This window comes from Ochotona princeps, chromosome 13 (assembly GCF_030435755.1).
Source record: "Ochotona princeps isolate mOchPri1 chromosome 13, mOchPri1.hap1, whole genome shotgun sequence".
Classification (NCBI taxonomy): domain Eukaryota; kingdom Metazoa; phylum Chordata; class Mammalia; order Lagomorpha; family Ochotonidae; genus Ochotona; species Ochotona princeps.
This window is the reverse complement of record NC_080844.1, coordinates 15,814,144-15,936,945: the sequence shown is the minus strand read 5'-3', so window position 1 is coordinate 15,936,945 and position 122,802 is coordinate 15,814,144. Positions and strand designations below refer to the sequence as shown.

At 41.8% G+C, this 122,802-nt stretch overlaps 1 protein-coding gene across 4 annotated transcripts; it reads left to right on the top strand.

Moving 5' to 3' along the window:
- The first annotated feature begins 53,043 nt into the window (after positions 1-53,043).
- Positions 53,044-121,430, top strand: KIF20B (kinesin family member 20B). Of its 4 annotated transcripts, none has more exons than XM_058671156.1 (31): positions 53,071-53,151; positions 57,945-58,072; positions 59,552-59,699; positions 62,309-62,395; positions 65,283-65,399; positions 67,131-67,269; positions 67,948-68,132; positions 72,872-72,908; positions 74,438-74,662; positions 75,999-76,110; positions 77,235-77,306; positions 77,396-77,542; positions 78,949-79,111; positions 80,025-80,309; positions 85,480-85,588; positions 86,758-86,798; positions 88,626-88,773; positions 93,411-94,644; positions 94,943-95,081; positions 98,967-99,086; positions 100,445-100,505; positions 103,473-103,598; positions 104,887-105,008; positions 106,607-106,762; positions 109,484-109,663; positions 111,324-111,431; positions 114,842-115,039; positions 116,614-116,715; positions 117,066-117,216; positions 119,555-119,697; positions 121,267-121,427. In XM_058671156.1, exons 3-31 carry the CDS (start codon positions 59,553-59,555, stop codon positions 121,342-121,344), a joined length of 4,932 nt encoding a protein of 1,643 aa, XP_058527139.1. In that variant the 5' UTR covers positions 53,071-53,151; positions 57,945-58,072; position 59,552; the 3' UTR covers positions 121,345-121,427. The 4 variants fall into 4 exon arrangements, with proteins under 4 accessions (XP_058527140.1, XP_058527139.1, XP_058527141.1 ...); XM_058671159.1 differs by lacking the exons at positions 53,071-53,151; positions 57,945-58,072 and adding exons at positions 81,224-81,363; positions 83,958-84,096 and having other exon boundaries at positions 59,394-59,699; positions 85,360-85,588; positions 121,267-121,426; XM_058671157.1 differs by lacking the exon at positions 57,945-58,072 and having other exon boundaries at positions 53,044-53,151.
- Positions 121,431-122,802: the final 1,372 nt, after the last annotated feature.

Here is a 122,802-nt window from a genome sequence, read left to right as displayed (position 1 = left end):
ACTTTTGAAACAATCATAAATAGAAATTAGGTGACACTGATTCTGCTGCGAATGCTGGTACTGACTGTTTCCGCTTGAAACTATACCTGCAAATCATCTGTTCAGTATTGTGTTTGAAATCCATCCATGTAAGGACAGGATGACCCTAAGGCCTCTGCACTGCCTGCCAAATAAAACAGCACAAAGGCAACCTCCTCTCCAATCAGATCTTCCAGGTGCTTCCTAAGTGCAGCTGCTTGGCAGAGCTAGCCCATGTACAGGAACCAAGCTATAAAGAAGTCTGGAAACCAAGTATTTTTCTCCCTTCTAGCATTCAAGCATGGCATATTTAGAGTGGCTGAAATGGAGTTTAGTAAACTCATCTATAGAACTGTCTCAAACCTCAACGGAGAATTTTAACAAGCAGGTGGCATGGCTTAATTTGTTCATTTGAAAGGAAGAGGGACTGGTGTGGTAGCCTAGTGGTAGCCTAAAGTCCTCACCTTGCATGCTTTTCAGCAAAAAATAAATTTAAATACTTAAAAATAAAGTAAAAATATTTTAATTCTCAGTAAAAATAGATAAATCTTAAAAAGAAAAAGAAAGGAAGATAAAAGTGATAGACAGAGGAGGAAGGGATGATGGGGGAAAAGGGAAAAAGAAGAGATGGCAGATAGAGAAAGTGCGCTTCTATGTGAGGAGTCAGATGGGACAGGAGGCAGTTAGGGTTTCTGGCCCCTGCTGAAATTACTTTTTAAAAATACAAAATCATATTTCTTCCCCATTTCTTAACTTTTCAAGAGCATGTTTCTTTTTTATTATTATTCATTTTTATTGGAAGTTCAGCTATACAGAAAGAAGAGACAGAGAGGAAGGTCCTCCACCCATTGATTCAGTCTCCAAGGAGTAACAATAGCTGGAGCTGCATCCATCTGAAGCCAGGAGCCAAGAGCCTCTTCTGGGTCTCCCACGTGGGTGCAGGGTCCCAAGGCTTTGGGCCATCCTCAACTGCTTTCCCAGGCCACAAGCTGAATGGGAAGTGGGGCTTCCAGGCTTAGAACTGGTGCCCATATGGGATCCTGGTGCATGCCAAGGTAAGGACTATTGCTACCATGCCAGGTCTTCTAGAGCATGTTTCTTTCAAGGGGAACTTCCTCCCTTGAGGGAGAACAGAGGGGCAGAATTAATATATCAATTCACCATCTCAGAATTATTACAAAAGTGACCCACCTAATCTCGTCACTGGGTCACTGTCAACGAGGTGGTGCCTGGATGATCAGCTTATCATTAGACTGGGAAGAGGAAGTTAACCAGTCCCACCCTTCTGAAGTTCTTTTCAGAGGCAAGTGCTATTATGAACAAGCCTTACTTTTGTTCTTTGGGAAACTCCCTTGAGATGGAGTATAAAAGATATAAATATAAATATATATATATTTAAAGATTTATTTGTTTTTATTGGAAAGGCAGATACACAAAGAGGAGGAGAGAGGGGAAGTTCTTCTGTCTGACGAGATGATTCACTGCCCAAGTGACCGCAACAGCCAGTGCTGTGCCAATCTGAAGCCAGCAGCCAGGAGCTCTTCCGGGTCTCCGCCATGGGTGCAAGGTCCCAAAGCATCGGTGACTGCCTTCCTGCGCCACAAGCAGGGGGCTGGTTGGGAAGCGGGGCTGCTGGGATTAGAACTGGTGCCCATATGGGATCCCGGCGCGTTCAAGGCAAGTACTTTAGCTGCTAGGCTACCATGCTGGGTCCAGGGTATAAAAGGTAGTAATTCCTCTTGGTCCTTTCCTCCCTTGGAGCCTCCTCCTGCCGCTAGGGGCTTTCTCTCTTTTTGTTAAATAAACCTTGTTTGTTAACTAGAAAAGATTGTATGAAAATTATTTTGTGAGAGACAAGAAACAAGGTTTCTGCCATGTTTTACATCGAATTCCCTACAACACTTCCACTGGTTTGTTTCACAAATGCCGATAGTGGTAGGGACCAAGCCAGATCAAGGGAGAGAACTGGGAGCCCAATCCAGGACTCCCCTATGCAGGGCAGGGATCCAAGTGCTTGAGTTGTCTGCTGCTGCCTACCAGGACATGCATTAACAGCAAGCTTAAATTAGGAACACAGCTGGGACTCAAACTCAGACACTCCAATTTTGGATATAGGCATGTTAATCACTATGCCCAATACCCCGGGAAGCACGGTTTGCTGGAACTTTCTGCATTCTGGGAACTTCCTCAGTCCCAAGTAAAATGCAATAATTGATTAACCCTTAAGGGATCTTGGCTTACAGTCCCCTATAAATATCTGCAGAAGAATTGAAACTGAAGTTAGAAATAAGTAATTTATTTCTTTCTTTTTTAAATAGTAAAGGCCTTCCCTCTTTTTTTTTTTAGATTTTTTTTTTTTTTTTTTTTTTTTTTGGAAAGACGGATATAGAGACAGGAGGAGAGACAGAGAGGAAGATCTTCCATCCAAAGGTTCACTCCCCAAGCGGCTGCAACGGCCAGAGCTGAACCAATCCAAAGCCAGGAGCCAGGAGCTCTTCCAGGTCTCCCATGTGGGTCTCCCGCGCGGGTCCAGGGTCCCAAGGCTCTGTGCCATCCTCGACTGCATTCCCAGGCCGCAGGCAGGGAGCCGGATGGGAAATGGGGCCGCCAGGTTTAGAACCATCGCCCATATGGGATCCCAGCACGTGCAAGGCGAGGACTTTAACCACTATGCTATCGCGCTAGGCCCAGTAATTTCAATAATCACTAAGTTATGGTATTAAGACTTCAATCTGTGAAGTTGTTCCGACATAGGTTTGAATGCAAGTTATGTTACCTTGATTAAGTTGCTTCTTTTTTTTTCCTTTCCAATACTACATAATTAAATTCCACGATGAGAGAAATGCACTATATCTACACCAGATGTAGGTTGTTCTACTCAAACCTGGCTTTTGAGAAAATGACATATGGCTAATTAACTACATGTTCATTTTAGTTAGTTTTCTGTTCTATGGGTATTTTTTAATGATTTATTTATATTCACTTGAAAGGCAGATTTTTACAGAGAGAGAAGGGAGAGAGAGAAAAAGCATTCCATCTGCTAGTTCATTCCCCAAGTGGCTACAACGGCTGGAGCTGAGCCAATCTGAAGCCAGCAATTTCTTCCAGGTCTCCCACATGGGTGCAGGGTCCCAAGGCTTTGGGCCATCCTCCCCTGTTTTCCCAGGCCACAAGCAGGGAGCTGGATGGGAAGTGGAGCAGCTCGGGCACGAACAGGCATTTGTATGGCATTCCAGTGCGTACAAGGCAAAGGATTAGCCAGTTGAGCTATCTTGCCAGCCCCTTTAATTAATGTTCATTTAAATTTCACTATCAGCACGTGGTTAGTGACTACCATACTGCACAGTCAACAATGTTGTTTAAAGTAGCATTAAAAATAATGTCTACCTCATTTGATTTATTATTCAATATATTGTGGGGTGCGAGCAAGATCATGCCAGATAAGTCTAGGGTTTATTAAGAAGTCTTGATTAACCAAGGTTGGTGATAACAGGGTCCACTAGAAATAGCAAATGACAAGTCCATACGGCAATCCAGTGAATTGAAACCCCAAGAGGAACAAATGGTCATCACCCTAAAGTCCATCCATTAAGCTGAAGACCTATGTCCCAACTTCCCCAGCAATATAAGCTACCCTGAGACATACAACGAATAACCTGGACACACTTACAAAGCTGCAGACATTCACCTTTCCCTGGCTTCTCCGTCCACATTCCATTACTTCTAGGTCTCACCTCTCCTGGAACTCTTGAAAGTACACAAATTAGAAATACAAACCATCTTAGCATTGCTATCATTACTATTCCGCCCAAGCAGTGAACAGAGGGTGAGGAATACAGACATATAGGGGCCATGCCAGGTACTGTCCGGTCCCAGAGTCTGTCCGCAGGAAGCCAGAGAGCAAGCAGGTACTGTGGAGGCCAAGAGCCAGAACGCGAGAGCAATGGAAGCATATGACCAAGAGAGCGAGCCTCTCCCTATCATTGGCCTCTATGGGGCTTGGGAGGGGAGTGGTTACACAACAACTGCCCCTTCTCAGGTTTCAGGTGATGATGGGTGGGCAGAACACCTACATGGTGATAGAGAGTGGCTTCCAAGCTCTTGACCCTGAACTAGCCACCTACCTCACAACAATATTTGCTAATTGTCTCTTACCCACACTTTGCAGGTGTTATGAAAAACACCGTGAAATTTATAGGTTAGTGAAGCACTTGACAAAGTTAACAAATATAATACTATTTGAGATTAGTAGTACAAAGGAAGTAAACAGTGAACTTAGGGACGAAATTACAGGGAAAACCTCTTCGAAGAGATGGTGAATGACCTAGACTCCATTCACTACCATTGTCTAGTGTTTGGTGGCCATCCAATTCAACTTGGACCAGTGAGATAAAAGTGGAATCTGATCAAGTGGTGTTTTAGGAAAGCTTTTCAGGAATTGGTGAATCAATTTGAGGACAACCCTGCTGCCTGAACACATGGCAATATAAGCACCAGTTAGATTAACTGCATTGTATTGAAACACATCAAAATGCTTATATAACGTCAATTTTTTTAAAAAAGGCTTGATTGATTACTACTAAAGGATGCTAAGGAACAGAACATATATTTTAAAAACTGGTAAGCTTAGTGAAAGTACCAAGCACTTATCTTTCCTTAAATGGCTACAGTTATTGGGTAACTCAGTAATACATGCTTTTGTTTTGTTTTCTATTTTTATTTACTGCTGCATTTATCTTTTTTTTTTTTCTTTTTAGCATAGTTGAGAAAGTTGCACAAGTAAGGTGGAGAGGGTCGAGGTATAGAGGAAGGTAGGTGAGACAAATGTTTCGGTTTTTTCTTTTTTCTCTGTGTCCACAGGCAGGGAGAGAAGGAGGCCACTCCTTGGCTGTCAAACATCTGCACTTGGGGATGGCGGATGGTCATTTGGTGGTCCGCTGGGGACCCTGATTGGTGTGTGTGTTGGGGGGGAGTGTTCTGAGGGTGTTATTTGAATGTTTTTTAGAGTTCTGAAACGTTGTTGGTCCAGGACTGAGAAAATCTTTCCAGGGTCTGTTGGCTGACCAAGTCCATCTCAGTGCATCCACAGACCCAGGAACATGCTGCCGGTGGTACAAGAGAGTTATCCAACCTATTCTGCTTTCTGTCCTCTAATGAATTACTCAGTGTTCCCTGCTGGCCAAGATAAGATGGCTGTCATGATCTCTGTGTGCATCTGGGCACACTATCTACTTGCACAGGCATCAGCAACTGAGAAGACCCAGTCCTGACACAAGCACACCAACATTGGACCACACATTTGGTGATTTTACACTGTGGCTAGGGTTTGAGTCCAGTGATCTAGTTGTGAAATCCTCCAAGAAGTCTCACCTGGGGTGACCTCAGACTTAACTCTTGTGTGCCCCAGCTAGTGTAGTGTCAGGTTTAGTCTGCCACCTGCACCAGCCAGCACACATACTGGTGGATGCAGCTGCCTGGTCAGTTCCATCCCAGCTCCATCAGACATGTGAACATGTGGCTGCTGTGGTTCAACTTAGGCAGCCCATAACAGGCTTGGTTCCCACACATATCAGTAGGTGTCATGGCCTACTTAGAGTAAACCCCAGTAACCTCTACCAGACACCTTCCTCCCCAGTGTTTGTGTATGCCAGTTGAGGGGTGCCACAGTCTTGTCCAGCCTGACCCACCTCCAGCCTTATTCTCATGTTCACGTAGCTAGAAAGTGCTCAAGTTCCCCTATCAGGCCTGCTCCTAGTTCTGGATCTTGTGCCTGCCAGGGAATACTGCCATCCAGCCTGACATGACTCATACCCAGTCACAGTATTTGCCAGATGATGCTGTGACCTAGCCCAGCCAGCCCATACCCATTCTGGCTCTTGGTGCATGCCAGTGGGTATAGCAGCCTAGCCCAGCCTGACCCATCCCTATACCCAGCGCAGATGTTTGTTGATGGATGGTGCATTCCTGCTCCAACAGGTTTGCTTGCAGTCCCAGCTCCCATGCTCAGCAGTGGAAGCAACAGCTGAGCCAGAACTCCCTGAGGTTTCCCTACCAGGCCTGCTTCCAGGGCTGGGTCTTGCGTGAGTCAGTGAGTATTGTAGCCCAGACTAAGATGGTCCACCCCAGTATAGGCTTTTGTTAGCAGGTACTACAGGCTTGGGTCAGTTTGGCCCACCCCCAGTCCCAGATATCTTGCATGTGCCAGCAGGTACTGCAACTCAGCCTGACATGACAGCTTCTAAGTCCAGGCACTACTTGCAGGTACTGTGGCTTAGCCTGACAGGCCCACACCCATTCCAGCTTTTACTGGTGGGTGTAACAGCCTTGCCCAACCTGGCACACCCCCAGAACTGGCTCTCATATGACCCAGCAGATACTGCAGGCTAGCCTGATCTGTCTCACATCTATTCTGGCTCTTTGCAAGTGCCAGTGAGTGGTGGAGCCTAGCCCAGTCTGGCCTGACCCCAGCCCTACCCCACACACATGCCTACAGATGCTACAGCCTTGCCCACCCAAGTCATCTTACAACCTCGGTTCTTGCATGCACCAGTGGGAGCTACAGCCCAACAGGGGGGTGCCCCAGAGTTCCCTTACCATGCCTGTTTCAAGGCTCGGATCTTTTTTTTTTTAAGATTTATTTATTTTTATCCCAAAGTCAGATATACAGAGAAGAAGAGAGACAGAGAGGATGATTCACTTCCCAAGGGACTGCAATGGCCAGTGCTGCGCCAATCCGAAGCCAGGAGCCAGGAACTTCTTTCAGGTCTCCCACGCGGGTGCAGGGTCCCAAGGCTTTGGGCTGTCCCTGACTGCTTTCCCAGGCCACAAGCAGAGAGCTGGTTGGGAAGCAGGGGTGCAAGGATCAGAACTGGTGCCCATATGGGATCCCGGTGCTTTCAAGGTGAGGACTTTAGCTGCTAGGCCACCGAGTTGGGACCCAGCTTCAGATCTTGATGTGCTAGTGAGCGCTTGAACCAAGCCTGGTGTAGCCCACCTGCAGTCTCAGCTCTTGCTGGCAGGTGTTGCAGACTACACAGTCAGGCATGGCCCACACGCTATCTTGGCTCTCATGCATGCCAGCAGGTGCTGTGGCATGTCTTAGCCCAGACTGTCCCCAGAACCCGCTCGCAGTCATCATGCTAAATGCTGCAGCTTTGTCTGGCCCGGCCTACCCTCCAACCCCAGCTCTTAGGCTCTCCAGTGGGTAAGGCAATCCCCCAAGTTTCCCTACCAGTACTGCTCCCAGCTCCAGATTTCATGTGCACCAGTGGGTGCCATGGCCCTGCTTAATATGGTCAGTCTGTCCTCCATCCTGGCCTTTATATATACCAGCAGGTGCTTCAGCCTAGCCTATCCTGGCCTCCTCCTAGCCACAACTCATGTGAATGTTAGATGAGCTCTTGTCAGAAGAGTTCCGTGGTCCAACCTGACTTGGCCCATCATTACCTCCAGTTCTTGTGTAAACTGATGGTTGCTGCAGTCCCAAAGAGGCAAGCTAATAAGTCCCCAACAGAATCTGCCCCCAGATCTGGTTCTCTTGCATTCCAGTGTGTGCTGTGGCCCAGCCTGACATGGCTCACTCCATATTCTGATCCTTGTGAGTTGGTACTGCAGCCTAGTCCAACCAGGCATGTCCCCTGGTTCCAACTTTCATGTGTGCAGGTGGGAGGTGGATGATGTTACTTAGCACAAACTATGTCTTCCACATAGGTGACTCAGACATGCCCTCTAGTTTCCCTCTAAACCACCACATCTCACCTCCCTTGCTTACCTGCAAGTACAGTGGCCTGATCTGTGGAAGCCCCCAAAAGTCATTCCTTCCCTGGCAAACATGTTCTCAGCTGCTCCAAATCCAACATATTGCCAGACCCACTTCCTGGGACAATCTGCAGGCTCCCCACAGTCTGGCCTGGGAGACAATGTGGCAAGTCCCAGCCCCAGGTTCCCCATCTTCCCAAGACATTAAAAAAAAGAATAGGCAACTAGGGAGCTCTGCTGGCACACTGGTAAAGTTAACAAGAATTTGGCCTTAGCCAGGTCCAGAATGCCCACCAACTACTGGCTGTTTTTCTCCCAACACTGTAATACTTGCCTATGTACAAGGCTACCTAGGCAGTTGTTTATAGCTGGGGATACAAGTTTATTTTCATTAAATTATTTCAGCTTACAAATGGAGGAATGATGGAATTAATATGTCACTATTTTATAATATGGTGAATTAATAGATTTGTATATCAATCACTAAAAATTGGCAATGTCACAAAAGGGGAGACAACCAATCACCAGTTACTCTAGAAAGGAAACATAATACCTCCTATAAAGTAGCCTAAACAAGAAAACAAAAATCTGGATCTTATCAAGCTTAAAAATACAACAATTAACTTAGTAAGATGTATTGAAGATTCCACAGGGACCCAATCAGGAAAACCCAGGTTCTTGGAAACTCACTGGAAAGATGCGCAGTTTGTCCAACAGGTTTTTCAATAGTAAGTTCAAAGAGAAAATCACATGAAGGGAGATCCCATAGATTAAAAGGAATTTCGAGGACATATCAATTACACCTATTTTATCTTGATATTTTAAACCATAAAAATTGATTTCTATGGGGCAATCGGAGATTTGGATACTGGGTATTCGGTAATATTAAGAAGCTGTTATTTTTTTGTGTGTGATAATGTTATTTTTTAAAAGGAGGTCTTATCTTAGAATTTCACACTAAAACATTGAGAAAATGTCAGAAATTCTGATCTTATTCAAAATAATGACTAAAGAAGAGTTGCATGATAGGTTACAGAACAACTGTAACTTGACAGCTCTTTTCAGTTTTATAATAGATTTATGCAAAGCCCCTTATGTACTAGTTTAACTTCTGGAAAAGTACAGTAAAGAGTGGGCTTTATCTTTTAACCTCCTGCTCTGTTTTTAAGGTGTAGCAGCCCTCTTCTGACCAAGAAAATGAGCACTTCCATGTGGGCATACAAATGGGTCAGTTTAATACATGAAACGTGGTGGGGGCCCAGCACGATAGCCTACTAGCTAAAGTCCTCACCTTGAACGTGTTGAAATCTCATATGGCACCAGTTTGTGTTCTGGTGGCCCCCCCTTCCCATCCAGCTCCCTGCGTGTGGCCTGAGAAAGCAGTCTTGGGCCCAAAGCTTTGGGACCTTGCACCCGCGTGGAAGACAGGGAAGAAGTTCCTGGCTCCTGGCTTTGGATCGGCACAGTACCAGCTGCTGTGGCCATTTGGGGAGTGAACCATTGGACAGAAGATCTTCCTCTCTGTCTCTCTTCTTCTCTGTATATCTGACTTTGGGATAAAAATAAATAAATCTTTTTTTTTAAATATACATGAAGCCTGGTCGAGGTGAGAGGTATGAGGGGGCTGAGTCTCTATGGTCTCATGGAGCTGGGTGACGATTTCTGGAAATTCTGTTATTATATTCAAACAAGCCTTCAGGTATTGATGCTATTCTTAATTTTTTTCCTTAAATTTACATTCAAGGCTCTATTTATAACTAATTTGGCTCCAAAGTATGAGGAGCAATCTAGGTGAAGGGTAAGGCAGAGGGCACTAGAGTCGAAGATGGTAACCAGTTTGGATTTTACTCAAGGTAGAATGAGAAGCTGGTCACAGGTGTGAAGCAGGTAGGTGTCTGAATGAATTGTGTGTGTGTGTGTGTGTGTGTGTGTGTGTGTGTGTGTGTGTGTGTGTTGAGAATGGACACTGTATTGTACAGAACTTGGACTGGAACGGGGACAAGAAGAGGAACATGCAGGGATCAGACAAAGGCAGCTATTCAGATGACATCCACCAGTAGATGGGCTCAAGTGAGCAGTTTTGAGGCATATTTTAGCAGCAAAAGCAGCATGCAGTATTATTATACCAATGTTAAAAACTGAGAAAAGGGAAAAAAGCAGTTGGTATTATTCTCCTGTGGGACCAGTGCAATGCACTAAGCTCAGCAAGCTCTCGCTGGCTGCTCCATTTCTGATTCATCTGCCTGCTGCTGCGCGTAGGAAAGCAGCAGAAGATGGCCCAAATACTTAGACTCCTGGCACCCACATGGGAGATGCAATGGGAGTTCTAGGTTCCTGGCTACAGCCTGGACCAGTCCCTGCTGCTGCTGCTTTTGGGGAGTGAACCAGCAGATGGAAGCTCTCTCCTACTCTCCTTCTACTTGTCTCTTCAGACAAACAAAATAAATCTTTTTTTAACAAAATAAATCTTTAAAACAAAAACAAAACTAGAACTAATCGCTCAACTTATTTTAAAAATATTTTCTAAAAGACTTACTCATTTTTATTGGAAAGGCAGATTTATATATAGAGAAAGAGAGACAGAGATAAACTTCTGGTTCACTTCCCAAGTAGCCACAACAACTACAGCTAGAACCAATCCAAAGCCAGGAGCCAGGAGCTTCTCCCAGGTCTCCCACATGGGCTCAGGGTCCCAAAGCTTTGGAACCTCCTCTATTGCTTTCCCAGGGCACAAGCATGGAACTTGATGGGAAGTGGAGCAGCTAGGACACGAATTGGCACTCACATGGGATCCTGATGCTTGCAAGGTGAGGATTTAGCAACTGAGTCATCATGCCGGCCCTGTTAAATTTATTTTAAAGATGAGAAAGTCCAATATCCTCCAAATTCATTACCCAGAACCATATGAGTTTAGGTGGTGGAGCTGGGACTAGAACCCAGGTTGTGGCACTCTTAACACTGACCTTTCCCCATCATCCCAAGCAGGCTGCAGTATTAGGTGTCAGGCAGCAAAGCAGTTGGGGTGCCCTCTGAGTTGGAGGAGCAGCAGCACGCATGGATCACTCCTGGGAAACTCCTCCAAACTGGCCAAGTCGGCTCTGCTCTACAGAGGTCCCATGTCGATTCCTGGTCAAAGTCAATGCAGTGGTGGGCATCTGATTTTCAAAAGATTCACGAATGTTATTTATCTGAAAGGCATGGAAGGCAAGGGATACACATACAGAGAGAGAGAGAGAGAGAGAGAGAGAGAGAGAGAGAGAGAGAGAGATCTCCTAGATGCCAAAGCCAGGCTAAAGTCAGGAGTTCAGAGCTCAACCATGGTCTCCAAACAGGACTTAACTCTTTCAACTACATCTGCCACTTCCCAAGCTGGAATCAGAAGCAGAGCCAGGACTTAAACCCAGGCACTCCGATATAGTTTATGGGCCTGTCAAACGACAGCTTAACTGCTGTGCCAAATGCATGTCCCAAGAACTGCTTTAAAAAAAAAAAAAAAAAAAAAAAAAAAAAAGATTTATTTATTTATTTAAAGATTTATTTATTTTTATTGCAAAGTCAGATATACAGAAAGGAGAAGAGATGGAGAGAATCAACAGATGGAAGCTCTTTCTCTCTGTCTCTCTTCCCCTCTCTATGTCTACTTTCTGGTGGAAATAAAATAAATCTTTTTTAAAAAATAGTGGAAAAGAACTCTGATTTCTAGTAAGGTCTGACAAGCAGCTTCAACTTTTTTTTTTTTTAAGATTTATTTACTTTATTACAAAGTCAGATATACAGAGAGAGAAGGAGAGACAGAGAGGAAGATCTTCTGTCCAATGATTCACTCCCCAAGTAAGCGCAACAGCTGGTGCTGTGACAATCCGGAGCCACGAGCCAGGAACTTCTTCCAGGTCTCCCATGTAGGTACAGGATCCCAAAATATTGGGCCGTCCTTGACTGCTCTCCCAGTCTACAAGCAGGGAGCTGGATGGGAAGTGAGGCTCCTGGGATTAGAACCAGAGCCCATATGGGATCCCGGTGCTTTCAAGGCGAGGACTTTAGCTGCTAGGCCACGCCGCTGGGCCCTCTGACTTTGATTTTTAAGCACATCTGTTAGTGCCTAGTGTAGGAGCTGAGTTCAGAAGGATGGCCTTCTGCAAACTCTAAGAGTAGGAATAGAATTTATTTTCAGCCAGTGTTTCTCATTTAAGTATCTTTTCAGAATTCTATGGTAGAAGAAATAGTTTTATTTTTAACTTTCATCGTTATTTTTAGTAACATTAAAGAACAATTGCTATTTTTGTGGGTTTGGAATTTGAGAAGCTTGCAGGAATAGCTAATGTTTGCTTCCTTTGGGGATGGCTGGCATGATTGTCATGGCTATAAATGGCTGGCGTGATTCAACTAGGAACATGTATCTGCTATGAGTGTTGTGTTTATGTCCTTCCTCTCCCTCCCAAATCCCATGTAGGAACATGTACCTAACATGGTAGGGACTTGGGCTGATGGTGAGATTAAGAAGGCAGGGCCCCCACAAATGATATCAGTGTCTTTACAAAAGAAGCCCTGGAGAGACCCTGTGGTTTGAAGACACAGTGAGTTGCTCGCTTCAGCAACACATATACTGAAGACACAGTGTGAAGTTTGCAGACTGCAGCTCTAAAGATAATCTGAAAATGAACCTGATAATGCTGGTACCTTATTCTTTCCAGAATTGCAAAAAGTAATTGCTATAGAGCCTGATGTGATGGCTCAATGGCAAAGTCCTCACTTTGCAAGTCTAGAGTCCGCTATGGGTGATGGAACCAAAACAAATTTATTTTTAAATTCTATTTTTCCACAAATGTTTGAAGTCCCTCATATTCATACTGTAAAGACTGACCAACTTTATGCCATAAAAGAATGACAAGGAAATCAGTGGTGCGGGTTAGCCACGAAATCATTAATATTTGCTCATTTTCAAGAAGCCACAAAGAAATTCCTTCCATTCTTTCATCCTCAAATCACACTGAATTCTGTATAGTAAAACTAGGCCTGCTGCTTGTTGAGGCTGTACCTTGTACAAGAAGTTTGTATCTTCTTGCATTTGTTCTGCCTCTATCTTCTAAGAACTTGACCCAACCCAGCTGATCAGCCAGCATCAAGCTGGGAAGGCTGATGGCTCAACATGTTCATGTTCAGGGCTGGTACTCTGGAGTAGTTGCTAAGCTTAGACCTACAGCTCTGGTATCCCATGTAGGTGCCAGATCAAGTCCCAGCTGCTCCAATCCCAATCCAATTCCCTGCTTATGGCCTGAGAAAGCAGTGGACGATTTCCTGAGGTCTTGGACCCCTGATCTCACATGGGAGATCCAGAAGCAGTACCAGGCTCCCCGCTTCTGAACAGCTCAGCTATGGCCACTCTGGTCACTGGGGGAGTGAATCAGCAGATAGAAAAAATCTCTCTCTCTCTTTCCTTCCTTTTCTGTCTTTAACTCTGCTTTCAAATAAAAATAAGATAAATTAAAAAGAAAACTTCAGGGCCCGGCACCGTGGCCTGGTAGCTAAGGTCCTCACCTTGAATGCCCCGGGATCCCATATGGGCGCTGGTTCTAATCCCGGCAGCCCCACTTCCCATCCAGCTCCCTGCTTGTGGCCTGGGAAAGCAGTCGAGGACGGCCCAATGCATTGGGACCCTGCACCCGCGTGGGAGACCCGGAAAAGGTTCCTGGTTCCCAGCTTCGGATTGGCGCGCACTGGCCATTGCGGCTCACTTGGGGAGTGAATCATCGGACGGAAGATCTTCCTCTCTGTCTCTCCTCTCTGTATATCTGACTTTGTAATAAAATAAATAACTCTTTAAAAAAAAAAGAAAAGAAAACTTCATCTGTTTGGCATGAACATCATGTTAAATAAAGTCATTGTTCAACAAGTGAAGATTCAGAAATATGTTTTAATTTGTAATGTGCCTTTAAATTCTTATCTTATACCAGATTTTACAAAGGGAATGGAGGCTAAGAAGTTGGGAAGAGATTGTAAGTAGCTGTGTATGAGGTTATGAAGAAATGAATTGATTTATTTTAGACAAGAGAAGGAAAGAAGAAGTTATTCTGTATTTAGTGAAACCCATACACTCTACTGTGTACTTTTAGGGTACACAGAACTCTGGAGCAGGGCGGAAGTCGGGAGGACAGTGAGGGCAAGAGCCCACCTTTGATGGGGTGTGAGCTTATGGAAGTGATTAATCCTGTAACGGACAGCCGGTTGGGCTTCACTGAAGAAAACTGTATTAGGCCTGCCTGCTGTGTGTTGAGTGAGGGATCAGTGCAAGAACGCTCGAAAGCATGGTGTCAGTTAGGAAGCATGTGCAGGAATCCAGGTGGGAAAGGATGCTGTTCTGAAGCAGAGCTGTGGGGGGATAACCCTGGGTGTTACTCAGGCTTCCGACACGGGTGCCTGAGAAGTTGGAGGAATGTGGTCAATTAGGGCAATGTCATGCACTCTCTAGAATGATCACTACGAATGATCATTACGACTGAGCAATGCAGAAATGTTCCTGATTACATATTTTTAAAATCTTTAAAAAGATTTATTTTATTTTTTATCACAAAGTCAGACACACAGAGAGGGAGAGACAGATAGGAAGATCCTCTGTCCGATGATTCACTTCCCAAGTGACCACAATGGCCACAGCTGCACCAATCAGAAGCCGGAGCCAGGAACTTTCTCCAGGTCTCCCACATGGTGCAGGGTCCCAAGGCCTTGGGCCATCCACGACTGCTTTCCCAGGCCACAAGCAGGGATCTGGATGGGAAGTGGGACTGTTGGGATCAGAACTGGTGCCCATATGGGATCCTGGTGTGTTCAAGGCGAGGACTTTAGCCACTAGGCTACTGCATTGGGCCCTAATGATTTTTCATCCACTTCTATTTCATCACACTGTCTACAACACTCCAGGCTGAAGCCAGGAGCCAAACTTCATGTAGATTTCCTATATGGATGGCAAGGGCCCAAGGCCTTAAGACTTAATCTGCTACCCTTCAGGGTATGTATTAGCAGGAAGTTGGATGGGAAGCAAGTAGCCAGGGCTGGAACTTAGCACTCAGATTGGGAGGACGTGTAAACTTCCCAAGCAATGTATTAACTGCAGTGTTCTTCCGCATGGGTATGGACTGGGTCTCAGGAGAGTCGGACTGGGCTAGACTCTAGCACCCACTTGTGCTCGTGGGAGCCAGGATGGGTGTAAGGCGGGCTGGGCTAGGTGGCGGCACCTGCTGAACCACAAGAAAGCTGTGTCTGGATGTGGACCACATGTGGCTGGGCTGAAACAGCCAACAATAAGAATAAAAATGGGTTTGGGCTGATTGAGCAAGGTCACTCTTCCTGCCAGGACAGGAGAGGGACTAAGTCAGTTTGGACCAAGCACCCACCAGTGTGCACGAGATCTGCCACTGGGAGGAGACCTGCAGGGGAGCTTGGGGAACTTCTCTGTCAGGATGCAGCAGGTTAGCTCAAGAACCAAGGATATGAGCAGCCATGACCAGGTCAGGTTATAGTACCTGCTGTCACACGTGTGGTCAGGTCTGGTGGCAGGTCAGGCTGGGTCAGTTCATAACACCCACGGCCAGATCTAAGCAGCAAGATGGGGTGCAGAGCAGGCCGGGTCAGGCTGCAATACCAGCCAGTTCACACTAGGGCTGGGACTGGAGGCTGACTGGGCTGGGCTAGGCTGCAGCACCCACCAGCATGAATTGGAACTGAGAGCAGACTGGGCCGGGCCAGATGTAGCACCTGCCAGCAAATGCCGAGCACATGGGCCACAGCACCCACCAATACATGTGACACCCAGGGTAAGGGGACTGTGGGGGGCTCTCCTGCTGGACTACCAACTCCCACTGGTGAACATGAGAACTGGGACCAGGGGCTGATCAGGCCAGGCAAGGCTATAAAACCTGTTGGCCTGTATATGAACTGAGTTAGGGGAGAATCAGTCTGGGCTAACTGACTGTATCTACTGGTACATGCATGAGTCAAATATGTGTAGCTGGTTGGGCTTTACTGCAGCATTATCTGGCAAGTGCTGGGATTGGGAGTAAATCCTGTCAAGCTAGACTGCAGAACTTAGAAAGTGCAAGATCTGGGAAACAGTAGGGAAACAGTGGGCACCTCCCTGATGGGCTGCAACTCCCACTGGTGAGCATGAGAACCAGGGCTGGGGGTGGGCCTGGATAGATAGACAGTAGTACTAAGCAGCATGAGTGTGGGCTAGATAATGGGGTTGCGTTGAACTAGGCTTCAATGTCCAGTGTAGTGTACAAGAGTTGGACATTGTAGTGTACAAGGGATGTGGGACAGACTGGACCAGTCTGCTGCACATACTGGCAAGCACAGGAGCCAGGGTTGGTGACAGGCCTGGTGGTGGTTATTAGGGATAGTCCTGACTAGGCTGCAACTCCCACTGGTGAACATAAGAGTCAAGTGTGTGGTAGGTAGGATTGAGCTAGACTTCCGGTTCGAGTCCCAGCTGCTCCACTTCCCATCCAACTCCCTATCTGTGGCCTGGGAAAGAAATGGAGAATGCCCCAAAGCCTTGGGACTCCATCCCCACCCTGAAGAAGTTCTTGGCTGCTGGCTTCAGATTGGCTCAGCTCCGGCAATTGAGGCCACTTAACGAGTGAACCAGTGTACCAAAGGTCTTTCTCTATGTCTCTCCTTCTCTCTGCAAAGCTGCCTTTCCAGTAAAACTAAATAAATCTTTAAAAAGTAAAATAAAATAAAGTGATCTTTGACATTGGTGGTGACCTAACAAGTCCTTGTTGTCCAGTTTTCCTAGTGTACTGAGTAAAAATTATTTTGGATCTAGAAACAGTCTTAAACAACAAATTTCAGCAGCTTCCATATTTTCTTTCATTTACTTTTGTAAACTGTCAATACTTGCCAGTGTGTAGTAGCTAACATGTCCAAATATTTCTCTGGGAGGTGGCAGATCTGTAAGCCCATGGCCTATAGATACCATAAGAAACATTTTGGCACTGTAGGTATGAATTGCCACCTTTCCTGCCTCTGACATCAGTCTCCTTTGGTTCCACACCTGGCATGTGAAGTCAGTGCCACTTATTTTAAAAGTACTCTACCTCAAAAGTACACCACTTTAATCCTGACATTAGCGACAACTGTCTAAGAACAACTCTCAAGTCCCAGTGACTTAACATAATAGACACTCTAAGGTTTAGTTTTCAGTGTACAGTGCAGTGCAGGAATGGGGATGGAGAAAGAGGGTCCTGTTTCCTTAGTTAAGCAGAGACTAAGCTGACAAAGGAGCCACTGTTTTCAACACATAGGCTGCCTTGAGCATCAATATCCAGCCAATAGCTAGGAGAGGACAGCACGTGGATGATCTCCTGGACATTTTAGGAGCCAGAGCTGTGAGGAACATTTCACTTCTGCACACATTTTATTTGCTGGACATTAATCACAGAGTGACACTGACCTCAAGGGAGAATGGAACATGCAATTATATGCCTATGAAGAAAATGAAATGGGGTTGGTAAAAATATAACATTGTTTCTGCCAAGATACTATTAATTGGCTCATTCAACTTCCATTTCCATTGTAAAGTTCTGTGCTTTTAAGGTTAAAAAATGAAAACATACTTCTTAGGTTGCCTTGCAGCTAGAGTTCTGGGTGCTAATTTGATTCTGCCTATTGAATAGGCCCACATGAGATAGAGAGGCGGAAATGAGGCAAATGCCATCTTCCAACTCTGGCAGCTTTCAATGGTAAACACATTATGAAGGGCAGAGAGACTTTCTGCAACAGCATCTTTCCATTTCACTCTTTTGTCTTCTGAATATCACATTGTAGTGCAATTGCAGTGGCCTTGGGATTTTTCACTACCTAGCTCACAAATAAAATAGCTTTCTTGGATTTAGTTGTTCCAATCTTTCGTAGAAAGGTAATTTCTAGAGCCATAATTCTTTTTTTTTAAAGATGTGTTTGTTTATTTGAAAGGGAGGGAGGAAGAGAATCTTCCATTTGTTGCTTTACTCCCCATGTGACCATCATGGCTTGGACTGGGCCAGGCACCAAGTCGACCGGGTCTCCCACATGCTTGTAGCGGTTCCTAAGCTCTTGGACCCTCTTCTGCTGCCATCCCAGGAACACTAAGAGAGAGCTAGATCAGAAGGGGAACAGCTGAACACCTGGGACTCAGATCATATGGGACTATGCCTATGTGGGATGTAGGCACTGTAGGCAGCAGCTTAATCTACTTTACCACAGTGCCAGCTCTGAAACATGACTCTTATAATGAAATATGTTTTGAGGGGCTTGGCACCATGGGCTAGCAGTGAAAGTCCTCACCTTGAATGTGCCAGGATCCCATATGGGCGCTGATCCACTTCCCATCCAGCTCCTTGTGGCCTGGGAAAGCAGCCAAGGACAGCCCAAAGCCTTGGGACCCTGCACCCACATGGGACACCCAGAAGAGCTCCCGGATCCTGGGTTCGGTTTGGCTCAGCACCAGCTGTTGTGGTCACTTGGGGAGTGAATCATCGGATGGAGGATCTTCCTCTCTGTCTCTCCTCCTCTCTATATATCTGACTTTGCAATAAAAATACATAAATCTTAAAAAGAAAGAAAGACTTTTTTCATTTTTATTCATTTCTTTGTTTATAATAATAAATTGACATCTATGAACCCACTTTGAATCTGTTAACTAAAATATGGTTAACTTAAGATGTCACATTTGGGCCTGGCGCCATGGCCTAGCAGCTAAAGTCCTCGCCTTGAACGCACCAGGATCCCATATGGGCGCCAGTTCTAATCCCGGCAGCTCTACTTCCCATCCAGCTCCCTGCTTGTGACCTGGGAAAGCAGTCGAGGATGGCCCAAAGCCTTGGGACCCTGCACCCGTGTGGGAGACCCGGAAGAGGTTCCTGGTTCCTGGCTTCGGATTAGCGCAGCACTGGCCATTGTGGTCACTTGGGGAGTGAATCATCGGACAAAAGATCTTCCTCTCTGTCTCTCCTTTCTGTATATCTGACTTTGTAATAAAAACATAAATAAATCTTTTAAAAAAAAAAGATGTCACATTTGTCAATGAGCTTTTTCTTGTGCCCATCCCCCACCGCACACCAAAAGTAACCACTATTTTTGTTCTACAGTTTTATCTCATGTATATTTATTCAAAACAATATATTTGCGAAGTTTTGTTTGTTTTTCTACTTTACAAATTTGGCATCATATTGTGTAATTTTCTGGGATCTGTCTTTTTTACTCACCATTATGTTAAGATTCATTCTTGTGTCCATGTTGTTCATTCACTTGAAGTTCATTAATTTTCACCAATGCGTATTTCAGTCTATGAACAAATCAAAATGCTGGTCTCAATATCCAGTTACTGAGCTTTCTCCCCTCTGTTATACTATTGTGCTTCTGTGAACATCATTATAAAAAGTTTATACTCTGTACATGTAAAAGCAACTTCCGTGGGGAGAACCCAAGTACCTATGAAACGGTGTCACATAATACAATGTAATTAATGAATTAAAAATAATAAATAATTTTAAAAAAGCAGCTTCCACATACAAGAATGCAGCTATTTTATTCTAAGGTATGTAACAATTCAGTATCATAACACTGTGTCGCCACTTTTGTTGTTTTAAACTACCAGATTTAAAATTATGTGTTCCACAGCACTCAGTAACTAATCCAGTTCATAATTATTTTTTTGAAGAAATAATATATTGTACAAATAGACAAAAAAATTCTAAATTTAGACTATCAATTTACAATAGCTATAGTGAGAAAAACATGAAACAGCAAGCTCTTCTTTTCTGACTTTTGTTTGTAAGGTATTCAGAATATGCCTCTAACATAAGCCACTTGGGTGTAAGGAATATTTTACAGCTGAAAGCAACTGAGGAAATAGTAGATGGACATAACCCTGCTTTCCTCTTCTTTACCAAGAAGAGCAGAACCACAGAAGATGACTCTAGACTCACGTCAACCCAGAGATGGCACCAAGCGATTCTGCAGAACAAACTTTCATAAAACCACCCTTATTTTCCCTCTCTATCTTCCCTCAATTTCCTTTCCCTATTAACCCGAAGTCCTTTTCTTCTGTCTCTTCACTTCTCTACAAATTTATTCTTCTTTTGTTAAGATGCCCGGTAAGCACAATTTTCTACCATCCCTTGGGAGTTCCTTCGTACTGAGTTTTTTTCCACGTATATACAGGATGCATGTGTTAATAAAAATGTTTGGTTTTCTCTTTTTAATCTGTGGGTTTTTTTTTTTTTTGGTCAGTTTAGTTTGCAAGACTCCTGCTAATGGCTCTTAGATGGTAGAGAAGAAACTTTCTCTCTTCCCCTATACTTGCTTTGAATAAAATTCTTCAAACACAATCAGTCTGAGAAGAAAGCTGGTTCAATAACCACAATTACTTTTCCCAGATTCAGTTAGAATTATATTCAAATATGATTTCATCAATTACTGATAATGAGACTTTGGAAAATTTACCTGGCATCTTTTGGTTACAATTCCTTCATTTGTAAAAGGGAAATGATACTAGAAGTACTTCTCAAAAAAAAAAAAAAACTTTAAAATGAGAGCAATAGTAACTAGTGAAGGCACTATATAGTTTATCTATTATAATTGTTCTTGTCTTTGAGCATTATCTTGCATCTCACTGCCTTCATGATTCTGAAAATTGTAAAAAACAGAGAAATGCAAATTATTCTTGTCATAGAAATGCAAACCATACCTAGTAGAATGCAATGGATTACTATACTGAGGCTATCCCTGAGTTTTGCACATATAAATACAGTTTAGCATTTCTGATGGGCTGCCGTTCTTTTCTTTCTTTTTTTTTCTTTTCTTTTCTTTTCTTTTTTTGTCAAGCAAGAATGTCTTTATACTTAATTTGGCACTTTTAGATTTATTTATCTACTTATTTGAAAGGTAGAGCTATCAACAGACAGAGCCTCCACTTGCTGCTTCACTCCTCAAATGACCTATGATAGCTAGGCTGGACAAGCACAAAATGAAGAAACCAAGAACTCCATCTTGATCTCTGACACGAATGGCAGGGGCCCAAGGACTTGGCCCAGGACTTGGCCTGAATGGGCTGGCCTTCACAGCACGTTAGCAGGGAGCTGGATCAGAAACACAGAAGCCAGCACTTGAACTGGCACTCCAATAAGCCTAGTGTTGTCATCGTCTTCTTTTATGTTTTTGCATTTGTCTCAGGCTTAACTTTGCAGGTTTTTTAAAAATTCAATCTAACTTTTGATGTTGTTTACATAGTTGGCAAGGATGTAGACCCTCGAGGACTACTAATTAACGTGTGGAGGGTTAGGGTATGGGGGAAAGTGGGTGGGACTTCGGCTTCCAATTTCCCTTCTCCCTTTTCTTTTGTATCTGATGGAGGAGGTCAGTAAGGGTGAGGGATGGGGCTCCTCTCACCCATCAAACCACATCAGTACCCAGAGATGGTAGATGTCTACTTGATGTCATCTCAGAAACTTCAGCATGGAGAAGAATGTTTTGGGAGTATTGCTTGAGTGGTTTTGATAGTTCTGAGATACTATTGGTTTAATTACTCCAAGGTGGGGGAAAATCCTTTCCAAGTCCATTGACTGACAATCCACCCTAGTGCATCCACTCACCTACATATTTGTTGCCAAAGCTTGGCCAGGAGAGTTGTCCAACCTGTAGTGCTTTCCATCTTCTTACTTGGCACTCAAGGTCCTCTGCAGGCCTGAATGGGCTGGCATCTTGTCCCATTTATGTACCGAGGCATGCTGTCCACTGCACAGGCATCTGCAATCAAAGAGGCCCAGTCCCAATACATGCATTCCAAGGTCTGATACAATCCTATGATTCTCCCTATGGCCAGAGTTTTGATTCCAGTGGAATAGCTGATCCCAGATCTGACTCTTGCATGTGCCATCTAGTATGGGATCCAGTTCAGTCTGTCACCTGCATCAGCCTATGCATACACTGGTGATTATAGTTGCCTGCTCAGTTCCATCCTCAGCCTATGTCCTATACAAACTCACAGGTGCTAAAGCTCAGCCCTCCCCAGCACACCACAGTGTGCACACTGGTGGGATCTGACCCTTGTGCTCACCACTGGGATCTGCAACCTAGTTGGGATGCTTCAATAACCCCCAGCAGGCCCGCCCATAGCCCCAGTTCCTGTGTTTGCCAATACATGCAGCAGACTAGTCCAGTCCATGCTGCATCCCAGTCGGGCTCTTGTATACATCCATGGGTATTTGCAACTTAGCTCAGCCCACCCCATCCTATGACACACTCAACAATATGCCAACAGGTGCTGCTGCCTTGTCCGGCCTGGCCCGCCTTCAGCCCTGGCTCTCATGCACACCAGTGGGAGTTGCAGCCCAGCAGAGGAGTGCTCACAGTTTCTTCACTAGGCCCAGTCTCAATTCCAGACCATGCACTTTCCAGGAGCTATTGCAGCCTAGTCTGACACAACTTGCACCCTGTCCTGACACTTGGTAGTAGATGCTGAGACAAAGTTCAGCCAGTCAGCACTTATACTAGCTTTGGCATGTGCCAGCAGATGCAATGGCCTGACCCTCCCCCAAACCCAGGGCACATGCAGGCCAATGGCTGACAGTTGCTGCAGCACTATCCAGCCAGGCAGTCCCCAGTTCCAGCGCTCATGCTCACTAGTGGGAGCAGTGGCCCAGTATGCTCTCCAGCTGGGGCTGCATCTTAACAGGGAAGTTTCCCAAGCTTCCCTATCAGATCAGTTCCCAGCTATGGATCTCACATATACCAGTGGGTGTTTAGCTCAGCCTGATTTGGCCCACATCCAGTCTCAGTATATTCACTGATGGGTACTGCAGTCTTTCCACACCAGCCCACACCTGTTCTGGTTCACTGGTGGGTGCTACATGCCAGTCCTGCCTGACCCAGCTCCAGACCTGGCTATCATGTAGATCAATGAATGCTGTGACCCAGGCCAGCCCACCCCACACCCAATCTGGCTCTTGAGAGTACCAGCAGGTGCTGGGACTTAGCCCAGTCTGACATACCTCCAGACCCAGCTAAGCTCCAGAAGTCTGTTCTGGCTCTCACTGGTGGGTGCTACACTGTAGGTACTCCCTCAGGGGTACCCCTCCTATGTACCCCATCCCCCTTCCCTGAGCAATTCACAGCCCGCATGCCCATGAGTGCGCAAGTCTCCAGATCTGATCTGCCGGTGTGCCAGCATCCACTACTGTGTTCTTCAGATTCTGATTTTAACTGGTTGTACCATTCTTACTGATTCCATCATTCACTGATACCCTAATTAAAATAATCAGCATATGCTCATTTTTTATTTGTGTGTGAACCATCACTCCATTTCAAAAACACCATTCTTCCAACATACTTCAGAGTGCAACTGATAAGGGAGAACTAGGTAGGAATATTGAGTAGTAATACTGCTGGAATGTTTTTCTCACCATTTCTGTCAGCCCTGTATTGTTACTCTATTCCATATACCCAATTTCCAATGATGCAACTGTGTTTACTCCAGAAAAAGGAGATGCCATTATGGTCTTGTGGAATTTAAGCTTCATGTGGGGGTATCATGAAACTTACAGAAAGCCTCCTGCATACCACATTTAATCCGCCTGTATATTCAGCTAGGGCACAATCCTCTACTTCATAGCAGTTGACTATGACACATTGGAATGGCCTTTTGCTTTTTAGCTTCTGTACCTTGCTTTTGAATCTTTTTTGACTTTCTCCCAAGCTCTCCCCTCCTAAGCAACACACTAGCCTACTTATGGTAGGAATCTTTCCATGAGGGGTTACCCACACTTGTATGTGAATGTACTTTCACTCTCTTACTTTAAATATACCCTGTTCTCATGTGTGCACTGTGTTCATATCTCTCTTGGAATTCTTTTTTCCTAAGATTAATTTCATGTATTTGAAAGGCAGAGTTACAGAGAGAGGGAGGGCAAGATAGAGATTTCTTCCATCTGCTGGCTCACTCCCCACATGGCTGCAATACTAGAGCTGAACCAGGTTGAAGCCAGCAGCCGGGAGCCAGGAGTCAAGAGCTTCATCCAGGTTTTCTACTGGGTAACAGAGGATCAAGTACTTGGACTGAGCTCCATGGCTTTTTCTTTTTAACATTTCTTTTATTTTTTTGGAAAGGCAGACTTATAGGAAGAAGGATAGACATAGAGAGAGATCTTCTGTTCATTGGTTTACTCCCCAAGTGGCCATAACAGCTGGAACTGAGCTGATCTGAAACCAGGAACCAGGAGCTTCTTCTAGGTCTCCCATGAGAGTGCAGGGTCCCAAGGCTTTGGGCCGTCATCTATTCCTTTCCCAGGTCACAAGTAGGGAGCTGGATGGGAAGTGGAGTGGCTGGGGGCATAAACTGGTGCCCCTATGGAATCCTGACACATGTAAGGCAAGGATTTAACCACTAAGCCATCACACTGGGCCCATCCACTGCTTTTCTTTTCTTTTTTTTATTTTTAAAGATTTATTTATTTTATTACAGTGAGATATACAGAGAGGAGGAGAGACAGAGAGGAAGATCTTCCATCTGATGATTCACTCCCCAAGTGACCACAACGGCCGGTGCGCGCTGATCCGAAGCCGGGAACCTGGAACCTCTTCCGGGTCTCCCACACGGGTGCAGGGTCCCAGTGCATTGGGCCATCCTCAACTGCTTTCCCAGGCCACAAGCAGGGAGCTGAATGGGAAGTGGAGCTACCGGGATTAGAACCGGCGCCCATATGGGATCCTGGTGCGTTCAAGGCGAGGACTTTAGCCGCTAGGCCACGCTGCTGGGCCCATCCACTGCTTTTCAAGGTACATTAGCAGGGAGCTGGATTGGATGTGGTGCATCCAGAACTTGAACTGTTGCCTATGGAATGCTGGCATTGCAGGTGACAGCTTAACCGTTCACACCATAACATTAGCCCTTACTTTGAATTCTTATCTCTATGGGGCCAAGAACTTGCAATAAATTTGAGGTACTTAATTCCATATTATTAGGATCGAATTAATCAACACATACGGGTATTTGGCACAGTACCTGGCACACAGTGCTCACACTGTTAGCTTGTAAAGACAAGGAAGATAGCAAAGAGGTGATGATGTTCAGTCACCGCTTTGGGTGGGGTGAAAGTCCACTGAGCTACCTGCCTGTTCATTTCTGTTTTTTCTGAACAAAATGCTCGAAGATAACTGTTTTTCAAATCAATAAAGCAGCAGCAGAAGTTCTCAAAGTTGAAATTCAGAGTCAAGCTGTCATAGGGACTCTCAATCTCTTCTTTCCAATGGGAATAATACTTGTTCTTGGAGCTCAAAAAACAGTGCTGACATGCTTAACACTAAAGAATTCTTTCCTTTGTTTTATTATATAAAACGCAAGCAAAGCACCCATTTTAAAAATAGTACATGGGAAAAGATACAGTCCTGGGAATGCTTCAAGACAAGTAGAGCAAGGTTTTGCTTGTTTCCTTATGCATATATTCAGATATCTTTCTGCTAATGTAAAATGTAACATTAAGTGTTTCAAGAGATCATCACAAAGTTCTACCAATGAAGCTTACATTTATAAATCACAAATGTGTCAATAAAATTATTTTCTGATTAATCATATTTCACTTATACTTCAAAAGTCCTTTTCCTGTGTTATCCTAAAAATTCAAATACAAATTCTAATATATCTGAGTTGGGTTTATTTATGAATGAATCTCTTTTGTTGCTTTTGTGGGAAACTGATTAAGACGTTTATTCTCTGCCACCAAGAAACTTGTGGCACTCAGCCATTCACACCAACACCAGTTCGAGAGGCAAAGTCTGGAATGATTTGCTTGCAGGCAATTCCTTCTGTGCCTAATAATAGGAAACTATGTGAGTGATGCAGACACACAGCAGACTATCATACAGCTGTTAAAATGAATTAGGAAGCATCTATTTTTAATATAAAAAGGGGGTGCAATGTAAATACTGCTTGACTACGAGTACAAAAGAGCAGAGAGTGGAAGTTCGAAACATACTTGTGAAAATCCCCAAACAAAACAGACTAAAGTGATAACTGTGGCAGCTTTGGATGGCACATTTTCAGAAGACCTTTCCTTTAGCTTCTCTAACTCTATCACTCATATTCTATGACACATGTAAAATTTTTATTTGGAGGAAATCAAGTAGAATATACAAAATACTGTGGGCCTGAAAGTCTCACTTATGTAGACCTGAACTCTGTAACCTCCTATTTTGGTTGCTCAGCAGACTCATATCACTTCCCCATCCCTGCTTTATAAAAATTTTAATATATTTTTAACATTTGAGGTCAATATAAAAATACATTTTTATGTAAACATAAAAATAAATACAAAATTAAATGGTTCAGGGCCCAGCGGCGTGGCCTAGTGGCTAAAGTCCTCGCCTTGAAAGCCCCGGGATCCCATATGGGTGCCGGTTCTAATCCCGGCAGCTCCACTTCCCATTCAGCTCCCTGCTTGTGGCCTGGGAAAGCAGTTGAGGATGGCCCAATGCACTGGGACCCTGCACCCGTGTGGAAGACCCGGAAGAGGTTCCAGGTTCCCGGCTTCGGATCAGCGCGCACCAGCCCGTTGCGGCTTACTTGGGGAGTGAATCATCAGATGGAAGATCTTCCTCTCTGTCTCTCCTCCTCTCTGTATATCTGGCTGTAATAAAATGAATAAATCTTAAAAAAAAAAATTAAATGGTTCAGTCTTCTCAGGCACTTAACTCATAAGCCACTTGAGATTTTGAAAAAGAACAGCACATTCATATTTTTTAATACATTTTGTTATTATTGTTATTATTTTATAATACAGTTTCATATTCCCTTATCCCCTCCCCAGTTCCCTCCCCTTCAGTTCCTTTATATCATTACTAACATATAGATCTTCAAACTCAGTCACATGTCCATCATTGCGGGCATAGGATTCCAGAATCCTATTGTCAAGATATAGTAAACAGTTTCTTTGTAAGTCCATCTTTGTCTGGAAGTAGAAATGCATGCCACACTATATCCTCACATCTGAATGTTAGTCTCAATTTCGCAGCTAATAACATGTCATTTAACTTCATGGCATTGTAAATTTCTATTTTTCTTTCTATTGTTGATTTTGAAACATTCATATTTTTATTGCAAGATGTAAATTAATTTGAAACAAAATGAAATTCTTGGTTTTTTTGAAACAGATTAAAAATCTTCTGGGGAATATAGAATTATTGTTCAAAGGGATATAATTTTATCAATCTTTTTACATCTAATTTCATTTTATCTCTCTTTTACACATTGTATGTATTACAATTTGAGAAACTGCCTGGGTTTGTTCCACTTGAATGCTCATCAGTTTCTTCTAACGTCTTTCTTGGGAGGCAGCAGATGAAGTCCTGAGTATCCTGGTTCCTGCTACCAACAGAGAGACCCAGATGGAGTCCCTGCCCACTTCGGCCTTGCCTGACCTGGACCAGGCTTATTTTATTTATTTTGATTTAGTTGAAAGGAAGAGTTACAGACACAAACACACACACACACACACACACACACACACTCACATATATACATAGGCGATGAGGGAAAGGGAGAGAGGGAAAAAGGGAGAGAAAAAAAATCTTTCGTCTGCTGATTCATTCCCTAAAAGGTCACAATGGCTGGGACTGTGCCAGGTTGAAGCCAAGAGCCCAGAGATTTTCCTGGATCTCCCACATGGGCATATGGGCTCAAACAGTTGGGCCATCTTCTGCTGCTTTCCCAGGCGCATCAGCAGGGCGCTAGATCAGAAATGGAGCAGCCAGGCCTTGAAACCAGTAACCATATGGGATGGTGCGACAGGTAATGGCTTAACGTGCTGTGCCGCCACAACAGCCTCTGACCTGGCTACTGTGGGCATTTCAAGTGTGGACCAGCGAATGAAAGATCCCTCTCTAATTGGCTTTCTACCTTGCAAATAAAGTGGAAACAAACAAACAATTGAAAGATTAAATGTTTATTAGTAGTGCTGCTATTCTATTTATGGCGAGTAGAGCTTTATACAAATATAGGCCATGTGGAAATTTCAAGATAAGAATAATTTAGATTCTGTACTTGGGACACATAAAACTTAGTTAGTTTAAGATACAACTGTACATGCACCAGTCCAGATCTGGTCTTAGTTTGCAAACCTTGACAAGAATGAAGCCCTGGATCTCTTCCACTTGCAATGTCTATTACAGTGGCCCCAGGGGAACTCTGCTAGAATCTGCAGCTGCTGCTCTGCCCAGGAGCACCTGTTCTGGAACAACTGGCACTGGATTTTCATTGTGTGAGTTTTTCCCTGTAGGTGGTGTGCAGAACTGGAAGAGACGTTCAAATCATAGCTCTGTTTCTCACAACTAAAAACCTTTAAAGGTATTTCATTTTTGTGGCAGGAAAATTTACTAAAAATCCTTTTTTTAAGATTTATTTTTATTACAAAGTCAGATATACAGAGGAGGAGAGATAGAGAGAAATATCTTCTGTCCGATGATTCTCTCCCCAAGTGAGCCGCAACGGCTGGTGCTGTGCCAATCTGAAGCCAGGAACCAGGAACCTCTTCCAGGTCTTCCACGCGGGTGCAGGAACCCAAGGCTTTGGGCCATCCTCGACTGCTTTCCCAGGCCACAGCAGGGAGCTGGATGGGAAGTGGAGCTGCCGGGATTAGAACCAGCACCCATATGGTATCCTGGTATATGGCATGCTCAAGGCGAGGACTTCAGCTGCTAGGCCACGGTGCCAGACCCCTGTTTTGTTTTTTGTTTTTTTTTAATTCTCCTTATCTTGGGCTTATACTACCTTTCATTTTTAAAAAAGATTTATTTATTTATTTATTTATTTATTTCATTGGAAAGGCAGATTCACAGGGAGAAGAAGAGACAGAGAAAGCCAGATCATTCTCCAGATGGCCACAATGGCCAGAGCACAGTTGATTAGAAACCAAGAGCCAGGAGCTTCTTCCAGGTCTCCCTGGTACAGGATCCAAAGCCTTTGGGTCATCTTCCTTTGCTTTCCCAGGCCACAAACAGGGAGCTGGATGGGAAGTGGAGCAGCTGGGACATGAACTGATACTCACAAGGGATGCTGGTACTTGAAGGTAGAGGATTAGCCAATTTAGCTCTCTCACTAGTCCCTTTCTTGTAAATGTTTAAAATTTTTATTTGAAAGGCAGACAGAATTTCCATCTGCTGGGTCATTCTCTAAATGCTCACAATGATAGGGTTCAGCCAGGTCAAGCCCAAGATCTGCTCGCTCCATCTGGACCTTCCATGTGGGTGGCAGTACCCACATCTAAGGGTGCATTATTAGGAAGCTGGCTTTGAAGTGGTGCAGGGAGTTGAACTGAGGCGCTCTGATATTGAATAGGGGTATCTTAATTGTTGAGTCACAATGTCTGCCTCAACCATGCCCTTTCTAAGTCCATGACCTGTGGTATTTGTCACCCCAGAGTCTTTTTGCCCAAGGAACGCAGAAACTCACAGACCAGTTTTCACTTTGTAAAAGCTGAAACCTGTTAGTTGCTGTAGGTGTTCCCAGAAGAGGAGAAAGGTAAACAGTTGGAGAACAACAAGAAGAAAGAGACAAATATCTCCTAATCACTAAACAAAAGTATATAAGGTGACAGTATTTCTGAACTTTTGACTACTCATAATAATGGAGCCAGAGGAGGAAGCTGACAGAGAGCATGGCTGTGTGGGGAGGTGAACCCTGAGATACTGCCTTCCAGGGAAGAGATCCCAAGCCATCAAGAATCCTGATAGCCTAGGTCACTCAGAAACCATGGAGTGGCACAATGGAATGGAAGTTTTGCTGGGCGTCTATGCACAACCTTAGGAAAGAGAGATGATAGAACACACTCTATCCTTATATACTGGGCAAGATTCTAGAATTCTGAGCCATATCTTTTATGGAAAGTTCCCAAAGCGCTGAAAACTTTTTTTTTTCTTTTGACATTCCAGTAGAGTCAAGCCAGGATTTGGTTTAGGTTAATTTATTTATTTACTTATTCATTTTTAAATATTTGGTTTATTTATTTGAAAGTAAGTATTACAGAAAAGGCAAGAATTAGAGATCTTCCATTTGCTGGCTCACTCTCCAAATGACTGCAACGGCAAGCGATGGACCAGACAAGAGCCAGAAGCCGTTAGAAAAGCTTCGTCTAGGTCTTCCACATATCTGTCAGGGACGAGACACTTGGACCATCTTCTGCAGCTTTTCCCAGGCCAAAAGCAGGGAGTTGGATAAGACGTGGGACAGTTAGACACAAAGCAGCACCTATATAGAATGCAAGTACTGCTGGTGATGGCTTTACCTCCTTTGCCATAACGTTGGCCCCTGGTTTAAATGTAAAGATATAAAATAAATGAATATTTCCTTTAAATTTAATTTTGTGCACATTTCTGCTGTTTGTCTTATTTGTTCATCATATGCTGCAGATGAAAACACTTGTCTAGTGGCTGGCAGGTTAAACCCCTACTGGCAATGATGGCACCCTCTCTAGGTACCAATTCAAGTCCCAGCTACTCTACTTCTGATCCATCTTCCAGCTAATGGACAGAGAGAACTGCATTTCAGAATTGGAAGATATTTACTGTCACCGGGGGAAACAAACAAACAAAAAGGTAGAAGCAGATCTGGGTCAAGCTAAAAAAAGTATTCAAGAATTGAAAGGCACTATTAAAAGGCCAACTATAAGAGGTATGGGAGTCCCAGAAGGTGTAGAAAGAAAAACTGGGATTAAAGGTGTATTCATTGAAGTAATAAGGGAAAATGTCCCTAATTTGGAGAAAGAATTGGGTAACAACATCCAGCAGGGTCACAGAACTCTCAACAGGATCGATCAAAAATGATCTTCACCAAGACACATGATCATCAAGCTCTCTTCAATTGAACATAAGAAAAAGATCCTTATATGTGCACGTGAAAAAAATCAATTGACATATAAAGGAATGCCAATTAAACTCACAGGAAACCTCTCATAAGAAACTCTACAGTGAAGAAGAGAATGGAGTGACATATTCCAGATTCTAAAAGAAAAAAAATTGTCGGCCTAGGATAACATATCCAGCAAAGCTTTCTTTTGTCTTTGAAAATGAAATAAAATTCTTCCACAGTAAAGAAAAGTTAAAAGAATTTGCCTCTTCCAAACCTGCCCTACAAATGATACTTCAAGATGTTCTCTTGACAAAGAAGAGGAATAGCACCCAACAAAACCAAAGGCAAATGTGAAGAACATCCCACTAAAATGACAACAGAAGACTAAACCAATGAACAACCCATATTTAAAATGATAGGACCAAAGTACCACCCATACATATTAACCCTGAATGTAGATGGCTTAAGCTCAATCAAACGTCATAGATTAGTAGACTGGATTAAAAAACAAAACAACATCTATTTATTGTCTGGAAGAGACACTTCAACAAAAATCAGCAGAAACTATATTGCATGGATTTTGTTGTTTTCTGTTAGTTTCATCTCTTCAAAACATTTTCTTCTGATTAAATCATTCAGTGACTTGTCGATCATACAACAGCATCATTTTCTTCAAGAAGGTTCTTGATTTTCATCTCTTCAGCTACACGTTAGTCATTTAGTAGCATGTTATTTAACTTCACGGTGTTGTTAATTTCTTTTTTCTCCCTGAAGTTGATTTTGTTTTGTGGCTCTTCATTTAAGGGGATGTATAGTAGCTGTGTAATGGAGACTGTCATATCTAGTAACATGTTATTTAACTTCATGGCATTGCAAATTTCTATTTTTCTTTCAGTTGTTGATTTTGTATTATGACTTTTCATTTAAGGGGATGTACGGTAGCTGTGAAATGGAGACTAACATCCAGATGTGAGGATAAAATGTAGTATGCATTTCTACTTCCAGACAAAGATGGACTTACAATGAAACTGTTCACTAATCTTGACATTAGGAAGCTGGACTCTCTGCCATTGTCCATGCCCGCAATGATGGACATATGATTGTGTATGAAGAACTATATTGTAGTAATGCTATGGAGGAACTAAGTGGCGGGGAGGGGTTTGGGGAGGGGTAAGGGAAATGCCAGGGGCCTATAGAACTATATCATAAAATAATAATAATAATAATAATAATAATAATAATAAAATGTTAAAAATAAATAAATAAAAAAAGAAAATCAGCTCTGTCCTCTTCCTTAGTAACTGAAATTAAACATAAAATAAAGACAATTTTTTAAAATAACTATGATCACCCTGGTATGATCTTACTTCCTCCCTCTGAGGAAGCTGGAATTCTAAAATAGCTCGTCAGAAATAACTCTCTTTGGAACAAACAGACATCAGGTCTGCAAGTGCTGTTGAAAGCATGACTGTGAGGTCCACCAGCACCACGTAGTGCTATTTTCAAAACAACGCAACATACGATCTATAAATAGTGCTAGCCTCATTCTAAATAACTCTATTTAAATAATTGCAAATGGAACATTCCATTTCAAAATATGGTGTTTCACAGTTGCTATATTCTGGGCAGTGAGGCAAATTCCTAGAATGTTTGTCCTGTAATTTTCTTTCTTGCCCCACACATCCTAATAGTCACATACGTCTGTACTGACTCATGGAGACTGGGATTGTTGTAGTGGGGATATATATAGAGAAAGTAGCTAATGGTTGAAAGGAAATAGTTAATTGACAACTGACTGATTTCTTGCCTAGGAAAGAGTAGGAGTGGAAACCTTTGTGAAGAGATGGTTGCTGGAGAGCTTTAAAAGGCAAGTTAGCAGTCCAAGCCTTATCACTTGAGTGAGCATGCAGAGGAGCAGCAGGTACTGCTGCTGTGGCTGCCTGGTCAGACCCTTACAGTCACCTGTACCAGACCTCCCTGCGCATCCGGGGGTAGGATGTCCATCTGCGCCTTTACCTTTACTAGGCACCTACTCAAACTGCTCTCTGTGGACTTCACCTCTGTTAGCAGCACAGGATGTTCACAATTCTTTTCAAAACAGGTGGTTCCTTTGCCACCAATGACCATCAAAGTGAAGTAGGATTTGTCTGGAGAGTCAAAAAATTATTCTTTGCTATGTGCATATACCCACCCCCAAACATACACAAATATTATAAATACACTAGAAGGCACACACATAAATGCAAATATATTTGTATGTACACACATATGTACTGGAGAATAAATATAGTGTAAAGATTCAGTGAGATGGCATGTAAGAAAAGCCATAGAAGTATTTCATTCATGCATTCAAGTAATAAACTTTTGCTGAGTGTCTAACTAAATGATAGTTGCAGTAACAGACATTTCAAAATCAGACCCTGTGTTGGATACAAAAACAACAAATAAATAGACACTAGCACTCTTCTCAGAGATGTCCCAAGATGCCTGCAGTGGGGCTGATGATATGCATGGGTGTAGGAACCATCTGTGACACTAGGAGCCTGGACCAGAGTGCCAGTACCAGCTGCTCTGCTTCTAGTCCAGCTCCCTGATAGAATGCCTGGGAAAGTAGTGGGAGATGACTCAAGTACTTGGGCCCCTGCAAGTCAAATGGGAGATTCTAATGGAGTTCAGGCTCTTGGCTTCAACATGGGACAGCTCCCTGTTGTAGTTACTTTGAAAGCTAAACTGCACAATAGAAGGTCTTGCTCTTTCTCCGTCAAACTCTACCTTGCAAACAGATACAAATCAAATTGATAGGACTGTACTAAATAACTCGTATATGCTGTTTTAATTTATATGACAACTTTTTGAGGCTGGAGAGAAATTAAATATTCTTCCTGAGCTTAAATGTGAATTCAAGCCTGACTTCAGAACCATTGCTCTTAGGCTATATTTGTTCTGCTCACAATACTTGGCACATATTAACCATGGCACTTGGCATTTTGAAATCATCTGGCTATGGAGTTCTTCATACAAATCACAAGACATAAAACAATTGTGTGACATATTCTCTCAGCTTTTACACAGCTGACACTTTCCCAGCTACATCAGAGCAAAGAGAAGTTAACACATGATAGAGTGAGTGCCTTAAGGCATTAAGGATTCATTCTCTCTTGAAACTTCAGCTTGAGAATGGCCTGGAAAAGGTTGCTTTTGATTGCAGGCTTCCAAAGGTCAGAAACTTCTGTAATACAGTCTTTGCTCCAGAAACGTTTGTGGAATCTACTACTCCAATTTTTAGAAGCAATACATATCCAGTTTTTGAAATTAACAATGCAAACTGCTTTAGTCCTGCTTTTGGAGCTGCTTTAGGCGTTAAGCACTTAGTTTTCCCTTTAATGGAATTCCAGGGGTGCTGTATCCAAATTTTCAGAAGCAGAATACAGTGGTCAATTTTACAGATTCTGGAGCCAGATAACGCAGAATTAAATTTAAGTATCATTGTTTATTAATTAAATGGATTTAAATTTGCCATTTAACATGTATCAGGCACTTTGACACATACTTTGCAATGTTCACTGATGAATTTTCTTAACATTTCTATGAAGGAGATTCCTTTACTATTATTAATAGCTCCATGCCTCATTTTTCTCCCTTGGTAACAATGGAACAAACAAGAACAAATAACCTCATAGAGTGACTGCTAGGATTAAGACAAGTATAAAGTACTTAAAATAGTTTTTGGCAGATGGAAAGTTAACTATCATTGGTATCTGTCATTTCACTGAGTGCTGTAATGTGCTTCAGAGATACTGTGCTTTACAAACGGCAGGTGTCTTACAAACCCGCAACAAGGCCTTTCTCTACTGTTTGGGCTTGATGCAGGTCAGATTTTAGTAATTCTCACAATGTATAAAATTTTGCTATCATTGCCATTTCTGTTATGGTTGCTTTGTGTTCAATGACCTTCAGTGTTCCTATTACAATTGTTTTGGGGTGCCACCCCCTCCCTGATGTGAGCTTAATTAACGTCTGCTGCTGACTGATCATTCCCCTTTTCCCCTCTCCTCGGAATTCCCTATTCCTGACACACAACAACATTGAAATTATGCTACTTAATAATGGCCTCTATGTGTTCAAGTAAAATAAAGAGTCACAGTTTCTCACTTTGAACACATTAACCGTAAGAAAATCAAACAGCCTGCTGTTTAGAAGTTTTAATGGTCTGGACAGAAGATCAAACCAGCCAGAACATTTCTTTTTTGTATTTTTTAAAGATGTATTTATTTTTATTGAAAAGTCAGACATACAGAGAGGAGGAGAGGCAGAGAGGAAGATGTTCCATCCATTGATTCACTCCCCAAGTGGCCACAACAGCCAGAGCTGAGACAATCCAAAGCCAGGAGCCTGGAGCCTCTTCCGGGTCTCCCACGCAGGTGCAGGGTCCCAAACTTTTGGGCCTTCCACGACTGCTTTTCCAGGTCACAAGCAGGGAGCTGGATGGGAAGCAGGGCTACTGGGATTAGAACTGGTGCCTATATGGGATCCTGGCACGCGCAAGGCGAGGATTTAGCCACTAGGCTACTGTGCTGGGCCCCAGAACATTTCTTACACGGAAGACTAAATTCAGCAAGGTCCTAACTCTTCAGTTCAATGAAGGCTAAGAGGTGAAGAAGCTGCAGAAGCAAAGTCTGAAACTAGCAGAGTTTCCTTTATGATGTTTAAGGAAAGAAGTCATGTCTATAATACCCAAGTGCAAAGTGAGGCAGCAAATGCATAAGCTGTAGCAATTTATTCAGATGTAGCTAAGATAACTGATACATAAGGCTCCACTAAACCCAGGTTTTCAATGTAGATGACAGTGCTTATATTTCAAGAATACCTCGTTTAAGACTATCATGGTGTGTGGGAGGGGAAGTAAATGTTTGCTTTGAAAGAGTCGGTTCGGGCCGTGGGTTTGGGGGCAAGTGCCGCTCCTCACAGTGTGGCGGCTGTGGGGGGTGGCCCTGCCGGGTCAGACCCAATGCTGGGGGCTCACGCCAAAGACACTGCCACAAGGCAGTGAACGAGTCCTCGGCCTCCCCCAGGGCGGCCAGTGAACCATGTGGTGCCAGGCTTTGCCTGCTGGCCGCCCTTTGGTGCACAGCTTTGCCTGCTGGCAGCCCGGCGGCAAACTCTGGGCTTTTTTAAGATATGTTTGCTGCCTGGGGACACCCATGACTAAGTCCAATTTTAGTGTAGGTGAATAGTGAATCTTGGGTGATTCCCAGTGACATGGTCATGGAAGTTTTAGGGATGCGTGGGGACTGAGACCTGGTGGTTTGGAGGGAATTACCCAGGAGACAATTACGGTTAGTTAGATACACCAACCCAATTCGGAATACAGAAATGGCCTGTTTGCCTAGAACATCACTGATCGTCACACAGCAGCCCACACCAATGCTATGGATGGGGGCCTCTTTGGCAGTGATGGGTACCATTACCCCACTGTTTGGTGGAGTGGTGGAGTGGTCACATTTGGCAGGGTCAAGACTCCATCCAGCACGCGAGAGAACTTGGTCTGGGGGTAGACTCTATGGGGTTGTGTGGGCCCAACCCTGTGGAAATACAAGTTCCGCTGGTTAGCTCGCAAGCTGGGGTTGGGATGGACTAAGCTAGATTTGACCATGCCACCTGCCATCACACACGGGTGAAGGGACCCAAAACAGTCAGCGCAGGTCAAAGCAGCAGCACCTGAAAGTGCATCCTTTAACAGGATGTGGGGTGGGCCGTGCTGCCACTGGAAGGGGACAGAATGGGCAGGGCTGAACAAACTTTAACTCACAAGAAACAACAGAAATCAGGTTGGAGCACAGGTCATGCCAAGTAGGTCCTTGCACCTACTGATCTGCGTATGACAGAGATGCTAAGCCACAGCATCTAAGGGGACAGGACAAGAGAGCGGCCCTACCAAGTTGAATCAGAGCAACCACTGGCCTTCACGAGATCTAAGGCTGGGAATAGGCCCAGTTGGGCAGCTAAGGGGATACTCTAGCTGGGTTGAGTTTCCCACCAATGAGCGCATGGGCTGTAAATGGGGCTGTGTTCCGATCAGGATACGAGTGTAATCCCACTTGGCACAAGTGTGGACTGGAAATGGAAGTACCAAGCCGGGCCAGACTCCAACACCATCTGGTGCTCTGCAGGACCAGGGGAAATGTATGACAGACTAGGCTAGGTCTCAGCCCTTACTGAACCATGTGTAAGCCATATGGGGGTATGGAAGAGCCATGGCTGGGTTGAAACATCCTACAATAAGAACCAGGTTGGGTTGAAGAACAGTCAGGAAACACCACTGTTCCTGCTAGGACAGGAGGTGAACTGAACAGGGCTGGCTCATGGATCCACTGGTATGCGCGAAACCTGGCACTGGGAGAGTTTCTGATGGAGGAGCCTGGACAACTCCTCTGGCAGGACACAGTCCCTGCAGGTAAGCGCAAGAAGCACAATAGGAAACAGCCCAGAACAGGCTATGGAAATTATCCCACTGGTATACACATGGCATGGATTGGGGGCAGACCAGGCTGAACCTGTTCACATCACCTGCTGATGAGTCCGAGCGCCAGAACAGAGTGTGGGTCGAGCCAGGTTCGGTTGTGACACATACTAGTACACAATAAGGAATGCCAAGGTGATATGAGCCGTACCAGATGTGGTTGCAGCACCAAACAGCGCATGTGATAATCAGGGGGAGGAGGCAAAGCTGACAGGGGAATGAGGGCTCCCATGCTGGACAACTACTTCCATTGGAAAGCCTGAGTTGGGATGGGGGCAGATCAGAACAGGCAGGGCTGTTACACCTGTGGGCCTCATGCGGGCTAGATAAGGGAAGGGCCACGGTGGGCTGACTGTTTCGACTGGTGCAAGCAAAAACTAGAGTGGGTGAGGGTTGGTTGGGCTAGCTGCAGTACTAGCTGGCACAGGCTGGCACTTGGAGCTAATTCTGTCAAGTCAAATGCCAGAACTACCTGGAGAGTGCATAATCTGGGAGTGAGTGTGGCCTAGAAGGGAAATAGTGGGCACCTCCTTCGGGGTTACCAATCTCATTGGACAGCACGAACACCAGGACAGGGGCAGGGGTGGCTGTACAGAAGGGCACCTGCCAATAGGTGTGTGGGCTGGATAGTAGGTTGGTTGGGTTGAGCTGGGCTTCAATGACTATCGACACGTGCGAGAGCTAAACAGGATGTGGGACAGACTTGACAAGCCTGCAGTGCATACTGGCAAGCATGGGAACCAGGATAGGGGGCAGAACTGGTAGGGGTTATGGGGAGTCACCCCAACTAGGCTGCAGCTCCAACCTATTTGCCTGAGGACCAAATATGAAGTGGGCAGGATTGAACTGGACTACAACACCCGTTGGTTCATGAGAAAGACAGGGCTGGAAACAGAATGAACCCAGCAATCCCAACAACAAGCATGAGCATAAGCTGATTGGTGTGACGGACAGTGTCGGACTCTGTACTAGCAAACTTGCACAAGAATCAGGCCTGGGATCATCTCAGATGAAGTTTCTTTGGAGATCCCTCCAACTGAACTGCTGATCTTAGAACCCCAACTATGAAGAGACTGTCAGCCAGTGGATTCTGAATAGGATTCATTGTGATTGGAACTGAGAGATTGGCAGCAATCCAGAACTGATGAACTATCAAAACTGTATGAGCAGGACCCTCAGAGCGCGCCTCCCGTTGGGGATCTGGGATGGGTGGGAGGTTGGGTGGGGCTTTTCCCTTTGTTTTTTTTCCCTGACCCCAGATACAGGGTAAAATGATATTGATGTGGAAACAATGGCATTACCCACTTTCACCCTGTAGCCCTTGACACTTTGTTCCCTAATCAACTAAGTAAGATTATTAAAAAATAATTTAAAAAAAAAGAAAAAAAAAGAAATAAAATGTGTAGAAATCGTTGTGCAAGTTAAAGAAAAAAGAGTCCAGGATTTGTTGAATTCTTTATCCAATAGATGATTAAGCTTCTGATTACAAATAAAATCAAAAGTATGCCACTGTAAATATTAAAAGGAAAAGAAAGAGGGAGGGTTGGAATTGGGGAGTAGGAGATGGAGGCAGGGTAGCATGGGAAATATTATTATTATGCTCTTAAAAATGCATTTATCAAGAGTCCTGCACAATGGCTCAGTCGCTAAATTTTTGCCTTGTATGTACCCTGATCCCATATCGGCGCAGGTTCATGTCCTAGCTGCTCCACTTTCAATCCAGCTCACTGCTAATGTGCCTGGAAAAGCAGGGACGATGCCCTAAAGCCTTGGGATCTTGCAACCATGTGGGAGACCTGGAAGAAGCTCCTGGCTCCTGGCTTAGGATCAGTTCAACTCTGGCTCTTCTGGCCAACTGGGAGTGAACCAGTAGATGGAAGACTTTTCTGTCTCTCCTTTTCTGTGTAAATCTGCCTTTTCAATAAAAATAAATCTTTAAAAAACTGTATAAATCAAAATACAGACTGATTCTGTCATTAGAGCTAATACAGCTAAGTGTAATGGTGACATTAAGTTAAAGCCAATGCTAAGCTACCGTTTTGAAATCCCAGGCCGCTTAGGCACAGTACTAAATCTACTACTCTGCTTCTGCGCTACGAATGAACAACACAGCCTGGAGGACAGCATTATCTGCTCATAATATGGTTGAATGAACATTTTAGTCCAATAAAGAGACCTACATCTCAGAAAAAAAAATTCATTCCAAAATATTGCTGCTTATTAACAATGTACCTGGTCATTCAAGAACTCTGGTGATATACAATGAGATTTCTGTAGTTTTCATGCCTTATACAACATTCATAGCTCTGTAGTCCTTAAAGAGTAATTTTGATTCTTAAGTCTTATTATTGAAGAAGTACTTTTTTTAGACTAATGAGTTTTTGATGGATTTGGCAAAGTAACTTGAAAATCCTCTGTAGGGCCTGGCAGCGTGGCCTAGCGGCTAAAGTCCTTGCCCTGAACGCGCCGGGATCCCATATGGGCGCCGGTTCTAATCCCAGCAGCTCCACTTCCCATCCAGCTCCCTGCTTGTGGCCTGGGAAAGCAGTCGAGGATGGCCCAATGCATTGGGACCCTGCACCCGTGTGGGAGACCTGGAAGAGGTTCCAGGTTCCCGGCATCGGATTGGCGCATCGGCCCATTGTGGCTCATTTGGGGAGTGAATCATCTGATGGAAGATCTTTCTCTCTGTCTCTCCTTCTCTCTGTATATCTGACTTTGTAATAAACTGAATAAATCTTTAAAAAAAAATCCTCTGTAAAAAATTTACTAGTCCATGGGCCCGGCAGAGTGGCCCAACGGCTAAAGTCCTCTCCTGGAATGCCCCGGGATCCCATATGGGCGCCGGTTCTAATCCCGGCAGCTCCACTTCCCATCCAGCTCCCTGCTTGAGGCCTGGGAAAGCAGTTGAGGACGGCCCAATGCATTGGGACCCTGCACCCGCGTGGGAGACCCGGAAGAGGTTCCTGGCTCCCGGCATCGGATCGGCGCGCACCGGCCGTTGTGGTCACTTGGGGAGTGAAACATCGGATGGAAGATCTTCCTCTCTGTCTCTCCTCCTTTCCGTATATCCGGCTTTCCAATAATAATAAAAAAAAATTTTACTAGTCCAGAGCTATAAAGAACATTTCTAATTCATGGTACAGCCACATCAACAGGAGTTTGAAAGAAGCTGATCAGGAATGTTTTGAGCGAATCAAATGCAGGAAAGTAACTGTGAATGTGGCAAAAGCAAGAGAACTAGAATTGAAAGAGTCCTGAAGATGGGATTAAATAGCCATAATTTCATGATACTACTGCAATGTAATAAGAAGGTGCTCATGGATGAGCAAAGGAAGTGGTCTCTCGAAATGGAATCTACTCCTGGTAAAGACAGTATGTATACTGATTAAGTGACAACAGACTTTAGCATATTACACACATTTAGCTGAAAAAGCACTGGCAGGGCTTGAGAGGCCTCACTTCACTTCTGAAGATGTTCTATTATAGATAAGATGCTAGCTAAAAAGCATCATGTGCTATGAGAAATGCTTTGTGCAAACAAGAGTCAGCTGTGGTTGCTTTGAAATTTTATTTATATAGAGACAGTAAACCAGAGGGAGAGAGAGACAGTTCATGAGCAAGATGCTGAGTGAGCTCCCACCTAGTGTCTTGCTCTCCGAATGCCCATGATGGCTAGGGGATGGCCAAGGCTGAAGCCTGGAAGCCAGGGGGCTGTGAATGGAATCCAGGCCTTCCACAAGAGGAGCAGAAACCCAATTTCTTAAGCCATTAATACTGCCTCCGGGAGTCTACATTAGCTAGAGGCTGAAGCTGCGACCTGGAGCTGGGACGGGAAGCTAGGTACTCTGATGATGGATGCGTTTTATTAACTCCCTCACTGAATGCTGCACCAGTGAATTGCCATAGCTGGGCCTGGCACAGTGGCCTAGTGGCTAAGGTCCTTGACTTGAACGCACCAGGATCCCATATGGGAGGCGGTTTTAATCTCAGCAGCTCCACTTCCCATCCAGCTCCCTGCTTGTGGCCTGGAACAGCAGTCAAGGAAGGACCAAAGCCTTGGGACCCTGTGCCTGCGTGGGAAGTTCCTGGATCCTGGCTTTGGATTCAGTTCAGCTCTGGCTGTGGCGGCCACTAGGGGAGTGAATCATTGGATGGTGGATCTTCCTCTCTTTCTCTCCTCCTCTCTGTATATCTGACTTTGTAATAAAAAAAAATTGCCATAGCCACCTCAGTCTTCTGCAACCGCCATCTTGATTAGTCAGCAGCCATCAACACTGAAGCAAGAACTTGCACTTGCAAAGATTAAGACTTGTTGAAGGCTAGATAATTGTAAATATATTTATACATATATTAGCATTTTAAAATTAAGATATATGCTTTTCTTTAGCCTTACTATTGCATGCTTAGCAGACAAGAGTATAGTATATTTAATTTTCATATACACTGAGAAATAAAGTTTGTCACTTGCTTTTCTGTGATCTATTTACAATTTTTAAATTAGTATTTTATTTTGATAATCTTTAGATAGTTGATTAGGGCACAAATGGTCAAGGGCTACAGGAAAGTGGATAAGACAATTGTTGCCACATTTTTTTTCTGTATCTGGGGTAGGAGGGAGATAAAGAGAGAAGCCTCACCCAGCCTCCCACCCAATCCAGGGTCCCTCATGTGGGGCATGCTCCAAGGACACTGATCAAGTGGTTTTGATAGTTCAACAGTTTTGAATTGCTGCCGATCTTGCCACTCCATACATGATGAAATGTCTCCAGAACCCACTGGCTGACATAGTACACTTTAGAGTCTCCGTTTGCCCAGATTTTCACTGCCAACACACAAATGGGGTAGTTGATTAATTTATTCTGTCCTCCAGCCTCTGTTGTAGTACCAGGTGTCCTCTGCAGGTTCCAATTGTCTGCCATATCCTCCTTGTACACCTGGGTATGCTGTCCACTGCTCTGTCTAGTCTCTGAGGAGGCTCAGCTTTGACACATGCACTCCACGGTCAGACCATGGAACCTGCACTTCTCTGCATGGTTGGGGTTCTGAGTCTGGCAGTTCAGTTGGGGGGATCCCCAAAGAAACTTCATCTGAGGTGATCCTTGACCTGATTCTTTTGTGTGCATGCCAGTACAGGGTCTGGCACAGTCTGTCACCCCAATCAGCTCATGCATACGCTGGTGGTTGCAGTTGCTGAGTCAGTCCTGTTTCTAGCCCTGTGTTCCACACAAACCAATGGGTGTTGCAGTCCAACCTGATTCTGCTCACCACACACTCAGGCCTCACGCAAACCAGTAGGAGCTGCAGCCTAGGTTGGGGTAACTCTCAATAACTTCCACCAGGCCTGCCCCCTACCTTGGTTCCCATGCTTGCCAGTATGTACAGCAGATTGGTCCAGTCTGTCCCACATCCCATTCAGCTCTCATACATGTCAATGGGCATTGGAACCTAGTTTAACACAACCAACCCCACTATCTAGCCCACACACATACTAGCGGGTGTCGTTCTGTCTAGCCATGCCTGCCCCAGTCCTGGTTTTCATGCTTTCCAGTGGGAGTGATAACCCAAGAGGGAGGTACCCACTATTTCCCTACTGGGCCACTCCCACTCCCAGATCATGCACCCAGTGCCAGCCTCCTTCAGCTGATGCTGCAACAAAGCCCAACTGTCCCTCACCCACTCTGATTCATGCTTGCACCAGTCAGAACAGCTCAGCCTAGCCTGGCTTTTCCCCGATCTAGCTCACATGAGGTGCACAGATGTTGTAGCCCTGCCTGGTCTGGTCTGCCCCCATCTCAACTCATGCTCTCCAGTGGGAGTGGCAGTCCAGCAGGAGAGCCCTGCACATTCCTGCTACCCACTTTGCTCGCTCCCTCCATAGTTCTCCATGTGCTGGTTGGGTGCTGCGATCAGTCTGGCATGGCCCCCCTCACCTTGGCATTTGCCAGTGGGTGCTGTAGCCTGGCCCAACCTGGTCCAGCCCCAATTCCAGCTGACACTGGTGGGAGTTATAGCCTAGCCCAGCCCAGCAGGCACCCAGTCCCATCTGTAATGTGTACTGGTATGTGTTGTGACCAAACCTGATCCGACCTACACTCTGTTCCGATGCTCAGATTTGCCATTAGGAGATGTGAATGGTTCAGCCTGGTCGGCCCCTAACCTATGCCAAATATATGCTGGTCAGTACCTTTCCCTGGCCTGGTCTGGGCTACTCCCTATCGTTGTTGTTGTGCTCATTCTGTGATATCTTTATTGTGCTGTATGAAACTAAACCTCCAGTGTTTCCAAAGGGTCCTTGTACTATCAGTAGCAGCTGTACCAATCACAGAAAATCGGCTTGATATAACTTCATTTTTTTTTCACTTACACTAATGTTCCCTCAAGGACATTTATAGAATTTTTTGGTATGGGCACTAAATCTTAAACATTTCCCAGTCAAGTTGGTTCTGTGTCTCCAAGGGAAAACTAGTGGTTGGTGTTGGCGTAGAAAATATAGGAAAAACATACCTCTGCAGTCCGCCCTCTTCCGCATCTCCTCTGTCATCTCCCATGTTCACACTGTCATCATCTTGTTGCAATGACTGCAATGGTCTCTCAACAGCATCCTCCTTGGGTGCTCTCTTCTCAAGATTAACCTTTGAAAAGATAGTTGTGGGAATGAACCATACTGTGCTTATGCTTCCAACAGTCCAGCAGCACTTCCTCAAATCCAAATCAGTGACTTGGCTAACTAAGGCTTAAAGGATCTGACCTTGGCTCAATGTTTTCCACTCCTCTTCATGGTCTTTCCCACAGCTATATAACCCCTCACTCATTGTCCAATATATATTCACTTGCCCTATACTTAATACAGTTATTAAGAATACATCAGGAACCAAAAAAAAGTTCTTGTGCTCAAAGAATTTACATTTTCAGGAGTAAGGGATTAACAGCAACAAATAAACACATAATAATTAAGGGTTCCAATAAGTATGAAAATGGAATTAAACATGTAAATAAAAGGAAGGCCTACTTGAGATTAAGTAGTTGAGAAAGTTTTCTCTAAGAAATAAGACCTAAAGGAAGAGAGATGTCATATGATGAAGAGAGAGGAAAAACTTCAGGTGTAGAAAACAATTCAAGGTTCACATATGCTAGAAAGTACTTGCTGTTTAGTTTGAAGCTTAATATATTCAAAAGGCAGAGCAGGAAAGAGAGAGAGAAAAAAAGATACACAGGTATCTTTCACCTGTTGTTCTGTTCCCCAAATACCTGAAACAGCCAGGTCTGGCCAGAGTGAAGCCAGCAGGCAGTAACTCCATCTGGGCCAAGTGTGATGGCTCAGTGGCTATATCCTCACCTTACATGCAGCAGGATCCCACATGGACGCTGGTTTGTGCTCTGGATGCTCCACTTTCTTTCTTTTTCTTTTTTTTTTTTTTAAAGATTTATTTTTATTTTTATTACAAAGTCAGATATACTGAGAGGAGGAGAGATAGAGAGGAAGTGGAGCTGCCGGGATTAGAACCAGTGGCCATATGGGATCAAGGCGAGGACCTTAGCCACTAGGCCATGCTGCCGAGCCCTGGATGCTCCACTTTCCATTCAGCTCCCTGTTTGTGGCCTGCGAAAGCAGTGGAGCATGGCCCAAAGCTTTGGGACCCTGCACCCGTGTGGGAGACCAGGAAGATCTGAAGCTCCTGGCTTCAGATCAGCTCAACTCTGGCCATTGTGGCCACTTGGGGAATGAACCAGTGGATGGAAGAACTTTTTGTCTGTATCTCCCTTTCTCTGTAAACCTGCCTTTCCAATTAAACAAAAATAAACCAAAACGAAACAACTCCATCTGGGTCTCCCAGCTTGGTCAGAAGTTGAACAGCCAGGACTCAAAACCAGCAATCCAATACAGGATGTCAGTCTACCTAGTGTTTGATGTACCCAGAGCAATCAACTTATTGTACAAAGTTATGAAGGTCAGCAGGGATAGGTGGAGCAGGGGTGTGGCTGGCTGGCATCTGATTATGTTTGGCTTTAGCAAGCAAGGATAAAGATTTGAATTTCACTCCTTTCGCATGCTTTATTTTAGAACATCTCAAAGTTGTTTTACAAAGGTAAGAATGGCACAAATGTACCTTTTAGGTAGATCCACCAATTAATGTTTTTGTCACATTTGCTTGCATTTCCGCCCCCCCCCCCCAAGTGTTTAATCTATTTGAAAGGCAGAATTCCAGAGAGAATTGGAAACAGACAGCTTCCGTCCCCTGGTCATTTCCCAAATGGCTGGAACAGAAGGGGCTGAGCAAGGGGATATGAGGGGCCTGTAACACCATCTTCCACTGCTTTCCCAGGTATGTTAACATGGAGCTGGAATAGAAACAAAGCATGTGCCTTTCCCAGGAACACTAGCAAGGAGGTGGATTTAAAGTGGAGCAGCCTGGGCCCAGCACCATAGTTGAGTGACTAAAAATCTTGCCTTGCACACATTGGGATCCCATATGGATGCCGGTTCTAATCCTGGTAACTCCACTTCCCATCCAGCTCCCTGCTTGTGGTCTGGGAAAGCAGACGAGGATGACCCAAAGCTTTGGGACCCTGCATCTGCATGAGAGACCCGGAAGAAGCTCCGGGCTTCTAGCTTTGGCCTGGCTCAATTCCAACCGTTGTGCTCACTTGGGGAGTAAATTATTGGATGGAAGAACTTCCTCTCTGCCTCTCCTCCTCTCTGTATATCTGACTTTCCAAGAAAAATAAATAAATGTTTAAAGCGAGGCAGGTGCTTTACTTTGCTTAACCACAATGCAGGCACCACTGATTCAGAACTATGTAATATATAGTTTATATATAGATTTCCACAAATGTCCATGAAGTGTTTTTTAAAAAGTATTTGAAAAAAAATATAAACAAATCAAGACATATCAATTTAATTTAGATTGTGACTCTTGATAAAGCAACCCTGAACCTTATTTCTGTTTCTTTTCTTTTTTAAAAAAAGATTTATTTTATTTTAATTGCAAAGTCAAATATACAGAGAGGAGGAGAGACAGAGAGGAAGATCTTCTGTCCGATGATTTACTCCCCAAGTGGCCACAATGGCCAGTGCTGTGGCGATCCAAAGCCGGGAACCAGGAAGCTCTTTCGGGTCTCCCACGCGGGTGCAGGGTCCCAAGGCTTTGGGCCATCCTCAACTGCTTTCCCAGGCCACAAGCAGGGAGCTGGATGGGAAGTGGAGCTGCCGGGTTTAGAACCGGCGCCCATATGGCATCCCGGGGTGTTTAAGGTGAGGACCTTAGCCGCTAGGCCACTCTGCTGGGCCCTCTTTTCTTTTTTTTTTTTCCTGTCGTGAACTGACATTTTTAAAGAACATGGCCCATTTGTCTTGTAAAATGTTCTACATTCTATGTAACATCCTGTTCCCTGCCCTGATTACTTTTTCCTTCTTAGACTCAAGTCAAACTTTTCCGGCAGGTGACACACTGTCTCACTGTTGGTAATGCCATGTATTCTTACTTGGTCAATATGTATAATGCATCTCTTCATTATTAGTTCTGTTTTTACAATTAAGCAGCAACCTGGGGTGATTCCTGATAACTGTCTTAATGTCCTGTGCACCAACAACCTTTCAGCTAATGACTTTAACATCATTCATTCTTCATTGTGTTTAGCACTCATTAGCTGACCACTATCAATCTTTATATTAGGATTTTTTTTCCTATTTATTACTTCTTTTGCATTTATCAACTGGCACTCTTTTTCCCTGCGACCCTTTATGTTAGTACTACAAAGAGGATTTTAAAAAATTATTTTTTTTAACTTCATTAGCATCATTGTACTATACTTAAATAATCTTAAATTCGGCTTGTGGAATTACCTAGAAAACAGGTTCAATGTCTTTTAGAAATCACTTCATTAATCTTTAAGAGCTTTGCTCTCTGACAAGAATATTCTGGACACATTTTGTAATTTTCTTTTTTTTTTTAAAGATTTATTTTATTTTTATTACAAAGTCAGATATACAGAGAGGAGGAGAGAAAGAGAGGAAGATTTTCCGTCCATTGATTCACTCCCCAAGTGGCCACAACGGTTGTTGCTGCGCTGATCCAAAGCCCGGAGCTACGAACTTCTTTTCAGTTCTCCCATGCGGGTGGAGGGTCCCAAGGCTTTGGTCCTTCCTTGACTGCTGTCCCAGGCCACAAGCAGGGAGCTGGATGGGAAGTGGAGCTGCTGGGATTAGAACCGGCGCCCATATGGGATCCCGGGGCATTCAATGCTAGGATCTTAGCCACTAGGCCACTGTGCCAGGCCCACATTTTGTAATTTTCCTGCTTCATACCTGAAACCAGCTTTCTCTCAAAGGAGCTCTGGTCCTTTGTAGTGATACATCATATTGAGGAAACATTTGCTGGTTTGTGCTCTGCCATATCAAGGTATTAGAGTTTTTAGGTATTCAGGTCCTCTTAATGGGCCAAATAACAACTTTATTCTACTACCTCCAACTCAAATCCACCAGGATCCATCACCCAGTATTTGTTACCTTTCTCTCCCCATTAAAACTCTGGTTTCAAACACTATCAATAAAAATGCTGTTTCTTGTAATATGCTTTTAATAGCTTCAAAATTACTTTATCAATAGAAGTCCCAAACGAAACTTACTAAGCCGATAATGATCTACTGAACTTTTTTGTTTTTAGTTTACATTTCATAGGAGACTTCACTGCACATACAGAATTGAAACCCGGACAACTATAGAAATGTGATTGGACAAAGAGGTTATGCCTAATAGACTAACTGCAAGCCCTCTCTACTGAGTGAATTCCTGGTCTCCTTGGTACACTCTATCCTGCAATATGGAGTAGATTTTCTTCTGAAACAGGGGTTTTCTGAACTATTATGAGATAAGGTAGCTTGGAGAATTTCTTTAAGGCCATTTTCATGAGAAAAAGATCAAGCAAGATCAGCGTTTCTGTCACCTGTCTTAGGGAAGAGAAATTCCAGTTTCTTTGTTCTGTCTTGGAGAAGGAGTAATGAGCCAGGAACTGTGGATGAACCCAAAAATGTGTATCATATTTTCACACATGTATACCATATTTGTTAATAGATTGGACACTATGAGATGAATAACAATTAATAGTCAAATAGAAGAACTATAGCATTAGACTACAATGAAAGTTGTATAAACATGACCTGAATTAAAATATATTTTACTGTACTCTCAGGTCTTCTCGTAATGATGTAAGGTGATAGGCCTACAGGGTAAGACGAAGTGAGGCAAGTGACAGAGCGTTGTGATGTGGCATTAATGGAGATTCTCATTATGCGTATTTCAGACTGTGGTTTACCCTGGGTATCTGAAATCTTGGGAAACAAAATTGCAGCTAAAGAAGAATTGTTGTATTCCTTTGTACCTTTGCTTTCTTTTTCTAGCTACCAACATAAGTACAATTTTATTCCAGAAAATCATTGAAAGGCTATTAGCAAGGAGATGATCTGCTCATTCAGATTTGGAGATGAGTTGGTTGCTCTATGAAGAACATGGGAAAGGTGAGCACAACTGCCGGAGTCCAGCTCCAGCTGAGTCCAGAACTCGGGAAGGGTGCGTGGATGAGGCGTGAAGAGAGAAAGAAATGAGACGGACCACCAGGATTCCTTGATCGTAGTGGACCAAGCGAGAAAGCTGTCCACTTTATTTATACAGAAGCAGTACAAAGTTTTTTCTTAGGGGCATATTGACATAGCTTCATAGCTTCAAGGGGGCACAATTTACAACTTTTTGAGAAATGATTGAAGAAGGATTCCACATTCCTTGTTTATCTTGGCTTGCCAGTCTTCATCTGCTCTCCTCAGGCCTGGGCTATAACCTAGGCGCCATCTGTGTCAACCAGACACCTACCTTGAATTATGTATGAGTTAAAAGGACTGGGGCCTTGGTCTATGGGGATCGGGGTTATTGACATTAGTTGGCCATAGGTCTGTAAGCTCACACAGTTTGTTAACCAAACCAGTAATGCAAGGGTAAAAACGGCGGAAAGAATTGCAGTTAGCAATGAGCTAAGTTACTCTATTTAAGTTTCAACTCTACAATGGATGAGTGAGTGTTTCCAAAGACAATTCTACAAATTGTTTCAGTATTAGACAAGGCATTATACATTCCAACGTTGCAACCAAGAGTTTCTTAGTAGACAACACATCTTATGCAGTAATACACTCCTAATACCATTCTTATTCAACGTATCTATCACTAAATGGGAGAAATACATCAAGAGAGAAAAAACATGAAGATCTAAGACAAAAAGTTATAAACATTACATTCCTCTACAACTGCAGGCTCTACAACTTCATAAGTGATCAAACAATAATCAAAAATATATCTTTATGATATTAGTGAAATCACCCTGTATTTCCTCTAGCTAAAAATTTATGAAAACAACTAAAGCAACTACATTTTCTATATTCTAAAGAATTGCAAGGACAGGCTAACCTTTAAGACCACAGTAACTATATTTTTGCCTTAGCAGGACAGGCTTCAGGGTTACAGTAGCTATATTCTTCGTCACAGCAGGATGGCCTTTAGGGTCACAGTAACTATATTCTTTGTCATAGCAGAATGACCTTTAGGGTCACAGTAACAGGATAACTTTTAGGGTTCCTCTTATCAAGCCATTCCCCAGAAAGCATGCTAAATATCTGGGCCAGATTTTATGGCAATGGGTAAACAGCACAGACTTAATTATACTCCTGTGTGTAGTTAAAGGCCCACTCACCAGGACATCCTCAGTAACATTAACTCTTAAGCTCACATTGGTTGTAAAAGCCATCTCACAGGGGCAGACAATGCCTCAATAGATTACAAAATTCTTAGTGGGGTGGTTGAGTGCCCATGCGAAGGGGAGTGAAAACTGTGTCAAGGTGGTCAGAGATGAATCCACTTAGCCCTGCTAAGCAGCTGGTAGCTCCCCGGGCCCTGCCAGTCAGGGAGCTGTTCTCTTCACACCTTCGTGTTATTCACACCTACTGCATGGACTCCATCACACAACCTGAAAGACCAATGGGCTTGGAGGAGGCTTGGCCAGTGACAAGGGAAAGGGCTATTGACTTCACTTATAATCCAAAAGTACAAGAGATGTGCTTGACTAGGAAGTAGACTGAGGATGAAAATGGAAGATGCAAAGAGGATCCCTCTGCCTTCAGGAACCAGACAGGTGGCAAGCACTTTTACTGAGATGGAGGAGGTTGGGGTGCATAGGGTTTGGGTTTTGTGGTGAAAATTAAGAGTTCTGGGCTCTGTATTGTGATGCAGTATGTTAAGCAGTAACTATAATGCCAACATCCCATGTGAGCACCAGAAAGAGTCTTGGCTGCACTACTTCTGATCCAGCTCCCTGCTGATGTTTCTGGGGAAACAGTAGACCATGGTCCTAGTGTGTGGACCCTGTACCCATGTGGGAGATGTGGCTGGAATTTTCAGGGTCCTGGCTTCAGCCTGGCTCAGCTCAGGCTGTGGGAGGCATCTAGGGTGTGAACCAGTAGATGGGAGATCTCTCTTTTAGAACTCTGCCTTACAAATAAATAAATCTCAAAAAACAAATACATGGGCCCAGTGCAACAGCTCAATTGGCTAATCTTCCCCCTGTATGCACAGGACTCCCATACAGGCATTAGTTCTTGTTCTGGCTGCTCCACTCCCCATTCAGCTCCCTGCTTATTACCTAGGAAAGCACCAGAGGATGTCCCAAAGCTTTGCAACCCTGCATCCATGTGGAAGATTTGGAAGAAGCTCCTGGCTTCAGATCAGCTCAGCTCCATTTGTTATGGCCATTTGGAGAGTGAACCAGCAGAAGGCAGATATTTCTGTCATTCTTGTTTTCTGTAAAGTTTGCCTTCCCAATAAAAATTTTAAAAACCCTTAAAAGAAACACATAAGCATGAAGAGTGCACACTAAGCATGCTAGCTTAGTGGCATTTGTTACACACTCACTGGGAGAGGTCTGTGCAGGACATGGCATTTAGCAGTCAGAAAAATGCTACTTAAGCCACAGGGTGGCTCAGGACCAAGCTCTGAGCACTCCAATCATTCACAGCTTGGGTAGAAGACACAGAAAAGGAGGCTAAGATGCCTAGGTAGAGCGGTGAGGAATAAAGGGGAGCAGGGTGGTCCAGAAGCCAAATAGTGTTTGCATGGATGAAACATTCATCTGGCGATAGCTGTAACAAGATGACAGCAATCCCCTGGATTTGCAGCTCCTCTCCTCCCATGTGCCTGGCATGATGTTCCCTCTGCCTAGAATAGTCACTTTTTCTTCTTCTTTTTTTAACCTAGCTAAATCCTAATGATTCAGATTAAACATTATGTGTTTAGGTTACCCCATGACACCTATTACAGCTCAGGAGTATTTCAAACATGTGAGTACAGATGTCATTTCTCCAATATGTGTATTCTTGTCCATTTGCATGTAAACCCTCTGAGGGTCAGTGTCTTGATGCTTGTCCTCTTGCATTGTTTCCTCTAACTCTGAGCAAAGTGCATGATCTATAGGTTGTCAGTAAATCTGTCAAAGAAGAAATAAATGAAGTGTTTGAAGATGCACCTGCCAGTCTTCACCACGCCTTCACGTGGCTTAAGAGCTGTGGACCAGCAACAATGAGCAAAATCAATAGGAACAACCAAAACACGGAGTAACGGAGCCTTTCAAAAAGGGTCCACTGAACACCATAAGCCCACTCTAGACGGAAAAATTTAGGATTCACTTATCTCCCCACACCCCGTCCCTTTCACATCTACTTTTTTGTTCATTGTCCTGTATCCTCTTCTCTACTCCAACCCGCTCACTTCACATTTAGTTATTTTCCAGGAAAAGAAGGTAAACTGAAAGAGATTATAAATTAATGAGGGAAGGGATAGGGCAAAAGAAACAGGCGCAGAGCATGATAAGGAAGACAGTAAGCTCATGGAATTAGATGTTACAAAAATGCTTCCAATCAGGTAAAACAATTGAAAATAAGGTCCAATGTAGGAGGGTGGATGCCAAAACCAGCTGCGTTTAAATCTAAACTCGGTTGACCTCTGAGTACATGACTTAAGGCTCCAAACTCAGCGTCCTCAGTCAGAATCCACACAATGGGATAAGTACAGCGTGCCTACCTCAAAGGGATGCTCTCAGGCTCAGGGAGAAAATCCATGTAAGATACTGCACCACGACTGGCACAAGGTCAAGGCTCGATTCAAGTCAGCAGTTCAATGTCTTTTTTTAAAATGAACTGAGGCCCAGAGAGACCTCACCTGAGTGGTAAGTAACTGTCCTAAGAATGTGTTTAAAACTCTACTCATTTAAGGAGCGTCACTGTAAACGAAGCACTGGCAATTACAATCTGGGCACTGCCAAGGCCTTGTTTTTTGAAAAAAATCATTGCGGCTGCCTCATTATTTCCATAGACAAAACAAAACAAAACCGCTGCTAGAAATCCATTCTGGGTGAAATCTGTTTTCGCCCACGCAGGCCGAGGGAAGTGGTTTGGGACCGGGGCTAGCAGGGACAGGCCGGGAGGGGAGCTAGCCGGCCAGTCAGCAGTCCGTCCTCGCGGAACCCAGCCGTCCTCGCGGAACCCAGCCGTCCTCGCGGGCCCCAGCCGTCCTCGCGGGCCTCAGCCTCCGGCCTGTCTCCAAGAAGCCCACAGCCAGGGTCTCTCCTCCGGTCGCCGGCAGCCCTGAGGGAAGCGACGAGCTCCGCACCCGGCCCGCCCACGGCCCGCCCCCCTGCGCGCATTGGTGGCCTCGAGGCCCACGTCCCGCCCCCCTGCGCGCATTGGTGGCGTCGAGGCCCACGTCCCGCCCCTAGATTTGAAAGCTGGAGAGAGCCGCTGGGGGAGCTCGCTCGCGAACCGCGAACCGGCGGCGTTCCGGAAGCTCCGCCCAGTCCCGGCGTGCAGTGCGCTGCTCGGGACCGCCATTCTTTGAATTTAACATCGCGCTGGCTGGTGTTTACCGTTCGGGCTGCTCTGGTGATGATAGAAGGTGAGGTGGTATGCGGGTCGAGGCTGGGGAACGAGGGGCAGCGACTGGGTCAGGTACCGGCCCGAGGTGAGGGAACGGCCGTGTGTCAGGAACTCGGTTGAGAACGGCTCGGCGAGAATCAAACCATTTCACTTGGTTGATCTCCACCCTGAGTGGCACAGAGGAGTTCGCCTCATCTCTTTAGGCCTCAGTGTCCTCCTGGTGCCCACTTGGGACCCTTGTCAGGATTGAATGTTCCCGTGCCACCCTGTTGGCACGCAGTACTGTCGTTGTTGTTGGCGAGGCGCTGGTGCCCAGCCTAGTTCCCTCAGCTGAGCAGTGTGCCTGGCAGCTGAGCTGGCTGCTTTCTTATCCGGATTGATGGCCATGGGATCCTGGCAGGACTTGGTGCCAGATGCCGGCTGGGTTCGCTCCTGGCAGGACTTGGTGCCAGGCGCAGGGGGTGGGTTTCCATGTGACAGGACTTGGTGCCAGGCTCAGGGGCTGGGCTCCCATGTGGCAGGACTTGATGCCAGTCACAGGGGCTGGGTTCCCATGTGGCAGGACTTGGTGCCAGGCACAGGGGCTGGGTTCCCATGTGGCAGGGCTTGGTGCCAGGCACAGGGGCTAGGTTCCCATGTGGCAGGGCTTGGGGGGGTGGATCCGTATGCCCGTGATCACGGGAGCCCTTCAGGATAGGCTACACCCCACCTCTTCCTAGCTCTGTTTCTTGGCTGCCTCCTCGGTAAACGAACGACTCGTTGGACACACGTTCTTGCCCTGTGAGTTAGCTTTTTAAGTCTCTGTTTAAGCTTCGTTGAGCTTTGTTGAGAAGGGAACATGCTTAGACAGTTTATCCAGGAGTAGTGTAGCAGTGTGCATATGATGTGTTCCATTTCCTAGACCCCACATTCCAAGGTACCGAGCAATAAAATATTAATATATGACATAATTAATATTATAATATGTAGTATACTATTGTAGCATAAAATTAGCACACATTTTTTGAGGTTACATATTGTGCATCAGATTCAGAAGCCTCGTTCAATGGCAGACTCTGGTTTTTCACTCAAGTCTTCAGTCACAGGAGCTTGCAGTCATGAGACTGTTGTTTTGAAATGAGAAATGAGGTCTTGAATCCTGCTGGCACTTGAGTAGGATCTCTTTTATTTTTTTCCTTCCTGCATAGAAATGTTGTGGGGTTTTTTTTAACCTTTTTTTTTTAGGCTGCTGGACAGAGAATCTTCATCTTGTAAGCCTGTGACTTTGTTGTAAAGTCCTTGCCTTAAGGTGCCATCTAGTCAGAAAGGCCACTCACCTAAGTCTTCTGAGATATTAGAACTGACACAATATCTCAGCAGGTTTAGAAATATTAGGGAGTTGCTTATTCATTGAAAATGAGCATGTGAACAAATACAAACTGCCTTATTACAGCATTTTTTGGAGAGAGAGAACTATTTTTTTTTTTAAAGATTTTATTGTTATTGGAAAGCCGGATATACAGAGAAGAGGAGAGACAGAGAAGAAGATCTTCCATCCGTTGTTTCACTCCCCAAGTGAGCCGCAACGGGCCGATGCGCGCCGATCCGATGCCGGGAACCAGGAACCTCTTCCAGGTCTCCCACGCGGGTGCAGGGTCCCAATGCATTGGGTCGTCCTCAACTGCTTTCCCAGGCCACAAGCAGGGAGCTGGATGGGAAGTGGAGCTGCCGGGATTAGAACCGGTGTCCATATGGGATCCCGGGGCTTTCAAGGCGAGGACTTTAGCCGCTAGGCCACGCCACCGGGCCCAGAGAGAGAACTATTTTTAACGAACATTTTGTCGGTACTTTAAAATCAACAGTTCAAGGAAGCCAGAGTCAAGGTTACCTTCTGTGTTGCAGGTGTTTGCAGGAAGTATACAATGTGAACTAGCGAGTTAGTACTCTCATGGTAAACAGCATTGGCTGCCTGGATCAACTGGTCCAAGGAGGACTTATCAGGGTCTGCCATAAACTTTTGAAGCTTTCTCCTGATATCTGGGGCAGACTGCACAAGGAACTTGTCCTTGAGGATCACTCCACCCTCCACTGTATCTGGGTCTAAGTTGGTGAACCTCACAATTGCCCCTTTGAGACGTTCTAGAAAGGTCATTGGTGGCTCATTCTCTCCCTGATGAACCGTGGTGAGTTGGCTATAGTTTAGAGGCTTAACTTTTGCCCTACTTAGTCCTTCTAAAATACAATAAATGAAATGATTTCGCTCCCACTCATGTCTTTCATCCTCTGGATCCCAGTTGGGATTCTTCATGGGGATTGCCTCTGCTCCAATAGGGGTGTTTGCCTTGTCTCTGATGCTTTTCCCTTGAGCTGCATAATAACTGTTTCCAGTCTCACGAGCCTTTCCCAGCACCCTCTCTTTCTCTAAGGAAGTCAGAGTGTTGTCTAACAGTAACATTACATTCTTCCAAGCTAAGTCATATACTGACTGGAGTCGTTCAAAAGTTTATACATATTGATCAGGGTTGTCGGTGTAACTGCCCAAATCATTTTTTATTTCCTTGAGTTCTCCAAGCAAGAAAGTCTTATAACCAATCTGTATCCCAAATTCTCCTACCCCCACAGCTTGAAGAGGAAGCATGGCTTCTCCCTTCACTCTAGGATAAGGCCTAGAAGACTTTTCGTTTGATGCCTGCAGATAAGGGGGGGGGCAGGGCTCCTCCGGATGAGATAAGTAGAGACTAGGTCCCTGTGGAGGAGGGGCTGAGAGAATCCCTTCAGGTGATTCCTTCAATGAGGGAGGAGACTCTTTATTCACTTGCAAATTACCTTCTTCCTTTGAATCTGAAATAGCCAACTCCCCAGTTGTCTGACTTAGGTTTTTTCCTATTCTGACATTCTTAAGGTGATCCCGGAGGTAGAGAAACATTCGAATATAGGAGATTTCTACCCACCTTCCCCCCTGTCTACAATAATTGTCCAATTCTGAAATAGTATGGTAATTAAGACTCCCTGTGGGAGGCCAAGTTTCACCATTAGCAAGGAAGTATTTGGGCCAAGCCTTCATGCAGAAAAAGATCGAGTCCTTCTTGCTCACAATCCGCGAGCCAAATATGTCCCAATTTTTAAGGATACAACCAAGAGGTGTCCGGGAGTCCACTCGAGAATTTTGAGATCCCATCTTATAAAGTCTTCTCTCGGTTGAGTTGGGCCACGTGGCTCCCGTCTAAGTCTCTTTTTTCACGCCCCACGTTGGGCGCCAGGGAAAATATGTTACCAGAAATGCCCGGTGGGTTCTTTCCTCAGCTTAGTATAGAAATAAAAAGCCGGGAATCTGTTGCAAACAGATAAGTTTATTTGCGAAGGGATCAGGTGAGCAGGGAAGGGAGGGAAGGAGAAGCACCTCCGAAGAGCTGGGAGGTGGGGTGCCTCTGGAAAGGGGAGGGTGAGAGACACCCCACTCATGGTTTTGACAAACTTTTCTCCTGTGTTCCACAGCGGTGATTAGTCTTCACTATACTGAAATTTTTTTTTTTGAAAGGCATAGTGACAGAAAGAGAAAGATCTTTCATTTCTTTTGGTTTGCTCTCCAACTGCCCATAATAGCCAGGCTGGAGCTAGGAACTCCATCTGGTTCTGCTAGAAGAGTGGCAGGAATCTGTTGGCAACGCCCGCGTCACCATCACCGCGTACCCCGAGCCGAGCGGAGGGACTAGGGTTACAAACAGACAACACACAAGACAACACAAGACAACACGCAGTGGGTCACTCTTGTACACAGAATGCCCAATTTATTCCAAGTATCCTCCATCTTTTATAGTCTGCTTAGTCCCTCCCAGTATTATCCCAATGTTCAAGCAACACCTAAGCTCCCCTGGGGGCATCTTAACAAAAGGAAAGTAAAAAAGAGGGAACTTGCAGTCAAGCCAGGTGCTAAATGCATTAGGCCAAGATTTCCCACTGCATTACCTCTTAGAAACAAGCTAAGCTGTGGAGTTAACCCTTGGGAGACTGGGCCCTGCAGGAATCCAAGAACTAGAGTGTGGCATATGGGCATACCAAGAAGCTGCTTAACTCGACAATGCCACAGTATCTGCTACTGTGTCACTTTTAATAATTTTCACCCATACATTGCCTGTTTGGAATAGTCTATCTGTAGTCTAAGCATGAAAGATGTAAAACCTGTTGAATTATATAGTTAGTTTTGTTGTTTACATGGGCCTTGTCAAAAGCAAATGCGTGGTTTCCTTAGCCTGATTTTTTTATTTAGGAGGAAAACCAGCAGTGCTGTGACAGTTTGATAATTTCAGGGGTCAAGCAGAAATGTGGGGTTGTGTGGTGGTGGTGAACAACAAGCTTTATTTGGACAGTGCTTTGACAGAATTGCCTGCTGGGGCGGCCCCTTGTTGTAGGCCTTGCCTTAGGAGTGGTTAGGGGCTTCCATCTAAGGGGATCACAGGCAGAGAAATTTGAGAGAGAAGGAGAAAAATTAGTGAAGAACTTATTTGTCTAAGTGGTATTGCTCCTCTTTCTAGAGCTTGGTGGCTTCCGGGTCATAGACCTTGGAAAGACTGCAGTAGCCTGAAGTCCTGCTTGTCCCAGGGATTCTTTGTGCTTAGCAGATATTGAATGTAGTTTCATGGGTTGTGCATGTCAGGTTGACTCTAAATGGCTAATGCTTGTCTGGGCTGTATTTAAAGCAAATGGATGGATGCATGTTTGAATTTGGTGCTGCAATGCAGTTTTCGCTCCCATTCCCCAATAACTTTGCAACGGATTTTTATTTTTGCTATACATTATACATCTGTAACTGGTGTTTTTTTTTTCTTTTTAAAGATTTATTTATTTTTGTTTAAAAGGCGGAGAGACAGAAAGATTCTCCATCCATTGGTTCACACTCCAAGTGGACTCAACAGCTGGAGCTGAGCTGATCTCAAGCCAGGAGCCTCTTCTGGGTCTCCCACGTGAGTGCAGGGTCTCAAGACTTTGGGTCGTCCTCTACTGCCCTGTCAGGTCACAAAGAGGGAGCTGGGTGGGAGTTGGAGCAGCTGGGACATGAACCAGTGCCAATATGGAATCTTGGAACTTGGTGGTAGATTAGCCAATTGAGCCATGTAACAGTGTTTGAAGCCTAAAGAAAGAAGTTTTCTCTTAAAATTTGACTGTGTGTGTAATGTTATTTGTCTGGGTTCAGCACACTCAATGCCACAGTTTCTTGGACTGTCTGTGCTGACATAATCAAGCTTTGTCTGCCTAACAGACTTTTGAACTACTCCCTGAAGCCAGGAATCCAAGTTTGAGAGCTGCTGTTCTGGATGTCTTATAATCTTGTTAAAGGGCAGCGCACTGGGTGCTCGCTTTCTCCTTGGTATTTTGCACCTTTTAGAGTCTCTGTGAATCTTTTGAGTATTAATATATCTTCAGTAAGGTCACCCTTCAGCTTCCCTTTACATTTAATCTGATGTTTCATTCACTTGTAATAGTTCACTGAGGCATGCAACCTGATTATTAATATGCAACCTAATTAATATGCAACCTAATTCTGCATCTATTATGTGTCAATTACTGTTTTGAATGTGCTTGTATGCATTATTTTACTTTTTACTTGCATTAAATTGAAAGTAATATTCTAGGTAACTGAGTTCCAATGCGAAGACAAAGTCAAGCCCTTATCAGTGTTTGCAAGATGCTAAGTAATTAAAACGACACAGAGGGCCCGGCTCGTGGCCTAGCAGCTAAAGTCCTTGCCTTGAACGCCCCAGGATCCCATATGGGTGCTTGTTCTAATCCCGGCAGCTCCACTTTCCTTCCAGCTTCCTGCTTGTGGCCTGGGGAAGCAGTCGAGGACGGCCCAAAATCTTGGGCCCCTGCACCCGTGTGGGAGACCTGGAGGAAGTTCCTGGCTCCGGGCTTGGATTGGCACAGCACCAACTGTTGCGGTCACTTGGGGAGTGAATCATCGGATGGAAGATCTTCCCCTCTGTCTTTCCTCCTCTGTGTATATCTGACTTTCCAATAAAAATAAATAAATCTTAAAAAAAAAAAGACAGAGTTTAACTTTATTCTTTCATCTTCCTACTATTTACTCTGTGAGAAGATGTCAGGCAAAATGTGATTATTTTATGCTGCCTTACTTTACAGATGACCTTTACTTACAAAATCTTGTTGGATGAATCTGTTCAACGTCTGAGTCTGATAAAAAGTATTAGGCTGTATCTAATATTGTTAGATTTAGAATCTGTAAATGTAGTGTGATTTTTTTTTTTTCTCTTTTCCATAGGTCATTATAATGTTAATAAGATAGGCTAAGATTCTCTCTCCCTGAAATCTGGATGTTTGAAATGGAGTGAAGTAGTATGCTGAACACTTAGGCTTTTTAAACTTTGAGTGGCTTATATTGTTATTTATTAAAGTTGTCTTAAAAAATATGGTTATTCTTACAGAATGGAGTCTAATTTGAATCAAGATGGAGTGCCTAGGCCATCTTACCTTTTTAGTGCTGACCCAATTGCAAGACCTTCAGAAATAAATTTTAATGGTATCAAGCTTGATCTCTCTCATGAGTTTTCCTTAGTTGCTTCAAAGACTGAGGTAAGTGTAAGAAAAGTATTGTGAAGATTATTTGATTGAATGAATTGTGTTTGTGTAGGTACATTTATTACTGTATCTAGAAGAGATACCCAAACTCTCTGGGGCAGTGATGTATCAGTAACTTTCTTATGGAAACTGTGAGCTGCAAAAATTATTAGTCATCCCTTTTCAAATCAGTCTTAACAACTTAGTAAGTATCTTTGCCTTAACCTAGTAGCCAGTTTAGGCAAATAATATGAAAAGAAAATTTTTGACTATTTTATTCTTTCATGACCCTCTAGCGATGTTATTGATGAGATAGGTGCTATTGGGCATTCTACAACTTCTTAAACCTTGGAATCCAACTAGACTTCAACCACCCTCATGTGCTGATTTTCATTGTTTTGAAATAGTGCTAAGCTTGTTTATCATGGGCAATCACTGAAAGATGCCATTATCACAGATATGACCAAACCAAGAGGGAAATATGATATAAAGTGGAAACTGCATCTGCTATAGCCCTTCATGATTACCAGCATGGCAAGCATTGCTGTGATTCCCTTCAAAATGTGAACTATGGGCGATGTCAAACTTTGTGGGAAAATGGAATTAAAGATGAGGTTTATTTTAGTTCAATAGCTTTTTGAAATTTATGTGTAGTTTTTTCAAAAAATTTGTCTTCTACACAAGTTCTCCTTTATTCTGCCATGCCCCCAGGAGTTACGTGCCTTAATTTTGACAACAATAGAGATTTTAACAATATAAGTAACTCAGTAGTATTTAAACTGCTGTCTTACCTAGCTTACGAACATTCCTGAATGTATACTTTGAATAACTTTAGATTGTATTACATTTTAAGTTGTTAATTTTGATTCCTTAGATATGAAATTACTCATTTTTAAAAAAGATTTATTATTTATATCTACTTGAAATTAAAGAGTTACAAAGAGAGAGGGAGAGAGAGATCTTTCATCGGCTGGTTCATTCTCCAGATGGCTTCAATTGCCAAAGCTGAGCTGATCTGAAGCCGGGAGCCAGGAGCTCCTTCCAATTCTCGCATGTGGTTGCAGAAACTCAAGGCTTAAGGTCCTCCTCTGCTGCTTCCGCAGGTCATTAGTAAGGAGCTGGATTGGAAGTGGAGCGGCCAGGACTTGAACCTGTGCCAATATGGGATGTTGAATTAGCCTGCTATACCACTTTGCTAGCCCCTTGAACTGACCCATTTTATAGAGTAGCACAATGGAAGTTAAGGCACACAGATAAAAGAATAATACTGGGCCTGGCACAGTAGCTTAGTGGTTAAAGTCCTCACCTTGCACACACCAGGATCCCATATGGGCGCCATATCGTGTCCTGGTGCCCCACTTCCCATTCAGCTCCGTGCTTGTGGCCTGGGAAAGCAGTTGAGTACAGCCCAGAGCCTTGGGACCTTGCACTTGCTTGGGAGACCTGGAAGAGGCTCCTGGCTTCAGATTTGCTCAGCTCTGGCCATTGTGGCCGCTTGGGGAATGAATCAATGGATGGATGATCTTCCATCTGTCTCTCTTCCTCTCTGTATATCTGACTTTGCAATAAAAATAAAATAAAGCTTAAAAAAAAAAGAAAAATACTTATTTAATATTTGTGATGTTTCAGGGTTTAAGTATTTTGATACTTTAGCTCATTTGTCATAAATGAATATAAAACAGAAGAAAGGAACTCGGTAACATGTGCCTTTTAGTATAAAAATGGAACTATTTATTACATGGTTGCTTGTGTCTGCCTTCATTCATTTAACAGAATGATTCGCAAATAATTACCTTTCTTTGTATTGCTTATTTTTTGAACTTGTTCACAAGCTAGGAATGGTTTTTACATTTTTAAATAGTTGTGGAAAAAGAATGTTTAATGACTTGAAAATTATGTGAGCACTCATCTATTTTGGTATCACATTTGCTGTAAAAGCTTTGATTTCCTCATTAAGTTGTTTTTAAAGATTATTTATTTGAAAGGTAGAGTTACAGAGGAAGAAGGAGAGACAGAGAGATAAAGGTCTTCAATTTTCTAACCTATTCCCTAGTGTTGGGTCAGGCAGGAGCCAGGAGTCTGAAGTTTCATCTGGGTTCCCGTGTGTGTGTAGGAGCCGAGTTACCTCTGCCATCCTCTGCTGCTTTAGCAGGTAGCTAGATTGGAAGTAGAGCAGATGGGACTTGAATTGCTGTCCATGTGGGATGCTGGCATTGCAGACCATAGCTTCACTCACTATGCCACAATGCCAGCCCCTCATTAAATTGTTTGGATGACTTTGTTAACAGTGTCAACTTTCCGTTTTTGGTTGAAGATATGTTTGTGATGCCTGTATCCTGTGTCGGAGTACACAGGATTGAGTCCTTCCTCCATGGCTGGTTCCAGCTCCCTGCTAATGTACGGCAGAAGTGGCTTACGTACTTGGTTCTTTGCCACTCATACCTGAGACCCAGATAGAGTTTCTGTTTTCTGACTTTGGCCTAATTCAGCCCTGACTGTTGGGAGGTTTTTTGGCTGTGAACCAGCAAATGCAAAATTCTCTCATTCTCTTTCTGTCACTCTGCTTTTTAAATAAATACAAATAAATAAAACACAAAATATTGTTCTTTTTTTTTCTTTTCAAGGCAAACAACTTGGAATCAAAAGATTATCTCCAGGTTTGTCTTCGAATAAGACCATTCACAGTGTCAGAGAAAGAAAATGAATCAGAGGTTTGTAGTACATGTGTTTTTTTTTTTTTTTTTTTTCTGCTAGGGAAAAGGGGAGACGCTGCTCCTTTTTTGGTCAAACTACATTTATTTAATTTTATTGGAAAGTCAGCTTTACAGAGAGAAGGAGAGACAGATAGAAAAATCTTCCTTTTACTGGTTCACTCCCTAAATGGTCATCGTGGCTGGAGCTGAGCTGATCTGAAGCCAGAACTTCTTCTGGGTCAAATTCTGGGACAAAATAAGGTGTCCAGAAATAGCATGGACTTAATTGTACTCCTGTGTGTAAATTGTTAAAGGCCCACTCACCAAGACATTATCAGCAACATTAACTCCTAAGCTCACATTGGCTGCAAAAACCATCTCACAAGGGCAAACAACAGTGCCTCAGTAGATTACAGAATTCTTTTTTTTTTTTCAAAGATTATTTATTTATTTATTTATTTATTTGTTTTATTACAAAGTCAGATATACAGAGAGGAAGAGAGACAGAGAGGAAGATCTTCCGTCCGATGATTCACTCCCTAAGTGAGCCGCAACGGCTGGTGCGCGCCGATCCGATACCGGGAACCAGGAACCTCTTCCGGGTCTCCCACGCAGGTGCAGGGTCCCAATGCATTGGGCCGTCCTCGACTGCTTTCCCAGGCCACAAGCAGGGAGCTAGATGGGAAGTGGAGCTGCCGGGATTAGAACCGGCACCCATGTGGGCTCCTGGGGCTTTCAAGGCGAGGACTTTTAGCCGCTAGGCCACGCTGCCGGGCCCGATTACAGAATTCTTAGCAGGGTGGTTGAGTGTCCATGCAAAGGGGATGAAACTGTGTCGAGGTGGTTGGAGAGACATCCGCCAGACCTTGCCATAAGCTGGAAGCTCCTCATGGCCTTGCCAACAGGGGAGCTGTTCTTCTCACACCTTCATGTCTTCTATACACACGAGGAAAATTCAGGGTCTGTTGGCTGGCTCAAAGCTTTGCCATGAAAGCCGTCCAACCTGGTCTGCTTTCCGTCCATTCTCTGATGAAACACTGTCCTCTGCTGGCTAGATGAGCTGGCTGTCATGTCCCCATGTGTGCATCTGGGCATGCTGTCCATTACAGATATCAGTAGCTGAGGAGGCCCAGTCCCAATATGTGCAAGATCAGACTGCATTACTTGTGATTTTCCCTGTGGCTGGTTTTGAGTCCAACAATCTAGTTGGGGAGCGCCTCAAGAAATGTTGCTTGGGATGACCTCAGACTTGATTCTTGTGTGTATCACCCAGTGCAGGATAAGGTGTGGTGTGTCACCTGCAGCAGCCAGTGCACATATGGGTGAATGCAGATGCCAGGTAGTTCTGTCCCAGCACATCTCTTATGCGAACTGATGGGTGCCCAGTGTGCCACAAGTCCGGTCCTCATGTTCTCTAGCAGGTGCCATGGCCTAATCAGGTAACCTCCAATAACCCTCACCAGGCCTGCCCCCAGCCCTGGTTTTTGCCTCTGTTGGATTGTGCTGCAGCCTAGCTTGGTATGCTCCATATCTCATCCAGCTGTCAGGCAAACCAGTGGGCACTGTGGATTATCTCAGCCCAGACCTGTCTTACACATATGCCAAAGGGTGCTAGCCTTGTCCGGCATGGCGTACCCCCAGCTCTGGCTCCTGTGCTCACCAACAGGACTTGCAGTTTAACAAGGCAGTCTCTGCAGTTCCCCCACTAAGCCTACTCTCAATCCCAGATCTTAGGCGTGCTAGTGAGTGCTTTGACTCAGCTTGATGTGGCTCATTCTCAGCTTTCACTGGCCAGTGTTGCAGCCCATATCCCATCCTGTTTCTTGTGCATGTCAGCTGATTCTCTGATCTGTCCCAACCTAGTCTGCCCCAGATCTGGCCCACAACATGCCTTTGAGTACTACAGCCTTACCTAGCTAGCCTATCCCCAGTCCTAGCTGTTGTACTCTCCAGTGCTCCCTAGTGGGAGCTATGTGCTAACAAGGGAGTTCCCTAAGTCCTCTACCAGGCCTGTTCCTACCCCCCCCCATCTCATGTGTGCTGGTGAGTACCTTGGTCCTGTTTGGCATGGTTTCCATCAGACCTGGCTTTTGTGTGTACTGGCAGGTATTGTGCCCTGGCCAAGCTTAGCCTCCTGCCAGCTCCGGCTCCCACAAGTGTCTCCTTGAGTTGTATCCTTAAGCCTCGCCTGCCCTGTCACCAGCCCCAGCTGTCACACAAACCAGCAGATGCTGCAGTTGCAGAGGCAAGCCCACAAACCTACAGATCTGGTTCTCTCACATTCTGATGGATGCTGTAGCTCAGTCTGACGTGGCCCACCCCCTACCCTGACACTCATAGGTGGGTGGTCTGTTCCAGCCAGGCATGCCGCCTAGCCCAGCTTTCATTTGCTGCTGTGGGTGGCGAGTGATGCTATTTAGTCCAGCCCAGGTCTCCCGACATGCCTCCAGTTTTTCCACTCTAAATCACTTTGTTTTGGCTCCCTCACCTACCTGCGAGTGCAGTGGAAGTCCCTACAAGTCATTGCTTCCCTTCAAACATGCCCTCAGCTGTTCCCAATCAAATATGTCACCAGATATTTTTCCCTAGAGAATCTATCACCCCTGCCGCATGGCGCTGTGTGCTTTGCCTGGGGGCGCTGTATCCCCCATGTTTCTTAAAAACAGAATAGGCAGCTATGCTAGCACAGTGGTGTCATTGACAGAAACTTGGCATTGAACAGTCCCAGAATGCCAACCAGCTGTTGACTGTTCTTCTCCCAGCTTTGTAACACTTGCCTAGGTACAAGACAACCTAGGAATTTGTTTACAGGTGGGACGTTTGTGTTAAATTTAATTGAACTTTAATTTACTTTTTAAACATGTAAAATGCCGCTGTTCTTATTTATGGTTGTGATGTGTTCTAGGGCTGTGTGCAAATTCTGGATTCACACAGTGTTCTCTTGAAAGAGCCTCAAAGCATCCTAGGTCGCTTAAGTGAAAAAAGCTCTGGGCTGATGGCACAGAAATTCAATTTTTCCAAGGTAAGTGCCTCTGTAAAACTTAACTTTTGCTTTATTATTTTAAAAGGAAAGAGATTTGTGTCTACCTTGTACGAGAAGGGCTATTATGAAGTTCTGGGAAGAGTTTTAGGAAAACTTCTTCCACCCAGTGAGACTTCCTAGACAGAGATGAGGGAGGAGACCAGACCCATAACCAAACTCAAGCAAACTCCAAGCTGGATGTAGACGGTAGACCAGGCTCTTTCTTACGATGGCTACCTGGTCTGTCAGGTGTACTCTCCGTTGTTTCTTGTAATTAAACTTTGGTTCTATATTCAAAACAAAAGGGGAGGTGAGAGCCTTTGCTTATGCTGACTTCCTATATAAGTATATGTAATGAATCCTGTTTATGCAATTTAGATCTTAGTTACTGGTATTTTTTCCTTAAAAGTAGGTCTGAAATTTCTGGTCTAAAGTTTTAGAATGGAAAGGGAACAAACCACATTACTGCTCTTGAAACTCCATTTTTTTTTTTTTTTTTTTTTTTTTTTTATTATTGGAAAGCCGGATATACAGAGAGGAGAAGAGACAGAGAGAAAGATCTCCCATCCGATGTTTCACTCCCCAAGTGAGCCACAACGGGCCGGTGCGCGCCGATCCGATGCCGGGAACCAGGAGCCTCTTCCAGGTCTCCCACGCGGGTGCAGGGTCCCAAAGCTTTGGGCCATCCTCGACTGCTTTCCCAGGCCACAAGCAGGGAGCTGGCTGGGAAGTGGAGCTGCCAGGACTAGAACCGGCACCCATATGGGATCCTGTGGCATTCAAGGCGAGGACTTTTAGCCGCTAGGCCACGCTGCCGGGCCCATTGAAACTCCATTTTTAAAAAGAGATTTATTCACATGAGAATCAGTTTCAGAAACACGAAAAAGAGAGAGATGACCTTCCTTCTGTTGGCACATTTTCAAAATGATTGTAATAGCCTGAACCAACCTGGAACTAGGAGCCAGAAAAATCTGTCTGGTTTTCTCACATGGTTGGCAGAGGCCCCAGCACTTGGGTCATCTTCTGACGTTTTTTCCAGGTATAGTAAATAGCGAGTGGGACAGGAAGCAGAGCAGATGGGACTTGAAGTGCCTGATGGGGATTGCTGGTATCACAGATGGTATATTAACTTGCTGTGCCAGAATGGTACCACTTTAACTACCCGCCCAGCCAAATGTCCTTTTCAAGATTAAGATAAAAATTTGCTTTGCTGTTTGGGTTATATTTTTATCTTGAACATATTCTGATGTTTGAGAATGGATATGTGGCACCTGTTTTAAGAATGAATCTGATAAAAGCAAATTTTTAAAAGATGAGCAACAGAGCAGGTCTTACTAGATGTTACTATGAACATCGACTTGATTTTAAAAATACCTTTACTTATTTTCATTGTAAAGGCAAATTTCACAGAGTGAAGGAGAGACAGAGAGAAAGGTCTTCTGGTTCACTACCCAAATGGCTGCAATAGCCCGGGCTTGAGCCGATCTGAAGCCAGTAATCAGAAGCTTCCAGATTTCCCATACAGGTGCAGTGTTCTAAACACTTGAGCTATCCTTCACTATCCTAGGACACAAGCAACGAGCTGGATGGGAAGTGGGGCAGCCAGATAAGAACTGGTGCCCATATGGAATGCTACACTTAGAGATGGAAGACTAGCCAGTTTAGGCATTGTGCCAGCCCTACACCAATTTGAATTTTGTAAAATGACCTGTCTTACAAATTCTTTCTTAGGTTTTTGGCCCAGAAACTACACAGAAGGAATTCTTTCATGGTTGTATTATGCAGCCGGTAAGAGACCTATTGAAAGGACAAAGTCATCTAATTTTCACTTATGGGTTAACCAATTCTGGAAAAACATATACATTTCAAGGTAAATATTGTTATATTTTGGTTGGAAAGAAGTGAAATAATATTAGCTCAATGTTCTCGTAAAACTTTAATGTGATTATATTTCTATCACTTAGTATTCATCTAGCATATTTAGTATATATCTGATATATTTTGATTCAAACTTATTTAATTAGATTAAAAAAGTATATTCTGGGCTCGGCAGCGTGGCCTGGTGGCTAAGGTCCTCGCCTTGATCCCATGTGGCCGCTGGTTCTAATACCGGCAGCTCCACTTCCTCTCTGTCTCTCCTCCTCTCAGTATGTCTGACTTTGTAATAAAAATAAAATAAATCTTTTAAAAAAAAAAAAAAAAAAAAAAAAAGTATATTCTCTGTATGGTACAGAGTAAGATGATGAATAAAAGTCCAGAAAAAGCGTAGATGAGGTTCAAGCAATTATGCATGGCTGGCCAGGGAAACATATTTATATTACTTTTATGCTTTATGATTAGTGATTCCAAATATTAATGCTACGGCCAAATCTGAATGTAGAACTTTAGGTTTTATGGTGAAGACCAAAGTGATAGAAAAGTGATCATTCATCATGTTTCTTGTTTTAGCTGTTCTCTCTATTACTGGTAGTATAAAATCTTGACATTCTGTGTTACCTTTTTCCTACTAGTCCTCTGAGAGATTATTACACAAAAATTATTATTGCAGGTACGGAGGAAAACATTGGAATTCTTCCACGAACTTTGAATGTGTTATTTGCTAATCTTCAGGAAAAACTGTATACAAAGATGAACATTAAACCACATAGATCAAGAGAATATTTACGGTTATCACCCACCCAAGAGAAAGAAGAAGTTATGAGCAAAAGTGCATTGCTTCGGCAAATTAAAGAGGTATGGAGGTATTTCAGTATGTAATGGAATTTATAATATAAATGTAATGTACATGTTGATCTTTTATAAATTATTTAGATTGTTTCAGCTTATATTAGAAGATTTTTGTGTTTTTTTTCTATTAGAGAAAATATTTGAAGTTTCTTAGAAAACTAGTACTTACATTATACAAGTAACAGGAGTCTTTAAACCTTATGAACACAAGGGGTTCTGAAATCTTTGTTGTAGAACCAACATTTTATTTTTAAAATAATAATTTATAAAAATTCTGATTTTTATTTTAAAAAATATTTGGTATACAAAATTTAAACATGGCAACTTTAAATTCTTGCTGAGAAAATGACATTAGCAGATTGTAAAGTATCATTTCTGAAGTTTTTCTCTATGTAAAACCCAAATAACATCTTTTGATACGTTTGTGTATGTACACATCGTTTTTGTGTGTGTGTATATATATATATACTCCATATAGCTTCATATCTTTGTAATATATGTAGTGTATTTTTTAACATAAGTTTGGTGTGATCTTAATCATTTTTTTAATTAATTGTTTTGTTGTTTAGCATATTTTTTCAGAGATACTTATTTGACAAAGTGATGCGGGTAGGGGGAGGCAAAGAGAGAAAAAGCAATACTGATCTTCCATTTGCTGGTTCAGTTCCCAAATGACTTCAATAGCTGGGATTGGACCAGGTCAAGGCCAGGGGCCTGCAACTCCATCTAGGTCTCCCATGTGGGAGACAGGAAAGCAGTACTTGGGAGGTCTTCTGGTCTTTTTCCAGGCACGTTAGCAAGGAGCTTACTCAGAAACAAAATCCCCAGGACTAGAACTGGTGTTGCAATATGGGATGTTGGCATTGCAGACAGAGGCTTTATTCACTGTGCACACAGCTACAGTCCTGCATTGATTTCTTCTTAAGTCAGTTTCTTTTAAAAAAGATTTTATTTTTATTGCAAAGTCAGATATACAGAGAGGAGGAGAGACATAGAGGAAGATCTTCCATCTCATGATTCACTCACCAAGTGGCCACAATGGCCAGAGCTGAGCTGATCCGAACCAGGAGCCAGGAGCCTCTTCTGGGTCTCCCACGCAGGTGCGGGGTCCCAAAGCCTTGGGCCATCCTCGACTGCTTTCCCAGGCAACAAGCAGGGAGCTGGATGGGAAGTGGGGCTGTCAGGATTAGAACCTGTGCCGATATGGGATCCTGGCACATTCAGGGCGAGGACTTTAGTTGCTAGGCTACTGTGCCAGGCCACTTACGTCAGTTCTTGCAGGTCACAGAGAGACAAAGACAGAGAAGGAGTAATGGGCTAGTAATGTATTTGTCAATTCATAGAGAAATTCTGGTATGTATTAATCACCTCATGTATAATTAACGAAAAATAAATGATCCTGGGTGAAGCCACTTTTTTTAATTTTAAGATTTATTTATTTATTTATTTATTTATTTATTTATTTCAATTCTTCTTTACATAGTTGATTAGGGCACAAAGGGTCAAGGGCTATAGGAAAGTGGGTAAGACCATTGTTTCCACATTAATATTATTTTTTTTCTGTAAGGGGAGAGACAAAGGGAGAAGTCCCACCCAGCGTCCCCCCAATCTCAGGTCCCCGACATGGGGCATGCTCCAAGGGTCCTGCTCACGCAGTTTTGATAGTTGAACAGTTCTGAATTGCTGCCAATCTCACCATTCCAAACAAATTGTTTTTACTTACCAAATTGTTAATTATGCAGTATTGGCCTAGGTTGGAGAATTCATAACAAATAACTTTACCATAGAATGTTCTTTCACTGGATTGTTCAAAACAACGAATGATGAAAACAGTACAAATGCCTATTTGCGGCAAGTTAGTTTTTAAAGATATAAAGAAATAATTTGTTCCTCAGAAAAGGCATCAAAGCGAAAGGGAGAAAATAAATTAAACCTAAAGCCAAACAGATCATAGACGTAAGATTTAAGGTGGGAAGAGAATGAAGCTAGGCTGACCGGCATTTGGCACAGCAGTTGTGGACTTACCGTCAAGGGTTTTGGTGCCTTCGTTGAGTCCAGTCTCCTTTACAGCTTCTTGCTGATGCACACCCCAGCACGCAGCAGGAAATAGCTCAAGTTGTGAGGTCCTTGTGACCTATGGTGGAGACCTAGCCTGAGTTTCTAGCTCCGCAGTACTTGGGGAGTGAATCAGAGGGTGGGAGTTACCTCTTGCTGTCTCCCAAATTATTTAAAAAAAAAAAAAAAAAAGATAGGGCTGGTGTTGTGCCTCAGCACGTTAAGGCCACCTATTGCGATGCTGACAGCCTATATCTGAATTTTGATTGAAGTCCTGGCTGCTCTAAGTCCAATTGCTTGCTCATGCCTTTGGGAAAGCAGCCAAGTACTTGGATCCCTGCAAAACTTTGGTGAGTCATATGGAGTTCTGGACCAATCCCAACTGTTGTGGCCATTTGGAGAGAGAACCAGTGGATGGAAGATTTCTTTTTAGCCCTATTCCTCTGTTAGTTTGCCTTTCAAGTTGACAAGTTTAAAAAATGAATTATATGGGTTGCAAATTTTCCAGGGTAATGTCTCCTTTTGCTCTCATTGGTTTTTCACTATTCATTTATTGAGTAAGTTTTTATTCAGGCACTTAATATATTCTAGGAAATGTTTTTTTGTTAAGGCTAAATGATAGTGCCTTTTTGGAGACTGCCTTAGTTTTTTTTTTTTTTAAGATTTATTTACTTTTATTGGAAAGACAGATTTTCAGGAGAGAAGGAAAGACAGAGAAAAAGGTCTTCCCTCTGCTAGTTCATTTGCCAAGTGGCCACAAGGGCCAGAGCTGAGCAAATCCAAAGCCAGGAGCCAGGAGCGTCTTCCGGGTCTTCCATGTGGTGCAGGGTCCCAAGGCTTTGAGCTGTCCTCGACTACTTTTCCCAGGCTGCAGGCAGGGAGCTGGGTGGGAGCTGGAGCAGCTAGGGAATAAAGCATTGTCCAGATGAAATCCTGGTGTTTGAAGGGATTAGGATTAGCCGATAGAGCCATTGCTCTGACCCTCAGTCCGTGTTTGTGTGTTTTTGTTGTTGTTGTTCCGTGAATACTTCAGTCTTACTAATTTATAAGGTGTATGGGGATTCTATAAGGATTGTTTTTAGCTTGTACTCTGGATTCTAGGAAGTCCGTGGTTGCTAGCCTGAATTGTCTGAGGGCCCTTCTTGCTGGTCGGTGTTCTCTAGAGTCCCAACATAGTGGGCATTTATAACAGACCCCCTGTTGGGAGCCCATTAACACACTAATCTGCTATGAGTGAATTTTAAAAATATTAGTGGGAATGTTTATAAAGATGTTTGGAGGGCCCGGCACAATGGCCTAGTGGCTAAAGTCCTTGCCTTCTATGCGCTGAGATCCCATACGGGCACCAGTTTGTGTTCCAGCAGCCCTGCTTGCCATCCAGCTCTTTGCCTGTAGCCTGGGTAAATGGTTGAGGACGGCCCAAAGTCTTGGGACTCTGCATCCATATGGGAGACCTGAAAGAAGCTCCTGGCTTGGACTAGCTCAGCTCAGCTGTTGTAGCCATGTCAACTGATGGAAGATCTTCCTCTCTGTCTCTCCTCGTTTCTGTACATCTGACATTCCAATAAAAATAAATAAATCTTTGAAAAAAAGGAAGATGCTTGGAAATCAGAGTTTTAACAATATAATATAGTATTATAAAGCTGGTACAACGCCAGCATCCCATTTTGGCACCTGTTCAAGTCTTGGCTGCTCCACTTCCCTGCGAGCTCTCTGGGAAGTGCCTGGGAAGGCAGTGAAAGAGACCCAAGTGCTTGCATGTCCTCATCCATTTGAGAGATCTGGAGGAGACTCCTGGCCTCCGACTGGCCTGGCTCTTGTGGCTATTTGGGCAATGAACCAATGAATGGGAGATCTCTCTCATTTTGCTTCTCTTACTGGGACTCTGCCTTTCAAGTAAATAAAAACAAATCTTTAGTTTTAAAAACTACAAAAATAGGAAAAATCTGCTTTTCAGTGAAATTCACATTTCAGAGTCCATGACTATAATCTGTGAAAGTTAAAACTAGTATTTTAAAAATTGTAAAAGTTAATGGACAATTTCTTAGGTAATTCAGAGGAAATGAACATGATTAATGATGAAGAAAAATTTTCTGACACATTATCCAGTAAAATATCATCTATGGAAATACAATAATATTACAAATGACATTCACTTTTATATGTTGATTATAAAGTATTTCTAGAAAACATTTTGGCAATACTTTGGTAAAGTGTGAGAGCTTTAGATTTTTGATCTTTCATCTGCCAATTCAGTTTTAGCTGTGTATACCAAAGGAATAATTAGAATGTAGAAGGAAATATATAAAATGCTTATTCTGTGTTTACTTCTGGCAAGATTTGCAAATAATGCAAATGTTTAATAATGGAATAATGTTTAGTTACATAGACCTCAAATGTTTATAATTTTTAATTTTAGTGAGAAAAACCTTACGATAAGTGTAGAGAAAGAACAGATGGGGGAGACAGTGAGAAACTGATAATTGCTTCTGACGGGCTACGATTGCCTATTAAATTAACTCTGGTTAGTTTTTTTCTGGATTTCCTTCCACAAGATTGTATTAAACTAAGAACAGTTTAATGAATGAAGGTCAGGTGTTCAGGGGATCTTGAACTGAAATTTGGTTGATGATTTGTGTGAGTAGATAATTCATATGTGATTTTTAACCTCTAAAAACTTTCTTTTTTAGGTTGTTACGCTTAGTGACAATGATGATACTCTTCATGGTAAGGTTTCCGGTCTCTTGGTTTTCATTTGTTGATCAAATGAAATACATTTCAAAAATTTTTAGTGTGAATTTATTTTCCAAGAGGTTGACAGAGTGAGCTTTCTTCTATTTGTTGTTTTTGTTGTTGTTGTTGTTTGGTTTTTTATTTATTTATTTATTTTTATTGTAAAGGCGAATGTACAGAAAAGGAGACATAGAGAGGAAGACGTCTTTTTTAGTCTCTAGATGCTTGCAGTAGCTTGGGACTGTGCCCAGCCAGGGGTTAGGAACTCAATCCAAATTTCAATGATGGGTGGCCCAGTACTGCTGCTTTCCAGGCTCTGTATCAGTGAAAATTTGGAATGAGGAGTTGAATCCAGTTCACTTTAATATGGGACACCAGTGTTTCAACCAGCAGAATTGCTAAACTGAGCACCTTCTCCAGCTTTTTATTTTAAAAATTTTAATTCAAAAAATTGTAATTTTTTTGCTATTTACATAGCAACTTTTAATTTTAAAATTTATTAATTTTAAAGTCTAGGAGTTATTTCATTTTTTTAATTTTTTTTAAACAAAAATTATATGTATGTTGTGTGCTAGGTGATATTTTGATATATGTGTGCATTGTGTAAGTTATACAGTTATGGTCCGATATCTTCTCAAGTATCTAAAATTTCCTTTTTGGAAAAACATTCAGAATCCTTTTCTGTTTTTTGTTTGTTTGTTTTTTATTAGAGAAATAGTGCATTATAACATTATCTGTACATTGAACTTCAGAATTTATTATTCCGGTAACTTAGAACTAATTAATTGAGAATTAATTTCTTTGATTTCATAATAATATCTAGAAATGTCAGTCATGTTTATATTAAATTGCACAAATATCCCTTTAATGCTTATAACTTATTTATTTTTAAAATATTTGTTACAGATGGAAGAGAGTTACAGTCAGAGCTATAGACAGAAGGAGAAACTTAGAGAGAAGGAAATATGCCATCCTTTGAATCACTCCCCAGATGGCTGCCATGGCCCTGGCTGGGCTGGCTCAAAGCTGAGAACCAGGAGCTGCTTCCCAGTCTCCATTTGGGCGCAGGGTCCCAAGGACTTGGACCATATTGGTTGCTTTCCCAGGCAGTGAGGTGGAGCAGGTTTGACATGAATTTGTACCTGTAAGGGATGCCAGTGCCACAGATGGAGTCTTAGCTTGCTATACCACCAAGCCTATCCCTACTGTTTGTAATTTTAATAATTGAATTCAAGATGGATACCTGTTTAAAAACAAAAAAGAATTTAACTTAAAAAAAAAAAAGAGGGATACCTGTTTATTCTGTTTGGTTTATTAGCATGTTTCTAAAAGGAAAGACAAAACGGCAAACTTTGCTTAATCCATGTGTGATTTACATAGTTTTATTTCTAAAATTGCTTAATGTAGATGATAAAAGGACTAAATATATTTGATTTGTCTATTTGTCTTCAACTGAACGTTTCTCTCATTTTTAGTTGACTGAATTTTTTATTATCCTTTTCTTTTTTTTCTTTTTTTGGTAGGAAGTTTCACCAACTCTATGAATATTCCAGAGCTTGAAGAATCCCTGAAAGATTGTGAACAATCTAGCTGGAATATGGATAATATAAAATTTTCTGTATGGGTTTCTTTCTTTGAGATTTACAATGAATGTATTTATGACTTGTTTGTTCCTGTATCATCGAAGTTCCAAAAGAGAAAGATGCTGCGCCTCTCCCAAGATGTAAAGGGCTATTCTTTCATAAAAGGTAAACTAATGAATTGCCTGGTAGAGTTTGGGACATCTATAGGAAAGCCAGCAGGGAAGTGAAAATTTGCATATTTCTTATTAATATTAAAAGAATAAGAGAAGTATGTTGTGGAAAGTGGTTTGATATGTTTAGCAAACAAATTTAAAAGGATCTAGTTTGCTATTGTGTTTACTTGAATATCATTGTTTGGATCCTTAGTCATGGAAAAAGCTTTGTATCATCAAAGTCACTAAGTCACTTTATTATGCTACTTGGTTATTGTCCAAATTTTTGAGCTATGAAGTATTACTGTTCTCCCATAATGGGATTTTTCAATACTTTGGAAACCATTCTTTTTTCTTTTTTTCTTTGTTTCTAGTATTTGTTTATGTACGTATTTGACAGAATTCAAATAAGAAAAAACATGCTTTTAACTTGCTGGTGAACTCTTCAGATGACCACAGTGGCTGGGGCTGGTTCAGCTGAAGCCAGGAACCTAGAACTCCAAGTTTTTGTGTGGCCAGCAGGGGTTCAAGCATTTAGGCCATCCTCTGCTTTCTTGCCATGTGCGTTAGCAGCAGGCTGTGTTGGAAGCAGAGCATCTGGGGCTGGAACTGCAGTCTGATAAGCTTTGTTGGTGTTGCAAGTGGTGGTTTAACTTGCTACATCTCAATGATGACTCTCTGGCTAATTTTATGAGTTTAATTGTACTATATATATTTTGTCTTTTTTTCCCCCTGTGTGTTTAATTTTTTTTTAAAAGATTTATTATTATTGGAAAGCCGGATATACAGAGAGAGGAGGAGAGACAGAGAGGAAGATCTTCCATCCGATGTTTCACTCCCCAAGTGAGCCGCAACGGGCCGATGCGCACCGATCCGATGCCGGGAACCTGGAACCTCTTCCAGGTCTCCCACACGGGTGCAGGGTCCCAAAGCTTTGGGCCGTCCTTGACTGCTTTTCCAGGCCACAAGCAGGGAGCTGGATGGGAAGTGGAGCTGCCGGGATTAGAACTGGCGCCCATATGGGATCCTGGGGCATTCAAGGCGAGGACTTTAACCGCTAGGCCACGCCGCCAGGCACCTGTGTGTTTAATTTAAGGAATTATTCCTGTTTTCATTTCTGGCAGACTATTGAAGATCATTTACTTTGTGTGTAGAACTAGAATACTCTAACATCATATAATTCTTCTGTTACACCTATTTTCTTGTGGAATATAAGATAACCAGCTTGATTCCATCTCAGATGTGTTAGTGGAAGAAAGTTTCATTCTGTGTCATTGAGAAAAGGCCATCATTGTAGAACGGATTCTTTTGTTTTAGTATATTGATTGATATCCTCTTTATTTTTCAAGATCTACAATGGATTCAAGTATCTGATTCCAAAGAAGCATACAAACTTTTAAAACTAGGAATAAAGCACCAGAGTGTTGCCTTCACAAAACTGAATAATGCTTCTAGTAGAAGGTAAGGTACAGGCTCTGTGGGGTAAGCCTGAAGCACCCATGGCATCCTATGCAGTTTGAATATAGTCAGTTTTAAATTAAAGGAAGTGGTTGGTTTTGTGATAAGTTAAATTAATTCCAAGGCATAAAAGCATTTTGTAAACTAAAGAGCAATAGCATATAATATTACCAATGCTATTTCTGGTCCTAATATTAACTTCACTGATTTGTAGAAAGTCTCAGATATATTTAGTTTATTTATGTCGATATTTCAGCTCAGTATTTTCAGTTATCTATAATTGTGGCTTTTTCCCTGCATTTTTCCCATTTACCTTGTAAATACCATATGCATACTGAAGATTGCTATGCCAAGGAGTTCAAAAGGATTTTTTAAAACTATTAATTTGAATAGCAGAGTGACGGAGAGACAGAAGACAGAGAGGGAAAGAGGTGAAAAAAAAAAACATGCAAGCTATTGCCCTCGCACTAGTCGAGAGAGCATGCATCCACGGATTCACTCTCCAGCAGCTGCAACAATCAGTTCTGGCCTAGCCCACAGCCCACATGCCAGAGCTCCGTTTGTGTCTCCCATACGCGTGGCAGGGTCTCAGGGAGACGGGCCATATGCTGCCTTCCTGGTGGGTTTAGAATAAAGCTGGATCAGAAATGAACCAGCTGGAGCTTGAAGCAGCCCTCTGACAGTAGACAGCTGCTAAGTCTGCTGTGCCAGCATACTGGCTCCCAAAAAGTGAAACACTGGGAGATGAGTGACAGAGGGACTAAGTTTAAGCATTAAGTTTTTTGTTTTTTATGTAACAGGTTTTCTCTTAAGGGAGAAAAAAGCACAGTACACAGTGGTGGCTCCGTTCATGTTCATTTGGGCTACAGATAATTTATGACTCAGAAAGTCTATATAAGTATAAAGGTCAAATGTAAATTTTGTGATAGGTAAATGGAGTGAGATTTTGTTATAAGTGCTTCCATTGCTGGTGGTTGGAATGTCAAGAACATGTCTGGCAGCTTTTTGAAAAAATATTGTGATCAGCTAAAGCTAATACTAGGGTATTGAGATTGGTTTAGATGCTTATCTCTTATTTAAGATGTAAAAATTAAAAATAATGTTTAATCTTTGTATATTTTTTTTAGTCACAGCATATTCACTATTAGAATCTTACACATTGAAGTTTCTGAAATGCCTCGTGTAATTGGAGTCAGTGAGTAAGTTCAAAATTTATTAGGTTCTTAATTATTTTGACTTGTTTAGAAGAACTTTTCAAATAACCTATTTGGTGTTTTGGTTAATTCAGATTGTCTTTATGCGATCTTGCTGGTTCAGAACGCAGCATGAAGACACAGAATGAAGGTGAAAGATTAAGGGAGACTGGGAACATCAATGCTTCTTTATTGACTCTGGGAAAGTGCATTAATGTTTTGAAGAACAGTGAAAAATCAAAGTAGGTGTTGTTAGTGTATGTATTCGTATTTAAACTATCAACTTTACTGACTTTAGAAAGTTTTTTTTTATTTGTTGACTTGCTTCCTACGTGATGACGGTATTTATTATTTAAATACTTAGAGATCTTGGATTAAAAAATGATAGAAATAAACTAAATGATTGGTATTTATTATTTAAATACTTAGAGATCTTGGATTAAAAAATGATAGAAATAAAGAAAAATATTCACTGGTATTGGTAACTCATCGGTTAAGCTATGTTTTCCAAAGCAAAAATGTATTTGCAGTTTAGAAATGAACTTCTCATGATGCTTGTATGCTACTTTTTTTTTCCTGAAGATTTATTTATTTTCATTCGAAAGTCAGATTTTATGGAAAGGAGAGACAGAGAGAAAGATCTTCCATCCACTAGTGGCTTCCTGAGTGGCCACAGTGGCTGCAGCTAAGCCGATCCAAAGTCAGGAGCCAGGAGCTTCTTGAGGGCCTCCCATGTGGTTGCAGGGTGCCAAAGCTTTGGGCTGTCCTCTACTGCTTTCCCAGGCCACAAGCAGGGAGCTAGAAGGAAAGTGGGTTTGAACCTGCGCCCATATGGGATCCTGGTGCATGCAAGGAGACGACTGTAGCCACTAGGTTACGCCAACCCCTCTTTTTTTTTTTTTTCTTAAGAAAATATTTCTATTGGAAAGGTAGATTTTACAGTTTTATAGAAAGGAGTGACTGAAAGGTCTTCATCCACTGGTTCGCTCTCCAAGGTGGCTGCAGTGGCCGGAGCTGAGCCAATCCAGAGCTGGGATCCAGGAGGACACTCAGGTCTCCCCTGAGGGACTAGGCTCCTGAGGATTTGGAACATCTGCTTTTGTAGAGCTTAAGCAGGGGGCTGGATGGGAAGAGTAGCTGGGACATAAACTGCTGCCCACTTAGGTTGCTGGCATTTGTAGACGGGAAGAGCTAGTTTAGCTATCGCAGTGAAACCTGCTACTTTATTCTTGCTAATATTTGTGTGCATTCTTCTAAAAATGGTAGATTTTTGCATTAAATAGCTTTCTAAGCTGAGTAATGATAAATCATCCTTCATCATTTTTATTATCAAACAGTTGTATCCATTGGATAATATTCTATGTCATTATCCAGTGGTACCTGTTATCCAATAGTTGTATAGAACGAAACACAGCTCCATTAAATGTGTTTTTCTTTGTTTTTCCTAGTAGGTCATTGTTCATCTTATCAGTGGTAATCATTTAAAGAAAATGAGCAGAGAAGCCTATTACAGTTGAAGCTAATGTTTAACTTACAATTTTAAGTCTGTATTAAGTGGATTAAATTATTCCTGGTAAACTTTATCAGCATATTGACCTCATGAGCTTTGATTTGACTAACATTATTTAAAAAAAATTTTTTTTAACAGGTTTCAACAACATGTGCCTTTCCGGGAAAGTAAACTGACCCATTATTTCCAAAGTTTTTTTAATGGTAAAGGGAAAATATGTATGATTGTCAACATCAGTCAGTGTTGTTTTGCCTATGATGAAACACTCAATGTGCTGAAGTTCTCAGCCATTGCACAAAAAGTAAGTATATTCACACTCCTACAGAATTTATTAAGAAATAATGTTTTGTATTTGCTACTTAAAACCAAGAAAACAATTGAAAATTAAGTATGTCAATGTTTGCTGAAGTAGAATAACATGGAAAAAGATTGAAGGTTGCCCTAATAGAATTTTTAATAGTAAACATTAAAAATTAAGAAATTTTCTTGGAAAAAATAGTCTGTTCTGCTATTTGCCTGACTGCCAATACTAAAAGCTTAGCCTAGGATTATAGGTTTACTTGTAGTTTGCATGTAAAAGTAGTTTGTTTCTTAAAAGAATGTTCTTTCAAGGATGTGAATTTGTAGCCCAGCACAGCAGCCTAGTGGGTAAAGTTCTCACCTTGCACGTGCCAGGATCCCATATGGGTGCTGTTTCTAATCCCAGTGGCCCCGCTTCCCATCCAGCTCCCTACTTGTGACCTGGGAAAGCAGTTGAGGACAGCCCAAAGCTTTGAGATCCTGCATCCACGTAGGAGACCTAGAAGAGGTTCTGGGCTCCTGGCTTAGGATGGGTGCAGCTCTTGCCATTGTGGCCACTTGGGGAGTTAATTATTGGACAGAAGATCTTCTCTGTCTCTTTCTTCTCTGTATATCTGACTTTCCAATATAAAGAAATCTTTTTTTTTTAAAGGGTGTGAATTTGACTTTTGTATGTTTGCGTTTTGAATTTTCTTTTAACACTCAATTAGTTATTTGATTTAATTTGTAAGATTAATTTTTAGTGGCAGGCCCTGCCTTTTTTTTTTTCAAGTTAATTAATATGATATTGAGTGACCAATATGTTAGAAAATGCAGGTTCTTAACCACATCCTGTAACTATTTCCTTGACATCTCAATTTTAGTATATATTCAACCGGCTGCTATTGTAAAAGTTATATTGGGTATCTTAACAGGTGTATGTTCCTGATGTTTTAAATTCCTCGAGAGAGAGAGCTTGTGGAACTTCTAAGTCTTCTGAAGACATATCAGTAGATACTAATTCAGATAATAAAATGTTAAATGTAAAAAGAGCCACTCTTTCATGGGAAAATAATCTTGAAGATTTGGTAGAAGATGAAGATTTGGTTGAGGATCTAGAAGAAGATGAAGAAATCCAAAATAAAGAAATGGAACTTAGTGATGAAGATTTGGATAAAACTGTGGAAGATAAGACTTTACTTAACTGCAAGGAGAATAAGGTAGGTATTAAAAATTTATTGATGCTGGGCTTAGTATTTTGAAGCTCATTAGCAATTTTTATGAATAACTTTAAAATGTTTTAGTGGTATATATTTATTGGCATACAGAGTTAATAGTTCTTAAGGTTTCCTCTCCTATTTTTTTCAGCCATACGTTGACATTTTTTTGTATCTCAAGTTTATATTTTGAAAAATTTTAAGCCTATAAAAATGCTAGTATAATGAATAGTTGGGTCACCAATTGTTGTCATATTATAAATATGTGAGTAGACATTCTTTTGCCTGTAGGTAAAAAATCTATACAAAATTATACCTTAAAACTAACTATGATGGTATTTATTTTCTAAGAATGAAAAATTTTCCTCATAATTTCCCAGACCATTCTTTCACTCAAAAAGCCTAATATTGATGTAACAAAGCTATCTGTTAGGCCAACCATCCTCAGATTTCTCTGGTGGTATTAGTATAGCTTGAATAACCATTTAATTTCTGTTTATAAAAAAACACTGATTTTAGCATCATGTTTGTGTAGTCATTTTTAATCTAGCATTGATATCTTTTAGAAATAGAGGCTATCCCTACTAATGAAATTCACAGACAGTGTTGGGTTTAAACAGAATAAAATTTGTAACTCCATAGTAGTTCCTGGTGGATAGTACATGAAGCAAATTTACTTTTATTTTAGTTCAGCTGAGCATTGAGATGTTTCAGTTTATTTTTCATGTAGGTCTTCCTATGAGGTGGAGAGATTACAAAGTAATGAATCTGCAAATGCTGAATTTTAGTGAGAATATGATTTTTTAAAAGGATACGTAATTGTAGTTGATTAGGTAAAAATTATTTTTGAAATAGTTGGACAGTACTTGGGGATGTGTTTATCCTTTTATAAGAATTCTAATGTTTATATATTTTAGAAACTATTGAATTTAATAGAAGAACTGAAAAAAAAACTGATAAATGAAAAAAAAGAGAAGTTAACATTGGAACTTAAAATTCGAGAAGAAGTTACACAGGAATTTACTCAATATTTGGCTCAACGTGAGGCTGACTTTAAGTAAGTTGTTTTTTTGATGATTTAGTAAAAACTGAGAATTTCATTGCCTTGTTTCCTTTCTTGCTTTCCGAGTTTTCATTTCTTTTCAGTAGTTTGAAAATAGCTTTTACTAATCCTCTTACATGAAGTTTGCTTTTAATCTGTACTAGCACTTGGCAGTGTAGAATTCTGTTCTGTTTTATTTTTTTTTAATTTTTAAAATTTTTCTCTTTTTATTGTATTGTTGTTGACAATCTTTACATAATTACAGTTAAAGGAAAAAGAAGAAAAAAAAAAGGTTCAGGGGGATAGGGAGGTGGGCAATGCTATTATGTCCATATTGTTTCCATCATGCATCTGAGGTAAAGGGGGACATTGAGGGAGAAGCCCCACCTGGTTTCCCGCCCACCCCAAGTCCCGGATGTGGGGCATGCTCTGAGATATGTGCCCAAGTGGTGTTAATAGTTTTCCAGTTATGAATCGCTGCCAGTTTCGCTTGATGAGGTCGTCCACTGATTGACATGATCCATCATAAAGTCTCTGTTTGCCCCATAATTTGCTGCCAACATATAGCTGAGATGAATGATTGATCTGCTCTGTCTTCTGTCTTTTCTTGGTTAGAGTTCTGAGTCCAGCAGTTCGATTGGGGAGATCTCCAAAGATACTTTGAGGTATTCCCAGATTAGTTTTTTGTATGTTCCAGCAAGCACAGGGCCCGGCACAGTCCATCACCCCGATCAGCTGGTGGTTGCAATTGCTGGGTTGGTTCTGTTTTCGGTCCCGAGTTGCACTGGAACCAATGGGTGTTGCAGTCCAGTCTGGTTCGGCCCTTACATCAACCAGTGGGAGCTGCAGCCTAGTCGGGGCGACCCACAATAACCCCCACCAAGCCCTCCCCCTACCCTGGTTTGCCAGTATGTGTAGCAGAAGACCAGTCTGTCCCCCATCCCATTTGGCTCTGGTACTTGTCAATGGGTATTAAAGCTTAGTTCTGTCTAATCAACTCAACCATCCAGCCCTCACAGATGTTGTTGAGTGCCTCTCTATCTAGCCATCCCAGCCCCCGTCCTAGTTTTCATGCCCTCCCACGGGAATAGTGATCCAGGAAGGGGGAACCCACTTTTCCCTCCCAGGTCTCTCTGTCCCGGTTTATGCACTCTTTAGGTGGTCCTGTGATTTGACTCGACAGAATTAGTCCCCAGTGCCAGCTTCTGCCAGCTGATGCTGCGGCCCTGATCTAGTCCACATGCAGCGCACAGGTGTTATAGCCTTGCTTAGTCGGGTCTGTCTCTATCCCAGCCAACACTCTCCAGTGGGAGTAGCTGACCGGCGAGGGGACCAGCCCCTTAATCCCCCCGCCAGCTCTGCCCCTTCCTTCCTGGATTTCACGTGTGCTGGATGGGTGCTGCATTCATATCCAGTACAGGCAACCATGCCCTGGCATTCCATAATGTGTACTGGTTTTGTCGCAACCAAACCCGGCCCATCCCACACTCTGTTCTGGCGATCGGATTTGCCAGTGGTTGACATGAACTGATTCAGCCTGGTCTGCTCCTGACCCATGCTGAATGTATGCCAGTGGGAAACTTTCCATGGCCTATTCTGGGCTGTTTCCTATCATGCTTCTTGCGCTTACCTGCAGGGACTGTGTCCTGCCAGAGGAGTTGCCCAGGCTCCTCCATCAGAACCCCTCCCAATGGCAGATTTTGCACATACCAGGGGGTCCTTGAGCCAAACCTACTCAGTTCACCTCCTGTCCTAGCAGGAACAGTGGCTTTTCCTGACTGGCTTTCAACCCATTCTGGTTCTTGTTGTTGGATGTTTCAGCCCAGCCATGGCTCGTCCATAACCACATACAGCTCACACATGGCTCAGAAGAGGAGTGAGACCCAGCCTAGTCAGTCCCACATCTACCCTGGTTCTCCATAACACCAGATGGTATTGGCATCTGAACCGGCCTGGTGCATCCAATCCCAGCCCACACTAGTGCCTCGGGTGACTACAACTGTTTCCTAGATAGAACGCAGCCCCCATTCCAGCACATACACTCCTTGGTGGGAGCCTCATCCCAGTTGCGGTGTCCCCTTACCTCCCAGTTTGGGCCTGTTCCTAGCCGTAAATCACGCACCTGCCCGTGGTTGCTCTGAGAACCATTAGGTGCCAGCCTCAAGTTCATTTGGGATTCCCTCATTGCCAGCATTCTGTTTCCTCCATTTTGATTGAAGGGATCCCCAAAGAGACTTTGAGGTGTTCAGAGATCAGGTTACTAGCAAGCACAGTGCTTCACGCCCCCAGCACTGTGGGTTCAGGAGGGAGCCTCCCAGGCAGCAGGTCAATGAACCAAAAGTCAAAAACTCTGGCCGGGCGGCCAGCAGGCGGAGCCTGGCGCCAAATGGCGCACTGGCCGCCCTGGAGCAGCTCCCCACGTGTACGTGGTAGCTACTGTGTGTTCCCAGGCTTGAGGCGTGGCCATCCCAAGGCCCCCCGGCAGGCAGCAAGGTAGCTGCCTGCGGGAGGTTCAAGTCCTTGGGCCCCAGTCTCACCCTTCCTGGCTCCTCCCCCCAGCTCAAGCCACATGTTCTGTTTTTTAAGTGGAACTAATTTGTGTAACACAGGGAGGCAGTCCTTCAGGAACGAGAGTTATCGGAAGAAAATGCTGAATGCCGTTTGGCTATCTTCAAGAATTTGGTTGGTGTATGTGACATTCAGGAAGAACCAACCAATAGAATTTGTGCTGTGAAAGTTGAAACTGAGGTATTGTAACTCAAATGCTAGATTTCCAGTGAGAGTTTGAGAGCAGGATATAATGTGTGGCATTAGTGATGAGAAACATTAGTTTAGAATTAGCACAAAATAACTTTTTAAATTATAGTTATCTATGTTTTGTTAGGAATGTTAATGCAAATTGTTAAAAATAGCTATGGGCTTGGAAACATATTTCTCATACATTTATATTTTGATATTGCTTGAGTCATTATATGGACTGACAAAGAGATTCAGTGTTTTTAATTATAAGATACCTTCCCCAGCTTAGCCTTAAACTTCCAGTTTTTAAATTAGACTATCTAAACATATAAGGAACTCTAAAAGGAGTCATTTATTTACTGATCTGATTAAAAAAAAACTCTTTGTTCTTGCTGAACAGTTACAGCTTCCTAGTTTTAAGGAAAATTTATCCTTTTCTGCTATTTCCTCAGAAACTGATCAGGGTTTTTTGGGTAGTTTTTTTTTGTTGTTGTTGTCACTTTTTAAATAGTTATGTTAATTTGAAAGTCAGAGTTAGAGAGAAAGAAAGAACTATCTCCCATCTGCTGGTTTGCTTCCCAAATGCCTACAACAGCCGGGGGGTGTGCCAGGCTAAACCAGTCCCCTGGGACATCATCTGGGTCTCCCAAATGGGTGGCAGGAGGTGGCCCAAGTGCTTTGGCCATCTTGCACTGACTGTTTTGTCAGGTGCATTAGCAGGTAGGTGCACTGGAAGCAGAGCTGCGAGGACTCAAGCAGGCCCCTACAATGTGGAAATCCAGTGTTGGAAGCAGTGGCTTAACGTGGTACACAGGGCCGCACGCGCCACTTGTTTGCTTTGTCGTCACTCAGTTCAGGGACCTGTGACAGTGATGTCCAGACTCTTGTTTTCATTTCACCATTCTGTGTCATTGCTATAATTTGGAATTGAACTGAGTTGTTCAAATGAAGATTAGTTTTCTTGGCTATTCTAACATAGTCTTTTAAGTATCGTTATTTATTTTAGATGATACCTAATTAGCTTACCATAATTGTATAATGTTCACTGTTTGGGACATTTTCACTGTGACATTTTAATGAGTAAAAATGCTTCATGTTCCATAAAAAATCATTAGCAGAATGAAAATTTTTTTCTATTGGGGGCTTCTATATAATTTGCTTAAAAGGCTATCATAAGTTTTTGGCTATTTCTAAAGCTCTGTGTATCAGGTGGTAACACGTCAGGTTGAAACCCAGGGTTAACATTAGGCATGTGGTTTTTGCTGTTTTTAGGAAGCACATAATTATGTAGGATTTGAAGATATTATTGACTCTCTTCAAGATGATGTCACTGATATTAAGAAACAGGCTGAAATTGCTCACTTATGCATTGCATCTCTTGCTGATCCCCAGGAAGCCATTGCTTGTTTACAACTAAAGTTAAGTCAAGTTAAAACTGAATTCGATAAAACTAAAGAAGAATTAATCAAAACCAAAGAAGAGTTAAAAAAGAGAGATAATGGTAAGTAGATGTATTTTACTCCTTTGTAGATATTATAAACATATAAAATTTGGTAAATATAAGAGAATTACACAACTTATTTATTACAGTGACCAGGAGATTCCTTAACCTAGGTAGTAAGTTTTAGTATGTAAGCATTTATATGAATTTATACAAATTTACTACAAGAAATATATTTGACCATCACTTATTTCAATAGTTTTTGGGAAATCGTTAATTTTAAAGGCAGAGAGCACTCCCATCTGTTAGTTTGCTCCCTAAATGCCCGCAACGGCCATGGCAAGGCTCGGTCTGTGGCTGGGTATCTGGGCACTCAATCCAAATTTCTCTTAGGTGACAGGAACCCTGTTATGGGCCTGTCTACTGCTCCCTCCCAGAATCTGCATGACTAGAAACCTTGAATCAGTCCCAGGTACTCCCATGTGATGTAAAGGCTTCTGCCATCTTAACCTATAGGCCAATCACTTTTTAAGAGAAAGTATTAGCTTTCTCCGTAAATGAAGAAATTGTTCTTCCATATTCTTTATGCATTCTCGTGTAGGAGATTATGCTCTTGGCTTACAAGTTTGAAATAGACTAACTCCTATGGGGTGGCTTAAACTAGATTGGAGGTTCGTTCTGTCTTTGAGGATATCTTACATTTGTAGGAGGGTACTTCAAAATTTTAGTGGAAAAAGGGAAAGAGAAAGTCTGTATTCAAGTAAAAGTTTTTGAAATCCAGGTGGTTTTTTTCATAATACTCATTTTCCATTAGTGGTTTTGAAGTATCTTTCTGTATGATTAGTTGCAACATTTGGAGTTGGAGAAAATTTGATAAAATCATCTTCCCTTTTCTGTGTAATACTAGATGGGTAGAGAAACAGCCGGTAAGTGATGCTTCTGCCTTTGGAGTGGACCAGGAAAACCCTGAGTCTCTCTCTTCTCTGCTGTCATGCCAGTTCTCTACTGCTTAACGTGTCACTCATTTTTATCCTGGGTTTTGAAAGTATCATTTTTCTGAAACATTATTCTCTTGTAAGACGAATGCTGTGCCTTTGTAATGCTGTCAAAATTCTTTTTCCTGAATGTAATGCTGGTAAAAGTGTCCACTATAGAAACTTGTGTTTCATGAGTTTAGTCATCCGTTTTCTTAGATATGAACTTATTTTCAATATTCTTTGTTTTTTCAGAATCAAATTTATTGGTCCAAGGGCTGAAGAAATCTAGTAAGGTAATAGTTTAAGCTTTTTTGTTTCTTCGTTTTGATGAGGAGTAGAAGAGCACAGTTTATTACTATAAATGTTTATTTTAAAACCAATTACAGAAAACGTAATGAAGACAGTGATAACAAAATTGAGAAGTCTAAGTGCCTGCACCTTTCTACTGCTTTTCAATGATGGTCATTGGGAAGATTCTATAAGCCTTATGGGAAATTTGTGCACATAATATAGAAGGATACAATATGCCTTAAAAAGTTTGCACAAGTAGAGTGATTTTTTGCTTTGCTTTTTTTCACCTCTATATTATGTCTTGCAAATTACTCTAAAGCAATACCTACAGATACGTATCCTTCTTTTACTGAATTCATTAAAAACAACAATAAAAATGGAGTCCAGTGTTGTATTGCCGCCGGCTAAGTCTGCCTGCATTGCTGGTATCTCATGTGCGACCCAGTTTACATCACAGCTGCTCTGCTTCCTGTTCAGTTTTCTTCTGATATTCTGGGAAGGCAACAAAAGATGGCCCAAGTGCTTGGGCTCCTGTGAGCCATGTGGGACACCTGGATGGAATTCCTGCCTTCTGGCTTCAGTTTGACCCAGCCCATTTTATTGGCCATTTGGAGCATTAACCGATAGATGGGACATTCTCTCTGTCCAAGCAGCATCTTAGCCACTGTACACATGTGTATTCCCTTAACGCTTTATTACTTGTGTTATATATATATATGTGTGTATGTATATATGTATGCATGTATACATACACATATATAAAACCCACTACCTTATTTTTTTTAAAAAAGATTTATTATTATTGGAAAGCCGGATATAGAGAGAGGAGGAGAGACAGAGAGGAAGATTTTCCGTCCGATGATTCACTCCCCAAGTGAGCCGCAACGGCTGGTACTGCGCCAACCCGAAGCCAGGAACCAGGAACCTCTTCCAGGTCTCCCACACGGGTGCAGGGTTCCAAAGCTTTGGGCCATCCTCGACTGCTTTCCCAGGCCACAAGCAGGAGCTGGATGGGAAGTGGAGCTGCCGGGATTAGAACCGGCGCCCATATGGGATCCTGGGGCGTTCAAGGCGAGGACTTTAGCTGCTAGGCCATGCCGCCGGGCCCAAAACCCACTACCTTATGACCTAATATTTTATCTGCATGTTCTGAAATTTGCATATTTTATGATGTAAAATGGCAATAATGTTATCAAGTACTTTTTTTTTTTCTCCAAATGGATTGCTGTTAGTCCCTGCCCTTAGTGTACCTTTGCTTATTTCAGAGAGTTGCAGTTGATTACTGAGTTTTACTCTGTCTCTTTCTGGACACATTCGTTCTGGCCTCTTTTCTGGTTGACTGTTTTAGGGAAGCCTTAAAAGTAAAAATCTCACTTATCTAAAAGCTCCATTTTAAAGCCATATATTAATTGTGTATTTTTGAATATATATTGGTCAAAAACAAAGACTCAAACAATTTTTCTGGGGCTAGTTAAAGTGTAAAATAACACTGCTCATCAATAAAAGCTTTTATTTGCAAAATGAAATAACGGATTGTTGAGTTTCTAGAGTAGAAATTCAAACATCTGCAAAATACACATAGTTTTGTATTTTTCTTCTCTAAGCACATTATGAATATCACTTGAGGCATGAGTGTTTCTAGGTTCTCCATTTATCCCCAAGTTACTCATTTGCCAGAGTCAGCACTTTATTTTAGGGTGAAACTTAATATTTTAGAAAATGTTGCATCAAATGTGAAATATAACAATCTTTGTAGTGCACTGTTGATAATTGTATGGTTTTTACATATTGGAGTTTTCTGTTTATGAATTTAAACTTACTTCATTTAGGACAAGGATGATATATCTTTAATAAACAATAAAATGACTTGTAATAAGACGGTTGAAGTGCCCAGGGACAGCAGAACCAAAATGTTTTCAGAACGAAAAAGGATAAATGAATGTGATCTTCAACAAGATGAACCACCAGCAAAGAAAGGTAATACCTTCAACTGGTAGCAGGAGGCTTTGAAAAGGACTAATGTCTAAACCTGTGAATAGAAAAGTTGCAAATGCTTGTCAGCGAAGTCTTAAATGTTACAGATTTTTGTACTGATATGTTATAAATTGTTTGGAGGATGGAGTATACTTAAAACTGAGCTTTTTATTTTCTTGTTTGTTGGTTTTATTTTGTATTTTGAAAGGACACAGAGAGGAGAGAAGGCAGAATTGGGCTGGGGAGTCCACACATGGGCATGGGATATTCCATCTTTGGGGTCACTCCTAAATGGCCTGAGCAGCCAGGCTGGGCCAGATTCTAATGGTCTTTCATCTCGATGGCAGGGGCCCAAGAACTTGGGTCTTTTTTGTTTGCTTTCCTTAGTGCATCAGCAGAAAGCTGAATTGCAAGTGGGACTCAAAACAGCCCTTGAATATGGAATACTGTTGTCTCAAGTGGTGACTTAAGCTACTATGCTACAATGCCAGGTCCAAAGCTTTTATCTTAATATACTCTTAAAAAAATTTTTTTTACAATATTTTATTTTATTGAAAGGCAGAGTTAAACAGAGAGAAGGGGAGACAGAGATCTTCCATTCATTGATTAATTCCCTGAAATGGCTGCAACAACTGGATTTGTACAGTGTGAAGTAAGGTCTCCCATATGAGTGCAGGAGCCCAAACACTTGGGCCAGCTTTTGCTGTTTTCCAGGCCATGAGCCGAAAGCTAGATCGAAAGTAGACTAGCTAGGACTTGAACTGGCACCCATGTAGGATGGTGGCACTGTGGGTGGAGGTTCCCTTAGTGTATGCCACAGCGCCAGCCCTTATTTTAGTATGATTTTAGATATGGTTCTATCACTTCAGCATGCTTTTAATTACCTTTTATTTCTGGGCTTATAATATTTAAAGCTCATCACTTGAGTTACATAAATAGAACTATTTCCGCCCCAGACTTTCCACTCTGTTTACTTTCTTTCTTTCTTTTAAAAAATTCATTTGTAATAAGACTTTTGAGCTAAATATTACTATAAGTAAAAGTACTTGAACTGTGTTTAAGATGGCAGGAGACATTAGAAATTGAGTGGTATTTCAAAAATATTTTTTAAGAGTGTATGGGCAAGTTTGTTGTAAAATTTAAGAAAGGCAAGTTTTTAAGATTTCAGTGTAGCTAGAATCCTTACTAAAAGGAAAAGCTTGAGAAAATAGTTAGAAAAAATGTATGCCTCCAAAGAAAGCTAAACTGTGTGAAGGTGGTGCTAGATTTTTCTTCTTGTTCTTTGAGGCTGGCCAGACTATGCAAATTATGGGTAATAAAATCTTGCCCGAAACACTTTTGTGATTATTTTTTTTTTTTATGAGATCTGAATTCATGCAAAGGATTGCCTATGATTACTGATACTCAAGAAAGCTTAGACAACTAGGTGAAGACAAAGAGCATAGATTATATTTAAAAATGTAAGTTTATAAACCTTGCTCTTTGTACATGCACTGTTGAAGCTAAAATTGGATACGTACTTCCATGAAGTGGAAGAATGAGATTCCCACATTTACATTGACTGTTGAGTGGGGTCATGCTTTCACTGTCAGCCAATCAATATTTTGAGATGGTGAACAGATTTTAATTATCAATATGTCAGGATTTAAAATTTTAAGAGGGGCCAGTGCTACATTCTAGCAGGTAAAGCCATTACCTACAGTACAGCATCCCCTCCTTCTGACCCAGCTTCCTGCTAATGTGCTTCCACATGGGAGATCTGGAAGAAGCTCCTGTCTTTGGGATGCCCCAGCCCTCTCCAGTGCCATTTGGGGGGTGTACCAGCATATGAAAAATCTCTTATCTCCCTTTCTATAACTCTGCCACACTCAAATACATTAATTAATCCTTAAAAATTTTTTTGAGGGCCTGGTGGCGCGGCCTAGCGGCTAAAGTCCTCGTCTTGAACGCAGCGGGATCCCATATGGGTGCCGGTTCTAATCTCGGCAGCTCCACTTCCCATCCAGCTCCCTGCTTGTGGCCTGGGAAAGCAGTCGAGGATGGTCCAAGGCTTTGGGACCCTGCACCCGCGTGGGAGGCCTGGAAGAGGTTCCAGGTTCCCGGCATCAGATCGGTGCCCATCGGCCCGTTGCGGCTCACTTGGGGAGTGAATCATTGGACGGAAGATCTTCCTCTCTGTCTCTCCTCCTCTGTGTATATCTGGCTGTAATTAAAAAAATGAATAAATCTTTAAAAAAAATTTTTTTTTTGAGAGGAAACAGTTATTTGCATCATTTCTAGCCCTATGTTATATAATTTGGATATATAATTATATGAAGACTTTCGTAAATGTTTATGCTTTCATTTTGCTGGCAACCCCCAACTCTCGTAAATATGTAACATAGAAAGAAATGTATTTATTTGTATATGGGATAGCAGATTTCAATTTAGAAAGCTTTTTATGATCTCAGAAATTCTGCTATATTCATCAGATTCAATACATGTATGTTCCAAAGACTAATGTCATTCTAAGAATGATGTACAGGAGTCTGAACTTGAGGATTTGAATCTCATAGCTATATAAGGTTTGACGTTTGGCTGATGTGGATTAATCAAATGTTACAAGGCTGATGGGTTTTATAATAAAACAAATTGATGTTTAATACCAAAAATATTATAGAGGTAATTGCTAGCTTCTTCCAGAAATTTGAAAATTACTAGACTACTAGTATTCAGAGTAAATACATACCATACTTACCAAATCAATATTTGGTTATGAGAATCTATAATTTAATGTCACTTGGGTTATTTGAGTTAGAGAATCACTTTTGTACATGAAGTTTAATGTGAGATTAGTGAGTGTTTCCATAGATAGGGTAAGAATAGGTTGCTGAATGTAAAACTTTAATTTATAAACATGATATTTTTTTTCTAATGTAAGTGGTGTATCCAGGCTTCAAATATATTTAGGCTTATTGTTTTTTGTTCCATTTACGTTTATTTAAGGTAAGTCAGATAAAGGGAACCTTCCATATGATGTCTTGTCTCTCTTACTGAGTTTCAAACTAAACATTAAAATAAAGAGCTGAAATGCTTAGAATGTTATAGGGGAACTCATTAAATACAAAACAATTATAAAGTATGTTTTTCAGATTCATCAGGAAGATAACAACAATGTGATGTGCTTTTTTCTTTTTTTCCCCCTTTCTTTTTAAAAAGATTTATTTATTTGAAAGGCAGAGTTGTAAAGAAAGAATGAGGAAGAAACAGAGGTCTTCCGCTAGTTCACACTCAAATGGCTGCAGTGGTTGGAGTGGGCCAGTGTTGAAGCCAAGAACCAAGAGCCTCTTTTGGGTCTTCCACGTGGGGATAGGGTCCCACATACTTGGGCTGTTCTGTGCTGCCTCTCCAGATGCAGCAGAAAGGGGTAGGGTCAGAAGAGGGACATTTGCTTCTCCAGCCAGCACCAGTAAGATGTTGGCGCTGCAGGGAGTAGCTGTACGTGCTACATCAGAGTGCTGTTTTGTAAGAATTTCAAATCATTTCTTGTAACTGTTTTTTGTCTTTGTGGATTAGTGTCTCAAACTTGTATCTGTAATTTTGGAGCATAAGTAACTCAATTCTAAGGTATTTAATGAAGTTACTAAGTAAAAGTGCAGGTGAATTCCCCGGTTAACTACTTAGTAAGACAGGGAGAGAAGATGAGAAGGACATATGTAATTGGTTGTGTCATGGCAATAGTGTGTAGAAAATTCACATAATAACATCAGACCATGACATGAAGCAGAAAAGCAGAAGAATCAGATTTATGCTTGTTTTGGAGTAATGTTATTGGGCTGTTCAACACTTACTTGACGCTTATTTTAAATGGAATTTGTGTGAATGCATAAAATAGGGGTATATATTTATTCTTCTAGAGGATTGAGAATTTCAGGATTTATTCATACTCTCTAAAATAATGTGAACAGACAGAATTTACTGTATACAGTTGGTTGAGGTAACTTGTTAAAATGAAAGTTAAGAATTAAATTTTAGAAAAATGCTATCCTAGACCCTGCATCACCCATTTCTCCAAACTGCTGGTTCCGGGAACATGCCCTCATATCCCAACACCCTGAAATGCTTCCTGAAAACCTGAGCCTTTGCCATGTGCTTCTGTCCGCACAGTGGTAGCTGGATACCTCTTTGAATTTATTTCTTTCTCTGATAGCAAATTCAATTCAGCTGTGAAAAAAAGGAATTAAACTTTAGTGGCAGAGATTTTACTTGGTAGTGTAAAATGCTTGTGTCCTATATCAAAATGCCAGGGTCAGAGCTCCTGCATTCCTGCTAATTCACATCCCAGGATGCAGAAAGTGCTAGCTTGGATAAGTGGCCACCTGCTGCCCAGCCAGGGACCCTTTTTCAGCCTGGCCCAGCCCCTGGCTGTTTCAGGCATTTGAGGGGAACCTGCGGGTGGGAGGTCTCTGTCAGTCTGTCTCCCCAACTCCTTGTGATTTAGAAGTCATGGTGGTGAGGGCGCTGCCTTTCAAATGGATAAAACAGATTTTAAAAACTTAATTTAGTTTTTGCTAATAGTGCTTCCAAAATAGGCATAGTTTATATCAATGATAACTGTTTGTATGTTAAAGACTAATAACTTTTCTTTCTAATTTTTAAAGGACCTATATTGACTAATTCAGCTATCACTGAAGAAGAAAAGAAAAGTGAAATACAATATAGCATTTCAGACGGGGGGAAAGATGTTACCTCTTTACAAGATAATGCAGAGTTGAAAACACTCTTATCTATCGCTGAACATGAACTTCAGAATGAAAAGGAAGAAAAAGCAGAATTAAATAAACTGATTGTTAATTTACAGCAAGAACTTTCTTTATCTGAAAAAAAGAGTTCAACATTAAGCATAGAAGTCCAACAAATTCAGTCAAACTATGACAGTGTGGTCGCTGAATTAGATGTACAAAAAGGTATCAATCAAGAACAGGCGGAAAAGATCATGAAATTATCAAAGGAGGTAGAAACTGCTACAAGAAACATCTCAAGTAATGTTTCACAAATAAAATTGATGCAGGCAAAAATAGATGAATTGCGTTCACTTGATTCAGTTTCTCAGATCTCAGACGTAGATTTGTTCCATCTCAGGAATTTGTCAAATGATTCTCTGGAAGAGAACCTGTCAGATACCCAGGTACACCATTTAGGCAGTGATGATTTGAACAGTAAACAGCTTAAGGAATACCGTGTTCAAGAATTCTGCAGAAGTAATTCCTTCCACACTAGCATTGAAGCTATTTGGGAAGAATGCAAAGAGATTGTGAAGACCTCTTCCCAAAAAAGCCATCAGATCCAGGAACTGGAAAAACAAGTTGAAAACTTACAGACGGAAGTAGGAAGATACCAAGATGAAAACACTAGGCTAAAAATAGAAGATCATGAAATTAAAAATCAAGGTGACCTAATAAAAGAAAAAGAAAGTATGATACAGCAGCTGAAGAAAGAATTACAAGAAAAAAATAACCATCTTGATGATCAGAAGCAGCGAGTAGTTGAAGGAGAGAAAGCACTGTCCAAACTCGCCCAGGATGTTACTCGTTATCAGGCAAAAGTAAAGGAGCTGGAAACCATCTTGGAGACTCAGAAAGATGAATGCAGGCACTCAGCCAAGTTAGAGCAGGACATGCTGGAAAAGGAGTCCATCATTTTAAAGTTAGAAGAAAATCTGAAGGATTTGCAAGCAAATCTTGAGAATTCTCTCAAAAACAGCAAAGATTTAAGTGAAAAGGAAATAAGGTTGAAAGAAGAGGTCACACAGTTAACAAGTGATCTGCAAGCTGTGACACATTCACTTCACTTAATGGAAGAAGAAAAAGAAACTAACAAGCAAGAAACAGAAAAGTAAGCTAACTTCTTCAGAGTGCTTTATAATATGCAAGGTATTAATTCTTTTTTCTTTGTAGCTGTAAACCTTGAATTGGACATCACAGTCTGATAAAGTGTAGCATGTGTAATGAGTAAAATTCTTGAGCTTTGTTCATACGATAAATCATTGGAATGAAAAATGATATGCAAAGAGTATCATTTCACATGAAATATGCTCTCAAGAACTAGGTTGTGCTTGAGACACTGGATTCTTTAGTGACTGTGTGATTCCTGGTCAATCATTGTCAAAAGGTGGTTTGTGTTTGTTTTCTAGATTGAAAGCAGAACTCTCCGCAAGCACCACCCTTGCCGAGAATCTCAGAGCAGATCTCCAGAGGAAGGACGAAGATTATGCTGAGCTAAGAGAGAAACTGAGCGATGCCAAAAGGCAGATGGAGCAAGTACAGAAAGAAGTAAGCTCCTCAAAAAGTCTCGCCTTTCACTTTATCATAATAAAGGTCACTGCCCCTATGTAGCAAGTTCAGACACTAATCTTAGGATTAAAAGTTTACTACCTTCATAATTAGTATCTAACATTGCTAATTGCTTCCTCTGTCCTTCTTCCTGTAAGAAATGAAACCATCTTATACTGTCTTCTCACTTAATACTACATCCTCGCTGTCATTCCATATCAGTATATAATGAATTTGCAAATCAATCCTCTGTAGTTACAGTATACATATTCACAATTAATATGTTGTTGGGCAATTTAGGCAGTTCTCATGCTTATGCTGACACAAATTATGCAGTATCATAATTTTGAACATTGACAAATGTTTGATTGACAAACAAATGTTTGAACATTGACAAATTTCTAGAAGTGGAAGATATGGGACACTTGTTTGCACCTTTGTAATTTCCATATTTATTATCCTTCTTAGAGAGTATACCAGTTTACTTTCCACATCCACACATAAAAATATGAGTGTTAAATTTTTTTTATAATTTGTGTCTACAACAGTAGCATTTCATTCCTTTTGTTAATTTAGTAGATAAGTTGTATTTCACTATACTTCTAATTTGGAATTCTTTAGTTTTGAGTGATCATCTGTTAAGATTTTTTTTTTTTTTTAATCTTAAAACTCAGTTACAGAAAAAGGAAAACACAGAGATTTCCTCCTTTTGCTGCTTTATTTACCAAATGACTGTGATGGCCAGTGCTGGTCTGTGCAGCTCTCGCACGCAGGTGTGAGTGGCCCGTACGCTTGGGCCGTTGTCTACTGCTTTGCCCAGGTCATTGATTGGATCAGAAAGGGAGCAACTAGGACAGCATTGCTGCTTTACCTGTTGCACCACATTGCCAGTCTGGAGTGTACAGTTTGTGTTTAAAGGCTTTTTTTTTCCTATAAGCTACTTTCATGTCCTTTTTTTTTAAAGATTTATTTTCATTTATCTATTTATTTTTTATTGAAGATTTATTAATTTTTATTACAAAATCAGATATACAGAGAGGAGGAGAGATAGAGAGGAAGATCTTCCGTCCGATGATTCACTCCCCAAGTGAGCCGCAACGGGCCGGTGCGCGCCGATCCGAAGCTGGGAGCCCGGAACCTCCTCCAGGTCTCCCATGCGGGTGCAGGGTCCCAAAGCATTGGGCTGTCTTCAACTGCTTTCCCAGGCCACAAGCAGGGAGCTGGATGGGAAGTGAACTTGTCGGGATTAGAACCGGCGCCCATATGGTATCCCGGCGCATTCAAGACGAGGACCTTAGCCACTAGGCTATCATGCCAGGCCCGTATCTATTTATTTATATAGAGGAGAGACATAGATCTTTTATCTGCTGATTCACTCCTCAAATGGCCATAACAGCCAGAGCTGAACCATTTCAAAGCCAGTGGCTTTATGGCCAAAGTAATAGCTCATGGACTTCATCCTCATCTTGCAAGCACTGGGATCCCATATGGGTGCCGATCACGTCCCGGCTGCTTCACTTCCCATCCAGCTCCCTGCCTCTAACCTGGAAAGCAGTGGAGAGTAACCCAAAGCCTTGGGACCCAGCATCCACATGGGAGACCTTCTTGAGGCTCCTGGCTTTAGATCAGCCTTTAGATCAGCTCAGCTCCAGCTATGGCAGCTGTTTGGGGAGTGAACCAGCAGATAGAAGATCTTTTTCCTATTTGTACTTTATAAGTCTGTCTTTTCTATACAAATAAACAAATCTTTAAAAAAAAAAAAAGCTAGGAGCTTCTTCTGGATCTCCATGGGGTTCAGGGGCCCAAGAACTTGAGCCATCCTCTTCTGCTTTCCTAGGTTACAAATAGGGAGCTTGATTAGAAGTGGAACAACCAGGACCTGAACCTGTGTCCCTATGGCACCAGCTTCACAGACAGAGGACTAGTGCACTAGGCTTCTATGCCAGCCCCCGTATTCTTTACCTTTAATTTTGGGTTGTTTCATTTTTTGTACTTACTACATAGAAAGAAATTAGCTTTTGGGAGATTCCGCCCCCCCAATTGCCTGTTTTCTTTTTCTTGGTTTTGGTTATAGGTGGTTTGTTTTGTTTGTTTTCTCTCTGTAGGACAGATTTTGATTTTCTTAACTTTAACCTTTTAATTCATATTTTATGATTGCTTGATTTTTATGTTATACTTTGACCTTCCCAAAAGACAAGGGCATTTTTTAGGATTATTTATTTATTTATGTTGAGTTAATTTGAATTCTTTTCACTGTTGTGTAATTATGACACAGTTTATCAATTGACAACCGTTTAATGTTAGCATTGTTTCTAAGGGCAAAAAATTCCCTGGATTAAGATATTATAACTGCTGCTGGTGTAGGCTGATTCTCCACCTCATGCTAGCATCCCGAATGGTTGCCAGCTTGTGTCCCAGCTGCTCCACTTCTGATCCAGCTGCCTGTTTGTGGCCTGGGAAAGCAGAGTAGGATGACCCAAGTCCTTGTTCCCATATGTCCTTGGGGGAGACCTGGAAGAAGGCTCTTGGGGGAATGAACCAGTGGATGGAGGATTTGTCTCTCCCTTCCCTGTAATATTGACTTCCAAGTAAACAAATAAATAAATAAATAAATAAAAAGAAGATCATTATGTTTGAGTATAATGATCATCAGCATGTGTTACAAGCATTGTGCAATTGATTTGTGTATACATGGAGCCATTCCCAATTTTTAAAAAGTGGCTTCTCTTCCCAATTAGAATTTCTTCCATTGTAAAACAATATCAGAGTTTTTTTAATGTTTAAACGTGGAAGTTCTTTCTTCGTATCTCGACTGCCACTGACTTTTTGATTGTTCATTTCTCTTTGTGTACATTCAGTGTAATGTATGTGTGAATATAGCTGATGTGGATACTTGTATATCGTCGTAAATTTTAAGTATTGCTTTTGAATTTATTTGTGAGGTCTTTTGATACTGCTATAAGAGTGTCTTACAGAAAAGTACTTAACATTATTCTAAAGATAGATATGAAGAATATTCTCTGTTTCTCAAATAACAGTATTATTATCTGTAGCAAGCAAGTCTGGGCCAGTTAATATTTCTTGGTTGATATATATTAGCTCTTAATGGGTATAGGCACCATGCTTAACTTCTGTTTTTTGGAGAAGGAAACATATGTGGATAGGTATAACTACACCAAGTTCCTTAGGCCAGTTCTGAGTGCAGATTTGTGAACTAATGCACAGTGTCTGATTTCTTTTAACGAGTTTGTAGAATTATGTTATCTGTAATTCTAAAAATTAGTTGACTTTCAGGAGCACGTTTTACTTTTGTAATTGTCACATTTTTATTTTGTAGATGCCATGAGTAAGTTTCAAAGTATTCCTTACTTTTTATAAAATTATTTATTTTAAAGGAAGAGTTACAGAGAGGCAGAGAAAGAGATCTTCTGTCTCCTGTCTCATTCCCTAAATGGCTACAGATGGCCACTGCTGGGCCAGCTGAAGTCAGGAGCGTGGAATTCCATCCAGGTTTCCCATGTGGATGGCATGGTTCCAACTTCTGCTTTCCCAGACACAGAAGTAAGGGGGATGAATGAGTAGAAGTGAAGCAGCCAGCACTCTGTTCAGTGCTCAGATGGAATACCGTCATTTTGGTGGTGGCTTAACTTACATTGTCACAGCTCTGAAGTATCTCTTTAATTACTAGAGATTTTGCCCTAGAGGATTGCTATTCTTTTTTGCCATAACTTTTTCTATTCCATGCAACTATTGCAGTGGTTTTTTTTGGGGGGGAGTACCTATAAAACTTGACATTTGATATTTTGAATATTTGATCAAGTTGTCATGAGTTTTCCACAATTAAAAGCTCTCAGCATTGAACTATTCATAAACATTACTTTGTAGGTATCTGTAATGCGTGATGAGGAGAAATTACTGAGGGTTAAAATTAATGAACTGGAAAAAAAGAAAAATCAGTGTTCTCAGGAAATAGATATGAAACAGCGAACCATTCAACAACTCAAGGTAACAGCTATTGTTAAAGATGGCTTCAGTGCGTTGTTACATTTTAGTGTCTAATAGAATTATATATTTGTTTTTAAATAAATTCTCTTTTGGCCTTTTCTGGAATTAAAAAAACAATGATTTAAGTTTATAATGTCTTGCTCCTAACAAAGAGAATGTGAAAAAGAAAAAAAAAATCCTAATTTTACTGTAAAAAGAGCTAGCAAATACCGTGTTAACTGTTTCATAATAACATTGTCAATAGCAAGTCTTGTTGATGCTGGTGCTTCCTGACTTGACACATGCAGAAGAGCACATTGAGGCAGAAGGGCACATCTCCTGTGGTATTCTTCCCCAGAGTTCAGCCTCAGGGTGTTGTGAGAAAACATTCCACATACCGTTCTGAGGGTCTCTGCATGATCCCTTATCGATAGAAAGTGGACAAAGAGGAGCGATTACAGATGGAGACATGATGACTGAGTGCAAAGTGTCATTACTCGTCTTCCATCAAGGTTAATTTCTTGAGTTTTTGGTAAATATACTGTGGTAATATGGTGTTGAGGTCAATTTCTTAATTTTTGATAAACATTCCATGAGAGTATGTTGGGCAACTGAATTTGTGTTTTGTAAAAATTTGTGTGCCATCTTTGCAACTCTTCTCAAATTCTAAAAACTAACTTAAGATAAAGATAAAAATTGGTCTAGTCTTTCTCAAAATTCTTTTTAGTATTATATCTGGCAAGCAAAATCTGTTATAAATGATTATAGTAAGGTTAATGCTGATTAAGTGGATATAAGGTAACAATAAAGAAATTGATTTGTTGTATACTTTCAAATTAGGCTTTTAAGTGGGAAAAACTAATGAGTGTTTAAGTTTAAAGACATAAATTTAGTTCTTACTGAAACAATCCTATTAATCTATATTTTCATAATAGAATTTACAGATTTCTAGATATTGTAATGATCAAGAGTCTTGAAGTGAGGAGATAGTGATGAAGTTACTTGATTAGAAGTAAGGTTAACTTAGAACTGAAGATTTCCAGTCTCCATGATTTAATTTTACCTTTTGAAGTTCTTGATGTTTTTCAGTACTTGCAACTACTTTCCAGTAGAGGAGGCAGGGAGGCCCTTTGCATTTTGAATTTACCGATGGGGAGTTTTTAAATGCTCGTCCTTATTTTAGGCTAAGTATATAGTAGAATTCCATTTTCTCCATCCTTCTTTTTTCTCCAAGGTGAAAGAAACTTGGAAGCTTGAGGCTTAGTTAACCTTGGTTACTATTTATACTCATTTGGAGCCCTGTTCTCAAGTCCTGCCACTAAGTATTATTGTGTGTTGGAGTTGCATTTGTGTTTAATTAATATTCTTTTATTTTCTAGGAGCAACTAAGTAATCAGAAAGCAGAAGAAGTGTTACAACAATATGAGAAAGTATGCAAAGGTCAGGAACAAATTTTTTTTTTATGAATGTAATTGGAAAATAGATAATAGTTACCTTTGAAAATTCTGAATTAAAGTCAGGATAGCGTAACGTCATCAAGGGAAAAGCAGTCATTCTAATGAATAGCTTACCAACTTACTCGCTTTACTCTGAAATTTCAGACTTTGATTACTAATCTATTTCCCTTTTTATGACTTCCTACATGTTCTCAAGTATCATACTTAAAGGTTTCTCGAGTGCTTCTTAAGGTGTTATAGTTCTTATTGATGCCTTACCCTGTTGGTTAAGCATTTGATCACTCGCTCATTGTTTTAAGGATTTATTTACTTGAAAGGCAGAGTTGCAGGGAGTTGGGGGAAAAACAGAGAGAGATCGTTCATTCAATGGCTCACTCTCCATGTGGCCTCAGTGGGTCGGGTTGGTCCAGACTGAAGTCATTGCTTCTTCCTACTCATCCCCGTGGTGCGAGAGCCCCAGCACGTGACCGTGTCCTGCTGCTTTCCCAGGTGCACAAGGAGCAGCTGCATCTCAAAGCAGTGATCTGGAATGCTAGCACCTTGGGTGGTGACCACGATAATTTATCTGATTGTGATGGCCAGGATGAGATTATTGTCTCAGCCTGCTTTACTTAACTTTAGCTTTCATTTTAATTGTGTATTCAGATTGTTTGCTGAAATGAAGTATACATCCCTGAAGACATTGACTAATGCAATGGTTATTTTTTGCCTTCATTTCTAGTTTGCTACCTTCAAGTAATTTAGAAGTTATCATCATTGATGTTCTGAAGCTTTATTTTTTCTTTTAGCAGATAGTCCATAGAGAGAATTCTAAGAATATAATGATTCTCTTTTCTTCCTTCTCTCCTTCTCTGGGACTTTCTTAATTGGTAGAGCTGTCTGTCTCTCCAACTGTAAGGAGTTATTCCAATATCCTTCCCTGGACCCAGCACCATTCCTTGTTCCTCACAGCTCATGAAGTTCGCGCCGGTCCAGCCTTCCACCACTCAGATGTAACCTGGCATTCCACCTGAATCCCACCCCAATCTTCCAGCCCCCTCCCCAACTCCGCCCACTCGCCAATCATCCCTAGGCATTCACCTGCAGGCGCCAATCCCCTGGGGGCCTGGCCTCAATCCCTCCCAATCCCCACCCCCTACACCTGGCTGACAAAAAGGCCCCCCCCAGGTGCGGCTCTCTCTCTTATCCCTCCTTCTCTGGTCTCTGTCTCTGCTCTCTCTCCTCTCCCCTTCTTGCTTGATTTTCACCACCTCTACCCTGTTCCTGCCCCGTTGGAATAAACCTCCTAAGATACCTCATTGCATCTGGTGTGTTTCAGCTCACGGTAAAGAACCAGGTTGTGGGAATTAGCTGCGCGTAATAATATCGTATGAACTAGAACTCTCCCAATCTTTTTAAATAACTAACACCAACTATACATTTTTTTGTAATCCAGTAGCTTATGAGTTTGCATATACAGCATAAGAGGAAAGACATTAGTAAATTTTAACAAATAATATGATCTTATTATATTTGCAAATCATACTTTTTGAAATGAAGGATTATTTATATAATAATACCAAGATGACTTTAATCCTAGGAGGAATTTTGATATAATAGTACTACTGGCAGCTTACATTATTGGAAAGGATACTGGAAATTATTAATATAATTATTTCTTATTGTTTTAAGTTTGCATTGTGTATAGTTTTTTTTTTTTTTAAGATTTATCTATTTACTTGAAAGAGTTACGGAGAGAGGAAGAGACAGATAGAGTGCTTTTCTGTCTGGCAGTTTGTTCCCTAGATATTCATGTGGGCCAGGCTGAATGCAGGAGCCAGGAGCTTCCAGAGTTGCCCATGTAGGAGCAGGGGCCAAGCACTGGGACCATCTTGAGCCACTTTTCCAGGCTTTTAGCAGGAAGCTGTATCAGAAGTTGAGTATGCAAGACAAGACCTGATGCTCATGTGGAATGCTGGTATTGTAGGAGGTGGCTTTCTATGCAACACCACAGCACTGCACCTCCGTTGTGTACATTGTGAGACAGCAGTCTTTTGGAATGTCTTTCATTAGAAACAGCTTGAGTTTGAGCTATCTACTTTAATAATTTTATTACTGCTGACATTAGTAGTAGTGATCAAAAATTTTCTGAAATAAACCCTTCTGTTGTGTTCTATCACAAGAAGCAGCAGCCTCACTTTTCCTCTTCATCTGTGTACTAAGATAGAGTTACGTATAAGTCATTTAATTTTCTTTTTTTTTTGTTTTTTTTTTAAGTTTTCTTTTTTATTATTATTATTTTTTTAAAAGATTTATTTTATTTTTATTACAAAGTCAGATATACTGAGAGGAGGAGAGATAGAGAGGAAGTGGAGCCACCGGGATTAGAACCAGTGGCCATATGGGATCAAGGCGAGGACCTTAGCCACTAGGCCACGCTGCCGAGCCCAGTCATTTAATTTTCAAGGACTAGAAACAATTTCGGTAAGGTTAGTTGCTCTGTGATGTCTGAGGCACTGCTTATGAAAACCAGACATAATAAAATATTTGAATTTTAATTTTTTATAAGGATAATAATTATCATTTTACTAAATAGATCAAGTTGGGATTGGACATTTTTTAGTTTTAGCAGGTAATGGATTGAGTACAAACGTGAGCTCTAAAGATATGTGTTTAGTCAAATAGAGTTGTTTCAAAGCTCTGAGATTAATTTTATGTGGGGAAATTGCTTTTCTATATATATATATCCATGCATTTTTTTGTGGTCATCCAAGCATCTATTTCTATATCAGATAAATGATAAGTGCATCATATATGCCAGTTGTGTTTTAGCAATTGTGGTTGTAGTTGTGAAAGAAAAGATTCTATTTGGAACTCATGTTTTAGTTAGAGTGTATTTAATCTTAGAAAAAAACAAAAAAACAAAAATTGGATGCTATTAATTTTTGGAATGTTCTTCCTGAATGTATAGATCTCAATGTGAAAGAAAAAATAATTGAAGATATGCGAATGACCCTGGAAGAACAGGAGCAGACTCAGGTAGAACAAGAACAGGTGCTGGAGGCCAAGCTGGAAGAAGCTGAAAGTCTGGCCACAGGTAAAACAATATTGCTCAGATATCTCAACTTTTTGTGTGAGACAGAGAGACATAGAGATAGACAAACAAAGGGAAGAGAGCTTCCATCCGGTCGTTCACTCCCCATATGCCCACAGCAGCCATGATTGGGTGAGGGTGGAAGCTGGGAGACAGGTCTCATGTTGGGGGCAGGAACCCAGCCATGCCTGCCACTGCTGGCATTGCTAAGAAGCTGCGTCAGGAGCCAAGGCTGGAAGGGAATCCAGCACTCTGATGCACACATTTTAACTGTGTCACTAAACACTTCACCCTATTTTCTTGTCTTTTTGGTTTTTGGGTTTTTTTTTTTTTAAAGATTTCTTTCCATTTTAAAATAGAGCATTTATAATAGTTCATAATGAAAAAGTATTGGATGAATTTCTTGAATGTCTTGTCATTTTCTGCTGTGATAAATATTGTTTTATCAAAAAATTGTATCTAAGATTATATTACAGGAATATTACAGTAATAACTTGTGAACTGTAACTTGTAAATTATATATACCCAGATATTAAGAACAAGCTTTTCAACTGATTTTCACCTCTGTTTAGCTTTTAACATTATATTGTATGTTCATCTCAATAAGTACTCTGGTTTGACTGCTTTGAAAATACAGTTGGGATTTATCTAGAATATGTGGGAAAGCATAAACCTATTTGCTACTAATGAAATTATATGTGATTCTTGTAGAAAAGACTGGTGATTTAGAATTAGGAAATTGCCTATACCATGTAATCTTGGTAGGACATTTGTGATGACCTGGCCACTTGTTCCCCGTTTTTAAATGTGGTCAGTGGCGGAAATCTCATCTGTACTGTTATATTTTAAAGAGTATTAGATGAGTTGATCAGAAGTGATTTATAAAACATAAAACTGTGGTGGATGAAATTGTGCTGCTGCCTGCCTGCCTCTCCTACTTTGTTACACACTTCTAAGAGCTTGGCACAGTCTCTTCTTCTTTTTTTTTTTTTTTTTTTTTTTTTTTGAGGATTGCATGAGTTATCATACATAGTTAAGACCAATATGAATTTCTGCTGTGTATTTGGAAAATTATTTATTGAGTTCCTGAAAGATCTTTGTAGTTCCTCTTCAATAAGAATTTGATAAGAATATTCTTAGAAGTCTAGCTGTTATAATAGTCTCAGTTCCATCTTGGTGTGTGTTGTTCTGAGCTTTTCCAATTTTTTTGCTGTATCCATGTCACTTTTATCTCCATGTGCTGTGGCTTTGGCCTGTACTTTAACAAGTAACGTTGTATCTTTAAAACCAGAATTGGAAAAATGGAAGGAAAAATGCAAGGAAATGGAAAACAAATGTAATCCAAGTTCAGATAAAAACCTTGAGGATTCAGATATTTGCAAAAAACTCAGAAAGCTTCAAGATGAGTTACAGGTAAGGTTTCATGTATTTGTGTATCTGTCAGTAAGAGGATAATTCATTATTTAGGAATGATTTTGAAAATGTGTCTGCATCTAAGTGACTAAGTTCAGACTGTATATGGTCAGTGAAAAATTTTACAATTACTTATGTCAATTATGTGTATGTGTATATATATACATATATATAATTTTTAAATGATTGATTTATTTGAAAGGCAGAGTTACAGAGAGATATTCTGTTTGCTGGTTCGCTCACCCAAATGGCTGTAGTTAGCTAGGACTGAATCAGGCCAAAGCCAGCAGCTTCATCCCTGTCCCACGTTGGGGACACTGGCCCAAATACTTGGGCCATCATCTCCTGTCCCGGGTGCATTAGCAGAGAGCTGGATTGAAAGTGGAATAGCCAAGTCTTACTGGCTCCCACACGTGATGTCTGAACTACAGGCTGCTCCACCATAAGGCTGGCCCACAGTTAATTATATGCTCTTTCTGTTGTGAAAATCCAAAAGCAGCTAGAGGAAAGCAATTATATCATTAATTATGGAAAATAACATACCAAGTATATTGAAAAAATTCATGTTAAGAAGTAATGGTGGGCCTGGCGCGGTAGCCTAGCAACTAAAGTCCTCGCCTTGAATGTGCTGGGATCCCATATAGGTTCCAGTTCTAATCCTAGCAGCCCTGCTTCCCATCCAGCTCCCTGCTTGTGCCCTGGGAAAGCAGTCGAGGACGGCCCTAAGCCTTGGGACCCTGCACCTGCGTGGGAGACTTGGAAAAAGCTCCTGGCTCCTGGCTTCGTATCAGCACAGCACTGGCTGTTGCGCTCACTTGGGAAGTGAACCATCAGACGGAAGATCTTCCTCTCTCTCTTCCTCTCTGTATACTGACTTTGCAATAAAAAAAATAAAATAAATCTTTAAAAAAGCAGTATTGGTATATCTATACCATTTCTAATCTAAAACGATGTGATGTCTTAGATTTGTAATACTGCAATGGAGTGCCATAGTTCATCTAATATAGTGCTTGTGAAAGTTTTTAAAGGGATCTTTGATGCTACTTGAAATGAAGTTCTACTTGAATTTTTTTGGTTTATAAAGTTCGACACTTGTAAAAATACAAAGGATTTATGGAACACAGTTTAAATAGCCATGAACAGCCGTGTCCTCTGTCTAGCTGTTCTGAATGTTCCTCCTATTAACATAAGCATATTTTTTGCTCTTCTGACTACCTAATATTTTATTTATTGAACTGTATCATTAAAAACGACCACCACGAATAATATCTGCTTTTCCCCTGGGGTATAGGAAATCTTTAGTCACTATAGTTCTTGCAGAAACTTACATTGTTTTTTTAGGCTCACTGATGACATAGTTTTCACCTGGAGTTTACAGCAATGACACTTTGAAATGGGAACACTGTTTAAGATAGTAAACGAGTACATGCCTCTTTGTAAAATCTGAAATGAATGCTGTTCGTGACATTTAAAGAAAAACAGTTATTTTATAGTTTTAAAAACGTAGAAAATGATGGTTTGCATGAACATTTCAGAAATACAAAAATTTATTGGCTGTTTAACAAGTGGTGGTAACTTGTGCCATTTAATGTTTATAGGAGACTGAACAAAAATATGAAGCTGATCGAAAGAAATGGTTAGAAGAAAAAACACTGCTTATCAATCAAGCGAAAGAAGCTGAGCACCTACGCAACAGAGAGATGAAGAAATACGCTGAAGACCGGGAACGTTGCTTAAAGCAGCAAAATGAAGTGGTCAGTAACGATTGTATTTTTAGTGTGTTACATTTGCTTTCTCTGGCATTAATTCCTGAGATTCTTCTCATTGACTGCATCTTTGCCTTTGTTCATTTGCTTTAAGGAAGATTTTCTATTTGTCACTTAATCTCTCTGCCATATCTTATCTTGGCTTTCACTTAGGTTCCCTTTTTTTTTTTAAGGGTTTATTTATTTAGTTTTTGAAACTTAGAGTGCAGAGACTGGGAGAGACAGAGTCTTCCTTCCTCTGGTTCACTCCTCAAATGACTGGAAAGGCTGGAACCAAGCCAACCTGAAGCCAGGAGCTTTTTCTGGGTCTCCTGTGTGGGTGTAAGGGCCATAGGCCTTGGGCCCTCTTCCTCTGCTGTCCTGGGCAGGGTGCTGAATGGGAAGTGCAGATTTACTCTGCGGGTCTTGGGGAGGAGAGCAACCAAAATGAAATGAGGCTACAGTGCTCTCGTGGGCTACTGACAAAAGCTTATGTCCAAGGAACCAGTTTTTATGCATCCAGCAAAACGATAGTTCCAACACAGCTCAGACTTAGGCCATGTCTGTAAGCAGGGTGTTCAATGAAAGCTAAGAAGGCAGCTTGATGAAAGCATTGTTGAAATGGGGAGTATATAAGGAGCACCCTCTGTCCTTGGATAGCTGACTAAGCAGAGCACAGATGTTAGCTGCTTCTAACATTGAATATTGGACAGCTGGCCAAATTTAATGGAGGGAAACTTTGTGTTTTATGTACTAAATTCCAAACTGCTTGTATTCTGCTTCAGAAACCACGCTCCTGCCTTTTAACAGTTTTTTTTTTCTCCCACCCTAGGTATGTTGCAGTAAAGTTAGCTCCACTTGTCTAAGTTGCTGAGGAGGGTGTGTTGGTCTTTGATCTTTGATGTAAATGCCAGTGAGCACAGATCAGTCAACTGGCCATGTTCTTGGGCTGGCAAAGCAAAAGAGTAGTCACAGTGGGTCTGTGTGGGCCGGCCACGTGTAACTGTGCAGCCCGTCCTGTCTTAAGAAGCTGAGGCTGCAATGGGTGGAAGCCCTTGGTTAGAGATTCTGTTCTTTCTGAACCTTCCTCAGTGCTCGATCTTGTGTCCTGGGATGTAAGTGAACTTCCTTTGCATCCATTAAAAAATAAACTTTCCCCCTTGTTTTTAAGTCATTTGACGCACAGGAAAGTTACAAAATTGGTGCAGACACGTCTTTCTGTCTCTCACCCAACTTTTACTGATGCTAGCATCTTACATAAATACAGTGATCAGAGCAAATGATATTTTTTATAATTCTGTTGGCTAAAGTTGAGACCTTATTCGCATTTCACCAGTTTCCCCTGGGGGTCCTGGAATTAATCCAGGGTCATTTTTCTATTCTATTCACTTTTTTGCGTGTTAATTTGCAAGTCCTATGAGACTAACACTTGTGATCATTACAGCTCTGCAGTGGTAGCCTGTCTCTTTTTGTGTGCCGACTCCCTGTGATTGGAGTTGTCTCCAAGAAGTATTGGATTGAACAGTGTTGATACTGACCCATCAAGCCTTCCAGGTCAACAATAACAAATAATTGTAAAAAAAAAAAATAAAATAAGGAGAGAGAGAGACTCTGGACAGTTGCAGTTATTCCAGTTCTAAACCAGTTCTAAACTGTTCTGGTTAGTGGCTCCTCTAGCAGCAATACTAGCAAGTAAACCTAGTTTTTACTTACTCAAAAATTTCTATATGCATTAGTAGGAAGCTGGATTAGAAGTGGAGCAGCAGGAACTCAAGGCATTCTGAATAACGGATGCCAGCATCAGAAGCAGAATTTAACTCAGTGGACCACAGCATCAGCCTATACACCTGATTTTTACTTTTCAGTTGTGGGAAAAGTGGACTTGCTGCTTATTGTCATAATTAAGTTACATGATATATGAGAAATAGTTTTTCTTTTTGTAATTTTAGAACTTTTTTTGGGCCCAGTGCAACGGCTCGATGGCTAAATCCTCGCCTTGCTTGTGTTGGGGTCCACATAGGCAATGGTTCATTTCCCAGTTGTTCCACTTTCCATCCAGCTCCTCGTTTGTGGCCACAGAAAGCAGCAGAAGGTGGCCCAGAGCCTTGGGACCCTTTACCCATATGGGAAACCTGGAAGAGGTTCCTAGTTCTTGGCTTTGGGTGGTTTGAGCTCTGGCTTTTGTGTTCACTTGGGGAGTGAATCAGTGGACTGGTTCTAAGATTTTGGGCCATCCTCTGCTGTTTTCCCAGGCCACAAGTGGAGAGCTGGATGGGAAGTGGAGAAGCTGGGACAAACCGGTGTTTATGTGGGCCTCTAGAGGTCAGGGCTTCTTGGCTTCAGCCTGGATAATCTTTGGTCCGGTTGGTCGTTTTGGGAGTAAACCAACAGATGGAAGATCCTCCGATCTCTTCCTCTGTCACTTTGCCTTTCGAAATAAATGAATAAATCTTAAAAGAAAAATCTAGTTTGTTTATTGAAAGAAATTTCAAAGAATTTGCTTTATGGAATGAGGTGGGATAAGAATAAGTGTAGCATGTGGTTAGTTTATGTGATAGCTATGTATTTTGTTTTATAGGTAAACATTTTATCTGGACTAAACAAGTTAGTTTGTTAGGTATTATCTTCACAGTTCTAGTTGTGATAATATGTATAACAAATTTCTGAATATTTTTTGATTTGTTAGATTTGATGATTTATTTTAACATATTTTCTTTTTTTCCTCCTTAGGAAATACTTACAGCACAGCTGGAAGAGAAAAATATTAACCTTCAAAAATGGCGAGAAGAACGGGACCAGTTGGTTGCAGCTTTAGAAATACAGCTGAAAGCCTTGATCTCCAGCAACATAGAGAAAGACAGTGAAATTCAACGATTAAAAGTGATGACATCAGCGGTTTCTAAAACAACAGTCAGTAGACTCTTGTTCTTTTTTCTGTTTTTAGTGAACATAGAAAATGCCAAAATCATATAATGAACTTGCAGAGAAAAAAAAATTCTCAGTAGGCCAAGGAGTCATCACAGGTTGACTAGTTGTAATATTTTTCATCAATCGTGAGCTTTCACTTGTCAGTGACTTGGCACTATATGCAGTATTTTGTTGATGTATTTTGAGTAATTGGGAAATGAACAATTTGTGATCTCAGCCCTAGGGTGTCTTTAAAAGTTAGAAGTGTGACTCCACCCATCAGCTATCGGTGATGTTCAGATAGTTGAGTCTGCTCTTGACTTCGGTGTGCATAAGCACAGATTGTTGTGAAGGCAAACACAGCAACGGAGAGCATCAGGGGTCATGTAGCAGTTCCTCTGTAGCATTATGTTGGATTGAGAATCCTGAAGGAAGAGGACTGCTTTCTGCCACATCGCTTCTCAGTAAATCTAACCAGTTAAGCTGATGCCAGTTTGCCAGAATAAAAGATATGAGGGAAATTGTGTGTGTGTGTGTGTGTGTGTGTGTGTGTGTGTGTGTGTGTGTATGAGATATTGAAAGACTTAAAGATACTGAGAGGTAAGATTGCGTCTCCAGAAGGAGCAATATCATGTTATGTAAATAACAAATAGCAGAAAGGCAGAAAAGCTAGGTACCAGCTCTCGTCCAAACGGCTTGGCCAGCTTTAGGGGAAAACTGCCAATTAACATTTGTAACAGAATTAGGAAATTAATCCAGGCATTATGAAACAGTAATTTTTCACTAAAATAAGTACATACAAGTTGTTTTCTCATGAATAAGTCAGTAGAATCTATCTTATTTGGTAGTAATGCATAGCTGGCATTAGAGGTAAATTTAACTTGATTTTAACGACTGTGGTAAGAGTTACCTTGTAATTTGTCAACTGACAGAAAATATGGTGAAGACTGTCCTATGAGAAAGATTTACTTGTCATTATGGTCTTTTTCACTCTGCTGCTGTAGTTGAGTTCCCAAAAATCTTATAGGTTTCAAAATGGTATTATCAGAAGTAATTGTTAAAAATCAAATTCCAGGGCCCAGCACAGTAGCCTAGTGGCTAAAGTCCTCACCTTGCATGCACCAAGATCCCTTATGGATGCAGGTTCTATTCCTGTTGACCCCACTCCCCATCCAGCTCCCTGCTTCTGACCTGGGAAAGCAGTGAATTTATCTATATGTGTGTGTGTGTATATATATATATATATATATATATATATATATATTTAAAGATTTATTTATTTTTATTGGAAAGGCAGATTTACAGAGAATAGGAGAGATGGAGAGAAAGATCTTTCATCCACTGGTTTACTCCCCAAGTGGCCATAATGGCTGGAACTGGGCTGATCCGAAGCCAGGAACCAGGAATTTCTTTTGTGTCTCCCATACAGGTGTAGGGTCCCAAGGATTTGGGCTGTCCTCTGTTGCTTTCTCAGGCTATAAGCAGGGAATTCGATGGGAAGTGGAGCAGCCGTGACATGAACATATGGGATCCTAGCGCTTGAAGGTGGAGGATTAGCCACTTGAGCTATTGCTCCAGGCTCAGGTTTGATATTCTTTATGTGAATTGTTTTTAATGTATTTTCAGATTAACAGTGGCTTGTTGCTTTAATATTTCTTTATAGGAGAATCAAACCGTGGATACCCTACCCACAGATAGTTCAGCTGATCCTTGCGAAGTTGACACTGAACCTCAGTCAGCAGGTTTTAAAGTTTCTGGGACAGCAGCAGAGGTGAGTATCAGGTGGCACTGTCTGCTGTTTAGTTATTTACTCAGCATTAATGAATGCTTGCCAGCGTATTGGAGTTTATTGTTTGAGGTTGCTTACTGCACAGTTTCTAAGTTAGTTGTGCGAAGAGATTTTTGAGGAAAGGTAAAATTCTTTTGGGAAACTAGACCACCAAGCAAAGTTAATCTTGTCTGAGAAACAGATCTGTTAGTGTGAATAAATTTGATGATCAGTAATTGAAAATTCCACCAAAGATAAAAGTTTCTTCAATAAAACATTGTCTTTTATTATTATTATTATTTTTGTTTTTAGACTTATATTTATTTGAAAAGCAGTGTTATGGGAGGAGAGAAAGAAGCAGAGAGAGATCTTCCATCCTCTGACCATTGCCCAAATGGCTACAGTGGCCAGTGCTGGGCCAGTCCGAAGCCCAGAGCCAGGAGCTCTGTTTGGGTCTCCTGCAGACACCCAAGCACTGGCCCATCCACTGCTTTCCCAGCTGCATACCAGGGAGCTGGATTGGGAGAGGAGTAGCTGGGACTTGAACTGGTGCCTATGGGGGATGCTGCCTCCACTGGCATCAACTGTACCTGCTTGCCGCAGCAGCATCTTGTAAAACACTGATATACTGTGTCTTGAAGTTGTATGTTATAACTCTATCATCAACCTTCAGTAACTCACTGAGAATTCCCTTGATTTATGTTCAATTTAGAGTTCTGTGAATAACCTTGAAGTGTATAGAGGTTCTCATTAAATACGAATTAGCTCTGTGTTACTAAAAGATTTTAAGGTAAAATCACTTTAATAATTATTCACCATGTTTATTGGGAGCACTCCCTGTTTGGAAATGAGGATGTACAGTCATCAAGGAATAAGAAATCTAATAAGACAGATGTGTCAATGGCAAACTGGATCATAAAAACGAAAAGAGGCTGAGTGAGGGAGGGAGAAGGGAAGAGAAGGATATTTGCATATGCCAAGATAACATGAGCCATTCCTTTTTTCTGGCCTTTCCTTGATTGTTCTTGTGGAAAATCTCAATATGAATCTGTAAATTTTTTTAATCTGTGAACAAGGTTTGATTCTCATTTGCATGAAGTCATACATCATAAAATTTTTTTTAACCCTAAGTATATATTTTCCTAAAACTTTTTAATTTCAGTTTCCCATTAGTAATTCTAGAAGTTGCTGTATATTTCACAGTTTTGGAGAATCTTATAATGCTGCCTTCTGTTTTTACCTTCATAAACTCAGCATGCTGAACTTGGCTGAAAACGCAAAATGACTGCTCTTAGCATGTGACTTCTGTGGGCATGATCTCTCTGCGTACAGTGGCAGGATTCTAAGATGGAGCATTGGGCAGTGAGGGAGTGTCCTGAGCCTTAGCATTCCCAGAGAAAGGAAAGAGCCTGAGGACCATCAAATTATTTCTACTACATTCTATGAAAAGTTGCTAATACAGCCAAGACTCCTTCTCTAGGTGGTAACACTAACAATGAATAATGCAGCCGGCTTTGAATGTGCCTAACTGTAGTGCACGTTCAAAGTCCTGGACTGTTTTTTAGAGATTTCCAATTTGACAGGTTTGTGGTAGAGTCCAATAATCTTTTTAAAGAAATTCTCTAGGTAATTCTTAGACTGGTTTACCTTTGAGAAATGAGATCTGAGTTTCCCCCAGTTTTGACATATCATGTGCGAGCCTGGAGAGGGTGAGTGATAACTCCCATCCTTTCTCCTTGCTATAGGCTTGCACACTTTTTAATCTTTACCTGCCGGAGTCCAGCTCCAGCCGAGAGTTCGGAGCTCGAGAAGGGTGCGTGAGATAGGCGTAGAAAGAAGAAGAGAGAAAGAAAGGAGAGACGGACCACTAGGATTCCTTGATGATTGTGGACCTTGCGAGAAAGCTGTCCGCTTTATTTATACAGAAGCAGTACAAAGTTTTCTTTTAGGGGCATTTTGACATAGCTTCAGGGGGGCACAATTTACAACTTCTTGAGAAATGATTGAGGAAGGATCCCACATTCCTTGCTTATCTTGGTTTGCCAGTCTTCATCCGCTCTCCTCTGGTCTGGGCTCTAACCTTGGCGCCACCTGTGACAACCAGGCCCCTACCTTGAATTATGTATGGGTTAGTAAGTCCGGGGTCTTGGTGTATGGGGATTACGGGCCATTGGCACTAAAGGCCATTAGGTCAGCAAGCTCACACAGTTTGTTATCTGAACAAGTAAAGCAAGAGTTATAACGGTGGAAAGAATTGTAATTAGCAATGAGCCAAGTTTACTCCATTTAAGTTTCAATTCTGCAATGGACAAGTGAGTGTTTCCAAAGACAATTCTACAAATTGTTTCACCTCAAGACAGGGCATTATCCATTCCAACGTTGCAGCCAAGAATTTCTCAGTAGACAACACATCTTATTCAGTAATACGCTCTTACTACAATTCTTATTCTACAACTTATCCATCACTTAATGGGAGAAATACATCAAAAGAGAAAAAACAAAGATCTAAGACAAAAGGTTTTAAACATTAAGTTCCTCTACAACTGCAGGTTCTACAACCTCATAAGTGATCAAACAATAATCAAAAGTATATCTTTGTGATGTTAGTGAAATCAGCCTATATTTCCTCTAGTTAGAAATTATGAAAGCAGCTAAAGCAACTACAGTTTCTATGTTCTAAAGAGTTGCAAGGACAGGCTAACCCTTAAGGTCACAGTAACTATATTTTTTGCTTTAGCAGGATAGCCTTTAGGGTCCCAGTAACACGATAGCCTTTAGGGTCACAGTAACAAAATAACTTTTAGGGTCCCAGTAACAAGATAGCTTTTAGGGTCCCAGTAGCTATATTTTTTGTCATGGCAGCTTTAACCCATACTCCCATCATTTCCATTAGTTTGTAAAATTCTTATCAAGCCATTTCCCAGAAAGCATGCTAAATGTCCGGGCCAGATTTTATGGCAATGGGTAGGTACACAATAAGGTGTCTGGAAACAGCTTGGGCTTGATTGTACTCCTGTGTGCAGTTAAAGGCTCACTCACCAAGACATTATCAGTAACATTAACTCTCAAGCTGATATTATTTGCCAAAGCCATCTCACAGGGGCAAACAATGCCTCAATAGATTACAGGATTCTTAGTGGGGTGCTTGAGTGTCCATGCAAAAGGGTGGTGAGACTGCATCAAGGTGGTCAGAGAGAAATCCGCCGGGCCCTGCCAAACAGCTGGAAGCTCCCTGGGCCCTGCCATGCAGGGAGCTGTTCTCTTCACACCTTTGTGTCATTCACACCTACTGCATGGACCCTGGCATTTACCGGTTTATTGCTAGGAATAGTTCTTTGAAAGGATTTATGTTTTTGTGGTTTGTAAATTCATATTCTACAGCTAATTTTTTTTCCCTTTTAATTATGTTTTAGGATGGATCGGTTGTTCTTGACTCTTGTGAAGTGTCGTCAGAAAATGATCAAAGCACTCGATTCCCAAAACCTGAGTTAGAGATTCAGTTCACACCTTTACATCCCAACAGAATGGCGGTGAAGCACCCTGGTTGTGCTACACCAGTGACAGTTAAGATTTCCAGGGCGCGGAAGAGGAAGAGTAATGAAATGGAGGAGGTAATAAATTGCTTATCTGATGAGTAAACTTAACAAGCAGTTCTTGTTGAGCTGAGTCGGACAATAGTTGAGCTTTGCTGCCCTATCTTCGAGTTGATAAGCCCTGCTCTTATAGACCAGCATTATCATTTATCGTCTTTTTTATTTTTCAAGATTTATTTATTTGAAATGGTTACACAGAGAGTAGGGAGAGACAGAGAGAGAGACTTTATCCACTGGTTTATTTCTTGAACAGCCACATTGTCAGAGCTGGACCAGGCTGGCGCTGGGAGCCTGGAGTTTGACTGGGATCTTGCACGTGGGCGCAGGGGCATAAGCACTTGAGCCATGCTGCCTTACCAGATGCATTAGTGAGAGCTGGACCCAAAATACAGCAGTCGGTACTCAAACCAGCACCCATGTGGGATGCTGGCATGGCAGGTGCTGGCTGTGCCACCTTGCTGGCCCCAGTTATGGCAGTTTTATACCCTTAAAGCATATCTCTCTCATTTAATCATACTGAGACAAAAAGCTATGAATATTAAAATTTATAGCATATGACTTGTTTCATTTAAATTGAAGGCCCAGTGATGATATAGTTTGTTGCAGAGCTGTTTTTGTAAATTGGTCCTATTCAAAAGGATTGATATAGAAATTAAAAAAAAAAAAAAGAATTGCTATGTTTGCTTGAGTAATAGTTTTTGTCAATAAACTAAAATTTTAGGTGTCTATTGTAGCAAGTTTTGGGAAATGCTTGTTCAATCAGCCACTGATTTTTGCTTTTCTATAGTTGCAGGCCAAGAACTACTTTGTCCTCAGTGTAGCTCTTTGGTTATAGGGCTGCCCCTCTGTGCTATGCTAGCCATGGAGATTTGACAAGTCATATAAGCTTAATACTGCTCAGTTTGCTCGTTTTCGAAATAATGGAAATATTTAAATAGGTTATCTTTTACTCTGCATATAAAAGAGTTTGCTTTATTGAGGTTATGTGAGAAAAAAACTGAGTAAGATGTCCTGCCCAGGTAGTGCAGAAGAAAGATTGTAGTATTTCCTGATTTGCACATGTGCCTGTACGTCTACCGGAGTTTTGAATTTTGTTTTTGATAATAAAGTGTAAATAAGAGATCCTGGACATAGATGCTTGAAGATTTGGGAACTTTAGGTGTATTGCTATGTAGTATTTGAAAGATGAATCTGAAATAAAACATCTTATGCCTTTTATACTTCTCAGGTACTTTATGGAATTTCACTATTTATAATGTATGTGAAAAATTCCCATCTTCTCACGGGACTGCTAAACATCAACACAGTTGACGCTTAGGCATGGCTACTTAGGGGGCAGGGGTGCTATGCTGCTCATTGTATGGGTAACCTTAGCCTCTGTCCAGTGGTGGCCAAGAACAGCTTGCTTTTCCAGGCAACTCAAAATATTTCTAGACATCCCTAGTGTCACCTGAGGTCAAAATCACCCTCAGTTACGAGCCACTACTGTAAGTGGCAGTACATGTGTAGTAGTGTATGGATTTTCTTTTCTGAGTCTAGAGAAGCAGCACTTTGTCAGGAAATTAACCCTTGGTCTCATTCATTATTCGTAGGACTTTGTGAAATGTGAAAATAAGAAGAATGCTACCCCCAGAAGTAATTTGGGCTTCCCTGTCTCAGAGCATAGAAATTCTTCCATCAAAAAAGAACAAAAGGTTTGTCTTTTCATTGTCAAGAACTGAGCTTTTCTGTAACTTTAACTAATGTATATATAAACCAGGAGATAAATAAAGATAGCAGATTCTGATCAGTACTTACCTAGAATTCCAGGTGTGTCTGGGCGTAACCCAGTTATCTTCCCCTCCTGGGGGGCTCCGTCTGCTTGGGACGGAACCTGAAGCATTTGATCAGTACAGGCACTGCTGATGTCATGTGCCCGGTGAGGCTCCGCTTGCCTCTCTACATGGAGTTCATGACCCATCTGTGGCCTCTCACTCACCTGCAGCCATCACTTGTTTCCTCTGGCATTCCTCCTCAACAGTAACAAAAACTGTTTGTTTATTAGGTTTCCATACGCCCATCATCTAAGAAAACGTACTCTTTACGGAGTCAGGCAGCCACAATAGAAGTAAACTTGACCACTAAGAAAAAAGAAGGAACATTGCAGAAATTTGGAGACTTCTTACAGCGTTCTCCAACAATTCTTCAGTCAAAAGGTTTGTAGCACATGGTGATCTTTCCATGAGATGCAGAGTGCACTCTGATATCTCATCAGCTTATCGCCTAACAGCTGTTTGGTGGATATCACACTTTAAACAGGCCTGGTCCTGCATTGTGTACAATGAGAAGAAGTAGTTGAAATGACGAAATCGCCAGGTGTTTGCTGACAGTGTAGGAGAAAGGCTTTTACCACATTTGGAGACCCAGTAAAGGACAGGGAGTGTGGATGCAGTTTGAGGCATCAGTAGGTGTCCTGCTTGTAGCGTGTGGAAAGCCCGTTGCGGGGGAGGGTGGAGGATGAGGTGATTTGGGGGTTAGACGAGTGGAGCACCAGGATGAACTGGACACCGGGGTGGGGAGAATGGGCAGGAAGGGGAAAGGGCCTAGCAGTGGGGGACCGGTAAACTCAGTGAAATAGATTGTGTGATTAATATTTGCTGTGAAAAACTATCCAGAGCTTCTCAAACGTCTTGCTTAGGTACCCTTTTACTTTGAGTAATCATTTTCATTGTATGATTATTTACAAAAATCACTGACCATTAGAACCTACGGTGAAAGGACCACGGAAAGATTTGCTTGTCAAAGTCTAAAGTTGCAATAATGTGTCGTCATTAGAAGGAATATGGTGTCGTCTGGAAACTGTTTTGAGCTATTCAGTGTCACTCTTTCTGGTGAAGATTGAAAACACCCTCATGTGTTCCTACGAGTTAGCTTCCTGTTCATCCACAGTTTGGGGTTCAGATTTGTGAGGCCTCTTTTGACTGTCTTTTTTTAATTAAAACAATTTTTGTGAGATAACAGATTGTCATGTTAAGTTATAGCCAGAGACTCAGTGCCCCACTAAATGGTTGAACAAACAGCAAAATGATCGTAGTTCAACAGGACCACAGGCAAGGGGATAACCATGAACTTTTAGATACAGAGTGTCAAAACTATCATAGTATGCCTGATAGATTCAATATAGTTTGACAAAATATACTGTATTTGCAGCAAACCCTTCTCTTTTTTCCCTAAGGATTTGTTTTACTTTTATTTGAAAGGCAGAGTTACAGCAAGAGGAAGAGACAGATCTGCCCTGCTGATTCATTCCCGAGAGGGCCACAGTGGCAGTAGCTGAGCTTCCAGGTCTCCCGTGTGGGTGCAGGGGCCTAACGACCGGAGCCCTCCCACTGCTCTCCCGGGCAGAGAGCTGGATTGAAAGTGGAGCAACCAGGACAACCCATATAGGGTGCTGGCACTTGCAGGTAGAGGCACTTGCAGGTAGAGGATTAGGCAATTGAGCCATCACACCCCGTTCCCAATGTTCACTGGACATCTTCACACATGAATACCGAAGTACATCTACTACCTTACTATTTTAAATTGTGCATAGTTGGCTGGTTATGAGTTTACCGTTGCAGAACCTCTTTCAAATGACAAAGGAATTAAAGATGATTGTGTTACAAATTATTATGTTGTTTCAAGATGATGACACATTAGATAAATTGTATTTTGTTGGGCCAGGTTTGTACATGAGGTTAATCTGCCCCTGCAGTGCTTCCAGGCCATGTGTATTCTGGTTCATGTCCTAACTACTCCAGCTTCAATCCAGCTCCCAGCTGATGGCCTGCATAAAGCAGTGGGCCCCAGGGTGTGGACTGCTGCCGGACACATGGGAGACTGGATCAAGCTGCTGACTCCTGGCTTTGGCCTGGCCCAGCCCTGGTCACTGCAACAATTTGAGGAGTGAACCACCAGATGGAAGATCTGTCTCTCCCTGTGTTTGTAACCCTTTCAAATAAATAGACAAATCTTTAAATTTGTATATATATTTATCGTTTATCTTTTTGTTTCTTTTGCTATTGTTCAATGTATTTTTTAGGCATTTGATTTTTCCTGTTTGTGAATTTTCTGTTTATGTCCTAATACCAGTTCATATTATAGTGTTTTATATATATATATATATTAATCACATGGCATTATGTGATGCCATTTCATAGGCTCTGGGATTCCCCAACCCCTCCCCATACTCTCCCCCCTGGTGGATTCCTCCACCTTGTTGCAGTATTATAGTTCAAATTTGGTCAAGATTCTTTCATTTCAAGCATATACTCGGCATAGAGTCCAGCATCTTATTGTCCAGATACATTCAATGGTTTCTTGAGGAGACTATCTCTGGTCTGAAGGCAGGGCTGGCCAAATATCATCCCAATCAATTAAAGGCCACAACATAACGTCAACAACAATTTTATAGTGTTTTTCTTTAAATTTAAATCTGTTGTTTCTTTATTAAGGACTTCAAGCTTTGCAATAACAAAATAATTTATTTCAGAAATTAATATTTTTGTTTTATAGCGAAGAAGATAATTGAAACAATGAGCTCTTCAAAGCTCTCAAATGTAGAGGCAAGTAAGGAAAATGTGTCTCGCCCCAAGCGAGCCAAACGGAAATTATACACTAATGAAATTTCATCGCCTGTTGATATATCTGGCCAAGTGGTAAGCTAGCATTTCACTTTTCATCAGTATAAACTTCCTGTTTTTTTGTTTTGTTTTGTTTTCTCAAGGATTCCTAATGTTAGTGGTACTAATGATTTGAATTTCTACTGTTCAGACTAGATTTCTTAAGACAGCCAAAGCTTAAGATACACCTTTGGCGTGTTACATTTATCATAATGAAACACAGACACCTCCTCAATGCAAACAAGTGTCAGGCTTTTTGTATTTGACAGTTTATCATAGGAATATATTTTCATTAATAAAGTTGTTGCTATTTTGTAATTTTTTTTGCATCTACCATTAATTTTTTTTATCTTTGTCATGAACCTTGTACAAATCTGGGCCTGGTAAGAACATGTAGCTGACATGTAGCTGTGCCTGGTAAGAACATGTAGCTGACATGTAGCTGTGCCTGGTAAGAACATGTAGCTGACATGTAGCTGTGCCTGGTAAGAACATGTAGCTGACATGTAGCTGTGCCTGGTAAGAACATGTAGCTGACATGTAGCTGTGCCCTGGTAAGAACATGCAGCTGACATGTAGCTGTGCCCTGGTAAGAACATGTAGCTGACATGTAGCTGTGCCTGGTAAGAACATGTAGCTGACATGTAGCTGTGCCTGGTAAGAACATGTAGCTGACATGTAGCTGACATGTAGCTGTGCCCTGGTAAGAACATGTAGCTGACATGTAGCTGACATGTAGCTGTGCCCTGGTAAGAACATGTAGCTGACATGTAGCTGACATGTAGCTGTGCCTGGTAAGAACATGTAGCTGACATGTAGCTGTGCCTCCCACCCCTCCTGAGAGGCCTCCAGGTTCTGTTCGGGAGATGGTTGTCGCCCTGCTTGTACGGCTCCTCTTCACTCAGGACATTCTGTCATTAGAAGGAATGTTCGAATTTTTCTGTAATTGTTTTGTTTGCTTAGTGGATGAAAGTAAAGGCAGAGAAGTAATGAAAGGATAAAAAATATTCAAAAGGAAGTTGTCCAGAAAAGCCAGGAGAGACTTTCTGTTTGTTTTTTTGTTTTTTGTTTGTTTGTTTGTTTGTTTGCTTGTTTTTGCAGCAGGAACTGCCAGATGTTAGATTGATGCTTGAAGGCAAAGAGTTAGAGTCAATTAGGACATGCAGTTGGGACTGTCCTGTTAGTACCATCTCTGCAATTAGTATGTGATTTCATTTCTTGGCTGAGAGTTATTTCTTAATGGCAGAATACTGTACTTTGTAAGTTATATACTCATTGCCACGGTGTAAGATCCATTTCTTAAAAATTATTTGAGGCAATTGCCTCCAACTTTCTGGTAATTGTTTCAAACTATCCATGTCTGGAATTTAATACAGATTGTAGGTTATTTTTTAATTCTAGAATTGTGCAGTGTCTAGATATTTTGCTAAATTGATTGCTTTTTTAGGCGTGCATTTTTATAGCAAATGGTTTGCCTCTGGTGTCCAAGGACAAAACAATGCTTGTTATGTTACTAATTAAGAGAATGGGCTTATCATCTAATTCAAACTAGCTTTTTTTGTTTTTCACTTACACTTGCTGAGACTGTGAAATTACTGATTTCAGATTTTAATGGACCAAGGATTGAAGGAGAGTGACCACCAGATTCTAAAGCGAAGACTTCGAGCAAAAATGGCCAAATGAATGGTTCATGGAGAACATTATAATGTAATTTTATGTATATAATCATTGTAATGTTCATCCCTACTTTATAAAGATAACTCTGTATATTATGATTCATTAAATACCTCTGTATGGAGATTACTGTTTTATATATAGTGTTATTTTAATGCAATAAAGAAAGTAAGTTAACAATTTGTCTATTTTTTAAGCCTTTTCAAAACAGTTTCTTGGGCCTGGTGCTGTGTCTCAGTAGCTAAATCCTCATTTTGCACGTGCTGGGATCCCATATGGCTGCCAGTTTGTGCCCCGCTTGCTCCACTTCCCGTCCAGCTCCCTGCTTGTGGCCTGGGAAAGCTGTTGAGGACGGCCCAAAGCTTTGGGACCCTGTACCCATGTGGGAGACCCGAAGAAACTCCTGGTTCCTGGCTTCGAATTGGTGCAGCTCTGGCCATTGTGGTCACTTAGGGAGTGAAACTAGTGGACCAAAGTTCTCTGTTCTGCCTTTCCAATAAAAATTTAAAAATCTTAAAAAAAAATAATAACAAAAACCCGTTTCTTTCCAAGTAGCCTATATTTCCACTTTGGAGCAGTGAAGATCCTAAAAAAGATGCTGTCATTCTCATTTGTTTTTCTACACTTGGTGTCATAGGCTGATTATTCAGTTTCTCATAATTAATAGTGTCTGTTAGACTGTACAACTGACTTAAATAAGCAAAAAGATTTTTTTGAAGGGCGGAGTTAGGGAGAGAGGGGAGGGCAGTGGAGACCTTTCCTCTCCTGTCACCCCCCAGTGACCGCTGTAGCTGGGGCTGGGAGCTGGGGCTGGGCCTCCCGCCTGGCTAGCACCACCTGCTTCATACTTGGGCTCAGCAAGGAGTGTGTTAGAACTGGTACCCATGTCGGATGCCTCCCTCGAAGGTAGCTGCTTAATCTGTTACGCCACACTCCTGTCCTCTGTACAACTGATCTTTACCTATTTGGTTTATAATTAGAATTAAGGGAATAAGCGTGTGTAGATCTTTCGTTTGCCAAAACCATGTATGCAAATTATTTCCTTCTTGTGCTAGAAACTCATGTGAGCTGACTTGAATCCCTGCTGTCCCACTTCGGACCTAGCGGCCTACAAATTCACACGGAAGGCAGTGGAAGAGGGCCTGAATACTTGGGCCACTGCCACCCTGTGGGAAGGCAGGATGATCCTCAGATCCTGGCTTTGGCAAGGCTCAGCCCTGATTAATGTAACCGATTGGGAGTGAGCCATCACATGGAGGGTCTCTGCATCTCCCTCTCACTTGGTAACTGCCTTTCAAGTAAGTATATCATTCAGAAGTTAAACATGATATTCAGACCAGAAAAGATGGAAAAACGAAACGAAAACAGAGCCGTCATGTCCTTTGTGTAATTGGAGATCCCAAATGATAAAAGGAAAAATAGAGCAGGAAGAAAAAAAAAATATTTGAAGAAATAGTGATCCAAAAT

Excerpts from the sequence above, each read along its gene's own strand:
- KIF20B (XM_058671159.1), top strand. The coding sequence starts at position 59,553 with ATGGAGTCTAATTTGAATCAAGATGGAGTGCCTAGGCCATCTTACCTT. Across the intron at positions 94,645-94,942 it reads AACAAGCAAGAAACAGAAAA|ATTGAAAGCAGAACTCTCCG; the intron begins GTAAGCTAACTT and ends TTTGTTTTCTAG. Across the intron at positions 105,009-106,606 it reads AGCTTCAAGATGAGTTACAG|GAGACTGAACAAAAATATGA; the intron begins GTAAGGTTTCAT and ends TAATGTTTATAG.